We start from the raw sequence: 112,288 nt of genomic DNA, 5'->3' as shown, positions 1-112,288 counted from the left end.
CTACCGCTTCTGAGGTGCTATTGGTGCATTTGATTGTTTTGACTGCCGCATCCTTCCAGTGTTAGAAAAAAGTGCAGTGTATCCCACAGAGCATGTGGCCTTATAGATTTGCAAAAATAAGAAAAGAAACACTCCCAGTTCATTACTATATACTCAATTTAATTGGTGCCAGTTGTGCAGGCAACTTTAACTTGAGGTGCCTAAGGAATTCATTACCTACAGTTTCACTAATGAAAGCTACAATAGCGAAAAATGGGTAGTCATGGGGGGGGGATAACTATTTTTTGGTCAGTTGACAAAACTGAATTATATTGTATGGATTCATAAGAGACTCTAAATGCATAGTTAAGTTGCAATCCTTTAAACAAACCTATTTTGAAGTAAGACCTGCTGAGGCCGGTAGGGCTGACTTCTAAGTAAAATTATCTAAGATGTATATCATAGCACTGAATTGCTTTATGACATAAAACCATTGTCTTGTTTCAAAGCAGAGATGGGGGGGGGGATTAATTCAGTTCACATTTAAAGGCAAACCCGTCTAATTCACACATTCTGAAAAATATGTGAATCCAAACATTGGCATCCCTTGAAATTTGTATTTCTTCAAATTTTGCAATGGAGCTCTCGGCCAAGTAGCATGCATAAAAATGCATTGAAATGCACACGTGAGTGAAAGTAACATACACCCTCCAGGTTCTCCTCCTCTTTCCCTCCAGGTTCTTCTCCTTCCAGCACCATGTAAAATTGGACCATTCTGCTTAACATCAGTTAAGTGAGAGGTTCTGACCCTGCATGGTGCTGTTTCTTCATGAGTGACTCATTCATTAAAGAGCTGATCATAGGGAAGAAGCTACCAGATGGGAGGATCTGATGTGGCAGCCATCCTTTCCTGTCAATTTTTTTGTTTTGTTTTTAGCATTTTAGCACTGCTCCATGAATTGCTTCAGGAATGAATCCAGGGTATGGTAGGTAGCCACCGCGGTAGCTCAGAGCAAATAGGCCCAATTTGGGGGATACAGATCAAGGCCACACAGGGCAGATTGTGGGACCTATGCACAGGCCTACTTAGTACTAAGTAGACATGTTTAGGATTGCACAGTAAATGGTTTGAGAGCTTACTCTGGAATGACCCTCTTAATGTTTGAATTCTGTTTCAGTTTTATTCAAGTGAAGTAATTGAGTTGAACAAGTGGGTGGATATGATGGTTCATTGTAAGATAATTCACAACATAAGACATATGCACTGCCTACCCCCACCCCAGAGTAAAGACTTGCACACAGGAAAGTTGGACTAAAGGGTCAAACTTTATTAACAGAACAAAAGCATTTGCAGCTGGGTTGTAAACACGTGTGGGATTAATTTTGGCATACAGCAAGGGAATGCCAATAGCCTTTGGACAACAGCATCCCAGTAAAAGCCCAAACCCTAGCTTTAGAACTAGAAGAGGTTCCTATTGCCACCTAGCACAGCTGTGAACTGACAGGAAACCTGTTTCCTCACACTGTCCAGCATTCAGCTGGGTAGACCTCCAAGTTCCAGGATCATCAGACCAAGTGACAAGTCACTGTAACCAGCTGGCAATGTGAGGTGGTTGGTGCCTCAGGGAGCTTACATTATGGGCATGAGCTAGCTGCTATATTCTGGAAGATCAGCACTACATAGAACTATAGAACCATAGAACCACAGAATCATAGAATTGTAGAGTTGGAAGGGACCCTGAGAATCATCTAGTCCAACTCCCTACAATGCAATCGCACCTATGTGCAACCTCATGCACATGCTCTGGACTTGTGAATGGGGAACATATTTCTTCCTATCACAAGCAGCTTTAAAGACAAATCAATTCAGACAGATTTAGTAAGGAATACATTTGTTGCTACTAAACAGCAGTGTTTCAAATGACCTTGCCACATAAGAGACAACAACACTGTTTCCTATATTTTCCTTTGGGTGCCTAGGTCTTCCAAATAATCTGATGCAGGTCATGTGGTGCAATGGGTTAGTGCATCTGTGGTACAAGCCAGCCAGGAATGGCTGTGGGCAGGATTCCTGCATTTTTGTCATAATCACATACATATTAATTGAATGGATCAGACGAGGCTGTATATGCAATTTAGCATTCTAATTCAAACAAGTCACTTTTCTCTGAAAGCAAGGCATGATCATGGTAGCCATCTCATTGAAATAGTAGTGGCAGCTTTTACATTTTTATTTAAATAAAAAAGGCCCTCCAGATGTTGCCAAATTGCTTCTCCCATCAACCCTGACCATTATCCATGGTAGCTGGAACTCATGTAAGTTGAAGTCCAACCAGTTCCCCATTCCTGGAGTATGCAGAAGAAAGCCTGATGATGCTTATGATCTATCGACAAAATATCTCACAGCTTTCCTTAACGCTTGTTTAATGTCTTTATTTCTCAGGCTGTAAACAAAAGGATTCACCAAGGGTGTTAAGACAGTGTAGAAGACAGAGCAGACCTTGTTAAGGTCTCTAAGTGTTCTGGTTTTTGGTAACACGTATACAATGACTATAGTGCCATAAAAGAGTGTAACCACAATGAGGTGTGATGAGCAGGTGGAAAATGCTTTCTTCCTTCCTAAAGTGGATGGGATCCTCAGAATGGTTTTTATGATGCAGCTGTAGGAAATAAGTGTTAAAAGAAATGGCACCAATCCAAACAGAGCTGACAGAACAAAAATCAGCAGCTGTATTTTCAGGGTATCATTACAAGACAGTTGAAGTAATGGTGCAAAATCACAGAAGAAGTGGTCGATTTCATTAGGTCCACAGAATATTAAGTGCATCATTGAAGAGGTCGTTAAAGTATTAACGATGAATCCAATGACCCAAGAACCACTTGAAAGTTGCAGGGAGAACCTGGCATTCATAATGGTCATATAATGCAATGGTTTGCAGATTGCTAGATACCGATCGTAAGACATAGCAGCAAGCAGATAGCATTCTGCAGTAGCCAAGGCCCCAAAGAAATATAGTTGCATGAAACAAGAATTCACAGACATAGACTGATTCCCAGTTATGAAACTGTTCAGCATTCTGGGCAAAATAGTTGAGATGTAGCACGACTCTAAAGAAGACAAATTTGCTAGGAAGAAGTACATGGGAGTGTGTAGGTGTTGATCAGCTGCAACTAAGATAACAATCAAAAGGTTTCCTAACATGGTCACAAGGTAAATCACTAGAAATACCAGGAAAAGGAGCTGAAATGAATGTATATTTCCAAATCCAAGGAGGATGAATTCTTTGACCATTGTTTGATTGTTCCATTGTTTATTATCCATGAAATGCTCCTCAGGGTATTTCAAGGAACTGCAAAAGGCAATAGGTAAAAATAGAGGTGTCATCATTCAAATCTGATATATACCATTTAATATACAAGTATGACTACACTCTGAGTTTTTATGTGCATGTGCACAAGTGTGTGAATGTGGAGATCATTCTTTTAATAAGCAAGTTCCTTGGTTCAGCAGATGAAAGGAACAGATTATTTATTGTTTTCTGATGAAGTTTGGGTTTTTTCTATAAAACCTAAATCTCTTTGGTTTTCTGCTATTCTTTGGATACCATGGACAGACTAAATGTAGCCATATATAGTGGTACCTCGGGTTCCAGATGCTTCAGGTCATGTATTTTCAGGTTGTGCACCGCGCTGAACCCAGAACGGGTACCAGAATGGGTTACTTCTGGGTTTCGGTGCTCATGCATGCGCAGAAGTACTAAATCGTGCTTTGCACATGTGCAGAAGTGCTGAATCACGACCCACGAGTGCGTAGATGCGGCGCTGCGGGTTGTGAATGTGCCTCCCGCATGGATTACGTTCACAACCCGAGGTTCCACTGCACATGTCTCCTGAGAAGTCCTAAAGAGTCCAGATAAATATGTATAGTGAAGTATAATACCACACAGCTTCTAGAAGAGGAAACATACTTTTCTCTAATTATTTTATAGGTGAGACACAGGTGACATCAGTGTAGATTTTTAACAAATATTACCGGTCCTTTGAAACTTACTTGTTTGCAAAAAAATAAAAAAGAAGTTGTACAGATTACCTTTTATAAAATAAGCAAATATTTACTCAGAGAAGACCAACTGAAATGAATGGACTTATTCATGTTCATTCATTTCAGCAGGTCTATTCTGAGTAAAACTCAGTTTAATGAAACCCGTTGTTCATGACTTCCGTTTGTTGTTCCTTATTTGTGTCTGTCAGAAGCAATTTAAACAATCTAGTTGCCTATGGAAATTGACAGTACTACACTCAGATAGCACTAACACATGTGCAATAAGAGTAAGTAAAGCTTATTGGATCTTAAGTGCCACTTAAGTGCCATTTTAAGTGCTACATGTAACCACATTTCTCTTCTATTTATGTTTTTCTCATATTACATGAGTATGGTCTTTCAGATCAATCTCATGTCAAATGCAAAAACGAATGAGCATTTCGTAGCATTATTTAAAGATCTTCTATTTCAATTTGGTAAGCATTTGCCCAATCATCTAAAATTGGCAAATTCATTCAAGTTTAGCAACATATTTAAAAGGCAATGGTGATTTCATTATTATAATGAGATGGCATGTTTTGCTTTTAGGCCAAATTATCATGAATATCTTATCTGAAGATGCTGTATCATATCTCTCCTTCATGCTACATTAAGGCTTTTACTTTACATCCTCACAACCTACACTACAGTCTAACGAGCAGAAGAAGAAGAAGAAGAGTTTGGATTTGATATCCCGCCTTTCACTCCCCTTCAGGAGTCTCAAAGCGGCTAACATTCTCCTTTCCCTTCCTCCCCCACAACAAACACTCTGTGAGGTGAGTGGGGCTGAGAGACTTCACAGAAGTGTGACTGGCCCAAAGTCACCCAGCAGCTGCATGTGGAGGAGCGGAGACACGAACCCGGTTTCCCAGATTACGTGACTACCGCTCTTAACCACTACACCACACTGGCTCTCACACTGGGTTGTAGAGCAGAGTCTACAACCTCTTAGAGTGAAACAAGCTGTCTCCATTTTTATTTGTTACCCTGTCTTGAGATTCAAGTAGAATCCAGTTGTTGGGCACCATCAAGCAGCCAGCTTTGCTCCTTGTAGTTCCTGCATGGGCAGCTAATCAAATGTGAACAAAGAACTTCTAATAAAATCACCTTATTTTTTCCCCTTCTGAATTTAGTCACAATGATCCAGATCACATTTGCAACAACAGTACCCCAACAACCATGGTTACACTTCTTTCTTTCTAGAAACAAAAAATGAATGATTTTACAGGACGAAAAATGAGCTGCACTCAGCAGGCAACATTATATCCTTATGAAACTGTCATGCATGGAGTTTTGTGGACTACTCTACTGTGATGACAACCACAAATCTGTTTACATTCAACACGCTAGGGAATTAATTAAGGTAAGAGTATGAAGAGAGGGAATTATTAGGGTCTAGTTGCAGATATCCAGAAATCCCAAAGTGGAAGACCCAGAATTCCCAAAGCTAGCATCAGTATTTTTGTTTAAATAATATATGCATAGTAAATAAATTTACATCAGGCATAAGAGAGTCTCCATTGATTATTTTAATAAGCAAGCAGGCTCTTATGGGATACATATGAGAACCAGTGTGGTGTAGTGGTTAAAGTATTGGACTAGGTCCTGGAAGACAGGGTTCAAATCCCAGCTCAGCAATGAAGTGGGTGACCTTGAGCCAAACGCTTTCTCTTGACCTAATCTAGCTCAGGGTTGGTTTGAGCGTAAAATGGGAAGAGAGAGTTCTGTGTTTGCGACCTTGAACTTCTTGGAGGAAATGTGAAATTTAAATGTAATAATAAAGAAAATAAAAATATAAGTGAAGGTGGTCTTTCACATATGCCTATCCTAAATATATGTCATAGCCAGTTCTTTTGTCCCGGAAGCCATTAAGAAGCAAGTTGAATTCTGTCTTCTTCTTTTTCTCATAATATTTTATTAAAGCTTTTTCATAATACAGTAAGATAAAAGAAACTAATCTAAACAAAACAGAGAAAGGAAGAGAGAGAGAAAACACAGAGACCTCTCTCAAAGGCAGCACTGAACCCTTGTCATGCACAGAAAGTGGTGGACCCTCCCAGCTCTCATCTGGGAACTCTTCATCTCCTCCCAGTCTCTCATTCTGGGATATCTTCTCTTCCCCACTTCTCACTCAGGGTCCTTCCACCAACCATCCACTGCTTCCATGAGTGTGCCATCATTGGGCACTATGTTTGAGGGTATTGCTATCTGGATTTGGCATTACTAACATGGCCACCTTCCCAAAGAATTCAGTCTGAATTTGAAATTGGTCTGAAAACACTAATGAGGTGGAAATACTGTGGTGCAGAAGCTTTAGCCAGCTGGGGCATGACTGCAACTTCTAGGGTTCATGTAGTGGAGTGTATTTTGAAACATATCTCACTAGGATTAACCATTTCAGTTAATTCTATATGTGCTAAACTAAGACCAATTTGCTACACAAAATGGTACCCAAATTGTAAGATAACTTTTACTACTTTGCTGCCTCTTTTTGCATGTAGTCAAAAGTGTCATTCTTTCAGGGATGTTAGGCAGACTGAGACCTCTGCATCAAGTGGCAGATACTGAGAGACAGGAAGTGGTGTTCAAGGACAGAATTGTGCGTTCTACTGAGCCCAAATTATCCTGCTGCCTTGAGGTGTCTTAGAAGCTGCTAGCTTATAGCCATTATTAAATATTCAACTGTCTATGCAGTTGACTTCTTTACATGGAATGGTGCGTGTGCGTACACACACACACACACACACACACACACACACATCTTGTTCTCTACTGCAGGTATCTAAAAGAGTTCTTAGGTGGGACTGAAAAGACCACATTTCCTACACCATATTGGCATCAGTTTCCATCAGAGGAGAGAACAACAGAGACTTTTAGTTTATCTCTTATGACCTCTTTATTTAGACTCTTTATTTACACTTGTTGAGAAGGTTCTAGAATACAAAGCAAATATTTAGGCACACAAGTTGTAGCATGGCTGGGGAAACCCAGCCAGATAGGTGGGGTATAAATAATAAATTATTATTATTATTATTATTATTATTATTATTATTATTATTATTATTATCATCATCATCATCATCATCATCATCATATTGACCAGGAACTACCTGTATCATCTCTCAGGCACTGTGTGCTTGTGTCAGTTGTTTCTCACTTCATAACAATTTGTATTAAAATTGTTTTTGTTATGCATCCTCTCTATGGCCTTACCTTCATGATAGTTTTCACCAGAAATATTAGTCTGGCTTTTCTTTTTGGCAAGAAATGGTAGGTGAATGGGATACATTTCTGAAAATGACAAAGACACCTTTGTCATTAGATTAAGTGGTTTTGCATATTCTTTTCCTTTGCTCCAAAATATGAAGAAGCATTTGGGTTGCTGGGGGCTGTACTCTACTGCACTACTTGATCTGAATGACTATGGGAATGATGGCACATAACGATGATTTTTTTGGACATGTTTTCCAAGAGTCCTTTTTTCCTTGCTAGGAATTTAAGAGCAAAAGAGTCTTTTATTCTTATAACTCATTTGTTCCAGAATTTGATTTCTTTAGTAACTTCCTTTTGGTGTTCTGGTCAGGCCTCATGACAATAATGTAGACTTTGGGGAAGAAGATGCACCCCAGCAAGCCTGCACTGGAGGCTAAAATGGAGAAGACCTCTACAGCCACCATAAACTTCCCTTTAGTGCTGAAATACGTGGGAATAAATGAGATCCAAATGCTGCAAAAAATCAGCATGCTGAAGGTGATGAACTTGGCTTCGTTGAAAATGTCTGGCAGCTTCCTGGCTAGAAAAGCTACAGAGAAGCTTACAATAGCAAGAAAGGCCATGTAACCAAGGACTGTGTAGAACATATGGGCAGCTCCTTCATTACACTGGATTACTATGTGATTAGCCTCAGATTCAAAGTCAAAATCAGGGAATGGAGGAGAGGATTTAAGCCAGGCAATACAGATGATAACTTGAGCAAGGGTACAGAAAAGAGTGATGGAGTTTGTCAATTTTGTTCCATTCCATTTCCTAATCTTATTTCCAGGCTTAGTGGCCATGAAAGCCAGAACCACAGTGACAGTCTTTGCCAGGACACAAGAAATAGAGGCAGAAAATATAATCCCAAAAGTAGTTTGTCGGAGAAGGCAAGTCACTTTTCCAGGCTGACCAATAAATAGGAAGGAACAAAGAAAGCAGAGCATCAGGGTAACGAGAAGGGTGTAGGTAAGATTCCGATTGTTGGCTTTTACAATGGGAGTATCCTGGTTCTTAATAAAAACCCCTAGCACCAAAATTGTGATAAGAAAAAGGGAACCAGCTGTCCCAGCCAAACCAATCCCCAAAGGCTCATGAAATGACAAAAATGTGACTGACTTTGGAATGCAGTTTGCTTTATCTGGATTTGGGTACTGATCTTCTGGGCATTTCTCACAACGATCTGCATCTGAATGAAAGGAAGAAACATTAAAATTGAGGGGGGAATGTTTTGCAGCCAGGACATCCAACTGAAGTGATGGAAAGACAATCCATTTTAGTCTCAGCAACGGACATGGCATGCAGTGTGAGTTCCTGATAGTTTGATAGTATTCTCTAAAGGTGCATGTGTCTCCTGTAGTTACAAACTGTTTGCCCAGTTTTGGGATTCACACCGAAAACTGAGCTCCATCTCCCTTAGGTTGGAAAGTAAACTCATCTGTTCAGATGAGGGGGATCTGCTTATCTTAGTAGCAGCAGTGGCACTGGTGCCAGCATCCTCTTTTAAAAATGTCATAATGTGTGAGTTTGGCAGCTTGGGGCTTCTTCTGATCTCTCCTGCACCCATATGTCCCCTCTGGGGTTTAGTGGCCAGAGCTCATGTTCCAACCACCCCCATGTTTCTGCAGTAGAAGTATGCTGGGTCATGAACTGGTCTTCGGTTGGCCCTCCCTGCATTAGAGAATGAACCACAAGCCAACTAAACTCTCCAGGACTTAAATTTAAGATAAACCAGTATATTGATTCCATTGAGATTAATACAACAAAATATATGCACTTGTTTGTTTAATCAGGCTGTAGAAAAATCATAGGTGTCCTCTCCGCTAGACACTGAAGGTAGTATTAAATTTTTTCCCATGCAGTTTGTACCACACTCATTTCACTGTCACATCAAGTAAACAGTTTTGCTGGGCTTTTCTATTGCATCAGAAACAGAAACAGTGAGTCAAAATAAATGATTTTATGCCTGACATGAAACTATGTCTCTAACTCACTTTCAAGTATCTTAAAGCCTATACTCACTAACTAGATCACCCTTCCCCAACCTCATGCCCTCCCAGTGTTTTGGATCATCCTGGCTGGGAGTGATGGGTGCTATAGCTTAGAACATTTGGAGGGCAAGAGGTTAGGGAAGGCTGGGTTAGATAAAATTCTGAGACCACTTCTTTCTAATCAAATAGGTTATGATGATGCCTTCTGATAAAATGAATGAATTGTAAAAAACAAACAAAAACACCCTTTACATGTCATAGAGTATTTGCATACGGAGCATTTGCAAAGAACGAAGTCCCTCCTGATTTTTCAGAGCTATATGTGTGGGTCTGAAATTCACAGAACATTGACTATATTCCAGGTTTTTGCAAGACATGATCTCTCCATAGCTCTTACTTGTGTAGTTAGAAAATGTTCCTTCTGGGCATGGAGAACAAGCAAAGCAACAGACAGGATTCCCTTCAATGGCTATCTTATACTGACCTTCAAGGCAGCTCTTGGTGCAGATAGATTGTGGAACCTAAAACAACATGAAAATGAAGTTCACCACAGCCAATCACAAACAAACAACCACACCTTAGGCCAACCCCAACCTCTCTCACAACCAAAGGAACACAAGCGAATAGTAAAGAAAACCCACACAAGCAAGGCTGACACAAAACCTCACACATATGTTAAGTAGAATAGAAACATTGCCACCCGACCCCACCCCCACTCACCATGCCCCCCTCCACCTCTATCCCCCTTTTCTTCCTCAGGTAACACTAATGTCTCAACAAATGAAATTGATCTGTAAAAAATGTAACTTAAAAAAAGAGACATTGCACATACTTTTGTAAACCAAGAAATCTTTAATAAAAATGTGTTTTATTTATATAGGAAAAAAATAGAATAGAGATTCACAAAAATGATGGGGGAAAGCAATGGTTCATGTCAGCATGTGAAAGAGATTACTGAAAGACCATATGCTTTTTGTGAATATAAGCAAACTTTATATATCTGGGAAAACAAAATAAATGGCTCAAATGAAGGCTGCAGATGTATTTTTTATTCTTTTGTACTTTACTGGGAATCTGTATATTTGTGGACATTTCCATGGGTCAAATGCAATGTGCATTTATTGAAGCTGAACACAGGACTCCCATTCTGATTTTGGGGCTGATCCAGGGCTTCCTATCAGCCCTGATTTATCCTGGAACCAAGACCTAGGGAGGCCTAAAATAAGCTTGAAAACCTAATTAAACATGTGGTTGAGAGGGAGAAAAGGAGATGCAGTATCTCCTTCCCCCATCTTGCTGACTCCATGTTCAGTCAGAGTTTAAAACCACTGCATTCCTGTATTTCAGGGGGTTTGACTAGATGGCCCATGGAATCCCTTCCAACTCTATGATTCTATCTCAAGCCCTGCTGATTCACGTCAGTCAAGACAGAAAGTATGGGGCAGGTGTATATTTTTTCCATATTTAAATACATATTTTGAGCAAATATACTTTAAAGAAATGCAAAAGTATGATGGAGCAGAAATAGACAGATTTTCTGATTATCATCTACAATTGCATTCAATTTAAAAGATGTAAAGATGTATGAAATTACTACTTAGTGTGGTAGGGGGAGAAATTGCTAGTGAATAGTAGTATATTATATTAATTATCAGTGATTAAAATAAAAAACAAAAACAAAAACCCCACAACAACAACCCCATAGCAATTCTTACTTTCTTGAAATTCTTTTGCCAAACAATTCTTGTTGAATTTATAAAGAAAAATGGTTCAATTGATGGATGGCGCATGTAGACTCTACCAACTTTCCTGTTAATTAAGGTATCGTTTGGTAGGGTAAACCAATTGAGAATGTCATATCCAGATGTTGATTCTCCCCTCTCATCAAAAAAGACATCATCTGTTGAAGTAATATGATATCTGACTTCGTTCAGAAAAGGATGCAGCTGCATAGCATGATCAATTAAAAGAAGGAAATGCACAATGGTCAATATTTTTTGCTCAAATGCAAGCAACATTCATATCCCAAATAATAAAAACATTAGACCTGTACAGACATTATCTGTATACATGCTTCGAGTAATAAAGTTATGAACTATGCTGCAGAAGCCTGACTCTTGGCACTTTCATTTTTAGACATGGACTCTTCTTGTACTCAGAGCAGGGCTTTCACGGTGATGGATCCACAGCTGTTGAACCAAGTTACCTGGCAAGCCAAAGTAATTGTTTGGTTAATTTCAAATGTGGAAGACAAATATTGGATTACACCCAAACTTGAGTCAATATGAAATCAATGTGATATTTTAATCATGACTAATGTTAAATCCTATTGATTTTGGTGGGAACTAACGACAACTAATTTAGTCTGGATGCAAGCTATTGTTATTTTTAAAGTCATTTTTGAAGACAATGTGGTTCTTCTGGTGTGTGTTTTTGTAACAGGAAGTAACGGTAATAGTTTTATTTTTATGTATGATTTGCTTTTATGTGCATACTGCAAGTCCTCCAAGTTGGGAACAATGTAATTAAAAACATCATCACAAAGCATTCATAACACCATTAAGACTCTAAAAACACAAACTTGGAAAAAGTTTTCAAGCATTTTCAACTACTGGGTCTTAAAGGCCCAAGCGAATGGATAAAACTTTAACTGGCTTCTAAATGCCACCAATGACAGGCTATCCATATTTCCTCAAGGATGGAATTCCAGAGACCGAGGGTCACCACTGGAAAGGCCCTGTCTTTTGTAATCACTCAATGAGCCACCCCCAGTTGTGGGACCATGAGCATGATCTCTCCTGTTAATTGAAACACATGGACAGAGTAGTATTGCAGGCCATGATTTGGGATGTTTTACCTCCCATTAGCCCCCATCTGGGGCTAATCATCAAAACTTTTATCATGGACCCCTTTACCAGAGTACCCTTAACATTTTGTTGCAGTTTTGACTAAGGATCCAACCTGTTATGGCTTGGTCTCTCCCACAAATGCGAGACGACTCTGGCTGTTAATTATTTCAGATTTATTGCTAAAACAACAAATTAGAACAGAGCTCCTCTACTCATCATCCTCCCCAGAAGATGGAGTTGCCCGAACTGAGCTCCTCCCCCTTCCCCAGCACGAAACCCCCCACCTTCTTTTCCAGTATCCTTCACACATCTCAGCCACTTTTGAGATCCTGCGAGATTTGGGAGCGAATGCTTCCTGCATTCCAACATCTAACTCACTATTGGAGCTCTCACACAGCCGCCTATCACTTTGGCCCTGTCTTTTGTCTCCCCTTTGTTCAGAGCTCAGATTACAGCTGCTCTCCCCCTCCTCTCTGTCTTCTGCAGTTAACTGTTCTATGTCTATGCCTGGTTCTTCTTCTACTGTCAGCATCTGAGCTTCACTGACACAACCCAATGCCTTTTCTGCCAAAAGTTGTGACTGTTGCTATGAGGTAGGCAAAAACTCCAGACAGGCTTAATTTGTCTGCAGGCAAATTCCTCCCTGGCCCTTAATACAGCAACTGATTAATTCCACAGCAAGGCTGTGCTGGAGCACTGTCTACTAGCCTTTGGGCAGGGCCAAAAGATACAGAATGTTGACTGTGCTGGCCACTCAAAGCACAGCAAGAATTTATGCAACGGCGATGGATCTGAGTGGAGACTAGTTCCCTCAGGTTCATCTCCCAAACCACACTCACTATTGGCCAATCTGAAGTTTGGAGAGATGTCCCAGAAGTCCCTGCTACTGGTAAAAGCTGTTATTGCTGCTGCTGGTCATGCAGGTGAGAACCCCTGGTTTTCCCATGGCCACGCAGAGCCGCGATTGCCACCACTGGAAAAACAGTTTGAAGAACAATAGTAATCTGGCTAACAAGAACACACTAAAGCAAGTAGTAGAAAGTGCAACTGCAACTGAATTGTTTCATTGGTGGGAACAGGTGGGTTTTTGGAAAACTGAAAATTTGGTTGCCCCTTCTTTAAGCTGGAGACCACCATTGCTGTCATTCATCTTTCAATTTCTCAGGAAATGGAAACCTTGAATAATAATATTCCTTTGTTAACACAGATCCATCCTGAGACATACTTTTCTTTAGTGGAAACAGAAGCTAGCAGCAATTGCTCATAACCTTAAATAAGTAGAAAGTAAATATTCTTACTACCTTCCATGGCTTAATTTTATGCATCTTTGGTCTTGATCTGTTCTCCATCTTTGTTGAGATGTATCTGGATGAATACATTTCATGTAAAGATTTTGCGATGGCATAAACAGCTTTGTATATATTGTAGCTCAAGTCCAATGTTTGCAAATCAAATTTGTACTTAGGCAAATCCTTAATCCTTTCATTTCCAGTACATAGTTGCCAAAACATGCTGCCTGAATCTAGTGATGGAATGAAACAGCTGAATGCAGCCCCCCAAAAATGTGGCAGAAAGACATCATCTGGGTATTTGCTGAGGGTTATGTTCTGAAGAAAATGGCGAAATCCCACAATTTCATGTTTATGGAGAGCAAATGACAAGGTGCCACTGAAGGAAGAAAATCCCATATGCAAATAAGAGACACTAGATAGGAAGTCCCATTGGGATGTGATGATTAAAACCTTCCCTGAAACTGCAGAACTTTCAATAGTTATCTTTACCCAGATGAGGAAATCTGTATCTCCATACACCACAATGATACTGGAGGATGACTTAATTATTTTATTTTTTATATGCATAGTTTTATCAAGCATTTTGGGAAGCATTTCTGTAAATTCAATGCACACACCCTTTTGGACAAATTCCTTCTTCAAGTTCAGGACAAAGGTTTCACCTTGATCATTATAAGATGCTATGAGGCCAACCCACGTCCAATCAAAGTGCAAAACTAATTTGGTTATTCCTAAGGTCTGAAGACCTTCATTTGGGACAGTCCGGTAGAAAAATGGGAAAAGGGTTTTACTTCTCAATACTTCATCAGATGATCCGTAGCTGATCTAAAATGAGGGGGAAAGAAGACAAGTACCCTTTTCACTGAGAGTCACAAACAAAGTATCACACATTTCCATATTAATTTACATCCCAACATCCTTCCTATTGGTGGTGAAAGCGTGCTCACATATAAACTGTCTGATATCGCTAATATGCCAAAAGAAGATCTGGATGTCTGAATGTTCTATCATGAAAGTCTCTTCCAATATACACACCTGTGGTATCTTGTATAAACCTAAGACAGTTGACATCTGAATGGATGACATGGACTTTAGCCCTCCAATAACAGCTATTAAGTTGTTCTGTTTCCTGCAGGTGTAGTTGGGAACTGTTCTGCCTCTTCCTGAAAGGATACTTAATGAACATTCATATGTTTTCCTTGCATTGAAATAGTTTTCATGGGTGTGAAATCCCAGAGTCATGTTGGGTAGCAGATTGGGGTTCTTGTTTATCTCCTCTACTGCATAGACCAAGGCAAGAACATGTTGATAATTGCGAGTCAAGGGACTGCAATGAGAATTAATTCTGTAAATGCACAGAAGATGCAGTATTCCATTACCACCACACATGCACACACACTGCAAAATTTAATTTCAAGAGTAATTGCAAGAAACCACTTATAAAAAATACAGTAATCATAACAAAATAGAACTGGATCATAAGTACACCCCATTGAAATCACAACTGTTGGCAGCTGTTGAGTAAACATTCACAGGCAAACCAAGGTTTACTTCTGCGTAATGTGTGGAATGGAGAGAAATACCAGCTTGGTTTGGCGTGATCATTGAGTAGTTTGGGGAAAATATATGTAATTGCTGAAGAGTTTTTTAAAAAAATCTTCCCAGTTTAGCCCTTATTTAAATATTTTTGTATATGTATTCAAGTATGTGTGAAGAATATGAAGAAACATGTCTGTATACCCACCAAAAACAACAACAACAAAACCCTTACAGGGATTCATCTTTATTGAAATAAATGAACTTTCTTTATTTTATAAGAAGCATTTCACAACATATTTGAAACAACTTTAACACAGTTAAAGGAAGAAGAGTGACTTACTATGGATCTAATGAGTAAGCAAGAGGAGGCTGAATATCAAATCCCTCTAGCTTTTCCCATGTAAGGAACTGAGATACAAGTGCGCCAATAATGAAGTCCCCATCTTTATGGTATCCCTCTGGGTAGCGGTGTTCACGTATACACTTAAAGTGGGGTTCCTTCCCTACCACATTTGGAAACAGCAGTGAAAGGAATACCAGAGAGAGCATCATGAACATTTCAGAACAAGGTCTGCCAGGGCATGTTTCCTTCACATGTATCCCAGGGCTATGATAAGAGAGTAAGGCCTTTAGAAAAAGGACTGACTGAATAAGAGAGAGGAAGAACAAGGATTTTTGATGCATGCCTAGACTGAGGAAGTAAGTAATAGAAGAAAACCTCCAGATGAAGATACATTCCAATCTATCTCTCTTTCTGCCTTCTGAATTGGACACAACTGGGAAAGGTGTTTGAGAAGAATTTGGTGTTTCCTGTGAAATATTCAAGGAATTTTGAAGAGGGTGGAGGGTTAAAATGAGTGGATATTTTTTCAGAGGTGCCTCATACCTCTGTGCTGCCACCTGCTTCACCAAAAATAAAGTTTCAAGACCAACTCAGAGGTCCAGATGGAACATGCAAAGAATTTTGTCAAGAAGTGATTTAAGAAGGCTAGAAAAACATATTCCACACATGAACTAGATAATCTCAATATAAACCATCTTGCTTATAAAACAATAGAATCTCACTTAGGAGTTAGGTATCTGAGGTAGAAATGTCAGGTTAGGCCAAAGGGTGGTCTTATTTATAGCTTCACTTAAGTACTGCTAGCTACTTTCACTGCAACATTTTTTCTTAATACATCCCTTCATTGCTATAATTCTGATGATCCTCAGCTGAATATGGGGCATGAGGGAATTTACCCAGGTGCTTCAGTAATTGAAAGGTAGATAGACAACTAATTTCACCCAGAAGAACTAGGTGAACTGTGGTAAATTCTTTTGTTTTAAGCTTGATACAGGTCAAACCAAACTAAAACAACTGACAGATTGCCTCTACCCAGATACACCCAACTGTTGTTTACATTCTCCAGTCCTTGTTCCATGTGCCAACATCATCTGAAGTTATGATATCATTATAATTCATTTCCACATTTACTCTGTGGATGTGGAATCTCCCCGAAGAGATACAAAAATCTGCTCTATTTTTCTATCTCTTCAGGAAGGAAGCAAAACATATCTGTTTTCAGACACCTCAGTCTGCAAGATGTACATTTCAGCCCTGTATTTTTTTAAGTTGCTAATTTTCCCCTGTTCAATGCCACCAATAGTCTAAATTAATACACAAAATTAACACACAATACTCAACAAAACATTAAATCCAAGATAAATATATACCACAACTACAAAAGGTAAACCACACATGCACACCCCAACAAAAAATTAGTCTTAATTCCCACCAAAGGTGAACTTGTTGCAAAAATACAAATACAAATTGTGATCAAAACAATATACATGTTCTTAATCAATATTAAATGATTGAGTGACTACTGTACTACTGTTGCGTGCTGAGGTCCCCCAAAACCCCTACCCCAATAACTCACACATCACACATAATTTTTGTTTAAGGTTTTTGGCATACTTTTGGCCACAACTTTATTTTCATACAAATTGAGAGTGGTTGCTTAGGCATTGGTTATGACTATCTGTCCCCCCCGCCTTGGGGACAGCGCTGACTCCCGTGAGTCAGCGTGTGGAGGAACAAGACCAGGGACAGCTGGGACTGCGACACAGACCCTCAGCTATTCCCTGCTTGTTCCTTGGGAACTTACACGGCCCGCACCCTGCTCCAAGGGTTTGGACGAAGGGATGGTAAGCCCCAGAATTCCTTTAACGGAATACCCATCAGCAGCAGCATTGGAGGGGCAGGCACAGCCAATCCATACCCCTCCACCAACCAATTTAACCAATGCCTAACCGCCAACCTTACAAGTTGTGACGATTTGCTAAGCAGTAGGCAAAACCCAAAAGGCACACACTAATCAGCCAATTGGAAAAATTCCTACTGGGCCCCCGCACCAAGGCGAACGACCCCATGACAGGCAGAGCAAGGTCAAGGCGCAAGCCCAAGCAAGGGAGGGTGGGCGGGAGATCCGATGTCCACAGCGAAAGAGAAAGAGAAAGCTGTGGACCTTGCTTAAATAACCACTGATCCCACCCCTAAATTGGCAACATCAAATTTACCCCAGTAACACCATCCTCCAATCTGCTCCAGGCCCCTTGAATCTAATACTGCCTGGCAACCAAGTGGAGTTTTGTTCGGCCCCATCCGCAACACGTGCTCTCTTTTAGTGAGAACACGCTTTATCATTGTCATCATCAACAACATTGTTACAATATGATTACATAGCAATTACAAATGTACTTCACATATATAAAAAGCTCTGCGTCTTGTAGGAATATTGCAAAAGTTAGAGACCTTGAGTTCCCAGGACAGGAGAGGATTTGGGGTCAAGGGGAGAGAGGGAGAGGAAAAGACAAAAATGAAAGGTAAAACAGGAGGATAAAAGGTAATGAAGAAAAGATTAGAAAAATCCCACATACAATTCTGATCTAACAGTAACCAAGTGAAAGCATCAAAGTTTAGTTGTGTGTGTGAGATGCATGATTCCTGGGAAAGAAAATGTAGTTTCTTATAAACTTGTACCACTCTCCTGACTGAAAATATAGAGCAAGGCCTACCCAGGTATTTCTGTGGTTCTCTAGCTAGATTCAGCCTGTGGAAGGAGGCTAGAAATTTGCTAAATTTGGGATGGAACTAGTCCAGATTCTGGCATTCCACATTCAGTGTGTGTGTGTGTGTGTGTGTGTGTGTGTGTGTGTGTGCTGTTCTAATGTGCACAAAAAAGGAGCACATTTATCTATAAAAATGAAAGCATATATGTTTAGTGATGCTATAAAATTTGAAGTCACTTTTGAGAAAACAACACCTTTAGCAAATCTTAAGTCTGTCTTTTCTTCTCATTTTGCACTACTAGGAATGAAATATGTCTTCTCAATGCTTCCTTTACTTCTTTATTTCTTAAACTATATATGATGGGATTGATCATGGGAGTCAGGATGGTATAACAGATAGAGAAGACTTTGTGAAGGGCATTCAGTCTGTCAGTGTTCGGAATCACATAGACAGCCATCAGTGTGCCATAGAAAATTGTAACTACCAAGAGATGGGAGGAACAGGTAGAAAATGCTTTTTGTTTTCCGGTTGCAGAAGGGATTTTCATTATGGCTATAATTATGAAAGTATATGATGTGAAGGTCAATATAGATGGGGGAAAGGTGAATGCAGAGCATAAAACATATATATACCACTTTAAGGTGCTAGTGTCACCACAAAATAGTTCTATGATGGGGAAGGTGTCACAAAAGAAATGGTCAATTTTATTGTCACCACAGAAAACTAACTTGGACATGATAATCGTTGTCATAGTAATTGACAGAAAACCACTAAACCAAGAGCTGACTATGAGTTGGAAACACAATTTGCCATTCATCATGGTGACATAATGGAGAGGTTTACATATAGCTAAGTACCGGTCATAGGACATTGCTGATAATAAGTAGCATTCCACACCTCCAAAAAAACCAAAGAAGTAATGTTGCACAAAACATGCATTGACTGAAATCACTTTCCTTCCCGTAAGGAAACTGGATAACATTCTTGGCAAGATGTTTGAGCTGCAGAAGGTCTCCAAGCATGAGAGGTTCCCAAGGAAGAAGTACATTGGGGTGTGAAGGTGTCGGTCAGTGGCAACTAGTAAAATGATGAGGATGTTCCCAGCCATCGTCACAATGTAGATGAAAAGGAACAAAAGGAAAAGAAGAATCAGCAGTGCCTGGTGGTGATCTCCAAATCCCAGAAGAATAAATTCAGTTACATGTGTATGATTTAGCTGTTCTTTATTTTCATATAACTGCACCTGTAAAAAAGAAACAAGTTCATGGCAAAATTAAATGGTTTTTATATCTTGGATCCTAACACTTCAAAAGGAGCACATTTCCTTTGTTCTCCATATGATAATTGTTCAGCTGCATCAACTTTTAACCTGGCTAGCTTTTGCAAGAGTTTATAGTTCCAACAATGATAATTTCATTTCTCAAATGGAATATGGCTTTCCTGTTTCCTAATGGAACTACAATATCTGCATTAGAAATCCAGCCTGCCAAATTTCCATTCCTCCATCTAACTCACACCTCCAGCAGCCTTGCACCCTTGTAATTCTAAGCATTGTTAAGTACTATATTGCATGCATTTTATATATTTCAAAAGAGAGTAAAAGGCCACATACCTTTAATTGGGTATTCATAACTGATTCACATTGGTTAATTTTGTCCAACGTTTCAGCAACCAACACATAATTTCATTAGAAGTTCTTCATCTATAGAATTTGTTTTGTCATGCTGGATAGTCTTACCCATACTATCTAACATCTCCTTTGTGATTCTTCTGCTGTTCTTTCATTTAATACATTGCAGTACTTAGTCTGAAGAAAAAAATGTGGGCAGCACTGAAAGTCAAAATCAAGAAACGTGTTAATTGAAACCTCCTAAATGTCGCCAGGTTCCTTTCCACCTTCATGTCTCTTTCTCTAAACAGATAAAGGGAGACAACCCTACTTAATCTGGATCTCAAGGTCCAAATATATATTTCTAGGCAGATGCTAACAGAACCATGTCCATTATTATTATATTACTGGAGAAAATACAGAAAGGAGCCTATCACATCTGAAAGAATCTTTTGAATGTGAGTTGCCTTTTATACATTAAGATTAGATTCTCCTTGGTAGTGATTATTATAAGATGCCCCTCCTTATTACTAGTGCATTCTGCACTCAAGGGGAATTTACAGGACAGGGAGCAATCAGCAATATATACATTTATTTTCTTTAATGATGTCTGCTGAGCATCTTAATTCAGGAGTGGGCAATCTCCAATTCTGGCAAACAGGCACATGGCAGTGGTAGATAGAGTCAGAAGCAAAAAGAGGGTGGAGAGATGGATTTTATGTTTATACAGTAGCCTAGTGGATACACACACTCTCACACCCATCTCCACCATCCATCTGAACAAGCAAGTGTCATTAGAGTGCAAGGACACATTCCAGCAAGGCAGGGAATATCCAAGGATACAGTGGTACCTCGGGTTAAGAACTTAATTCATTCTGGAGGTCTGTTCTTAACCTGAAACTGTTCTTAACCTGAGGTACCACTTTAGCTAATGGGGCCTCCTGCTGCTGCAGCACCGCTGCCATGCAATTTCTGTTCTCATCCTGAAGCAAAGTCCTTAACCCGAGGTACTATTTCTGGGTTAGCGGAGTCTGTAACCTGAAGCATCTGTAACCTGAAGCGTCTGTAACCCGACATACCACTGTATTGCAAAAAATACACAAGGTGTGTGAGGAATGTGGCCTGGCAAAAGAGGAGTTGACTGTGGTGGGTTCCAAATGCCAAACAGAGAGGCCTGGAAGGCAACATTTGGCTCCCAGACCTGAATTTCCCCCACCCCTTCCTTAAATTAAATCCCTTTCCTGGCTTAATTTGGATATGCCATTCCCTGCCCCTGTGTGAAATATAAAACCGCTTGACCAAGAGGCCGATGAACAAGGCTGGAATTTTGACTGAGCCCAAACATGCTTTGGAATGCCATGGCCTTGATGCTTTCAGGATCCAAACCCCAAGCTGCTGCCATTGAGAATGAAATGTTACCTTGCAGGCATTCTAACACAAAGAGGCAAAGGACTTGGATGATGCACTCAGATTTGGCTGACTGATTGCCTACTTGGCTTAATTCATTAATTCTGAAACAGTCACTATGTTAATTACAAGTCAATATTAAATGATATATAAATTCAGCATGAATGCTTCATCACTACATTACTAGTTGGTAGATTCATGCTGCTGATTGCTTTGGCCCCCTTTTATACAAGCGGACCAGAGTGAAATTTCCCTTGGCATAGTCTGCTCCTGTTACCCCAGCCCCCGGCCCCTGCAGATTGACTGAATTTGAATCTGGGTTTGGTGGGAACCCAGAGGCCACCGTGACGGCTGTTGGGGACGTGGCAATGGGCAGGAAGAAAGAGCCATGTCTGTGGGATGATGGAGGAGCCTTGCACTGGGTCACAAACATCGCCCACTGCTGGATTGGTGAATGGCCATTATAGTTAAACTATGTGCTGTATGAAAGTGTATCCTTTTACTTGTCCTGAATCACCCACCCTTCAACTTAATTGGATGACCCCTGTTCCATCATTATGAGAGAGTGTGTGTGAATCTTATTTCTTTCCACTTTCTCCATGGTGGGTAGATCTGCGTTCACGTGCAAGATTGGGATGTTTCCCATGTGTCAAGATAAACTGGTTTTGAAATTGAGCAGTGATTTATTTATTTATTGTGATACAGTCTGATAAAATCCAATTTCCTATTTGGTGCATGAAAACATATGGATTCATCTTGTTTGAGCTACATATCTACAAGCAACTGACGAATCTGTCTCTTCAGTGCCTTCTTTACTTCTTTGTTTCTCAGGCTGTAGACAAGTGGATTTATCATGGGAGTCAGGACAGCATAGAAGACAGAGAATACTTTGTTAAGGTCTCTCAGTGTGACAGTGTTTGGTAACACATAGACAATGGCTATTGTGGAATAGAAAATTGTGACCACAATAAGATGAGATGAGCAAGTAGAAAAGGCCTTTTGTCTGCCACTGGTGGACTTGATTCTCAATATGGCAGTGATAATGGAAGCATACGATATCAATGTCAGCAAAAATGGAGGACCGGTGAATACAGAAGCAACAAGGAATATCAAAATCCTCAAAAGACTAGTGTCACTGCAAGACAATTCTATGAGTGGAAAGACATCACAAAAGAAATGATTTATTTCATTGGGGCCACAGAAAGCTAACCTGGACACTAATGATATTGTTATGAAAATGGCCAGAAATCCACTGATGAAAGACACACCAACTAACTTCACACAGAACTTACCATTCATATGGGTTGCATAATGCAAGGGTCGGCATATAGCTAAATAGCGATCATAGGACATCACAGATAAGAGATAGCACTCAGCTGCCCCAAATGATGCAAAGAAATAGTGCTGAACAAAGCAGAGATTGAATTGAATAGATCTGTCACCAGTTAAAAGGCTGGCCAGAGTCTTGGGCAGAATAGTAGAACTATAGCAGGTCTCCAGGCCAGAAAAATTCCCAAGGAAGAAGTACATGGGGGTATGAAGTTGTTTATCAGCTATAACAAGCATGACAATGAGAATGTTCCCAACCAAGGTAACCATGTAGAAAAGCAAAAAAAGCAAGAAGAGAAGAATTTGCAGCTCTCGGAGATTACTAAATCCTATAAGGACAAACTCGGTCACATTAGGCTGATTTTCCTTATCGGTGCTGCTTAGAAGTTGCATCTTTGGGTAAAACATATTCAGACATATAATCTGGTGCAAATAAGAGAGGAACACAATATTGCAAATATTATGGGTTGGCCTTGAATTTCACAATTCAGAAGAGCAATCAAAGCAATGAGTCTTAAGCACAGTTGAATGCTTAAAACTGAATGATGTGAATGGTACTGATGCACAGCAACATTCTGATGCACAGCAACATTCTCTGATGCACAGCAACATTATCTGCAGTGTGCTACAGCCTAGCTGTTGTTGTTGCTGCTGCTGTGATATTCCATCCTTCCTTCTAAAGGCTCCTAGGGAAACAAACACATAAGTGATAAAATTAATTAATTAATTAATGTATTAAAAACACGTTTGATACAATTCCATTACAGATGCAGAATGGGAAATATCTCTACTTGAAAGACAAGAGGCATTATGGAGAAACATGTTAGCTCTCCAGACTCAGAAAAGAACCACTACACTTTCTCGAGAGAGGAGGCTAAACTATGCTTCTAAAAGCAAAGCAAAACAAAACAAGATCCACATATTACCATCACCTGAAGAAATAACAAACAAAAAAAATTGTCCCTGAAAACGGGGCAACATAAATAGGAGCTTGAATGCAGGTCTTCCCAGTCTCTCCTGCTTTCTCCTACTCTGGATCTTAAGAGCAGGACTCATAAGCATCATCATACATTAGTTCAAAGACCTCTTGATTTCCATGGGAAATTTTAAAAAGTAAGAATGTGTTTAATTGTCCCACTAGAAAAAGAACCAGTTGACCTTAAAGGTGTCTAATTTTTGCACATTTCTTTTAACTTCCAACAATGATAAATCTCTTTAGATATGTCTCATTTCTCCTGCTGCTTTTGTCACACGGGACAATTTTAAAAGCAGTGCTGACCCAGTCCTGCATTTTCATCCATTCCAACATTTATTAAAGAGAACTATTATTACTGCTGTCTCAGTTTTCATCTTTTCCTTCATTATTCATCCTACCTTATACTTTGCCCATAATCCAGGATTTTACAGTTGGAGAAGTTATTAAGTCTGTGGTTTGTTGACAAGACATCCAATTAGATTCCTCACAGCATTGCAGCATGCCACTTTAAAGCATTTAACAGAGTTCGTTACTAAAAAAATAAATGTCTTTTAAATATCAACTGCCTCATGGCCTGTTAATTTACAGACTATTAATTTCAGTAAGGAAGAGTTTAAACTGCAAGCATGATAATCAATGGCACAAGAGTCTCCAAGGAAGAAGGGAAATTAAGAGAAAAACCACTGGGGCATCCTGTTAGACTTAAGCAAAACTCTAATCCCACAGGAAATATTAATGAGGAAGAAGACTGATCAAAACATAACAATAATAAACAATGCCATGATCTAGGGTTAAGTTGAACCTCACCTCTATTTCTTTGTCCCATTCATGAGCAGTGAAATCAGGGTCACTGGGTTTTGGAACCCCCCCCCCCCCCCTAGGATTGGTGGCTAACAGTACCACTCACACAGATATTCAGGGAGATAAAAATATTAGCCAGTCAGGTCACCTCTATGAGCAGGGTTGCAGTGCCTTAAACAGGGGGGCACACCCTGAGCCTCTCCCGTTTTGAACCTTACCACAGGATTCACCACCCACTCTCCCATTTGTATATAATCTGTATGTAGTCCTGTCCAAAGATGTGTGGGCAGGACAATGTGGACCTTGCTATGGTATTTGTTGTCACCATATTCAGGGCCAGGGAGGATTTTTCCTGCAGACAAATTGGCTGGTCTGTAGATTTTTACCTACCTCATAGAAAACATCACAACTTGGGTGGTTAAGGCATTGGGTTGTATACTTAGCTGATCAGGTAAAGGGGCCAGGGAGGGCTGTCTCTACCTGAGAGCCCACACAGGGGCCAACAGGCCATAGCAACCTTCCAAAAGGTGGCCCTGGCAGGTGACCCCCCCCTTTCTACACCTACTTATCAACCAGCAGTCGGGCTGCTTGATACAAGATACGTACCCAATGACTTTGGCCAAAGCCTATTCCATCTGCAATCAATAAAAGTTGTGGCCAATTTCCACCCAACATCAATGTCCTATGTCTTATTTCATACTGAGACCCTGCACCAGATAGCAAGCATCATGTGCCTGGGTATGCAAATGACACCTGCTTTCTGTTAATAATCTTGTGTGGTAGCTGGAGTCCAAGGATTGAAAAGTGTTGCCTTCCAGATATTGTTAGGTTCCAACTTTTGTCAGATCTAATAAGCATAGGTCAGGGGTTATTGGAGCTGTCATGCAGACACACCTGGAGGGCCATAGATTTTCCTTCCCTGCTGTAAGCATCCAACACCCACACCAGAACCAGAGTGTTTGTTTAGCTACAATCAAAATAAAAAATTCCTTCCAGTAGCACCTTAAAGACCAACTAAGTTAGTTCTTAGAACTAACTTAGTTGGTCTTTAAGGTGCTACTGGAAGGAATTTTTTATTTTGACTATGGCAGACCAACACGGCTACCTATCTACTGTTTAGCTACAAGTCAGCTACAGAAAAACTTGTTTGGTAAAATAAAATTATCTGGAAATAGCTATAGAATTTACCAGTATTCTCATGACCTATTTATTGGATTTTTTGGTCATGTAAATATCACATTTGTTGCACTCTCAGCCAGATCACATAATTTTCTTCTTCATGTCTAAATAATCCAATGATAAGAAAGAAAAGGGGGGGCAACCTGCCATTTTAAGATGAGAGTTAAAACTATGGCATGTTGCCACAGAATTGTGAAATCAGAAGCTAGGATGGATGCCTCGGTGAATGTATCCCATGACCATGCAATGTCACAAATATTGCTTGCTTACAACCAGCAAAGTTTGCTGTTGCTGCCTTGGTCTTCCATTGCTAACCACCTGAACTTTTTACTGGATTGCTAGAGGACTCCTCATGTGAGTTTTTGCTTTTTGCTTACCTCATTCCTTTTTAGTTGACCATTTTATTCCCTCTTAACCCTTCAAGGAAAGCTGTCAGGGTGAGTTACATGAAACCCCTCATGAGTGCTTCCCCCCCCCTCAAAAAATGTTTAGGAGTTCTCTCATTTTATAGTTCAAATCAGGAAAAATAAATGCATTAAATGGACAAAAGTACAAAGATTCACAAAATATTTAGGGGTATGCACCCCCTTGTTTTCCCCTCAGACGCATCTCTTTCTTTCATTCATATACCCCCCACTCACCCCAAACATACATAGTAATACATTTTTCCTCATTATCTTAAGTGCACTTATTGCTCTCCCTCCCTTGAGTGTCTTCTATTTTTTTCTTGCCTTTGTTGATTCTTGATTGTTAGGAATTTCTACTTTACTCATTAATTTCCCTTATGGTTTTAGTGTTTTCTTCTTCTTTTACATTTCTTACTGAGATTTTTTTCAGGTTGATTAATTGGTTTGGATATATATATATATGACCTATAGATGAATTGTATTATGCAGGGGGAGGGATCTCGCAAAACATTCATCCACATTTTCAGTATAGGGCAAGATTGTCAAGGTGTCAGAGACACCTAGACAGCTTTGAAGTGTTGGATATAATGATGTTTCACTAATATAATGGCTTCTACCTAACATACAACTGATGAAGATCAACAGAAATTATGTTATGTGTCCAACTATTCCCATGCTCCAGGATTCCTGAACACTCTTTGCCTGTGACCTGATCACAGCCTGGGTGAAGTATTCTTTTATATTTATTTTTCAATTCCCATTTAGATTTCAGCTGTTTAAATTAAATAGTTTTATTTGACAGAGCATCAGGATGAAAACAGGTAATATCTCAGACTGCTCTTACACACAAACATAGGAACCAGGTACTCAATGCTAGAGGCAGGAGAGGTGTGAGACTGCAGCAGCATCAATAGCAGCAAGACTGGGCAGCAGATCATGCTCAGGCACAATCTTGACTCCAGTCACAGGAATGTCATGCAATAATCATAGTGACTGACTACAGTTTTCATATTTCTCTTTTCACATTTTGTTTATCATCTTTCCAGTCCAGTGCGCGCGCGCGCTCTCTCTCTCTCTCTCTCTCTCTCTCTCTCTTCTCTCTCTGTCACACAGACACACACACACGTGTACAGAAAAACACACAAGCCCTTGTAGCTGTTCATTCATTAAATGGATGCACAGAGAAAATGTAATCAGAAATGCTCACTTTCAAGATGCAGAAACATCATGAAAACTGACATTGAGTTCTACGGTTTTCAACTGGTTTTATAGTTTGACAATGGAGTAATAGACCAATATTTTGATGAATTAATTATTAACAGGAAATCAAGGTGAACATTCATTGTTTTATTACAGCCTGACAAACAAATGAGAACAAATGCTCAATAAATCCAACCCTGAATAAACTATGTGCAAACAAATTAGGATGAATACTCAGCAAATAGGTCATCTGGAGGTGTTCCTAGTAGTTTTTGAGTCTGTTGGTGAACAAGTATGCATTTTCAATCATTTAGGCTCTTTTATCAGACAATTCTTAAGTTTGATAGTGAGCACTCACACTTTACATAGTGGGAGCCCTTTACAGGATTGCGCACGGTGCTACAGTTCCCAGGGAACTTACTGGCAAACAGGGACTGGCCTGCCTCTCAGTGTTAATCTTTGGAGGTTCATGCCCAGCTTCTGTAGTCAAGTTTCATTGCTGGGAGGTGGAGCCAACAGTATCCAGGCAGTCGGCTTAGGAGATTCACCCTCTCTACCCTCCCTTAGTTTAATGTTCTCTTGTTTGCAGGTTAACTTTTTCTTCCTGTTTAGCGGGCGCTGCTACGGTCTTTGACTGGTTGCTGTTGAAGGACCGGGAAGAAATTTTCCTGCATTGGCAGGTTTCGTCTTCCCTGTAGCAGTTCGTCACAACTTTGGCGGTTATGGCCTTGGGTGGAATCCTTTAGTCTTTTCTTCCCTGTATGGGGGGAGGGCGTGAAGTGGTGATTCACTCCCCCCTGCAGCGGCAATTCCAGGGTCTCCTCTTAAAGGGGTTATATATAATGGGTGTCACTGGCCACTGAAAGGTTGTCAGTAAACTACCCTGCATGCGGGAATATGGGCTGGGCTGCCTGCTACACTTATGTCTTGCAGAGCACCCCCATATCCCATTTACCCTGATGAGCCCCAGCTCCCCCTGGCTGGGGGGTTGGGAGGGATACACACCCACAGCCTAAGCCAAGGTCTTCCTACATTCAGAAGTTTAATAAAGTTGTAGCCTAATTGTAATTCCATATAACATCATCAGAGTCTTTATTCTTTCCTTATGGTCCCTGGGGGCTGGGGCTGTCACTGCCTGGTCACACAATTGGCAGAACTTCACCCTCTCTTTTATTTCATACTGCATTATATTTGTTGCCAACTGCTTGCCAATGAGATCAATTCTGCATGATATTAGAAATTAAGATGTCTCTAAATGTGCATATGGATTTGTGTGTCTAGATACTGGTGAGCTCTTACATGCTGCTGTATTGTTTAATACAGAGCTTGCACAGATGAGCTATGTAAGCTCCTTTATTGAAATTATCCATACAAACATACTATTTACTTTAGTTGCTGCCAGCATAGAAATTGAAGCAGCTGATGCATAGCATTCACATAAGTTTTGCCTCACCCATGAACTTGAAAGCAGCCCTTTATCTGTTCGGCTGACTAATGTATGTGAGCTATATTTGGTAGAAATATCCCTGAGAAACCAATGAGTTACACATTTTTTTGGTGAAACTAACACTGAAAGCAAAGAACATTGAGAATTTTCCACAAATCCCATCCTCAAATGTAAACATCAATTTATTTGGATTGTTGTCTTTGGCCTTTAACTGCACATAATGTTAAAGGACTGAATGCAGTTGAAATGCAGTGTTTCTTTTGTAAAATAAATGAAATGAAATCACCCTCAATAGGTGCTGAGTAGAAACAGGGAGACTTTTCTCTTCTAATGTGATCCCACCTGCAAAGTTTCTATGCATTGACAGGAATACAGTCTTAGCAAATAATTACATGTTGTGCTCATTTGAATGTCAACTTCATAATATAGTAGAATTGTTTATTTAACCTATATATAATGTGGTTTGCTCAGCTGAGTTACAGAAACTCCTGCATTGGTTCTACAAGTGCAAAGCTTTATTAACACTGCCTGATGTTATTTAGATACACCTCAACATGAAACGAAAAGAAGGAAATCAGACAGCCCCTGTGGCATTTATTCTCCTGGACTTCAATAGTGATGATGCACCGATACTACTTTTCATACTGTTTCTACCAGTCTACCTTGCAACCATGGCTGGAAACATCCTCATTATTATTCTAGTGATTCTTGATCAGCATCTTCACACACCCATGTATTTCTTCCTGGGAAACCTGTCATGCCTGGAGACTTGTTACAGCTCAACTGTCATGCCGAGGATGCTGGTCAGTTTTCTGACTGGAGACAGAACCATTTCTATTAATGGATGTTTTGCACAGCTATATTTCTTTGGGCTTCTTGCAACTACAGAATGCTACTTTCTAGCAGTGATGTCTTACGATCGCTACTTAGCAATATGTAAGCCATTGCATTATGCAATACTCATGAATGGAAGAATTTGCTTTCTGCTGATTGCTGGATCATGGATCAGTGGGTCACTACCTATCAATGTCATGATATTCTTGGTATCTCACCTGGGTTTCTGTGGGGCCAACAAAATAAACCATTTCTTCTGTGATTTCACCCCATTGATAAGACTTTCCTGCGATGACACCAAAGTGGCTGAAATGACAGCCTTCATTTTCTCCTCCATAGGCACTCTGCCCCCTCTTTTAATAACCGTGGCATCTTATGTTTGTATTATCAAGAGCATTTTAAGGATCCCATCCACCACTGGGAAACAAAAAGCATTTTCTACATGTTCCTCTCACCTGACAGTGGTTGCTTGCTTCTATGGCTCCCTGATGATAGTCTATGTATTACCAAACAAGAGTTATCTGAGTGAGTTGAAGAAAGTATTCTCTCTGTTCTATACTTTGCTCACCCCACTGGTCAACCCCCTTGTATACAGTTTGAGGAACAAAGAAGTGAAGGAAGCAATAAAGAATACTTTATTTAAGATGATTCATAGAATTCATTAAGATTGAGGATAATGTGGGGGATGATGAGGATGCTTCATTAACATAGATTTAACTATTTCAATGTTTTTCATTGTCTTCTATTATATCCACATGATGTATTTAGTTGAAATCTTAATCAAGTAGGTATCTTTTGCATATGCTTTTTCTCATTGAAACTGCACTGCAAAATCTAGAGAAGCATGTGAGTTGCATTCTTATCCACAATCACATTTGGAAACACAAAATATTTTCATTGTGAAGAGCAGACCAAACAATTTTTTCATCCTTCCCTATTCTGAATTCTGAAGTAAGCCTCAACCGACAGTAGGACTCAAATCCTCTCATATGCCAGCCACTAGTATGACTTTCACAATCTCTCCTTCAAGCCCACTCCTTACTGAGGAGACAGTAAAGCCATTTCTGGACTATGCCAGCCTAAACAGCAGGAGCAGTCGCAAATGACACAATGTTCAATAATACAATATAAATTCCATGCACACAGAAAACTGGGCTGTCAAGCAGAATAGTGAGATGTTAACCTACGCTGAAATTAATGTGCACTAGACTGAAAGTTTAACTCATTCTTTTCTGAGTTGGGATGAATAAACGGGAGTGAAAATTGTTCTGAAACTTCAACACAAGCATTTGTTTTGGTTGTTTTTGCCAACACTTGTTTCTTGATACCAGATTCCCTCCCACTAGGAGTCCCCTCAAAGCAATGCCCATCATTATATAGCATCATTCTATGGAAAAGCACCAGTCATTAGTTCTGTGAGGAAAAACATCACCCCCAAAATATATGAAATGGGTGTTCCAGTTTTGCCACGTACAAATGTGGAAACTAATTGGGGTGGATATGTTTAGGCTCTTAATTATATGTTTCTACTTGACATGCTAAATTTCTGTGATCAGAGAATGTATTTCTATAGATAAACTTATTTATTAATAATGTTTATATACAACCCTTCATGAATAAAGAAAGCAGGTGGGATCTGGAATGCTTTCATGTGAGCCCAGACTTGAGGTTTGGGGTAAACAGTCTAAAAATAGATTTACCATTTCATTTTATATTTCTGTGAGAACTAGGTGTAAGTTATATTATGATAAGATCAGTTCTCCTGGCTGAAGGACTGCCATTTCAAACATGTGAGAGAAATAATGAGATGATATCTGTTCATTCTTTCATTCTACATGTTTATGCTCTGCCTCTCTCTCCCACCTGACCAGTGGTCTCCCTTGGGTGGAAACTTCATTTGCAGTCAACAATGGTTCTTGGGGGCTTTTGTGTTCTGCTTAGCTTTTCCCACTGAGAATAAAAGAATGATGTAATTAACCTGGAATATGAGAAAGAATGTGTCTGTGAGACTGTGCAGATACAAATATAAATACAAATTAATATATTCAGCGTTTCAGAGCCTTCTTTATAGTACAAACAGATCAATGATGTTACCTGGCCTTTCAAACATCATGAAACAAAGAACCTTCTAGAAATGGATTTGAAAACGTGTTGCCCTCAGCAGCAGGTACACTGAGATTTTGGGGGAAATTGCTTTAGGTACCCCCCCCCCCCAATTTTCACATTCATTCCAGGAATTTTTGATTCATTTAGGATCTTGTTGATAATTCTTCAATGGGAACAATCCATAATGAAAAGAAAGGCAAGTTTTCCCGATAGCAAGCTCACCATTATTACAGATTACCTTGCAATGCACCCAGTTCTCTCCCAGTATTCGCAGGGTTTCACAATTTTTAATTTTATTCAATTAGATTTTCCACTGCTTATAAGAGGGAGAATTTTGCAAATTTTATACCATACAACATTGTTCAAAATATGGATATCAGACATGAATATTTATTTTTTTGACTAATTTTTAAGGATCTCTGACTCAGTATGTTACCTTTTGCTTATAGAAAACATGACTCTCTTTCTAGAGCCAATATAAAATAATTTATTTTTATCCCACACTTTTAAGTGCAGTTCCTCCTATTGTGGATTTGTAGGGAAGCAGATCTGTTGCACAACCAATTTTCTTTTTCACTTTTGCACCCTGAATTTTCCTGTCAGTGATTGAACCTCCTCCAGAATAGTGGCAGTTTGACAGTGCCTTTCTTCTGAGTCAAGGATTTTCTGCAGCTCACGAGAAGTGAAAAAACACACATTACATAGCAACTTGTTAATAGATGCAGCAAAAACAATGCAAGCACTGGTGTATGTGTGCTGAGTGATGGTTGCTTAATTCTTGTGTGGGGATGGGGGGGAACCTAATTTTTCAATGACTTCAATTACGTGTATATGGCACAATGGTGTATGTGTGTTGAGTGATGGTTGCTTAATTCTTTTGTGGGGATGGGGGTGGGTGGAAACCTATTTTTTCAATTACTCAGTATATTACTTCCTATCTATAGATGCAGCATTTGAAAAACTCAGAATGGCAAAACGTAACAGGTATCACCGAATTCCTTCTCCTTGGATTTAGGAATGTTGAAAATGTGAATATACTCCTCTTCTTGTTATTTCTAGTCATCTATATTGTGACTCTGTCTGGTAATCTCCTCATAGTTGCACTTGTCATGGCTGAGCAGCACCTTCACACTCCCATGTATTTCTTTCTGTCAAATTTATCATTTGTGGAAATATGCTACACCTCAAATATCTTACCCAGAATGCTGAACAGTTTTCTTACAGGGGACAAAACCATTTCTATTGTGGGCTGCATCTTACAGATGCATATATTTTCCACCCTGGCAGCTACTGAATGTTACCTCTTGGCAGTGATGTCATATGATCGCTACCTAGCCATATGTAGACCATTGCATTATGTCACGCTTATGGACAACAGAACATGCATCCTGCTGGTTTCAGTCTCCTGGTTAATTGGATCGCTGCTTATAACCATCTTAACATCTTTGTTGACCCAGCTCACTTTCTGCAGTCAATATCAAATTGACCATTTCTTTTGTGATTTTACACCTTTAGTAAGACTGTCTTGCAGTGACACCTGGGTTATTGAAACTGCTGCTTTCATAACATCATCCATCGGAATTCTACCCACATTTCTCATAACTGTAACATCTTACATTTTTATCATCAGTACAATCCTAAAAATCCCATCTATGACTGGGAGGCAAAAGGCCTTTTCCACCTGCTCTTCTCATCTCACCGTTGTTTCGGTTTTCTATGGATCTTTAATGTTTGTCTACATCTTACCAACAACTGGTAAATTCAAAGAACTAAATAAGGTTTTCTCCTTCTTGTACACAATCCTAACTCCAATGGCCAATCCCTTCATATACAGCCTAAGGAACAAAGATGTAAAGGACACCCTTAGAAAAGCATTGTGCCAATTTGGGTTTTTTTCTTGTATTCATTGATATCAGAGAATCCTAGAAATAAGGACTGGTGTAACAGAGATCTGTTATTTACATCTGTGTGTTTAATTACATGAATGGGTTTGAATCCAACTAAGTCATAGATACATTGAAATCCATGGACAAGACTAATTAAATCCATCAATTTTAATAGGTCTGCTATGATTGTGACTAAGGGCCTACCCATATCATATATTTAAGGTACATGTTTTCCCCGAAAGAGCCTTGGGAACTGCATTTTTCCATTTACAGAGATACAATTCTCTGCATTTTTAACAAATACATTTCCCAGAATTTTCTGGCAGAAACCATGTGCTTTAAGTGTACTTTGGATGCGTTTTGAATGTTCGGTGTGGATCTGCTCTTAGATGGATACAAACCATGATGAATATGCCTCTACTCTTATTTTGCTGTTAATGGATACTGTCTATGTGCTGTTACATTTTATATATCTCAAAAACCTTGTATATTGATTTGCTGATTGTGTATATTATATATGATCACAATGTATTGAAAAATTGTATAAAATGCATTATACAATATTGTATGCCTTAAACAAGATAACTATTGACTGAATGGTTTTAAATAATCATATACCCATAAAATCACTATTTGACAGTTATTCCAATACTTAGCAGCAATTTTAGACTGGATGCTGTCCACTTAGGATTACAGTAGTTGTTTTGTTCTAAAACCAAGGGCAACCATGTGATTCGTGTTGGAACAAACTTTGATCACCCAGGTAAGGCCTCAGCATCAACTTAAAATAGACTGAAGCTCACTTTACTCTCCTCAACTGCTGTTAAAGAGCAATGCATTACTTTGGATTTTGTATTGTTTCTTTGTAAATATTTTAAGGCTGTTTCCAGTAAATCTTTGAAACTCATTCTTGTGGTGGAAAGCTATTATTCTTTTATTTACTTATTTATTTATTCCCTGTCTTTTTCCTTGATGGGACTCAAGGCATCTTATTAAAACGAGAACTGCTGAAAGTATAAAAGCATAATTTTGTATGTCTCTTTAAAATGGGTTACTTGAAAACAAAAATCTTTTGATATGTCATTTATATTACCCTATGAATTACAGTGATTTCCGCATCAAATATTCAAGTCTTAATTTTTTCTAGATATCATCTGATTTATTTAGATGCAACTGAAAAGCAATAAGAAACAAGGAAATAAAACAGAGTCCATAGCATTCATCCTCTTGTACTTTAATAATGAAGATATGTGAGTTTTATTTGCTATATTGTTTCTACCTATATAACCACAGCTGGAAACATCCTCATTATTATTCTAGTGATTCTTGATCAGCATCTTCACACACTCATGTATTTCTTCCTGGGAAATCTCTCCTGTCTGGAGACTTGCTATAGCTCAACTCTCATGCCAAAGATACTGATCACTTTTCTGACTGGAGGCAGAACCATTTCTATCAATGGATGCTTTGCACCACTATGTTTATTTGGGCTTCTTGCAACTTCAAAATGCTGCAGAACCCCTCACAGAAGGAGCCGCCTCAGAACAATGGCATTCACCATATAGCAACATTCCATGGGAAAGCATTAGTCATTAGCAACTGTGAGAAGCACCATCATCAGTGCCACTGGGAAGCCAAGCTAGTGTTCTAGAAGCTTATTTCTAATCCCTGAACAAAAAGTCCAAAATGGGTGTGCCATTTTTGCCACGTACAAAGGTGGAAACTAATTGGGTTGGATATGTTTTGGCTCATTCTTAATTAAATTTCTGTGCTCAGAGAATATATCTCTATCTATAGATGGACATTTCTATTAATAATGTTTATATCCCACCCTTCATGAATATAGATAGCAGGTGATATTTGGCTTGAACAGTCATGTGAAGTCACCTGAAGTCTGAGGACACACAGTCCAGAAATAGGTCTACCATGTTATTTTATATTTCTGTGAAAATTAGGCATAGTTAGATTATGATAACATTGGTTCTCCTGACTGGAGGGCTGCCATTTTAAATATGTGAGACAAATAATAAGATGATATCTGTTCATTCTTTCATCCTCAGTGTTTATGCTCTACCTCTCTCTCCTACCTGACCAATAGTCTCCCTTGAATAGAAACTTCATTTGCAATCAACAATGGCTCTTGGGGGCTTTTGTGTTCTGCTTGGCTTTCCCCACTGAGAATAAAAGAATAATGCAATTAACCTGGAATATGAGAGAGAATGTGTCTGTGAGACTGTGCAGATACAAATATAAATACAAATGAATATATTCAGTGTTTCGTAGCCTTCTTCTTAATAGTTTGGACATATCAATGGGTAAGCCAGAAAGACGTCACCTGGACTTACAAACATCATGAAAGAAAGAACCTTCTAGAAATGGATGTGAAAAAGCAGGTACACTCAGATTTTAGGTAAATTGCTTAAAGTAGATTTTTAAAAATTCTACTCCTTCCAGGGATTTTTTTGACTCATTTAGGATCTTATTGAAGATTCCTCAGTGGGAACAATTGTTAATGAGAAGAGCAGCAATGTTTGGCATGTTTTTCTGAAATCCAGCTGTCCCCATTATTACTGCTATTCCCTGCAATGCACCCCATGTTCTCCCATGAATATCATGCTTTCATAATTCTTATTTTGATTCTATTATGTTTTACACTGTTTATGAGAAGGGAACTCAATTATGCATTAAAAAAAAAACAAACAAACAACATTGTTCAAAAGATGGATACAGTATCTGACATGAACATTTATGTTTTGGATTGCTGTTGACTAATTCCGTAAGAGTCCTTGACTCAGTATATTATTTGTTAGTTGTAGAAGACATGACTCCCTTTCTGCAGCCAATATAAAACCATTTATTTTGCAGTTTTGCACCCATGGTGAAACGTCCTTGCCATTACACCTGGGTAATTGAAACTACAGCACCAGCCACAGGAATTCTGTCTATTTTTCTTGAAACTGTGATACCTTTTATTTTCGACAGCAGCACAGACCTGAAAATCCCATCCATGGCAAAAGCTACTATCTACCTGCTCTTTTCAACACACTGCAGGTTAGATTTCTAGTTTAAAGGAACTGAGGCTATGATTATTTTTTTTTTAAAAAAAGGAGGGGATAATAATCAGCAGCCAAAACATTTAGACTAACATTGGCTCAAAACTTCTATCATGAATCTTCCTTACAATGCACACACCTCCTTTTTCTTTTACACCACGCATAGGCAAACTCTGCCCCCCCATATGTTTTGGAACTACAATTTCCATCATCCCGAGCTAACAAGACCAGTGGTCAGGGGTGATGGGAATTGTAGTTCCAAAACATCTGGAGGGCCGGAGTTTGCCTATGCCTGTTTTACACCTTACACCCATCCAACTTATCTATATTTCCTATGAAGTGCACACCTGTTTCCACATGTCTTAAGTTGCTTCTAGATGACTTAGAACCAAGAGTCATCTTGATTGCTTTGCACAAAGTTTGCAGAGAGGATAGACAGCATCAGGGAAGTTACACAATGTTGCAATTGTTATTCCACACATTTAAGAGCAGTTCCCCTTATTGTGGATTTGTGGGGAGCCAGATATGTTGCACAACAGCACAAGCCATTTCTTTCTTTTTTACTTTTGCACCCTGAATTTGCCAGTCAGTGATTGAATCCTACCCCCCAAATAATGGCAGTTTGAAAGTGCCCATCTTCAGAGTCAAGAATTTTCTGCAGATTTTCTGCAGCCCATAAGAAGTGAACAAACATATTACATAGCAACTTGTCAAGAGATGCAGCAAAACCAATGCAAGTGCTGATTTAAAATGGCCCTGCTAAAAAAGATGTGTATATGGCACAATGGTGTATGTGTGTTGAGTGATGGTTGCTTAATTCTTGTGTGGGGGTGGGGGTGGGTGGAAACCTATTTTTTCAGTTACTCAGTATATTACTTCCTATCTATAGATGCAGCATTTGAAAAACTCAGAATGGCAAAACGGAACAGGTATCACCGAAATCATTCTCCTGGGATTTAGGAATGTTGAGAACTTGAATATACTCCTCTTTTTGTTATTTCTAGCCATCTATATTGTGACTCTGTCTGGTAATCTCCTCATAGTTGTACTTGTCATGGCTGAGCAGCACCTTCACACTCCCATGTATTTCTTTCTGTCAAATTTGTCCTTCGTGGAGATATGCTACACCTCGACTATCTTACCAAGAATGCTGAACAGTTTTCTTACAGGGGACAAAACCATTTCTTTTGTGGGCTGCATCCTACAGATGCATATATTTTCCACCTTGGGAGCTACTGAATGTTACCTCTTGGCAGTGATGTCATATGATCGCTACCTAGCCATATGTAGACCATTGCATTATGTCACACTTATGGACAACAGAACATGCATCCTGCTGGTTTCAGTATCCTGGTTAATTGGGTCGCTGCTTATAACCATCTTAACATCTTTGTTGACCCAGCTCACTTTCTGCAGTCAATATCAAATTGACCATTTCTTTTGTGATTTTACACCTGTAGTAAGACTGTCTTGCAGTGATACCCGGGTTATTGAAACTGCAGCATTCATAACATCATCCATCGGAATTCTACCCACATTTCTCATAACTGTAACATCTTACATTTTTATCATCAGTACAATCCTAAAAATCCCATCTGTGACTGGGAGGCAAAAGGCCTTTTCTACTTGCTCTTCTCATCTCACTGTTGTTTCGGTTTTCTATGGATCTTTAACCTTTGTCTACATCTTACCAACAAGTGGTAAATTCAAAGATCTAAATAAGGTTTTCTCCTTCTTGTACACAATTCTAACTCCAATGGCAAATCCCTTCATATACAGCCTAAGGAACAAAGATGTAAAGGATATTCTTAGAAAAGCATTGTGCCAATTTGGGTTTTGTTCCTGTATTCATTGATATCAGAGAATACCAGAAATAAGCACTGGTGCAACTGCTGTTTGGACATTGTGGATTCCAATCCCCTCCCTGCATCACCCTGATTCAATACTGTTGCTTGGATTAGTAAAGTGGCTGTTGACTTGAATTCTCAGAAGATCGTTCAATTGGTTGATCTGTAACCAATCCAAGTCTGAGTTGTTTCTATTTCCTCTCAGTTTTTAGTATGCTACTATATTGTCTTCATTGTAAAAATGGTTTAAGGTGTAATTTAATACGCATAAAATGCATTTTTGTAGGCATTGTGTTTGAAAACATTTTACAAGAAAAGTTTGCATTAGGCACAAGTGGCAAACTCTGATGCTGATGGAAGCAAGTTGCTTAGGATCTATCTGGCACTAGAAAAAGGAAAGTTTTTGGAACTGTATGAAGGACTTAAAAGAAGATGGGACCACATTGCTTGCTGTTAAAGAGCTATGTGTTACTTTGTATTTTGTTATGTTTCTTTGTAAATATTATAAGGCTGTGTCCAGTAAAGCTTTGAAACCCATTCTTGTGGTGGAGAGCTATTCTTATCTATCTATCTATCTATCTATCTATCTATCTATCTATCTATCATCTATCTATCTATCTATCTATCTATCATCTATCTATCTATCTATCATCTATCCATCATCTCCCATCTTTTTCCCTGACAGGAAAAAGTAGTGCTAAAAGTATCAAAGCATATTTTTGTATGTATTTTTAAAATGGGTCATATGCAAACCACAATCATTTGATATGTCCTTGATATTACCTTCCAAAGTGACTTCAACATCATATATTCAAGTCTATTTTTTCTCCTAGATTCTGTATGATTTATTTAGATGCAACTGGAAAGCAATGAGAAAGCGAAATCAATCAAAGCCCATAACTTTCATCCTTATACTTGAATAATGAAGATATTTGGGTTTTGTTTTCTATATTGTTTCTACATATCTAACTTGCAACCATGGCTGGAAACATCTTTATTATTATTCTAGTAATTCTTGATCAGTATTTTCACACACCCATGCATTTCTTCTTAGGAATCATATCCTGGCTGGAGACTTGCTACAGCTCAACCATCATGCCAAGGATGGCAATCAGCTTTCTTTAAGAATCAAGCAGGAGTAATGTGAAACAAAACTGTCCCTCCTACTCTGCCTCTGCACTGTTTTGTGCTGAGCCACTTCTTGATAACTGTTCCATTTGTCTGCCATATGGGTCACTGAGTTTCTCTCACTTTCTGATCTCCCAACTCACTTACTAGCTCTTCCTCATCCAGCCAGTCCCTGACACAAAGATTCAAATGGAACAAAGTTGTATGTTCATATTTAGCCAGCCAATGGCCATGTGACTTTATAATGTAGTATTTCATCTATCCTCCAATTTGGCGGCTTTCTTTTTGCCATGGCAAAGACCAAACTAACTAGTAATCAAGTAAAAAGCATGGAAATAAAATCAATAAGACTACAAAGAAAAATCAACACTACTAGACATAAACTAGTCCTAATGGAGAGAGAATGAAATTTCTAATTGGCATGCTGAATAGTGGTCCTGTATGAACATGGTGCAGCCCTGGAAGTCTCACTATGCTAGCCTAGAAGGATCATTCATTTCATAAAAACCAGTATTCCAATTTATATTATGGAGAATGAAATGGGCAGATATCACTTAGTCAGAATACAGAATCTCGGCTTTGGATAACCCAGAAAGGTTTTTATAAATTATGAGTTCTAACAGATTTTATTTTTTTTTGGTAGTATGCATATTTATGGATTTCTAAACTGTCCTTGAGCTTTAGATATCACAGGGTTCCCTTGAGTTAAACAAATCCATCAGGGATTTGCCAGGAAGGAAGTTATGGATATAGTGTTAGGAGAACCACTAATTTCCCTTATGATTTAGGCATTGACTTTTCTGTGTCGATTTCCCATTGAGATTTTGCAAGCAGATTAATAGGTTTGGATGCTTACATAAACTATGGAATGGTTGCATCTTGCAAGAGCTGACAAATATCAAGAAGAAATCCATCAAAATTTTCAGTGCAGCATCAGATTTTCAAGACTTCAGGGAAATCCTCCAGATTTATACTTGAAACTACTAGATGCAGAACAGTTGCTAACAAGACTTACATTCAAGATCTGACATGTGTTGGTCGTGCAGAAATGATGCTTGTGCAATTTTTCTGTGAGACACATTTTGGTGTGATGCAGAGAGGAAAACCCATAATTCTTCAAGAATCTGGTTTGTTCTGGCTTTAAGGTAAGGAGCACAGTCAACTATTTAAGCGCAATCCTATAATGTGTCTAATCAGTAGTAAATTCAACTAATTTCACTGGTGCTTACTCTCAGTTAAGCCAATATAGGATTTCAGCTTCTCTCCCTTCAAAATAGCTCTGAGAAATGAAAGCAAACAAATACCTGGGCTCTAATATTTGGCCCCTGGGAGGCATAGCTAAAATATTTTAATATTATATATTATTTTAATATTATATCATATTTTAACATACAAGACACATAGAGTTTAAATATATGGTTGGGAAAGGGTGTACCAGAACTGTGCAGGATCAGATCCCCCCACTTACCCGTTTTTAAGCAAGGGAATCTAATTCTGCTCCTTTGTGAGCAGATTCCCTGTATGGAAGGGAAACTGCTCATAAAAGAAAAGCAACCAGTACTGAACAGCTTCCAGATTTCCTGGTTGAGAGTTGTTAAATGGGAAGATCCAATTCTGTGCAGTGCTGCTTCAAGGGTCAGCAAAATGTAGAGGCCTGGCAGGACAAGTTAGAGGTTGGGAAACAAAGGCATCCACCTGCACCCATACCTTGTCCCTTGAAGATGCAGCTGCCCAGTAGGTCCCTCCATTTTATGCTTCCTCCTCCTCCTTTCTCATGCTTGCCTCTCCTTCCTGCCCGAATTCTCACACCCTGCAGTTCAGGTTTTAATTTAAGAAGCCCAGGCAACTCTTTCACCATGAACCTAAATATGTCCAATCAGCTGCAATCTTTGGCTCCCAGATAGAGCCAATTTGCCTTGGGTCAACTTGGAAACTACTTACCCCTGCTGCATTTAACAAAGAGTCAACATACAGCTTAAAAATGCAGTCGGGAATGAAAGCACCAGCACTGTGAAGGATCAGATTCTCCCACTTCCTAGCTATTAAGCAGGAGGAGCCAATCATGTATGGTGCTGTTCCTTCACAAGCAGCTTCCCTACAAGCAAGGCAAGCCTCTCACAAAAAACCTAGTGATCAGCACTGTGCGAGGTTAAAATTTCCTGGTTAAGAGCTCATAACAGAGAGAGTTTGATCCTGTGCTATGCCACTTTAGAGGGCAGGAAGGAGAGGCCAAGCAGGAAGATACTTCACACAGATACATTCTCTGTCAAAAATGTAGCTGCCAAATGGGTTTTTTTTCTCTTTCTCCTTTTTCTACCTCATGACAGTCTCTCTTTCCTGCCTGAAACTCCACTCCCTGACAGCCCAGGACAAAAGGATCCACAGTTTCCCCAACCCAACTCAGCTGAAGCTTGGAGCTCTCCAAATAGGTCATATTTAGCTCAGAATTTAAATCTCAGTCCAATCCTTTACACAGCCCTAGTCATTACCATTGTAATTCAATTTGTGTTTCACTTAATGTGAACCTCTGCTATATACATTGCTATTTGTTCTAGAAAAAGAGGTGCCGGAACTCACCATGAATGTCTCCCTTGCTGTCTTATAATGGCAATGGGGCCCACCATGAATGTCTCCCACCTGCTTATAATGGCAATGGGGCCGGAACTGAGTTCCAGTGACTTCTGGTTGACAAAACCCCCTGGTCATATATACATGTCAATGTTTTTCTCAATATTGTCTGTTCCCCCGCCCCCCAGATGTCAATGAAGAACAATGAGGAAGATGGAAATCAAACAGAGCCCATAACATTCATCCTCTTGGACTTTAATAATGAAGATCTGCAGGTTTTATTTTCTGTGTTGTTTCTACCTATCTACCTTGTGACCATGGCTGGAAACATCCTCATTATTCTATTAGTGGTGAATAATCAGCACCTCCACACACCCATGTATTTCTTCCTAGGAAATCTCTCCTGCCTGGAGACTTGCTATAGCTCAGCCATCATGCCGAGGATGCTGGTCAGTTTTCTGACTGGAGACAGAACCATTTCTGTTCATGGATGCTTTGCACAGCTGTATTTCTTTGGGTGTCTTGCAGGAACAGAATGTTACTTCCTAGCAGTGATGTCATATGATCGGTATTTAGCAATTTGCAAGCCACTGCATTATGTAATGCTCATGAATGGAAGAATTTGCATCATGCTTATTGTTGGATCATGGGTCAGTGGATCATTGGGTATTAGTGTCCTAATATATTTGGTATCTCAGCTAAGATTCTGTGGGCCCAACAAAATCAATCATTTTTTCTGTGATTTCACCCCCATGGTAAGACTTTCCTGCAATGAGACAGATTTGGTTGAACAGACAGCCTTCATTGTCTCCTCTTTAGCCACACTACCTCCTCTTCTAATAACTGTGTCATCTTATGTGTGCATTATCAAAAGCATTTTAAGAATCCCATCCACCATTGGTAAACAAAAGGCATTCTCTACATGTTCCTCTCACCTGACTGTGGTTGCTTGCTTCTATGGTTCGCTGATGATAGTCTATGTCTTACCAAACATGAGTTCCTTAATGGACCTGAAGAAACTATTATCTTTGTTGTACACTATGCTCACCCCTCTGGTCAATCCCCTTGTGTACAGTCTGAGGAACAAAGAAGTAAAAGATGCAGCAAAGAAAACTTTCAAGCTGCTTCAGAGAGCTCACTAAATTTCTGGTAAAAATGTGGAGTAGACCGTTGCCACTATTGGCTTTATGATGTCAATGTTTTACTGGGACAGATTCTGATTAATTAGCATATTTTGCCCCTTACCTCTTTATCAAAGCAGGAGTTCGACCTTGTATGAATTATATAGCTTAGCTTCATATTGGTATTGAGTCCAGCATCAAGAGAAAGGATTATAGAATTAATCCTTTGGTTTATTCTTGTAGTTTATCCTTGTGGTTGTGATTTACAACAAGAGAAACCTCGCATTGCATCATAAAACTATCTAAAAAGAAAAGAGGAATCTGAATCATATGTTGTCAGCCCATTGTTCCACTGTGTTGCCAGTACTGACTGATGGCAGCTCTCCAGAATTTCAGGCAGGACTCTCTGCTTAGCCCAATTCAACATGGAAATAAAAAATCATTTTTCTATTTTTTATCATCCTTCTTAGACAGACCAGACTTGCATATGTGACTGACCGCTACTCCCCATTTCCTGTCTTGAACCAATACACTTATGCTTCCTGTTATAAAAAAACCCCTTCATATTGTATGTTTTAATCAATCTTAAACAAAGCTTAAACAAATTTGATGGGGGGAAAATGAGCTCAAACAAATTTAGCTTAAAGAAGTTGTGTTCACAGCAGTGGTGGAGTGTAAGGTACCACTGCCTGGGGCAGGTGCACAGGGTGCCCCCCCCCACCCAAGGGGACAAGGTGAAGAGGGAGCCTGCTATTCACAAAACAATTTTTTTATGTTTTTATGTTATCCTCATTACTAGAGAACTGGGAGTTTCTTTGATCTCAACAAATCCATCAGTGATTTGCCAGGAAAAAGCTTTGACATTAGAAACACTAATAATTTCCCTCATGAGTCAGGTGTCTCCTCTGTGTTCATTTTCCTTTGAGATTTTACAAGCAGATGGATAGATGTGAATATTAACTTAAGCTATAGATTGATGATATTCAGCAGTAGCTAACCCATATCCACATATCCATAATCCACATTTTCAAAGCAGCACTAGATGGCCACAAAATCTTCCAGATATATATTGAAACATACTGGATGTAGGACTGTTACCAGCAGGACATACATTAAGTTGATGCCTGTGGAAATAATGATACTTGTGCAATTATTTCCATGATCTACAATTTTGGGTAAATCAGAGGAAAACTCAGAATTCATCTGGAATCTGGTGAATTCTGGCTTTAAGGTAAGGAGCACATGAAACTTTTCCAGGCAAAATCCTCTATAAGTTTCTTCAATAGTATGTTTCGCTAACTGCAGTGAGACTTACCCCAAGTTAAGTGAGCATAGGATTTCTGTGTTTTTGTTTTTTTTAAAAAAAAAACCAAAAACCTGTAGTTCTCAGAAACTAAGGAATATACTTCCCCAAAATCTTTATGCAGCCCCTCCCATCCACTTAGTGGCTCAGATGGTTCTGGATTTGTCTTTGGATTAGAAGCTCTACTGACTGTTGCACAAATTGACATTGAATTCAAAGTGATTTGCTTAAGAGTAGATATGTATTGGATTGGATTATGCTGTAAGTGTGTCAGAGATTTGACTATAAAAATAGCAGCGGATAGCTTGTGTCAATGATATCATATTTGGATCGCTGTTGTCAGTGCTGTGATGTAACCCAATACAGAGAGTTTTGTTTGCTTAAATGCAGGTTGAGTACAAGCTACCATCCTTTAGCATGTCATTGATATAATCCTATGAATTAAAGTGAATCCAGAATCAAATGCTCAAGTCGAATTCTTTCCTAATAATGTCTTATTTATTTAGATGCAACTGAAAAACAGTGATAGAGATGGAAATCAAACAGAGACCATAATGTTTATCCTCTTGGACTTTAATAATGAAGATCTGTGGGTTTTATTTTCCATACTGTTTCTGCCTATTTACCTTGTGACCATGGCTGGGAACATCCTCATTGTTATTCTAGTAGTCCTTGATCAGCATCTTCACACACCCATGTATTTCTTCCTGGGAAACCTGTCCTGCCTGGAGACCTGCTACAGCTCAACCATCATGCCAAGGATGCTGGTCAGTTTTCTGTCTGGGGACAGATCCATTTCTGTTCATGATGCTTTGCACAGCTATATTTCTTTGGGTTTCTTGCAGCTACAGAATGTTACTTTCTAGCAGTGATGTCTTATGATCGTTACTTAGCAATTTGCAGGCCACTGCATTATGTGATGCTCATGGATGGCAGAATTTGCATCATGCTCATTGCTGGGTCTTGGATCACTGGCTCATTGGGTATCAGCATCATAATATTTTTGGTATCTCAGCTGAGATTCTGTGGTCCCAACAAAATCAATCATTTCTTCTGTGATTTAACCCCTGTGATAAGACTCTCCTGCGATAAGACTGATTTAGTTGAAATGACAGCCTTCATCATCTCCTCTATAGGCACTCTGCCACCTCTTCTAATAACCATATCATCTTATGTTGGCATCATCAAAAACATTCTAAGAATCCCATCGACCACTGGTAAACAAAAGGCATTCTCTACATGCTCCTCTCACCTGACTGTGGTTGCTTGCTTCTATGGTTCGCTGATGATTGTCTATGTCTTACCAAATATGAGTTCACTGAGTTATTTGAAAAAACTTTTTTCTCTGTTCTACACTCTGCTCACCCCACTGGTCAACCCCATTATATACAGTTTGAGGAACAAGGAGGTAAAGGATGCAGCAAAGAAAACTTTCAAGCTGCTTCACAGAACTGATTAGAATTCAGGTCGAAAAGTGTGGAGAGCATTGACTGCATTGGCTTCACAATATGAATGCTTACAAAAACAGGTCATTAATGTAATTAATTAATGTATTTTGCCTCTGCCATGTTTATCAAGGAAGGAATTTGAAAAAATAATTTTGTTTGACATGAATTTTACATTTTGGTTTCATATTGGTTATTGAATGCAGCATTGTTGTGTTTTGCAACGAAAGAAAGAAACAATCTCGCAGCACGTCACAAAATTTCCCAGAAATAAGAAAGGAAGGTTACCAATATAGACTCCAGAGTTTCAGGCACTGTGATAGTTCCCAAGTATGTAACATATAACTCCAGAATTCTAAATGCCTATCATATGTGATGCTATTCAAGCTGGCTTTGGGCAGCTAAGAAACAGGATGTTTAGGGGCATAGATTGCTGTTGAGTTTTTGACTGCAGGAAGGATCAATGTATAATTCCAAGCAAGCAACAAATGCACATCATTTGTTGACAATATGTGTGGTCAGAAAGGGTAAGGTCTGTCAACTGTTAAGTGTAAAACAAAAGAACAGAATTAGTATGAATAAGAACTTTTAAGTGATTCTGAAATAATACAATAATCTTTCATAACAAAATACACAGACACCTGCACATATTAGAGAAGTAACTGAGAAGTCAAATAATGTGAGAGCATGTAAATGGTTGAAAAAATGAAAAATAGGTGGTTCTGAAAATGGAAGGGAAATTGCTAAAGACTTAAAAAAAGAGCTGATGGATAATACCAAACTCCTTGTTGACAATGGGTTCAAGAGTCTGTTCCCTCCATTCTGTTAGGGTAAGGAACACACACACACACACACACACAGAGAGAGAGAGAGACAGACATACACATGCTTTGAACTATTCACAGGCACTTTATGGAAATTCTTAATGGACTTCTAAGATTTGGGGCTTTTAGAGTTAGGAAAGAGGTGGATGAAACCCAAATTTGAAGGGTTGATGCAAGACCTGAATAAATTAATTTCTGGCCCTCAAAAGTCCCACAATTTTAGTGAGAGAATAATTCATTTTGATTCTCATTTCAATGTGAACTTACCAAATTCACCCTTTCTGAAATAATACAAGAACCACAACATTGCCATCTTTAAAAAGCCTCCCTTTCTGTGTAAGAGGCTGTGTATGTGTGGCAAATATTTTCACTCCTGAACACATTTTTGCACCCGTTTTTGCTGGTTTCAGAGACAATGGAAACCAATGAAAACCCTATAGTTGGTCCTACTTAGCCCAATTCAACATGGGAATAAAAAGCATCTGTTTTTTAATATCCTTCATAGACAAGCCAGGCTTGCATATGAGACTGATTCCTACTCTCCATTTCCTGTTTAGAACTAGTACCCTTATGCTTCCTGTTATATATAAATAAACCCTTCACATTGTATGTTTTAATCAATCTTAAACAAAGCATAAACAATTTAGCTTAAACAAATTGTGTTCACAGCAGTGCCAGAGAATAAGGTCCCACTGCCTGGGGCAGGCACATGGGGTAATCCCCCCCAAGGCGGCAAGGCGCAGAGGGAACCTGCTGCAGCTTGCTTTGCAAAGTGATTATGCTGCTCCTCATTACTAGATAACTGGGTGTTTCTTGGATCTCAACAAATCCATCAGTGATTTCCCTGGAAGAAAGCTATTACAGTAGACATAGGAGTGCCACTAATTTCCCTCATGAATCGGGTGTCTCCTCTGTGTTCATTCTCCTTTGAGATTTTACAAACAGATGGATAAACGTGAATGTTAATATAAGTTATATATTGATGGCATTCAGCAATAGTTGACCCATATCCACAAGAGATGTATCCACATTTTCAGAGCAGCACTAGATGGTCACAAAATCTTAGTGATATATATTGAAACATACTGGATGATACTAGCAAGACATATATTAAGTTGATGCCCTTTGGAAATAAATAACGATACTTGTGAAATATTTCCATTCTGGGTGATACAGAGGAAAACTCAGAATTCATCAAGAATCTGGTGAATTCTGGCTTCAAGGTAAGGGGCACATGAAACTCTTCCAGGCAAATCCTCTATAGGTTTTTTTCAATAGTAAATTCTGCTAACAGCATTGAGACTTAGCCCAAGTTAAGTGAACATAGGATTTCAGCTTTTTTATGATTATTATTTAACTCTCAGAAACATAAACCTCCCCGAAAGCTTTATGCAGCCCCTATCATCCACCCAGTGGCTTAGATTGTGCTAGATTTGTTTTTGGATTAGAAGCTCTACCGACTGCGGCACAAATTGACATTGAATTCAAAGTCATTTGCTTAAGAGTAGATAAGTATTGTACAGTATTGGATTACACTGTAAATGTGCCAGAGATTTAATTCTAAAAATAGCAGTGAATAGCATGCATCAATCATATCATAGCTGAATCATTGTCAATGTTGTGATGTATCCCGAAACAGAAATACAGTCATACCTCGTGTTGCGAATGCTGCGGGTTGTGTGTTTTTGGGTTACGGGCACGCCAAACCCGGATGCACCGGAATGGGTTACTTCCAGATTTCGGCAATCACACATGCGCAGATACTCTAAATGTCACTTTTCGCATGTGCAAAAGTGCCGTATCGCGTCACACGTGTGCGCAGACACAGCAATGCGGGTTGCGAGTGCTGTGGGTTGCGAACGTGCCTCCCGCATGGATCACATTCGCAACCAAAGTTCTACTGTAGAGAATTTTGTTTGCTTAAGTGCGGGTTGTGTACAAACCCCCAGCCTTTTGCATGTCATTGATATAATCCTATGAATTAAAGTGAATTCAGCATCAAATACTCAACTCTAATTCTTTCTTGATATTGTCTTATTTATATAGATGCAACTGAAAAACAATGATATAGATGGAAATCAAACAGAGCCCATAATGTTTATCCTCTTGAACTTTAAGAATGAAGATTTGTGGGTTTTATTTTCCATACTGTTTCTGCCTATTTACCTTGCAACCATAGCTGGGAACATCCTCATTGTTATTCTAGTGATTCTTGATCAGCGTCTTCACACACCCATGTATTTCTTCCTGGGAAACCTGTCCTGCCTGGAAACCTGTTACAGCTCAACCATCATGCCAAGGATGCTGGTCAGTTTTCTGACTGGAGACAGAACTATTTCTATTAAAGGGTGCTTTACACAGCTGTATTTCTTTGGTTCTCTTGCAGCTGCAGAATGTTACTTACTAGCAGTGATGTCATATGATCGCTATTTAGCAATATGCAGACCACTGCATTACGTGACGCTCATGGATGGCAGAATTTGCATCATGCTCATTGCTGGGTCTTGGATCAGTGGCTTTTGGGGTATGAACATTGTACTATATTTCGTATCTCAGCTGAGATTCTGTGGGCCCAACAAAATCAATCATTTTTTCTGTGATTTAACCCCCATGGTAAGACTTTCCTGCAATGACACTGATTTGGTTGAAAAGACTGCCTTCATTGTCTCCTTTGTAGCCATACTACCCCCTCTTGTAATAACTGTGTCATCTTATGTTTGCATTATCAAAAAAATTATAAGAATCCCATCTACCACTGGTAAACAAAAGGCATTCTCTACATGCTCCTCTCACCTGACTGTTGTTGCTTGCTTCTATGGTTCACTGACGATAGTCTATGTCTTACCAAATATGAGTTCACTGAGTTATTTGAAAAAACTTTTTTCTCTGTTCTACACTCTGCTCACCCCACTGGTCAACCCCATTATATACAGTTTGAGGAACAAGGAGGTAAAGGATGCAGCAAAGAAAACTTTCAAGCTGCTTCACAGAACTGATTAGAATTCAGGTCGAAAAGTGTGGAGAACATTGACTGCATTGGTTTCACAATATGAATGCTTACAAAAACAGGTCATTAATGTAATTAATTAATGTATTTTGCCTCTGCCTTGTTTATCAAGGAAGGAATTTGAAAAAAATAATAATTTTGTTTGACATGAATTTTACAGTTTGGTTTCATATTGGTTATTGAATGCAGCATTGCTGTGTTTTGCAATGAAAAAAAGAAACAATCTCACAGCACGTCACAAAATTTCCCAGAAATAACAAAGGAAGATGACCAATATAGAGTCCAGAGTTTCAGGCACTATGGTGGTTCCCAAATATGTAACATATAACTCTAGAATTCTAAATGCCTATCATATGTGATGCTATTCAAGCTGGCTTGAATTCACCCTTTCTGAAATAATGCGTGAACCACAACATTGCCATCTTTAAAAATCCTCCCTTTTATGAATTTTCCAATGCACTTCTGACGTCACATAATATATACAAGAAGGCATATAATTAGTGAAAATATGCATTATGTTAGGGGTAATTTATTTGCAAATATGTGTATGTTGGAGATAATTGCATAGAAAAATGTTTGTATTTTGAGTAATTCTCAATAATTTTAAGAAGAGCCTGCTGCGTCAGGCCTTTGGCATCTAGTCCAGCATCCTGTTCTCACGATGGCCAACCAGATGGCTGTAGGAATCCACCAAGCAAGATTCAAGCACAACAGCATTCACCTTACCTATGGTTTCCAGCAAGTGGTATTCAGAAGCATTGCTGCCTCCAACTGTGAAAGGCAGAGCATGAATTTGTCTAATTCTCTTCTAAAGCCATCCATGTTGGTGGGTATCATCACATCCTGTGGAAGCAGGCAACTACGCACTGCATAAAGAAGTGATTTCTTTTATTTCTCCTCAATCTTTAAACAATCAGTTTCATAGCGTGTCCACAAGTTCTATTGTCAATAAGACTTCTTAAAATTAAATTGTAAACTGATGTGGAATTTTGGAAAACTGAAGCTATGATTGGGAAATTGAGAAACTGTGACTGAATGATGTTTATTCCCAGTTATGGTGCTGCGGTAGATAAAACCCACTACTGTGATGGTGGTGGAAATAATTTCCTATCTGATAATCAACTCCCTCTTTCCATGAGCACAAACAGGGCAATAACTTCCTTCCTCGGATTATCTGCATGGATTATCTGAGGGTACGGGTTGTGTGTATGCTATATGTATGTTTGAACAGTAGTGTAGGGTTTTCTTGGGGGGGATATGAAGAGTGGCAAGTAAAATAAATAAAAAGGCAAAGCAAATATCTTAAACACGCAGAATGATCAGTAGCTTCTGCCTGGTTTGAGCAACCTGGCTTGAAAAAAAAAACAACAACAGATCTCACATAGATGGAATCCTGATCTAAATTGGATGATGTGAGTTTTGAACAGATTTCTTCATGGAATTCATTGCAATCGCCCAAGAGAATATGCCAGAAATCAAAGGGGAATCATTGATTTCCCTTGTGCTTTCTATTTTTTCTTCTCCATATTCATATCCCAGTGAGATTTTTCAGATTTATAAATAGAACTGAGAGGTTAATTTATGTTATAGATGTCAGGAAAAAGCAACAATGCAAAAGCCAGCTGCAGGTGGCTGGAAAGCAAAACAAGAACTGTACTGATGGAGAAAGGGGGCAGTCCTTTCTCTGTTCTGAGCACCGGATGTTAGCTCAGAGTGTCATCTGACCTGTACTGGAAGTACAGGGGCGGAGTAGTGACTCTTCTGCTGAAGTCTGGAGGGTGCAGTCACGTTTCTATGTACTGCTGAATGACAGGAATAAAACATGTAAAAGGACTCCTGTCTGTCTCTTCTTCCCCTCCCTGGGGGAATGCAGGGAGGGAGAGGAGGAGGAGGGTGTGTTCTCCTCACGTCTGAGGAGAATCGCTGATTTATGACCTTGCCTGCCGGGAGACGCAGACGAAAGGTCAATAAGGATCCCAGCCGGACGCCTGGAGTGAGGCCAGTCAACCTGTGACCTCGGCTGGAATCCTGACAATAGATTATATTCAGTAATGGATGGCACCTCTGAAGAAGACAGCTATCTACATATTTATTATAACAGAAGATTCCAAAACTTCAAGAAAACCTTTCAGATAGATGGATTTTTTGCAGGATTGTCCCTAGTTGGAGGATTGTCCCTTTCATAAATTTGATATTTGTTATGTGCTAAAGAAGCTGTTTGGGCAATAAAGTCCATTATCCAGATTTTTTTTGTAATAGGAAAAACAACAAGCAATCAAGTTTTGAGGGCATTCTGGCTTTAAGGTAATGACACCTGAAAACTCTTTATCACCTGATTCAGAACCAGGCACATATATTTTCTCATATGTGAAGGTAAAGGACCCCTGACAGTCGCGGATGACTCTGGGGTTGCAGCGCTCATCTCGCTTTACTGGCCGAGGGAGCAGACATTTGTCCGCAGACAGTTTTTCCGGATCATGTGGCCAGCATGACTAAGATACTTCTGGCAAACCAGAGCAGCATATAGAAACACCGTTTACCTTCCTGCCGGAACGGAACGGTACCTATTTATCTACTTGTACTTTGACATGCTTTCAAACTGCTAGGTTGGCAAGAGCTGAGACCGAGCTCCAGCAAAGCGCTCTGATGGATTGTCTTCACTGAGACATAAAGGAAATAAGCCAAGATGCCACTGAAATTTGGAACTCACTTTCTGCTTTATTTTTGCCCCATATTGGGTGGACGATTCTTGCATTGCAGGGAGTTGGACTAGATGGCCCCCATGGTCACAGCTAGAGTCAATTCTATGATTCTATGATTTCTTATGAGTCTGCAACTTATAATTTCCATGCAGAAAGTTAGCTAGTGTGGCCAAGGGTCCTAGTTTACATAGGTCCATCAGGACACTCTGGTTCAAGGCTTAAGAATAAATGACTGTAAGAAGGGAGGATGGGAACTTTGAAGTAGCCCATGAGCACTTAGCTTCCAGAAAGTGGACCGTACAGAGATACTGGCCACCTATTGATTCTTTCTCCATTCCTTTCAAAATTACATAGAAATTAGATTATGCAGTTTTAATGGAAATTTAGCCCCCCTTCTGTTCTCTTCTTTAGTGCTACTTCACTGGCTACCTTAATAGACACCAGTAAAAGAATGCAAAAGCAGCAATGCTACCCTGATTTGGATTCACCTATGCAAAATGCCCTCTGTGCAGCCCATTCTTAAAGTGGACTTTCTTTCCCTCGCTGACCTGCATCATTTCTCATCATTGACTATGCTGGTGGAAGGAGGGGGGAGCTGATAAGAATTAGAGTCCAACAACATCTGAAGAACAGACAATGGTTGCTTCGGATTTAGAACACTAGAAATATCACAGCAGGTTCTTTTCCCCAGGCCAACATGTACACATTGCACTATTTGGATTATTGTTTTCACTACTGTAATATACCTAAAATGTGATTGGCTGAATTACATATCCTAAGCATGATTCCAAAGTGTAATACAGTGGTACCTCGGGTTACATACGCTTCAGGTTACAGACTCCGCTAACCCAGAAATAGTACCTCGGGTTAAGAACTTTGCTTCAGGATGAGAACAGAAATTGTGCTCCGGAGGCACGGCAGCAGCGGGAGGCCCCATTAGCTAAAGTGGTCTTCAGGTTAAGTACAGTTTCAGGTTAAGAACAGACCTCTAGAATGAATTAAGTTCTTAACCCGAGGTAGCACTGTCTAATTCAATAGAGCTTATACCCTAATAAGTGTGTACAGCAATGCAACCATAATTAAATATACACTCATACTTTCATATCTTTGAGCATATGCTGAATTAAAACAACAAATGAATCAAATAGTTCAGCCTAAATATTTCTTAATTTTTATTGCAAGATGAACTTAGATGTTAACTCAGAAGAGGAAAACCAAACAGCTCCTGTGGCATTCATCCTCTTGGACTTTAATAGTGAGGACTTACAGACATTGTTTTCCATACTTTTTCTTCCTATCTACCTTGTGACCATGGCTGGAAACATTCTCATTATTATTCTAGTAGTCCTCAATCAGCATCTTCACACACCCATGTATTTCTTCCTGGGAAACCTGTCATGCCTGGAGACTTGCTACAGCTCAACCATCATGCCAAGGATGCTGGTCAGTTTTCTGACTGGGGACAGAACCATTTCTATTAATGGATGCTTTGCCCAGCTGTATTTCTTTGGTTATCTTGCAACTACAGAATGCTATTTTCTAGCAGTGATGTCTTACGATCTCTATTTAGCAATTTGCAAACCATTGCATTACGCATTGCTGATGAATAGCAGAATCTGCATCATGCTAATCACTGCATCATGGATCAGTGGATCACTGAGTATCAGTCTTATACTATTTTTGGTATCTCAACTAAGATTCTGTGGACCAAATGAAATCAGTCATTTCTGCCTTCCTTTCTAATAACACTTACATCTTATGCTTTCATCATCAACAGCATTTTAAGAATTGCATCCACCACTGGTAAACAAAAGGCATTCTCTACATGCTCCTCTCACTTAACTGTGGTTGCTTGCTTCTATGGCTCCCTGATGATAGTCTATGTCTTACCAAACATGAATTCATTGAGCGACTTGAAGAAACTCTTTTCTCTGTTCTACACTTTGCTCACCCCACTAGTCAACCCCCTTGTATACAGTTTGAGGAACAAAGAAGTGAAGGAGGCCATAAAGAAAACACTCTTTAAAATGTTCAATAGAATTTATTAAAATTCAGAAGAAAAACCAGGATAACTCTTTTACCTCTAAAGGGTGGGAAACAAGGTGGAAACCTCTCCCCCCCCCCCCATGATGTTGATGTTTTAAGCTATTGAATAAAGAAATAAATCGTAATGCATTTTGTCAATGTTTGTTTCAGAGGCAAGGTCCAGAAATCAGTCTGTTTTGCAATCATATATGTAGACTTCCTGTTTGTGTTTAAAGGTAAAGGTACCCCTGCCCGTACAGGCCAGTCGTGTCCAACTCTAGGGTTGTGCGCTCATCTCACTTAAGAGGCTGGGAGCCAGCGCTGTCCGGAGACACTTCTGGGTCACGTGGCCAGCGTGACGAAGCTGCTCTGGAGAGCCAGCACCAGTGCAGCGCACGGAAACGCCATTTACCTTTCCACTATAAAGCGGTCCCTATTTATCTACTTGCACTTAGGGGTGCTTTCGAACTGCTAGGTGGGCAGGAGCTGGGACCGAACGGCGGGAGCTCACCCCGCTGCGGGGATTCGAACCACCGACCATACGATCGGCAAGTCCTAGGCACTGAGGTTTTACCCACAGCGCCACCCGCGTCCTACGTGTTTGTGTTTAAGTTGACAGAAATTCAAATTCTAACACAACTATCAGAAAACTTGTCAGCTACATTATATATTTTTTTTGTTTAGAAGCTTTCTATTCAAATCAGCATTCCACTGCCCACATTCATGGGATTGGTGAGCCTTTCAATTTTAGTTTATTTACTTTTCTCATCACCACTACCACCCCACTCTTATATTCAGGTCTCCACCTCTCCACATTCATTTTTTTAAAAAAATGACAAAATTTTATCTGCATTTTATTAATTTCTCCTAGTACTCCCATTTTGTATGTGATCTGTCCTCTCCCCAGGAATGTTGCTACATCATACACATCTTAAGAAGCCATTCCATCATCTCCTTATAATAATTCTCATAAGGAAATGAAATGGGATTGCTTGCAGAACAGTAATTGGATAGGAAAGGCAACTTCAGAATTGTTTCTATGCCCACCCTTGACAAAAACTGGAGCTAGTTTGTCTTGTTACCAGCACATGGTTATCACTATTCTGATTAGAACATCTAGATCAGACTTTCATAACATAGGACTCCAGATGCTGATGGACATCATCCTTTGCTAGCAGGACCAGACATCAGGGATGACTGGAGTTGTAGTCCAACAACATCTGGGGACCCAAGACTGAGAAAAGCTGATATTGACAGAGTGGTACTCTCCCTGCTGCCAGACATTTGAAACATACAAAAGGACAAAACAAATGAACATATATCAGCTAAAATCCTGAATCCTAGTCCAGATGGTGCAATGATTTCTCCAGGGCTCTTGGTCTGAGGAAATCTACAAAGGATTTCTCAGAATGAGGAAAACTCATTAATCATTGTGGAGTCCTTGGTTTCCCATATGATTTTGATAGGTTTTTTGTTTTTGTTTTTTTACTCTTGCATACTCCTTTCCCAGTGAGACTTTTCAGATGCAGTGATAGATTTAGATGGTTATATAAGGCATAAATTGGTTATATGCAGCAATGGCTGCACAGTTCAAGCAGAGACAATAATCTTTTCATTATTACAGAGGATTGCCAAATTTTCATGAAATACATGATAGAATATACATTCAAAAGATAGAGTGCACTGAAGACCAGCAGAAAGTGCATTTATTTCCGTTCTTTTACAAGTACTTTGCATTCTAAGATGAAGCAAAACCAACTCTTCAGCCATCTAGTGTGTTGTGGCTTTAAGGTAAGAACACCTTGAAAGGAGCACTTTAGCATGAATTCAGTGATCTGGTCCAGAATATGAATGAAGTTGTTGGACATAGTTTCATGCCCATTTAAATTTCTATGTATTTAGCTTCTAGTTTGAGTTAAAAGATGTAAAAATGAAGATTTAAAATGGCATAAGTCAATCTATTCTCTCTTGGACTAGGAGTCAAATGACCAAAAACCAAATGGCTGTTAAGTTTGAAGAGAGACACATCAATGGAATTGCATTCGTGTCTTTTAAGCATGTCAGCTAGGACTTTTGTGTTCTATATCTGATTCCATATACTTAGTGGCCCCTTAAGAAATTGATCTGCCAACTTGGACTCTTTATTTCCCTCCCTTCCTTATGGGAAAATGAAATACTCTGAGGCACACTGATACATTGAACTAGCATTGCCTACTGCATTATGTTCAAACTAGGAGGGGGAAATCACACCTTGAGGTAGTGGGATGGAGCAGTTGATACAGAGGGTGTGATGATAGAGCAACCACTGTGTAAGTGATTTTTATTGTTGCTCAGAAGTGGTGAACTTCTCTCCCTACAGATGCTGCTTGGCTACAAGTCCATGTGGAAGGCGACAGTTTCCCCACCCTTGACTTACATCTGGACAGCCATAGGTTCCCCATTATTGATCACATGGTTCCGGTTGTGGCACTGATGGCCTCCACAGTTGCCTCCCAGTGTCTTAAGGTAAAATGTAACTCAGCTATGTTGTAATAGGCTTTTCAAGTCTGAAACATTATGGAAATGATACAAGACTTTGTTGAATCCTGTGCTTCTTCCATCCTTTCTTTGGTTTTATTTTTGCTGTCCTCTCAGTGAATGGGGTATATTTTGTTGTTGTTGCTTGTTTATCTGATTTTTAATTTATATATTTTATATTGCTTTTCACAAAATGTTTCACAGTAATGTACAACAATGTTAAATAATAAATGCTTAGGCAAACAGGAATGTCTTTGACTACTAGTAAAACACATCTCTGACAGTACCACCACAAGGAACAACCTTTTCCTGATTTACACATGATAAATCAATTGTTCTCCATATGCATTCTTTTTGCTTGGCTCACTGGCTCCAGACATTGTAAGGATCTGATTTTGTGGAGAATTAAGCCCTCTTTATCTGCCACCATCTTCTTGGGTGGCAGTCAGTCTCTTCTCTCTCTTCCATATCCAATAGACTTATGTATGTATTTACAAGGCCCAAGCCTCATAAACTCCCCCTGGCCTGAGATTTAGATAGGGACCCTCTTTATTGACCTTCTGGCATGTGACAAAACACTTTCTTATATCAGCAAGCTTTTTGATGATTTTGAAATGATTCTTCTATTTTATATAGTTTACTTTTTGAAATAGTATGTACTACTTAGCAATATTAATGATAAAGTGGATGAGGGTGGTGCTGTGGTATAAACCACTGAGCCTCTTGGGCTTGCCGATCAGAAAGCAGGCAGTTCAAATCCACACAACGGGGTGAGCTTCTGTTCCTCTGTCCCAGCTCCTGCCTACCTAGCAGTTTGAAAGCATGCCAGTGCAAGTGGATAAATAGGTACCGCTGTGGTGGGAAGGGAAACGGCATTTCCGTCATTCTGGCTTCCATCACAGTGTTCCATTGCACCAGAAGCAGTTTAGTCATGCTGGCCACATGACCTGGAAAGCTGTCTGTGGACAAACTCCAGCTCCCTCGGCCTTAAAGCGAGATGAGCACTGCAACCCCAGATGCCTTTGACTGGACTTAATTATCCTTTACCTTTACCTAAAGTGGTATGAAAATATTTTTCATATTTTTCGCTCTATAAGATGCACCCAACCATAAGACACACCTCATTTTTAGAGGAGGAAAACAAGGAAAAAAAATTCTGAATCATGTTGTACTAAACTATTTAATAAACAACCGAAGGGTTTCATCAGGATACCCTGAACCTTGAAGATATTTATATCAGCGCCCCGCCCCACACTCATCCAAGGAAGCGGCTAGGTAGGAGATCAGGACAGACAAAAGGAAGAACTTTGCACAATGTATGGTTAAAAGACAGAACTTGCTACAAGACTGAGTGACAGCTACTAACTTGGGTGACTTCAAAAGGGGATTAGACAAGGGGCGCTGCACAGCTCTCCCTCTCTGCGCAGCGCCTCTCCAGCAAAGCGAAGTCAGAACAGCAAAGGGATCACTGCTTTCGCTGTGCGGCGATCCCACTTGCTGTTCTGGCTTCAGCGAAAGCTGCACAGCCTACATTCGCTCCATAAGATGCACACACATTTCCCCTTACTTTTTAGGAGGCAAAAAGTGTGTCTTATAGAGCGAAAAATACGGTACCTTAAACAAAGTGTTCATGTTTCTAAAAAAAATATATTAGTAGAGATGTGTGGTGAAATAAATCATTGCAAACATTTTGGGGGGTAAGATGGGCTCAACATAAGGAAATGTGCTTGATTTTTTTTGTTCAACAGAATCTTCCAACATCACTACTAGGGAATAAGTGTGTGAGCTCCTGAGAGACTAAACTGAATGAGCTTTATTGTAACTAAAGCAAAACAAATAGACCAATGAAAACCAGGAATTTGGAATCTGTGGCCATCATGAATAAATGTCGAATCCCAGATGGACAGCCGCAGGATCCCCACATCTGTTGCACCCATTTCTTTCACATACACACATTATTTTATTGTTATACTGAATTTTGCAACATATTCTTGCAAAAGATTTCTTGTTTAATTTTTCCTAGTTAATACTGGATATACTCACAAAACAAAAATAGAACCTTTGAAATAAAGGGGGGAAAGTTGGTCACGAGACACAGAATGTTGTGGTGGTTAGTGTAAGAGTGCAGCTGTACTCCTTGGAGTTAAAGCGATATATTTATATCAGTCTGCTCTAAGTCATAAACTAATCTTCTGAGGATCCTAAAACAAATATTCATGCCTAATTGCTATCTATTATTCCTTAGATGCACTTGACTGTCAATGAGAAAGAAGAAAATCAGACAGCTCCTGTAGCATTTATTCTCTTAGATTTTAACAATGATGACCTACAGATGTTATTTTCCATACTGTTCCTAACTATCTACATTGTAACCATGGCTGGGAACATCCTCATTATTATTTTAGTGGTTACTGATCAACACCTTCACACACCCATGTATTTCTTCCTGGGAAACCTGTCCTGCCTGGAAACCTGCTACAGCTCAACCATCATGCCAAGGATGCTGGTCAGTTTTCTGACTGGAGACAGAACTATTTCTATTAAAGGGTGCTTTACACAGCTTTATTTCTTTGGGTCTCTTGCAGCTGCAGAATGTTACTTACTAGCAGTGATGTCATATGATCGCTATTTAGCAATATGCAGACCACTGCATTACACAATACTTATGAATGACAGAATCTGCATTCTGCTGATTGTTGGGCCATGGATCATTGCGTGTCTGGCAGTGAGTCCAATAATATTCTTCATGTCTCAACTGAATTTCTGTGGACCCAACAAAATCAACCATTTCTTCTGTGATTTCACCCCCATGGTAAGACTCTCCTGTAATGAGACTGATTTGATTGAAACTACAACCTTCATACTTTCCTCCATAGGTACTCTGGCACCCTTTGTCATAACTGTGTCATCTTATGTTTACATTATCAAAAACATTTTAAGAATCCCATCCACCACTGGTAAACAAAAGGCATTCTCTACATGTTCCTCTCACTTGACTGTGGTTGCTTGCTTCTATGGCTCCCTGATGATAGTCTATGTCTTACCAAACATGAGTTCACTGAGTGACTTGAAGAAATTCTTTTCTCTTTTCTACACTTTGCTCACCCCACTAGTCAATCCCCTTGTGTACAGCTTGAGGAACAAAGAGGTAAAGGAAGCAATTAAAAAAACATGCAAGATGCTTCAAAGGCATTATTATTAAGGAAAAACTTTCTGCCTTCAGAATGTGAAAGCTTTATGCTGACTAATAAAGGAAGTGATATTAATGCATGTTGTTAAATCATAATTTTAGAGGCAGGATCCTGGACAATTGTCTGCTTTGTAGCTCTTGTTGACACTCAAGTTGGAAAGACATTAAACACTGACACAACTATCAGGAGGCATTCTTCCAACCACAATATATGCCTTAGACCATTTGGTCAACCCCTTATATGCAGTTTGAAGAACAATAGCATAAAGCACATACCAAGAAAAAAAGTGTTCAAGGTGTTTCATAGAATTCATTGAAATATAGGGAGAAATGGGGGAAACTGCATAATAAGAAATCAAGTAGATACCATTCTATATCCTCAGTATGAATGTTTCTGGTGTCTGGTGTCTAATAAAGAAACTTTTTATATATTTTGTATTGGTCTACACTTTGGACACAGGACTCTGGAAAGTAGTCTCTTTTTAATTGTTATTTAGTTAAGCTTCCTGTTGGCATTCAAACAAAGGGGCAAAAGATTCCTGCACTGCAGGGGGCTGGATTAGATGACCATCCAACATTAGGTCCCCTTCCAACTTTATATTTCTGTGTTTCTATTGTTCTAAGTACCAGCCACATTGGCTATTCATTTTTTAAAACTAAAGCGGGGGGACTTTTTTCATAAATGCCAGATGTTTCTTCATGGGCATCTCTCAAATCCAGCAGGCAAGGGGCTTTATTAGAGTTCAGGGAGACCTTCCAGGAACTGGAGGAGGGTATGAAGCAAGACAAGTGAAGGGTATGACCTGGACGGAAAGTGTGCCTGGAGCTTAGAGAGTAAACATGGCCTGAGGTTCCTCACCCTGCTTTAAAAGAATATATTCTAGCCTGCACTTTCCCCCCTAAAAAAATGTTTTGGGGTACTCTCATTTTGACTCAAGAAAAGCACCATTTTATAGTTCAAATCAAGGGAAATAAATACAGTAAATGGACAAAAGTACAGTGGATCCTTTAGTTACATACTGCTCTGGATACATAACTTTCGGGTTACGAATGCGGCAAACCTGGAAGTGTATACTTAAGGGTTTCGCCGTGCACGCATGCGCAGAAGTGGCGCCTCTGCCTATGGACTTTTCGGGTTGCAGACAGAGCCCCGGAACAAATTTAATTCGTATCCAGAGGGTCCACTCTACAAAGATTCACAAAATGTTTAGGGGTATGCGTACCCCTGCGTACCCCTAGAAAAAAGCACTGATTATAGCACACAGTAAAAGTTCATATATCAGCCATCAAATGATGGTTTAACAAATATTTACAAATAAATTACCTCCCTGTGTATCCATTTCAATGTTAATTAATTTTGCAGAGGCCTGTTTTGCAGGGGCCAGAAAACATTGCAAAGAGTCTTTAGGCACTCAAAAGACAGTTAATGAAGTGAGGATTGACTCATCTCAAAGCTAGGTATGATGAAGAAGTTCGTTAAAAGCAAGCAGAAGAATGAGCAAGGCTCCAGACATGACATGTTTCCCAGGAATTGATAACATGCATTACACTATAATGTGTTAATTTATTGATCAGTGCGTGACATGCTAATTGATCCCATACCCCCTCTGCATCACATTCTGACAATACCTGTGGAACATCCACATACCTCTCAGACTCACACTGTGCGAAACTTACCCACGCACCTGTGGCCTGATACCTTTCAGGTGGAATACCCTTCGTTGTGCGACTGGATCGCCTGGGCACAAACTCAGATGCTTCCCCTGACTCACCATCACCAGCAGGTGTGTCCTCAGCATCACGGGATTCCCCCTCTGACTTAAATCGACTTCGAATCCTCTCCATGACACTCACCGGAGAACTAGGCTCACTCTTGACCTCTCTTTTAACAACTTGTGGAGATGCCCCACCCTGCTCCAGACCTTGGTCAGTGACCTGATCGTCATCAGCAGACTCAGCCTCTCCTTCCTCCTCCTCAGAACCTTCCTGTTCTGAATCAGAAAGACATTCTGAAAGAACATCACGCTTGACAGGAGTCTTTGACCTTTCATCCTGTTCGTAGAACTCAGCGTGTTTGCTGATCAGCAACTTACTCTGATCACCTGATGGGAACGCAAACCTCCATGCACGCGCTGCTGGCTCATACCCACAGAAGATCATTTTCCGGAACTTGGATCCATCTGGCCCTTGCAAAGCCTCAGGCACCGGCACAGATGCATGCGAACCAAACCTGTGCAGAAAATGAATCTGGGGTTTCCTGCCATGCAACAAACCAAACGGTGTGTCACCTACCATTGAATTGTAGGTACGATTCCAGGTGAAGCTCACATACCTGATTGCCTCCAGCCAAAACTTTGGTGGCAACCCAGAATCTTTCAGCAACACCTTTGCAGTTCTGACCAGAGCCTCACACCTGAGCTCTGCCACCCCCCTCTGATTGGGTGAAGTCACTGTGTGACATATCCCTTTCTTGTAAACTGAGCTCCTCTGTCACTAGTGACAGCTTGCACTTTGGTGGAGAACCTTCGTTCCACCTCCTCAATCCAACCTTTGATCAGTTGAGCTGCATCTTCCTTGGATTTAAGACCGTGTGTCCAGGTATTCTGCGTAAAGTTATCCTGCATCGTCAGCAGAAACCTGGCCCCTCCCAGACTTGGTTCCTTTACGGGACCCAACAGATCTATGTGAACCAGTTCAAAAGGTTTTGTGGTTACCCTCTCCACCTTTGGGTAACTGCACCCTTTTACCTTTGCATGTCTGCATGCTTCACAACTTATGGCACATCCACATTCTACAATGTGACAACCTTTGGCGACCTCAGGCAGCGTCTGTAGTTCTTCTAAAGAACCATGAGCTGTCCTAGTATGCCAAACATGGGCACATGACACATGAGCGGGAATTATAGCACGCAGGGCTTGTGCTTTCTCAACCTTCCCCTCACCCTCCAGAGATGTTTTAAGAATGAAGAGATCATTCTGCCCCTTTTTAACTTTGGCAAGCATCCTCCCTCCTTTGGAGATTGTGCAGACATCATCCTCAAAACAAACCTTAAACCCCCTTTTTAACAAATAAGGTACAGACAAAAGACAGTGGTGTATCCCTGGAACGGTACAACACTCCAACTTCTCCTGCAAAATAGAAAAAGAAACATTTACAGCATTAGTCACATTTCTTTTCTGTCCATTTGCAAAAAGTACAGTTTTTCCGTCCGGAACTGCTTTGCAATTCCACATCTCGACAGCAGGGGTCTCTGGAATCATATTGCAATTAGCCGCAGAGTCTATCACAAAACAAAACTCAGAAGCTTTCTCACAGCTGTTCTGAAACAATGCCAGACTGGCCGTTATTTGATAAGTCTCCTCCTGGTGTTTGTCACGTCCACCTGACTCAGTCCCACGCCTGGTTGTTTTTCCAGACTGGTTGCCATGGAAACCCGACTGGTTCCCATGAGAGTTGACCTTGACAACATCCTGCCTTGCCTCTCTGCTCCGGTGAGGGCAATTTCGACGCACGTGGTCAGCTGACTTGCAAATGTAGCAACAACGAACTTCAGTGGAAAAACACTGCCCGGGGCTCCTTTCAGCTGGCTTGGCCCTCCTTCTTCCGGAAAAGCACTCATTGCCAGATCCGCCCCCTCTGAACACCACTCCAGCACGCACAGTGGAAAACTTTTTAAACTTGCCTTTGGAATTCTTCGCCCCCCGACTTGCTCACTAGCACTCCTTGAGGCTAAATCATCAGGAACAGGGGCTCCAGCCATCTCTAGGCTTTCAGCTTTCATCTGCCCTTGGCCCCCTGCTGAGTCTTCACACAGACGTTTCAGCACTCGCCAGGCCTCACACGCAGATTCAACGCTTTCCAGGTGATGCTGCAATTTAGCATGAACACCTGCCCTCAACATGCAGACCTCAGCTCTCACAGCTTTCTCTCTCTGCATTTTCTCCTCCAGAGAAACAGATTGCAGCGTCTCTGCATCTCTGTCATCTCTGTCCACCAGTTCCACTGGTTCTCTCTGGGAAATGTCCCAAATTTCCGTGGCTAAAAACCACGCTCTCACCCTTCTTGCCCAGGTATTCCACGCTTGGGCGGTGAGTTCTTCAAGCTGTTCAAACGGAGCTTGAAACACCTCCTGGCCATCTGCCATGTTCTCCCGTTCTCCCCAGATGCCCCAAGCTGTACTCACAAATCACCAGCTCCTCTGGCGTGGAGAAACGATTCCCTGCTGCTCTCAGCACTGCAGCAGCACAGCACAGCGTCTTTCAGCCAGCTTGCTTGCTTCAGAGACAGGCCTCTGCTTCCTTGAGCCAAACTGCCTCAGAACGCAGACTTCAAAGCTCTCCGACAGCCTTCAACGACAGCTTTACAAGCGGTAATTAAGGCTCCATAACCTGTTAATTTATTGATCAGTGCGTGACATGCTAATTGATTTACAGCAGTCCGGCGCGCTTCCAGTCAGCTGCTCAATCTGCTTCTTCCAGTCACACCTAGCAGAGTAACACACAGCAGTAAAAGCTGTCACGTAGCTTCACGTAGCTTCAGACAAATACACAGAGCACCATAATGTCCATTTACAGCTCTTTATTTCATCATTTCTCAGAAAACTCCAGGACTTCTCGCAGCCATGACAAACTGCGTCCTTCTCTCTCAAAAACCGGGAGGAACAGTCAGCAAAACTCCTCCCAGCTTCCAAAGCTGACGTCAGAATGCTGAGGCATCATGGGAACAACTTAACCTGTTAAGTTCCGACTCCCATATAATGTATTCACTGTCTTGATTGTAACAACCTGGGTTGAGTGGCGATCTCAGTGCTGGTAGATGGATTTGCAACTTGCAAAATAAAGGAAAAGTGGAAAAAATATACAAAATCATATAGAGCTCTGATTTACTGGCAGGGATTATTTTTCTAGTGAATTTCTTCATAGCTCTTGACCTCAGGGGGGGAAAACTACAGAGAATTTGCAATCATTAAGGTAACCCACTGATCAGGGGGGAGTTGGTGATGTCCCAAATGATTTTGAAATGTTTCTTCCATTTATCAGTGAGACTTTTCAGGTGCATTAGATAACATTATATATAAGATATATTTGGCAATGGATGACATTAACCAAGAAGAGACATTCATATTTTCAATATAAACACAGAATTGTCAAACATGCAAGGACATTTTCTAGATGGATGTTTTGAGGGATTGTCAGTAATAGGATGACATTCCCAGAACTTTATGGGATTCATCATCTAATGTGTTCTGATGTTAAGGTAAGGATCCATGGAAATAAAGCTTTTAGCACCAATCTGGAGCTCTGCTACACAATCCAAATAAAGTGCTTAGGATTTTGTAATATCCATTTAGTTCAATGCATTAATGTGTCAGTTTAATGTAAAAGATCTGAAAATGAGTATGAAAATATAATAGGCCAATCCAGTCTCTTGTACACTGGAATCATGTAATGAGGGATCTATCACCCACAACTGCTAAGGCAGAGCTGAAAGAGTTGTCATTGTAGAGGGACATGTTATTTTTTGGCTTGTCAGCAGCCCACTTAGTGGACTTAAGATTTAGGACTTGCCATTTCACACCTGACCCCATTCATAGTGGCCCTAAAAGCAATCTAGCTGTTATTTGTTCTGCAAACCCTAAAATATGCCTGTTGGAGTCCCCTATGTCTCTTCATTGATATAATGCATTTTGTTCTGAACTCATGTATACAAAAGAAAAATCTAATTATGTTATCCAGATATCATCACTTAAATAACTTCTTTTTGGATTCTACATTTTAGATTGATATATCTATGGTAACATGACAGCTTTCAGTCTTTTAAGATTGTAATCCTATAAACACTATGTTTGAAAGCAAGCCACACTAAGTTCAGTAGGATGTACATCTTAGTAGACAGGATTTCTAGTCAAATACTTGTGACTATAAATTTTGTTCCTCCTCTTTGCCATGGAAGGATGAGCTGGCTAGTAACTTCCTGAGTTCCTGAGAGAACTTCAGTATCTGTAAAACAGGCCTAGGAAAATGATCAAGCTACAGATTTTTACTGGAACAACAATTTTTTTGAAAAATAATAATACTGCAACCAGATTTTGGACTCTAGCTCTCACTATACATTGTCATCATGGTCAATAGTCAAGATTAATGGTACTTGTAGTCCAATAACATAAGTAGAGCCATAGTGGCCAATCACTGTTAGAAACTTTAGAAAAGAACTTACATGTAAAGCATTCTTAGTTTCATAACATAGTTAAAAAGAGTTATGGTGGGTTTGCTTAACTTTCATAGACATACACCAGAAACCATTGCTGGATTTTTTAAATCAATGGGGCTTAAGTTAGTCTTGAAATCCAGAATGGAGTAGTGATTAGAACATCATGCTTGGGGAAATCCAGTTTCAAATGGGATCAATGTTAGACTGGAAGAAAGAATGAAAGAAGTCTTTTCAAACAGGTATGTGTCAGAACAAGCAAGCTTCAGCAGTGGAGAAAAATCACAAAAGAAATGATCGATTTCATTGGGCCCACAGAAGGTCAAGCTTATCATCAGCAACACTGTAATTAAGGTTATCAGAAAGCCACTGATCCAAGAGCTAGCAGCCAGCCAAACACACATGTTGCTGTTCATAACAGTTGTGTAGTGGAGAGGGTTGCATATGGCGATATAACGGTCATAAGACATCACTGATAGGAGAAGGCATTCAGTGCCACCCAGTGATCAAAAGTAAGAAATTGGTAGCAAGTGTAACCATGTAGAAGATCAAAAACAAAGCAAACAGGAAGGGCTGCATTTCAGGGGTATCTGAGAATCCGAGTAGCAAAAATTCAGTGACTGAGGTCCCATTCCATGAGGTTAGGTATGCCATGTGGAGTTAATCTAGTGAAGGGGTAGGCGATGGCCACACCTTGCACTTCCATACACCAACAACCTATTCCAATGCCTAACCGCCAAATACCGAGAAAGTTGTGACGATTGCTAGGAGGTAGACGAAAAAAACCAAAAGGCCAGTGCCAATTTGCCAATTGGAAAAAGAAGAGATCGGAAGTGCAATGGTAGGGAGAGCTGGTGCGGCCGCATTTGACCGGCTAAACCACGCCCCCAAGCTGTCACCCGATTGGGTGTTCTTCTGGGAGGCGTGGCGTGCCAGCGATGGAGCAGGGCAGGGGCCAGAACGCCCCCTGCATAACGCGGGAAACTGTTCACGCTCACAATCCCTCCCCTCCTGGAGGAGGAGAGGCTTTATCCTCCTAGTTAATGTTGTCCCCTTTACATGCTCCTTTCTCTCACTCTCTCACACACTTGCCTCAACCATAATTTGTCTAAGCCTAATATCCTTCCTTGGAGTTTTACTCCAATTCAGGTAAGAAATGGGAAACACCTCATTCACAATATCATAATCTCCTTCAGTTGTGGGCAGACAGCTGGATGGGGAGGGGGTGAACAGAAATGGTAAGTGTGGATTAGCCCTTAGACCAGCCTTTCTAAACCTGTGGGTCCCCAGATGTTTTGGACTACAACTCCCATCATCCCTGAGCTCTGGCCTTGCTAGCTAGGGGTGATGGGAGTTGTAGTCCAACAACATCTGGGGACCCACAGGTTGAGAAAGGCTGCCTTAGACTAAAGGCCTGTTGTGACCTGAATTTCTTCCTTTTCTTTTTTAACTTCCAAGTCACACTAACTGATAACATGCCCTTCTTTACACTATGATTCTATCATGATCCAGGCGCTCTTGGAGGAGACAAATTTTCTAGATCAATTTCAATTAGGATGTGGCCTGGCTTTGACACAGAAACCTCCCTGGTTGACCTCTGTCGGGAGACAGGTGCAATGTATCCCTGTTAATCCTTCTTGAATCAGTGGCTTTCAGTACCATCAAACACTGTGTTCCTTTTGAGAGGCTATCCAAATTGGGGGTGGGTGACCATGCTTTCTAATGGTTCTGTTCCTACTTGGATGGTCATCTTCAGCAGGTGATTTAAAAAAAAAATTGCACCAAGGAGCCTTCAATGTTGGGTTCCTCATGGTTCATTGCCGTCGCCCATGTTGCTTAATATCTGCAGCATATGAAGCTGCTGGGTGGAGTCATCCAGAGTTTTGGAGTGTGTTGATGACACGCAGCTCTATTTTTCCTCTACATCTACAGGTGGGGCAGTGGATAGGCTGGACAGGTGTCTGGAAGAGAACCAATAAACTGAAAATCAATCTAGATAAGACAGAGACACTATTAGTGGGTGGTTCTCTAGACAAGATGCATGGGAGGTTGCCTGCTCTTGAGGTGGTTACACTTCCTCTTAGGTAACAGGTACATAGCTTGGGTTTGCTCCTGGATCCTTTACTATCACCTGAGGCTTTGGTGGTATGGAGGTCCTTCTATCAGCTTTAGCTCTATGGACAAGGATAGCCTAACATTTGTGCTTTATGCTCTGTAAACCTCTAGGTTGGATTACTATAATGCGTTATAAATGGGTCTGCCTCTGAATTCAGTTCAGAAACTTCAGCTGGTGTAAAATCTGATGGCCAGGTTGCTCATTAGAACAAGATGGTTTAAGCTTTCCGCCAAATTGCACTGGCTGCCAATTAGTTTCTGGGCCCAGTTAAGAGTGCAATGCTGATGTAGTATATTTTACATGGCTCAGGACTTCAATATCTTTAGGACCTCTTGTCCCCATACAAACTGACCCAGATCCTGTGCTTTTCATCTGAGGCCCTTTCTATGTCCCTGCTCCTCGAGAGGTTTTGAGGATGACAACACAAGAATGGGCCTTTTCTGTGATGGCTCCCCATCTGTGGAATGCTCCCTCAGAGAGAATCACATGGAGCCATCATTACATGTCTTTGGGCACCAGGCAAAAGCATTTCTATTAACCCCCATTCTTTAAATATTCTATGGCCCCTTAAATGGGGGCTGTTATTATGATTATTTTATTATGTTGATGTGTATATTATGCTATATCTTATGTTTTTCTTATTATGTGGCATCCCTAGAAGTGCTGAATCACTGATGCTCCCGGGATTATGCCACCACTGAGAATTATGGAGAAAGCGGTTTTAAAATATTGCCCATCTAATTGAGCTAACTAAAACACTTAGACTTCTCTTACAGTTCCAAGTTTTCATGGGAACAAAATAGTAATCTATGCCTCCTGAAATGTTTCTACTATATCTAGAGCATTGCATACATAAAGATGCTATCCTGTGCTGTTTTAGCGCGTTATTTTTCAAAGATTCATGTAACATGAATCCTTCTTCATATTCCATATTTTTATTTTTTTGAACAGTCAACTGACAACTTGCTCTTTATTGTACACTGGAACGATTTCAGTCTTTCTCATCCGATACACTGAAGGCTTACTAGAATTTCAGTACAGTTTGAAGAGTCCTGCATCTCAGTTTAATACCAAATGCTGACAACGGACATTCAGGAAGTTTGGAAAGACCAAAGCACTGAAAGGTATTAGATTTTTATATACTTTGCCATGTTAGTTTTATTGTCATTACCCCACCTTAACAAATGATTGCAGTTAAAGAAACATTTGGAGAATTTTGATGTCGAACTCTGACTGTTCCTCCAATCTGATCTGGTTCATTTGTATTGCTTAGAAGAATGCATAATGTGTGTGCGGTCGGGGGGAGAAGAAGCACTACAGCTTCTTCTACTTAGCTATATCTTTTGCAGCCCTGTATTTTGCTCAGTGTGCTGAATCAGAAGGATGGCCAAGAAAAAATTGCATTTATTTTGAAATTCAGAAAGGAGAAAATGTCACCCTTGCTTCTCTAAATGGTTTATCCATGAAAATGAGCATGTTTGTTTCACAGTTATTTAAATGTAGGACACAAAATTCTTAAATTATGTGTAATAGTGAAGTTGCTCTATTAGAGAGAGTCTAAGTTTCTGAGTTTTATTTTTGTAATTGATCATGGGGGAAGTTATTCTGATTTCATTGTTTATTTCATTTTTGCTCATCTATTTCTTGCCAAAAGGGATCCTCTAGGCTCACCCCACCCCATGCTCAGTGCAAGAATCTTCAACACAGAAACTGTCAAACTGTTTGAATTTCTCCAAAGCAAGTGTGCAACACCCTTTCCTTAGATTTGCTGATAGCTGATAATGAACCAATAGAAACTAATCAGTAATCTGTTCTCATTATTACAGTATCATACCTTCCCAAACCTTCTAGCAAAATACCATGCAAATATTACAAAATGAGGTCCCTTTCTCTTTCTTTCTTTTTTGTATGTCATTGCAGATAATATTTGAATCTGGATATGAGAGAAGAAAATGAGACTGAATTGACTGAGTTTATCCTCATTGGCTTTTCTGGACGACCAAAGACAAGGATGGGACTCATCGTTTTCCTGATTGTTGTATATGCTATCACTGTAGTGGGAAATTTTATTATAATCTTGGTGACCACAACTGATCCTCGGCTTCACAATCCCATGTATTTTTTCCTCAGTAACCTGTCCTTCCTTGACATTTCCTATGCATCTTCTTCCATCCCACAAGCCATTGCAAATCTTCTGGTGGACAAACCCACCATGTCCTTTGCCATGTGTTACTTCCAAATGAGTAGTGGTTCCTACTTAGCAGTGACTGAATGCTTCCTGTTGGCTGTCATGGCTTATGACAGACTTATAGCCATTTCCAGCCCACTGCATTACATGCTAATCATGAACAAGAGACTGTGCATTCAGTTAGCAGCTGGGACATGGTCAATTGGCTTATTTTTAGGGGCTATTCCCATTTATGCCATTCCAGCTCGCTTTTGTGGGAAAAATTTGGTTAATCATTTCACATGTGAAGTCAAAGCAGTTATGAAGCTGGTTTGCTCAGATACTTCCTTGGGCCAGCTGGTTATGTTCTTCACTGGGAGTGTCACTTTGCTTGGTCCCTTTAGCTTTATCCTTTTCTCGTATTTGCGCATAATTGTGGCAATTCTAAGAATCCACTCAGCAGGGGGCAGGATGAAGGCTTTCTCCACATGTGCTTCCCACTTGATTGTAGTATCCATATTCTATGGCACCTTCATGTTCTCATATCTCCGCCCCCAAACTAAGACCACAAAAGATGTAGACAAGATAATTTCTCTCTTCTATGGAATGGTGACTCCCATGTTAAACCCATTAATCTACACTCTCAGAAATCAGGAAGTTATAGGGGCCTTGAGAAGACTTGTGGGAAAGAAAGTAGATTCATGAAAAAGATACCTTGATCATATTGAGGATTGAAATATTTCTGTGCCTCTTGATGTTATTGCTTCTGTTATTATCACAACCTTAACAGCTACTGAATACATTTGAAACTAGGAAAGCTGAATGTGTTGTGTATAATGGAAATAAAGGCTCCTTGAAAATCTAACTGATATGCTAAAGGTAAATTTCTCCTCTCTTTCAGATGCAGCTAGGTGGAATGATTGTCAGTTGAAACCAAGGAAAGGAGACAGTTGGTTTCAGCTGAATTGCTGGAGTGTACTTTAATGTCTGCCATTTCCCTCAGATGCAGCCAGCTTGTAAAACAGGCTACAATGTAGCTGCTGAACAGGGATAGAAAAACCTCTGTATCTCCTGTTATAATAATGCCAGGTCCTTTCATTTTCCATATGTTCATCTAGTGTAGGGGTAGCCAACATGGTGGCCCCCAGATGTTTTGGACTACACCTACTATCATCGCTGACCAGTGACCATATTGACAGGGGTCAGGGATGGACAAATCTGTAGATGTGGTTGTCATTTTTTTCCTGTCTTAAGTTCAGGTCTCTGCATTTCTACATCACTTTCTGTTGTTTTATTATTTCTAATAAATCCATGAAAATTTATTAGCATTTTATTTTTCTTATAGAATTGTACATATGTAGAATTTTATTCAAAGAGCTTTTTGTATTTGTTTTCTTATTATTCTTATTCTTATTTTGACAAAGAAACAATCATAAATAAATAGGAATAAAAATGTGAACTCCACCACGGAGACCATTCCATTGTAACTATCCAACCTCCAAAAATTTCAACACCTCTTGCAATGGTTTGACCCCTTTCCATTTTAACAGTACATATTCTACAAACATTTCCCATATCTCCTCGAAATCATTTCTCCTGCATATTCCCCATTTTATCTTAATGGCACATATTAATTTATCATTAATAGCTATATCACACACCTCTTTATACCATTCTTTAATTTTATATTCTGCTTGCTACTTCCCAGCTATCATAATTCATACAGCTGTCAATAAATTTGTGAGCAAGTCCTTCATAGCCTGTGAACTTTCCACCCCATCGTAAACTGATAATCATGCTACCTCTGGACTTTTGGTCAGCTTTAACCCAGTTATTTCTCCTAAAACATATGTACAATTTTTCATTAACATTTAGTGCAAATTTCTCCTAATAAATTCATTTGCTATACAATTTTCACTAAGGTACACATTTTTGCAAGCAATTTTGCAAATGTAATGCATTTTGTATTAATATATGCAGTTTTATGCTCAGTTTAATATATGCATTTTGTTTGCATTGAGACCTATGTCACAAAATTCAGATGAATGAGAATTTTGAGAGATACAAAACTGGAATTAGGCAAGTAACACTATGGGGAGCTTATTCACTTTCGGGTAATGACAGGGGGTGGGTCGACTGACTTTTTCTTTTTTGACAAAACACTTATATGATGGGTTAATATGCCTTGTCTTATCAAAATCTTCTTCCATAAACTGTATTTCACCTATCTAAAACTATTGCATCATTAATAGGAGTATTAGTGTCAGCATTATTTATAACCCAGACTTGAAACAAATACAAGTATAGTTCTATGAATATATTTTTTCCCTAAAAAAAATGGATGAGAACCTCAATAACAGTGGCATGAGTTTACTGCTCAAGTATTCCCAATTTGCCTTTTTTGAGATTTGAACATCTGTTAGGTCCCATCATGTACCCTGATATTCTTCCAAGTCAAAGTAAGAAACTATGAAGCAGAGTACGGTTAATTTCCTGCAGAAAGACATTTTCCCACTAGAGCCCAACAGCACTAATTAGGTCTTAACTTTGAATCCCATCAGGGAAAATGTAGCATTCCAAGAAACTTAAGAATTGCTTCATAATGTAGTTGTTGCTTCAGTGGGAAAATATATTAAGGCTATTTTCTTCTTTAAATGTATTCAGGGAAGTGGTCATCAGAAATGGCCTTCTGCAGTTCAGATATCTTTCTCAAGCTGAACCAAAGCCCCCTTCAAAGTCTGACTGAGATTTGATCATTTTCAGCTTTCCCTCTTGCTGATTTCTGCCAGGTCCCATTTATTCAATAGTAGTGGAGAGGCTAGGAGGAAAATTTTAGGAGAGGAGGCAGGTGACAGTGGATAGCAAGCCTCCAAGGTTGTATTGTACCATCATAGACACAGGGATATGTTGTCATTGCTGCTGCTAACATATGATTTAGGCACCAAACTAACAGGTTTTCCAAATGTAACCCCTGTAAGCATGGGACTTCCAGCGACCCATGTTTTTAATTCTGCTTGCAGACACACCCCAATGCACTGCTGTCATAGCAGCCCCAATTCAAAAAGAAGGGGCTGCATATTCCGATGCTGGAAGCCCACAGGCCTGATTAGCCTTTCTCATCACTCTGGTAAACTGGTGCCTAGCTAAATGAGTTCCATCACTGTGATTAAGGAATGGGCCAGCTCCAGGAGCCCTGAGTTGCAGAAACCTCCTGGTTTCCTTGACCAGGCAGAGACCCCTCTGTGCTGTCAAAAGCAAATATTGATTTGCTGAAAAATGAAATAGTGGCAGACTGAATTCTTAATGTCTTGGCTGGCCGCCCCAGGTGGAACAAATGCACGAGATAATGACAAACTTAGATCTGTAGTTGGTGGAAGACCCGAGGCAATGGCCAATGTCTTCACATGAAAGGCTATAAAATCAGTCCAAGCTTTCTTGTAGGACCTGAGTAGAGGGGGCGAAGGAGGCGACTACTCCCTGTGTCAATATATGCTTCCAAGGTTCCAGAGGTGGTCTTCAAAAGGCTTGGGCAGCCATCGTGCTTCTTGTGCCAATAATCTGAAGCAGTATATCTGAAATTGAGACTGTGCAACAGCAATTTCATTAGACATCCCAGGGATAAATTTGGCGGAAAATACAATGCTAAATTTTAAACAATGCAGGACAAAGGCCCGCAGAAGGCATCTAACCCTGTGGGAACACGATGACTGCTTTGCCAATACACTCAAAATGATTGGCCAAGAGGCCTGGGATGATCGTGGTACCACCTTGGTGTGAGGATATTACTCCACCCACACCAGGGTGGGGAGAACTGGGTTGATGGCCTTCCCGCAACCAGGGCCATATTTTAAGATGATCCCACTAACCCCTAAAAATAAGCCACTTGATTATGTCCCAGCTGCTAACTGAATGCACAATCTCTTGTTCATGTTTAACATGTAATGCAGTGAGTCTGGAAAGGGCTATGAGTCTGTCATAAGCCATGACAGGCAACAGGAAGCATTCAGTTGTACATAAGTAGACACCCCTGCTCATTTGCAAGTAATACGTCACAAAGGACATGGTGTCATAAGAATCCACTCAGCAGGGGGCAGGATGAAGGCTTTCTCCACATGTTGCTTCCCACTTGACTGTAGTATCCATATTCTATGGCACCTTCATGCTCTCATATCTCCACCGCCAACCTAAGACCACAATGGATGTAGACAAGATAATTTCTATTTTCTATGGAGTAATGACTCCCATGTTAAACCCATTAATCTACACTCTCAGAAATCAGGAAGTTATGGGGGCCTTGAGAAGACTTGTGTGGAGGAAAGTGGATTCATGAAAAAGATACCTTGATCATATTGAGGACTGAAATATTTTTTGTGCCCCTTGCTCTTACTACTTCTATTTTTATCACAACCTTAACAGCTACTGAATACATTTGAAACTAGGAAAGCTGAATGTGATGTGTTAAGATGGAAATAAAGGCTCCTTGAAAATCTAACTGATATGCTAAATATAAAATTCTCCTCTCTTTCAGATGCAGCTAGGTGGAATGATTGTCAATTGAAACTAAGGATAGGAGGCAAACAGTGATAGTCACACACAAGTTTTCAAGCAAAACAAGCAAATTTTCCCAGTATCATTTGAAAAGATAAAAACGCCATCTAACTACAGTGAAATGATGGAACTGATCCTGAATGAATGCTTCTTTATTAATCAGTATAAGAATTTGCTAATGGATGCGCTGGGAAGAGGCACTAAAAATGAAGGGCAACAATGGATCCTTCTGGATAATGCAGCAAGGATCACACAGTCTAATTAATAATTGGGCCCAATTCAGAGACCAATGCTGAGGTAATATGTCTTACATGGCTCAGGACTTCAGTATCTTAAGGAACTCTTCTCCCCATACAAACTGACCTAGATCCTACACTTGTCATCTGAGGCTCTTCTCTATGTCCCCGCTCGTCGAGAGGTTCTGAGGATGACAACACAAGAATGGGCCTTTTCTGTGGTGGCTCCCCATCTGTGGAATGCTCCCCCAGAGAGACTCACATGGAGCCATCATTACATGTCTTTAGGCACCAGGCAAAAGCATTTCTATTAACCCCCATTCTTTAAATAATCTATGGCCTGTTAAATGGGAAGGCGGCTGTTATTATGATTATTTTATTATTACGATGTGTATATTATGCTATATCTTATGTTTTTCTTATTATGTGGCATCCCCAGGAGTGCTGAATCACTGATGCTCCTGGGATTATGCCGCCACTGGGAATTATGGAGAAAGTGGTTTTAAAATATTGCCCATCTAATTGAGCTAACTAAAACACTTAGACCTCTCTTTCAGTTCCAAGTTTTCATGGGAACAAAATAGCAATCTATGCCTCCTGAAATGTTTCTACGATATCTAGAGCATTGCATACATAAAGATGCTATCCTGTGCTGTTTTAGTGCGTTATTTTTCAGAGATTCATGTAACATGAATCCTTCTTCATATTCCTTTTTTTGTTTTTTTGAATAGTGAACTGACAACTTGCTTTTTATTGTCCACTGGAACGATTTCAGTCTTTCTCATCTCATACACTGAAGGCTTACTAGAATTCCTGTACAGTTTGAAGAATCCTCCATCTCAGTTTAATACCAAATGCTGACAAAGGACATTCAGGAAGTGTGGAAAAACCAAGGCACTGAAAGGTATTAGTTGTTTATATGTTATTTTCATTGTCACTACCCCATCTTATAGCAGTTAAAAAGGCATTTGGGGAGTTTTGATCTGGAACTCTGACTTTTCCTCCAATCTGGATCATTTGTATTGCTTAGAAGAATGCATAATGTGTGTGGGGTCGGGGGGAGAAGAAGCACTACAGCTTCTTCTACTTAGCTATATCTTTTGCAGCCCTGTATTTTGCTCAGTGTGCTGAATCAGAAGGATGGTCAAGAATACAGGAGCTTTCAAGAAACAATTGCATTTATTTTGAAATTCAGAAAGGAGAAAATGTCACCCTTGCTTCTCTAAATGTTTTATCTATGAAAATGAGCATATGTGTTATGCACTAAAAAGCTATGTCAAAAGTGACAAAATAAATAAATTTGTTTGTAATGCAAATATAACTACAAAATATTCAATTTTAAGTCAATATTTCTGCAAAAATATTGGATCTTGAAACATAATTGTAGAAATACAGCAGGATATAATGCTGCTGGATTAAACTTCATAATATTAAAAAGTTGGATTTTTATGTAAATTGTTTCACAGGTATTTCAATGTAGGACACAAATTTCTTAAATTATGTGTGAAATTGAAGTTGCTCAATTAGAGAGATAATTTCAAAGTCTAAGTTTCTGAGTTTTATTTTTGTAATTGATCATAGTGGAAGCTATTCTGATTTCATTGTTTATTTCATTTTTGCTCATCTATTTCTTGCCAAAAGGGATCCTCTAGGCTCACCCCACCCCATGCTCAGTGCAAGAATCTTCAACACAGAAAGGGTTTGAATCGCTCCAAAGCAAGCAGTGTGCAAATCATTTCCTTAGATTTGCTAATAGCTCATAATAAACAAAAGAGAAGCTTTAATAGATTTTTGAAACTAATCATTAATATGTTCTCATTATTACAGTACCATACCTTCCCAAACCTTCTAGCAAAATACCATGCAAATATTACAAAATGAGGTCCCTTTCTCTTTCTTTCTTTTTTGTATATCATTGCAGATAATATTTGAATCAGGATATGAGAGAAGAAAATGAGACTGAATTGACTGAGTTTGTCCTCATTGGCTATTCTGGTCGGCCAAAGACAAGGATGGGACTCATCGTTTTCCTGATTGTTGTATATGCTATCACTGTAGTGGGAAATTTTATTATAATCTTGGTGACCACAACTGATCCTCGGCTTCACAATCCCATGTATTTTTTCCTCAGTAACCTGTCCTTCCTTGACATTTGCTATGCATCTTCTTCCATCCCACAGTCCATTGCAAACCTTCTGGTGGATAAACCCACCACGTCCTTTGCCATGTGTTACTTCCAAATGAGTGGTGGTGCCTACTTAGCAGTGACCGAATGCTTCCTTTTGGCTGTCATGGCTTATGACAGGCTTATAGCCATTTCCAGCCCACTGCATTACATGCTAATCATGAACAAGAGATTGTGCATTCAGTTAGCAGCTGGGACGTGGTCAATTGGCTTATTTTTAGGCGTTATTCCCATTTATGCCATACCAGCTCGCTTTTGTGGGAAAAATATGATTGATTATTTGACATGTGAAGTCAAAGCAGTTATGAAGCTGGTTTGTTCAGATACTTCCTTGAGCCAGCTGGTTATGTTCTTCACTGGGAGTGTCACTTTGCTTGGTCCCTTTAGCTTTATCCTTTTCTCGTATTTGCGCATAATTGTGGCAATTCTAAGAATCCACTCAGCAGGGGGCAGGATGAAGGCTTTCTCCACATGTGCTTCCCACTTGACTGTAGTATCCATATTCTATGGCACCTTCATGTTCTCATATCTCCGCCCCCAAACTAAGACCACAAAGGATGTAGACAAGATAATTTCTATTTTCTATGGAGTTATGACTCCCATGTTAAACCCATTAATCTACACTCTCAGAAATCAGGAAGTTATAGGGGCCTTCAGAAGACTTGTGGGAAAGAAAGTGGATTCATGAAAAAGATACCTTGATCATATTGAGGATTGAAATATTTCCTGTGCATCTTGATGTTATTGCTTCTCTTATTATCACAACCTTAACAGCTACTGAATTCATTTGAAACTGGTAAATCTGAATATTTTGTGTTAAAATGGAAATAAAGGCTCCCTGAAAATATAACTGATATGCTAAAGATAAGTTTATTGTTTTAAAAGTAGCTTCTTTCGTGTCAAAGCAAGTAATTCCTAACAGTGTTTAAATCTACCGTTGGAGATTAAATCTAAGGAAGTCATGTACATGCACAATACAAAAGTTCCTTCCAGTAGCACCTTAAAGACCAACTAAGTTAGTTCTTGGTATGAGCTTTCGTGTGCATGCACACTATTGTATTGTGTATTGTGCATGCACAATACAAACCAACTTAATACAAAATGCACTGTTGTACGATTAGAATTTCTGCATTAGCATATAAACAGTTGAAATGGTGTTGATTAAAGTGACTACAATTTTCTAAATGTTGTAGAGAACGTAAATTACAAAATACCAGGCTGTAGAAATACCAGCCTGTAAAGCCCAAATGTATTTGCTTTCCACTTATTCTCTATTTCCTAGTCCCTTTGTATTTGGTTGTATTTAGTTGTATCCAATGCTAGACCAACTTAGAGAAGACCCATTGAAGTCAATGGACATAATTAACTTAGGCTAATTACTGGTAATTGTAATCATTAAAAAGGTTAATCAAACACAATAGATGAGAGAAAAATGAGCAAATTCAGATACCAAAGGTTAAATTGTATTCACAACTGGTCCTATAGTGACTTACTGTAATTGGCACAGGGGAGATAAATATTGGAGAAAAGGAGCTAAAATGGCAGTTACTGATTCCAGCTAAGCAGATGGACTTCTTTCTCTCTCTTTTTTGTCCTTTCCCCTCCCTCTGGTTTCAACCCGAGGAAAATATCTGCACATAAAAACAGGAAAGGAGGAGTGAAATAGCCCTTGGTCAAAACCAAGCTGTTGGGTGGACCTCTCCTCTCTTTAGGATGCAGCTAGGTGGAATGATTGTCAATTGAAGCCAAGGAAAGGAGGCAAACAGTTGGTTTCAGCTGAATTGCTGGAGTGTACTTTAATGTCTGCCATTTCCCACAAATGCAGCCAGCTTGTAAAACAGGCTACAATGTAGCTGCTGAACAGGGATAGAAAAACCTCTGTATCTCCTGTTATAATAATGCCAGGTCCTTTCATTCTCCATATGTTCATCTAGTGTAGGGGTAGCCAACATGGTGGCCTCCAGATGTTGTGGACTACAACTACTATCATCACTGACCATTGACCATATTGACATGGGTAAGGGATGGACAAATCTGTAGCTGTGATTTTCTCCACTCATTTTTTCCCTAAATTCAGGTCTCTGCATTTCTACATCACCTTCTGTTGTTTTCTTTATTATTTATAATAAGTCAGTTGCCCAGGTTTCCTGCAACATTATCACATCGAAACTCGTTATGTACTCATGAAATGACTCATTCCCTACTTTGTTGGCACAACCCGCTATGTTCCATGAAATAATATTTAGGCTACTCTCGTCATTGGCAATTTGGCTTCATTGTGAAGGGCAGATTGTAGTCAGCTCTTCCTCTGTCTCAGTTATAACACAGCCATTCTTGAGGTGTCTGAAATGTTGTTCTTTCTGGGGTTGTTTTACAGACTTGTCCAGATTGCCAGCCGTCAGCAGTAGCGTCCAGTTGTTTGTGGCTTTCGGGGGATCAGAGTAAAAAATGATTAGATCTGTCTCTGGCAGTCTTGATGTTGTGCTTTCCTTGGGTGCGGCATCATCTGGCAGTGGGTGATCTGTTTTCAGTCCATGAAAATTCATTAGCATTTTTTAAAATAGATGTGTACATATGTAGAATTTTATTCGGTGAGCTTCTTTGTATTTGCTTTCTTTTTATTATTATTATTATTTCATTTTACCAAAGCTACAATCATAAATAAATAAGAATAAAAATGTGAACTCTACCACTGAGACCATTCCATTCCAACTATCCAACCTCCAAAAAATTCAACACTTCTTCTAATGATTTTAGCAGTACAAATTCTACAAACCCTTCCCATATCTCCTCAAAATCATTTCTCCTGCATATTCCTCATCTTACCTTAATGGAACATGTTAATTTATCATTAATAGCTATATCCCACACCTCTTTATACCATTCTTTAATTTTATATTCTGCTTGCTACTTCCCAGCTATCATAATTCATACAGCTGTCAATAAATTTGTGAGCAAGTCCTTCATAGCCTGTGAACCTTCCACCCCATCGTAAACTGATAATCATGCTACCTCTGGACTTTTGGTCAGCTTTAACCTAGTTATTTCTCCTAAAACATATGTACAATTTTTCATTAACATTTAGTGCAAATTTCTCCTAATAAATTCATTTGCTATACAATTTTCACTAAGGTACACATTTTTGCAAGCAATTTTGCAAATGTAATGCATTTTGTATTAATATATGCAGTTTTATGCTCAGTTTAATATATGCATTTTGTTTGCAATGAGCCCTATGTCACAAAATTCAGATGAATGGGAATTTTGAGATACAAAACTGGAATTAGGCAAGTAACACTATGGGGAGCTTATTCACTTTCGGGCAATGACAGGGGGTGGGTCGACTGACTTTTTCTTTTTTGACAAAACACTTATATGGTGAGTTAATATGCCTAGTCTTATCAAAATATCCTTCCACAAACAGTATTTCACCTATCTAAAATTCTTGCATCATTAATAGGAGTATTAGTGTCAGCATTATTTATAACCCAGACTTGAAACAAATACAAGTATAGTTCTATGAATATATTTTTATCCCTCAAAAAATTGGATGAGAACCTCAAGTATTGTGTACTGCTCAAGTATTCCCAATTTGCCTTTTTTTGAGATTTGAACATCTGTTAGGTCCCATCATGTACCCTGATATTCTTCCAAGTCAAAGTAAGAAACTATGAAGCAGAGTACTGTTAATTTCCTGCAGAAAGACGTTTTCCCACTAGAGCCCAACAGCACTAATTAGGTCTTAACTTTGAATCCCATCAGGGAAAATGTAGCATTCCAAGAAACTTAAGAATTGCTTCATAATGTAGTTGTTGCTTGAGTGGGAAAATATATTAAGGTTATTTTCTTCTTTAAATGTATTCAGGGAAGTGGTCATCAGAAATGGCCTTCTGCAGTTCAGATATCTTTCTCAAGCTGAACCAAAGCCCCCTTCAAATTCTGACTGAGATTTGATCATTTTCAGCTTTCCCTCTTGCTGATTTCTGCCAGGTCCCATTTATTCAATAGTTGTGGGGAAGCAAGGAGGAAAACTTTAAGAGAGGAGGTAATTGCACTTTGAGTAGCCCCCCAAAATGAGACACAGTGACACAGGATTTTAGTTTAAGTTTTGGGGCAATTAACTTTATTAAATACAGAATTTGAGTGGTATTGCCTTAGGCATTGGAATCCCAAGACTATATCAGACTCCCGCTCGCATCCCAGGGAGTCTGTTAAGGGTGAAACATAACCAGAGGGAGCCCCGCCAGTGGCAACCAACTTGAGCTCACCCCCAGTGTCCCCATGGGGTCCTGGCATGAACCTAGCCCCTACCACGGAGTTTCGGACAAGATCCAGACCAACTCCTGCATTCCTTTAACGGAATACCCTTGACCTTGGGAGGGTATGTGATGGGCACACCTCCCCTCCCCCACACATTGCTGATCCAATGCCTAACCGCTAAACCTTACAAATTGTGGCGATTACTATGCGGTAGGTGGAAATGAAATGGCCCTGCCAATCTGCCAGATTGAAAAATTCCTACCAGGCCCCCGTTGCAAAACAGACGACCAACAAAGTCCATAGCAAGGCGAGATGCACAAAGGAAAGGGTGGGTGGGTGTTCCACTGTGCAAGGTAAAAGAGGTCCAGCAAACATTGCACAGGGCTTATATTGTTTCACGGTCACCCCCCAAGCCAAGCTTGGCTTTAGGGTCCAAGTGACTGCAAAATGACCAACCAGAGCGGAACAGGCTTACTCTGCCCGCACCAGATAGTGGGGCGTGCTCAGAGATTCGATCACAATGTGTACCCTCAGTGAAGTAGATCTGATTTGACAAAGGATAGCAAGCCTCCAAGCATGTATTGTGCCATCATAGACACAGGGATATGTTGTAATTGCTGCTGCTAGCATATGATTGGAAGGCTTAATCTTTATATACAAATTATATTTGACCTTTCCCACAGTACACCCCCAAATATAGTTATTATCTCACACAGTTCAGATGTTTTCAATATTGAACAGAATTTCAGCAACTCCAAAATCACCACCCCCACCTTTCATCCCCAAACCCACTCGCTTAACTGACCATCCTTGGGGAGAGCCCTGAAACAAGCCAAGGCTATTAGCCTTGCTATTCAGGAGGCTGTTAGCCTAATATGTGTGCCTATCGAAAGAGTGATTCAGCTGTGTTTCTCTGCCTTAATCTGCTGAAAGACAAGTAACTGCTGGACTCCCTACTAGTGTGATGCCAGAATTTAATTAAGTTTGACGAAGGAGGATTGCTTTGGATCAATGGCTAATAAAAAAAGTGGCAGCGGCAGCGAGAGCCCTCCGAGCCAAGTCGCTTAACCAGATCAAAAACAAAATTTAAACAATTAAGCCTGACAGACTTCTTGGACTGGACAATTGCCAAAATTGAACAAGAGGTGCCTGATGGGTTAGAAACAAGGACAAGGGAACCTTTCACACCTTGTATTTAAGTGTTTGAACTAAGAAGCTAACCAGGAGGAAGGATGGACAAATTATAGCTGAAAAAGAATGATCAACTCATGCATCAAGGAGACATTAAACCTACAAAGACCAGTTGCCCCACTTCTAAGTGGCCAAGCATGAAGAGAAATCCACATTACCCCTTATGGCCTCACAAACCCCACACCCTCACTGTCCATGATTTAGAGGAATGTGTGTAAAGGAGATGAGGTGGGGAAGCTTTTTAAGTCTGAGTTCCACATTCTTACTAGAACAGCTTTCGGGGGGGGGGGTGTAGCATATTACTGGTGGTGAGAGCAAAGGTAAAAGCAGTTGGGCTCAGAGGCAAACAGTGCAGGGAGCAACATACAAAATACTTGCTTTTCTCCTAAAAACTGCATTCCTGCCATGAAAAATAATAATCAAAGGCTTATACATGCATAGCTCTTTCTTCCATCAAAGCAAGCAGTTGAAGAATACATTCATGCACTTGAGGAGAAAGATCATTATGGGGTGTGGCATGGTGAGAGTCCCAAACACATGTAGACTCTCCATGGTTAGAGGCTTCGGAATACCAGTTGCTGGAAAATGCAGGAGGAGAGAGTACACTTGTGCCCAGGTTCTGCTTGGGGATTTCCCATGAGCATATGGCTGGCCACTGTGACAGCAGGGTGCTGAGTTATATGGACCCTTGGTCGGAGTTCCTTTCCCTAGTCATAGTCCAAGAGTTGGACACCAGAGGACAGGGACAGCGGCTCAGGGTCTGAAGGCATGACCCTGTTTTCCCCCACAACCAAGTTGCATAAAACCTCCAAAGGGCTACTGTGTCATAGATAATAGTGACAATGTTAAATATGGCCCTTGGTTTACTGGGCATATCTAGGCACAATTGAAAGTGCTAACAGATAAATGTACTCAGGTCTTAAGAATCAGCATAAGAGATCCTGCTCATAGGCCCAAGATCAAGATAAATGAATTTACTAGGATTAAGAGACAGGGCCTGCTTTATTGTCAGCTCATTTTGGAGAAACTTTGACTAAACATGGTATAGTTAAGAGTGTTGAACCTGGGAGACCAATTCACATTGTTGCTCATTTTAACTTGATACAGCCTTACTTTTTAAACTGACTGTGTATGAGTATATGAACTTGCTTGTGGGTTTGTTTTTGTTTTATATTTAAATTTTACTGAAACTCAATAAAAAGATATACAAAAGTTTATACCCAGCACAAAGTATTTTTTTAAAAAAATAAACCAGAACAAAAAACCCTAATCTAAAAAGAAACCATTCCTCAACAAAAGGGAATATATCTTTCCATAACTTGCTTGTTTTCCCCTTGTTGATTCCATTTGTTTGTTTCTTTTAAATAATTCATTTACCTTACCATAAGCTTTTTTAAAGCTCCTTTTACTTCTTGATTTCTGAGTGTGTAGATGAGTGGGTTTAACATAGGAGTCACAGTTCCATAGAAGAGAGAAATTGCCTTATCCAGTTCATTTGTGGTTTTAGTTTGGGGCCGGATATATGAAAATATAGCAGTTCCAAAGAAAATGGTTACCACAGTCAAATGTGATGCACATGTGGAAAAAGCCTTCAGTCTCCCACCTGATGAATGGATTCTCAGAACTGCCACAATAATGCATAAATATGAGAAAAGGATAAAGGCAAAGGGAGCAAGCAATGTGAGGGATCCAATGAAGAACATAAGCAGTTGCCTCATGGAGGTATCTGAGCAAGCAAGCTTCATAACAGCTATAAGTTCACATGTGAAATGATTGATCACATTTCTCCCACAAAAGTGAGCTGGCAGGGCATAATTGGGAATAACTCCTAAAAAAAAGGCACTTGACCACGTCCCAGCTGCTAACTGAATGCACAATCTCTTGTTCATGATTAACATGTAATGTAGTGGGCTGGAAATTGCTATAAGCCTGTCATAAGCCATGACAGCCAACAGGAAGCATTCAGTCGTTCCTAACCAGACACCACTGTTCATTTGCAAATAACACATCGTAAAGGACATGGTGGGTTTGTCCACCAGAAGATTTGCAATGGCCTGTGGGATGGAAGATGTTGAATATCCGATGTCAAGGAAGGACAGATTACCAAGGAAAAAGTACATGGGGTTGTGGAGTCGAGGATCAGCAATGGTGCCCAAAATAATAAGAACATTTCCCGCAATGGTTATGGAGTAGACAGCTGTCAGGAATGCTATTAATCCCATCCTTGTCTTTGGTCGTCCAGAATAGCCGATGAGGACAAATTCAGTCACTGCAGTCTCATTTTCATCTTCCATATCCTGAACCAAGTATTCAGTGACACTGAGAATGGGATTTTCTAAAGAAAGGACATAACCAGCTTGCTAGTCAATAGTATTCAGGTATTTCAGGCATTAACACACTCTAACATGATAAAAAAATCACAATCCCACTAACATCAGAGATCACTAGGACTTGTGAAGGTAAGTTCATATAGGATTGCATCCAACAACATGTCTAATCTTAAGTAAAGACATATTGAATTCAATCAGATATACTCCAAGTTTATTTAGAGTTTATCAAACAAATACGATTTGTGTCACTGCATTTTGTGTGTGCTTACAATGGATCCCCAATCCAATAAATCTGAGTGAATTAATTGTTTTTGAATTTTTCTTTTCTTTTGTTTATGCTTCCCAAAAATTTTAACAAGATGAATACATTATTCAAGTTAATTTTCCCATTTAAAAAGAGATGGCTGCTCATTCAATACACACAGAAATATACTTTTAAAATAGACAGTGAATACCTTCAAATGCCTTTGACCTTCAAAACATTTTTGATGTCCTTCATCAGCATTTGTTACTAAAATTAGAATTGACATTTTTTAACCACTGGTCTTCACCTGGTGGGTCATGATCCACTTATGGGTCACAGCCAAACACAAGATGGTCTTCCAGAGGAGTCTTTCAGATATGGAAGGTAAAAAAAATAAGAAGCTGGTTGAAAAATTAATATTTGAGATAAAGTGGATCCTGAGTCTGAAAAGGTTTTATAACATTATGGGATAAAGGATTGCCTTAATAAAGTATCAATTTCTGATCCTTGGAGAGTTTCAAAATGTTCTAAGTAGAGAGAAGCACAGTGCAGAAGGTAGTGGGTATATGTTTTGTTCATATCTGGGGGGAAAGAGCCCTTATCTCAGGTTTTTTCTTTAGTTAGTTTATATTTTTAAATACACATCCTTATTCTGCATTCCCTTGGGTACATAGTCCCAGGAGCCTCATTGATTCAGCAGCCTCAAAAACACTCTCTTGCAATGCAGAATTGAATCTGTACCTGCTCATATTGTAAAGAAAAAGAAAGGAACCCGGTGCGTTTTATGTGGGGGTGGTCCATAACACAGCAGTTGAGTACATTTTAAATGAAACGTTGCCCAACAACTCCGGGTAGGGTTGTAAATTTCCCTGCCTGAAATCCTGGAAAGCTGACATGGACATACTTATTCCTAAAAATGTTTACCTTTGACATGTCAACTAGATTTGCAAGAATCTTTTATTAGCAATATTAACACAACTGGTGCAGGTAAAACCTTGCTCCCTGCCTAAAATAGATGTTTCAATAGTTGTAGAATCATTCATCCACTTTAAATGTGGTGCCTTTCCCCTTCCCACACGTCTTCTTAGCTCCATTTACTTCCTGATTTCTGAGTGTGTAGATGAGGGGGTTTAACATGGGTGTCAGTACCCCACAGAAAAAAGAAATGGTTTTATCAAGCTCTCGTGTGTCTTTACTTTGAGGTTTGAGGAATGGAAATATAGCAGTGCCAAAAAAAATGCTTACCACAGTCAGGTGGGAAAAGCCAGCTTGAGAAAGCCTTCTACCTGCCACCTGATGAATGAATTATTAGCATGGCCATTATAATGCACAAGTATGAGAAAAGGATAAAGGCAAAGGGGCCAAGAAATGTGAGAATCCCAGTTAAGAACATTAGCAGTTAGTTCAAAGAGGTATCTGGTCAGGTAAGCTTCAGAACTGCTTTCACTTCACATGTCACATGGTTAATTATGTTGTTTCTGCAAAAGTGAGTTGGCATTGCATACATTGGGACTATCCCTAAAAATACACCACTGCTCCATGTTCCAGCAGCTAACTGAATACAACATCTCTTGCTCATGATTTGCATGTAGTGCAGTGGACTGGAAATGGCTATATACTGGTCATAAACCACGATGGCCAAGAGGAAGCATTCAGTCATACCTAACCAGACACCACCATTCATATGCAAGTAACACACTGCAAATGGTGGGTTTGTCCACCAGAAGATACACATTCTTACTTGAACAGCTTTCTGGGGGGTGGATCACATACTACTGGTGGTGAGAGCAAAGGTAAAAGCAGTTGAGCTCAGAGGCAAAAAGTGTGGGGAACAACATACAAAATACAGCCTTTCTCCTATAGGCTGCGTTTCTGCCATGAAAAAATCAAAGGATTATACGTGCATAGCTCTTTCTTCCATCAAAGCTAGCAGTTGAAGAATACATTCATGCACTTGAGGAGAAAGATCATTATGGGGTGTGGCATGGTGAGAGTCCCAAACACATGTACTCTCCATGGTTAGAGGCTTCGGAATACCAGTTGCTGGAAAATGCAGGAGGAGAGAGTACACTTGTGCCCAGGTTCTGCTTGGGAATTTCCCATGAGCATATGGCTGGCCACTGTGACAGCAGCTTGCTGAGTTATATGGACCCTTGGTCGGACCCTAGTCATAGTCCAAGAGTTGGACACTAGAGGGCAGGGACAGCGGCTCAGGGTCTGAAGGCATGACCCTGTTTTCCCCCACAACCAAGTTGCATAAAACCTCCAAAGGGCTACTGTGTCATAGATAATAGTGACAATGTTAAAAATGACGCTTGGTTTACTGGGCGTATCTAGGCACAATTGAAAGTGCTGCTATTGAGGAAGGCCAATATGCCAGCAGATAAATGTACTCAGATAAATGTACTCATAGGCCCAAGATCAAGATAAATGAATTTACTGGGATTACTAGACAAGGCCTTCTTTATTGTCATTTACCAATTTACACTGTTGCTCACTTTAAGTTGTTACATCCTTACTTTTTTAAACTGACTGTGTATGAGTATATGAACTTGCTTCTGGATTTGTTTTTGTTTTCTATTTAAATTTTACTGATACTCATCAAAAGATATGAAAAAGTTTATACCCAGCACAAAGTATCTTTTTAAAATAAACCAGATTAAAGGGGGTGGGGGAATTAGTCTAAAAAGAATCAGGAGCAAAGAGAAGGAAGGAGGATAGGGCGATGGAAGAAAGAAAAAATATAAGGGGTTGTAAAAGGGGGGATTATAAGTAAAAGTTGAAAAGACTTTTGATTCTCTGTAAGCTAAATATAATTAGTTGTTCAAAGTATTCACTCAAATAGACATCAAACTATTTTATTTTCTATAAAACAGTATTTTTCCCCAATCTTCAAATCCAGTTACTAAAAGTTCATCTTCTCTTTCATGCAAAATGTTCATAAGAAGTTTCCAATGCATTATAAAAGTCTATAATGATTTTTCCTGATTAAACATGTTAAGTTTGTTATCTGAGCTAAGTCCAATAACTTTATCAACCATTTCTCAATAGGAAGGACTATATCTTTCCACAACTTCCTTGTTTTTTTCATTGTTGATTCCATTTGTTTGATTCTTTTAAATAATTCCTTTACCTTACCATAAGCCTTCTTAAGGCTCCTTTTACTTCTTGATTTCTGAGTGTGTAGATTAGTGGGTTTAACATGGGAGTCACAGTTCCATAGAAGAGAGAAATCGCCTTATCCAGTTCATGTGTGGTTTTAGTTTGAGGTCGGATATATGAGAATATAGCAGTGCCATAGAAAATGGTTACCACAGTCAAATGGGACGCACATGTGGAAAAAGCCTTTAGTCTCCCACCTGATGAATGCATTCTCAGAACTGCCACAATAATGCGTAAATATGAGAAAAGGATAAAGGCAAAAGGAACAAGCAATGTGAGGGATCCAGAGAAGAACATAAGCAGTTGGCTCATGGAGGTATCTGAGCAAACAAGCTTCATAACAGCTATGAGTTCACATGTGAAATGATTGATCACATTTCTCCCACAAAAGCGAGCTGGCATGGCATAAATGGGAATAACCCCTAAAAAAAAGGCACTTGACCACGTCCCAGCTGCTAACTGAATGCACAATCTCTTGTTCATAATCAGCATGTAATGTAGTGGGCTGGAAATGGCTATAAGCCTGTCATAAGCCATGACAGCCAACAGGAAGCATTCAGTCGTTCCTAACCAGACACCACTGCTCATTTGCAGGTAACACATCACAAAGGACATGGTGGGTTTGTCCACCAGAAGATTTGCAATGGCCTGTGGGATGGAAGATGTTGAATATCCAATGTCAAGGAAGGACAGATTACCAAGGAAAAAGTACATGGGGTTGTGGAGTCGAGGATCAGCAATGGTGCCCAAAATAATAAGAACATTTCCCGCAATGGTTATGGAGTAGACAGCTGTCAGGAATGCTATTAATCCCATCCTTGTCTTTGGTCGACCAGAATAGCCGATGAGGACAAATTCAGTCACTGTAGTCTCATTTTCCTCTTCCATAGCCTGAACCAAGTATTATCTTGAATGACACTGAGAATGGGATTTTCTAAAGAAAGGAAATAACCAACTTGCTAGTCAATAGTATTCAGGTATTTCAGTCATTAACATACTGTAAAATGCAGATTAACATGCAGTTATTTTTAAAATCTTACAAATTGCTCCCTTTTAAAATTGTATAAAAACTAAATTGCAGCCATGCAGGCACTCTTGTAACTTTCCTACATTTTATCCTGTTTAACTGAGAAATAGTTTAGTTATAAAAGAAAAAAAAATTGTATAAATGCATTGCAAACTATGGAAATCCCCTATTGATCTGCCATTTCTTCTTCTGTATCTTGCTGGTTTAATCTCATCATCAAATGGCTGGCTGATCACGCATAATCTTGGCACACATTGGGGTCTGACTTGTTAATAGTATAGCATACATCTCCCAGAGACCATCTGAAATACCGTATTTTTTGCTCTATAAAATTCACTTTTTCCCTCCTAAAAAGTAAGGGGAAATGCGTGTGCGTCTTATGGAGCGAATGCATGCTGCGCAGATATCCCAGAAACCAGAACAGCAAGAGGGATTGCTGCTTACATTGCATAGCGATCCCTCTTGCTGTTCTGGCTTCTGAGATTCAGAATATTTTTTTTCTTGTTTTCTTCCTCAAAAAACTAGGTGTGTCTTCTGGTCTGGTGCGTCTTATAGAGCGAAAAATACAGTACATGTTTTAGAAAAGCTGCATTAATAATTCAGAAATTATGGTCACAAGGAAGTTTTCCAGCAAGACGACGAAATTTACCCAGTATCATTTGAAAAGATAAAAATGTTGCCTAAGTACAGTGAAATGATGGAACTATCCTGAATGAGTGCTATTTTTAAGTAATGAATATAAGAATTTCCTGATGGATGCCTTGGGAAGAGGCACTAAAAATGAAGGGCAACTTTTGATCCTTCTGGTGAATGCAGCAAGGATCACACAGTCCAATTAATAATTAAATCTTGTACTTTGAATTTATGCAGAAGTCTCCATATTGTCTTAATTCAGTTGGACTAATGGGAGAAAGTTAATGCTAACTTACTTAAATTCATTTAACTCAGGATTCAAGTTACACTTTTGTGATTTCCCCTGCCACTGAAGCAATACATTTTTCAGGGAAACTCCCTGACTCTCCAAAAGAGCTGCAGAAAGATGATGGAAAACTCTTCTGCTGCAAACCTCCATAATATTATAATTATACTGCTGCTTCCAATTTCAGTCCCACAAACATCAGAGTTCAAAGGGACTTGTGAAGGTAAGTTCATATAGGATTGTATCCAACACCCTGAGCCCGGCTTCGGCTGGGGAGGGCGGGATATAAATAAATTTTATTATTATTATTAATCATAAGTAAAGACATACTGAATTCATTCAAAATAAAAAAATTCCTTCCAGTAGCACCTTAAAGACCAACTAAGTTAGTTCTTGGTATGAGCTTTTGTGTGCATGCACACTTCTTGGTATGAGCTTTCGTGTGCATGCACACGAAAGCTCATACCAAGAACTAACTTAGTTGGTCTTTAAGGTGCTACTGGAAGGAATTTTTTTATTTTGACTATGGCAGACCAACACGGCTACCTATCTGTAACTGAATTCATTCAGATATACTCTAAGCTTTTCATAAAGTGATCAAACAAATAAGATTTGTGGGACTGCATTTTGTGTGTGCTTACAATGGATGCCCAAACCAGTAAATGCGGATAAATCGATTGCTGTTTGCTCATTTGAATTTTTGTTTTTATTTTTGTTTCATCTTCCCAATAAATTTACAAGCTGAATACATCTTTCAAGTTCGTTTTCTCTTTTAAAAAGAGACGGCTGCTCATTCAATATATATAGAAATATACTTTTAAAATAGACAGTGAATACCTTCAAACGCCTTTGACCCTCAAAGCATTTTGGGTGTCCTCCTTCAGCATTTGTTATTAAACTGAGAGTTGACATTTTTTAACCACTGGTCTTCACCTGGTGCATCATGATCCACTCGGGGTTCACAGCCAGACCCAAGATGGCCCTCCAGAGCAGTCTTTTATGGAAGGTAAAAAATAAATAAATAGAAGCAGGTTGAAAAATTAATATTTGAAGTAAAGGTGGATCCTTAATCTGAAAAGGTTTTATAACATTATGGGTACACAGGATAAAGGGTTGCATTAATAGAGTATCAATTTCTGATCCTTGGAAAGTTCCAAATGTTCCCAGTAGAGAGAAGGACATTGCAGAAGGCAGTAGATATATGTTCTTGGAAAGAAAAGCCCTTCTCTCAGTTTTTTTCCTTAGTTAGTTTACATTCTTATTCTGCATTCCCTTGGGTACATAGTCCCAGGAGCCTCATTGATTCAGCATCCTCAAGAACACTCATGCAATACAGAGTTTAATCTGTACCTGTTCATATTGCAAAGAAAAAGAAAGAAATCTAGTGTGTTATATGTGGGGGTGGTCCATAACACAGCAGTAGAGTACATTGTACACGAAATATTTCCCAACGCCTCCAGGTAGGGTTGCAAATTTCCCTGCCTGAAATCCTGGAAATCTGCTACCAGTCAAGGAAGACAATGCCGAACCACATGGATCAGTGGTCTGAGCTTGTATAAGGTGACTTTCAATGTTCCTGTGTTTCACAGCAGTTCCAAACTCACCCCCCTCACTGTTTCATTTCATGATGAGCTTATTTCCAAATTCCCTTTATCTACATACATTTCCTTAGAATTTGAATAGGTTGGCCACTGAATGACATGGATGGAGATACTTGGATGGTGACACCTGGCTTGAGAGCAGTACATGTGAAAAGGATCTAGGAGTCCGGGTTGACCACAAACTTGACATGAGCCAACAGTGTGACACGGCAGCTAAAAAAGCCAATGCAATTCTGGGCCTCATCAATAGGAGTATAGCATCTAGATCAAGGGAAGTAATAGTGCCACTGTATTCTGCTCTGGTCAGACCTCACCTGGAGTACTGTGTCCAGTTCTGGGCACCACAATTCAAGAAGGACACTGACAAACTGGAACGTGTCCAGAGGAGGGCAACCAAAATGGTCAAAGGCCTGGAAACGATGCCTTATGAGGAACGGCTAAGGGAGCTGGGCATGTTTAGCCTGGAGAAGAGGAGGTTAAGGGGTGATATGATAGCCATGTTCAAATATATAAAAGGATGTCACATAGAGGAGGGAGAAAGGTTGTTTTCTGCTGCTCCAGAGAAGTGGACACGGAGCAATGGAGCCAAACTACAAGAAAGAAGATTCCACCTAAACATTAGGAAGAACTTCCTGACAGTAAGAGCTGTTCGACAGTGGAATTTGCTGCCAAGGAGTGTGGTGGAGTCTCCTACTTTGGAGGTCTTTAAGCAGAGGCTTGACAACCATATGTCAGGAGTGCTCTGATGGTGTTTCCTGCTTGGCAGGGGGTTGGACTCGATGGCCCTTGTGGTCTCTTCCAACTCTATGATTCTATGATTCTATGATTCTATGATTCTATGATTCTACTTCTACCTAAAAATGTTTACCTTTGACAAGTCAACTAGATTTGCAAGAATCTTTTATTAGCAATATGATCAGAACAGGTCCAGTAAAGCATTGTTCCCTTTTTAAATATACTTTTACTGTGGCACCTTTCTGCTTCCCACAAGTCTTCTTAATGCTCCTTTTACTTCCCGATTTCTGAGTGTGTAGATGACGGGCTTTATCATAGCTTGGAATCTGTTATGTTGGCTCTAGGGGTCAAATTTATTTGTCTCATTCACTATTCAATGCAATTTACATAATTTTTTTAACTTCATTTATGTATGTTACAAATTTACATAAATAACATACTTTATTTCCACAGCATTTATTGTCAATGCAAAGGGCGGGGGGGGGGGGGGGAGACCACACAAATTAAACAGCAGGGGATGTCATACATTACATGTCCATTGCACAGTGTCATTAAATAACAACAGTTATTACCGATTTCTAGTCACTGGGTTGATTGATTTCTGTTCTGGACACAGGATGAATATGGGAATATCAGCCATTTCCACATCTTCAACATCCCTAGTAGGCTCCACTGTGATTTAGGACCCTTACAGTCCAGGATTCTAAACTGTGTGGAGAGCAGAGTAATCTCCCCAAAGTATTTCAGCTCCCAGTTCATGAAATGATATATAGTTCCGTGTGTAGGTCCCAAAGCCACCCCTCAAAATAATTCACAAAACACACGTAATTTAAATTTAAGGTTTTTGGGCACTATTTTGGCCACAACTTTATTAAAATACAAAATCTGTGAGTGGTTGCTTAGACATTGGTTATGACTATCTGTCCCCGCGCTTGGGACAGAACTGACATTCCGAACTCCATCGGAAGCCAGTGAAGGGAAAGACAATGTTGGGGATCAGTTGAGCTGAGCGACAGCCCTCACCGCTCACCCAACCAGCTCCCCAAGGCTTGCCGGCCCTTGTCCCATTTCAGGGATTGGACAAAATCATGGCAAGCCCCAGGATTCCTTTAATGGAATTCCCTTCCAGCACCATTGGAGGGGCAGGCACAGCCTATCCTGACCCCTCCACCAGCTTTTTATAACCAATGCCTAACCGCAACCTTACAAGTTGTGACGAATTGCTAAGTAGTAGGCAAAAACCAAGTGGCACCAGCCAATCAGCCAAATGGTAAAATTCCTACTAGGCCCCTGCCCCAAGGCAGACGACCCCATGACAGGCAAAGCAAGGTCAACCAGAACACAGGGCGGGCAGGCGGGCGATCTGATGCACTCTGCTAAAGAGAAAGCAAAAGCCAGAGTGCCCCAATATTTAAAGACTATGATCCCACCCACCAATTTGCTACAAGCAATTTGCCCCAGCAACCTAGTCAGCCAATCATTGCACCAGGCAATAACCATTAACCTCCCTGGCAACAGAGGGCTGGCCTGGCAGCCCACACCGCAACCCGTGCTCTCATTTTAGGGAGAACACGCTTTGCGTGATTAGAATTCAATGAAGGAACAGGGCAGATGGACTTCCCCCCACTCTCCTTCTTGTAAAAATCTAATCACATAGGCATGGACCTCTGAAGAATGCTACTGAGTAACCATATTCTAATTCCAAGCTCTTTTACAAGTTTCAATTACTTCTCCATGAGTTAAAATGGAAGGATTGGGAAATAAGAAGGGGGAGAAGCATGAAAAACAAGCAGCTGACCAACTGAGATATGAGATTTAGAAGTGCAAGAGCCTCAGAAGTATGGTGCCCATAAATATTAGACTTCATTGACTGACATAGAACCAGCCATAGCAAGAAGGCATGTCCTTGAGTCCTGTACCATCTGTTTCTGATTCTTACATTCATATTGAATATATAACACAGGAAAATAAAGGAAAGAAAGAAGCATACTGGTCATAAATGTTTATAATCTCCGACTGCTTTGAGCTATGCCCTAGAAAAGCACCCTGGTTATTTGAGCAACACATTTGACAAATGAAATTACAGGTTTTCTAGAAACTGTGCTCTGAAAGATGAAAAATATTAGCTACAAGAGAAGGAGAGTTCATGAGGAAAAAAGTACATAAGGTTGTGAAGCGAAGAGTTAGTACTCACAACCAACATTATAAGTTCACTTCTAATTAATTTACAGTGCAATTGTGTGCATGCTTATTTAATTAGTAGTAAGGCCCACTATGCTCAGTGGGTCCTACTGCAAGTGAAACGGAACTACAATTACCATGTTTCTTTGAGGGAAGCAATGTGCTTTTAATATATGGTATGGTTGTGACCTCAATCACTGCATGACTGGAACAACTTTTGCAAGTCCCAAACTCTCCTTCCCCTGTGCACCCCAGAAACGTGCTTAGTATCATCCCCAATCCTTCAGAGTCAACTGGGAGGAGTGTGGAGAAAGTATGGGGAGAGAAGAAAGGAAAATTCAATCACACTTGCAGAGATCATTGTACAACATAAGCTTAATTCTACATCCCCAGTAGATTTAACTAGGGGGTAGAAAATAATAGAATATAGTGGTGCCATTGAATTATTTTTTTATCACAATCAAGTAGAACATACCAGTGGATAAAGGCTTGTTCAAAAGTAGTAGCACCTATGAGAACTTAATTTTGTTCACTATATCTCTATGCTCATTTTGTAATTATTATTTCTCTTTTCTTCCCACAAGTCTTTTTAATGCTCCTTTTACTTCCTGATTCCTGAGTGTATATATGAGTGGATTCAACATGGGAGTCACAATTCCATAGAAGGCAGAAATTATCTTGTCTAATTCATGGGTACTTTTAGTTTGTGGTTGGAGATACGAGAATATAGCAGTGCCATAGAATATTGTTACTACTGTCAAGTGGGATGCACATGTGGAGAAAGCCTTCAGTCTCCCACCTGATGAATGAATTCTCAGAATTGCCACAACAATACGCAAATATGAGAAAATGATAAAGGCAAAGGGGGCAAGCAAGGTAAGAACGCCAGTTAAGAACATCACCAGTTGGTTCATGGAAGTATCTGAGCAAACCAACTTCAAAACTGCTTTGAGTTCACATGTCAAATGGTCAATCACATTTTGTTTACAAAAGCGAGCTGGCATGGTATAAATCGGGATCACCCCCAAGAATATGCCACTTGTCCATGTCCCAGCTGCTAACTGAATACAAAACTTCCTGCTCATTATTAGTGTGTAATGTAGTGGACTGGAAATGGCTATATACCGATCATAAGCCATGATGGCCAAAAGGAAGCATTCAGTCACACCCAAGCCAACACTAATGCTCATTTGCAAGTAACACATTGTATAGGACATGGTGGGCTTGTCTACCAGAAGGTTTGCAATGGACTGTGGGACTGAAGATGTTGAATATACAATGTCAAGGAGGGAAAGGTTACTGAGGAAAAAGTACATGGGGTTGTGCAGTCGAGGATCACCTGCAATCACCAAGATGATGAGGCCGTTTCCCACCACTGTTATAGAATACACAACAGTTATGAAAACGAGTAATCCTATCCTTGTCTTTGGTCTACCAGAATAGCCGATAAGGACAAACTCAGTCACTGTCGCCTCATTTTCCTCTTCCATATCCTGAATTCAGTATTATCTGCAAAGACATGGAGAAAGGAATTAATCTAAATCAAGGCCACGGTCAAATTACAAAAACGTTATGCAAGTAAGCCTTTCAGTCAGAGAGGAGGATGGCTTTTTCTTATGATGCTTTATTTATTTTATTTAATCAGAAAGTTAGCATGAAAATATTACTTCTCTTCAAGTATCATAGGAAAAATAATTCACATTGTATAATTTAAATAATTCACATTGTATAATTCTTTGCATGCATTCTTTTTATTCAAGTGAGAGTAGGAGATTCTTGAATAAATTATGAAAAACAATACTTTGAAAGCAATAAAATGTAATCCAAAATGTATTTGTTTAGGACTTTTTAAGTTTATAAATATGCTATATAAAAAACAAAAACAAAAATGCATTTTTGGTAAACAAAAAAACAAGAAAACATACTCAAATTTATAGACAAGATTAATAAAGATGTAAATATAGTTAAAATAAAATTATTATAAAGTATTAATTATTTACCTTTTCTTAAGAAAATAAATAAATGAATGTTGCTTAGCTATGATTTTATTATTCCATTAATTTACAAAAAGAACCATTTTCCAGTAAACTTTTTATCTTTATTTATGATTGTTGTTTTGGTTGTTGGGGCACCTTGGAAATATAGCTTTTTGTTGCAGGTTCGGAATATAAATTATGCTAAATCATTAAGCGATTCAAAGCACATCCCTGGACATATCTACTTAGAAGTAAGCTCCATTCAGTTTGGCTGGAGCTACTCTAAGGTAAGTGGGTATAGGATTGCAGTCTATGTTGAAACATTTGCATGGTGATGAAACAACTGAACTAAAACTCACCTTACAAACAATATATCTTTCTCCACCTATGTTAAATGAGATACATCCAAATGACATTAATAATAATGTTGGAGATGTGAATCTGTTAGGACAGCTTTAACGCATATTTGATAGTTATATCCACTTATTTTGGAAATATGTTTTACATGATTTTTTTAAAAAATGAACCAGTACGTCTAGAGCTGTTAAGAATTTTATTCATGATAACTTAAGTTTGTATTGCTGTGCATTGGAAAACCTCACATTCCACTTTAGGAATAATTGAAAAACAGCAACAACACTTCAATGCCATTAGTGAAGCTGATATATTTCTCAAGAACTTAATTACAGGAAAAGTGAAGGAAAAATTTAGAAATACCAATAACAAAATAAACCACTACCATGAAACCATTAAAATAAATGAACAATTGTATTAGGATGAGTGCACTGGCATAATATCCAATATAGCATTTCAGTGGAAAGACTATTTTATTAGGCAGACGTGAATTTTATAAAGTATAAAATAGGAAGCACAACCAGCAGCATTGAAACGTGCTTATTTTTTGTCATTTAGTTTTGAATACCTTCAAGAAAATCCTTTAAAACTCTGCTGAGAATCTCTCTCACTCTCTGGACACCTGCCACGGCAAAACAAACACACACATCCCTACTAGATCTCTCTCAGAAATATGAACTCAAGTATTTCACTTTATATACCCTAGAAACTGCAATATGTGAATTGCCTAAAAGCAAATCTAGATCCAAGCGATTTCGCTTCATCTGATTGCAGTTTGAATACTAACAGTTTGTCAAAACAGAGCACAGCATCTTTCAGCTGGATAAATTTGGCAAGAGAAATAAAGAATGAAATGAAAACACAACAATACCTTTAAATGCTTTTGCCCTTTAAGGCTCTGTGGATGTCCTGTGTCTGCATTTGTTATTAAATCAAGAAGCAGGATTCTTTAAATTACATGGGAATTGGATCCAATCAGTATGTGGAACAATGAGAAAAATCTAAAGATGTTTGAATGGCAACTAGGAAAACAAATTCAACATAATCTTTTATGAGATTTCAAAATAATAATAATAATAAGAAGAAAATTAAGTAAAACTAGATACCGTATAAAAGGATGCATTTTGCATCTCTTTCATGATGGCATCATAATTGAAAATTTGCAGAATTGTCCCTGTGCAGCCCCACAATAAATACTTACATGAATAAAGTCTTCTTTTGTGTTCCACAGAACAAAAATCCAACTATTTTGTTGTTGTTGTTGTTCTTATGCATCCATATAACAGTAAAAAAAAAGCCCAATGGGACTTTGTTTGACTTTGTTCCTTAGTTGCTTGCTATTTTTAATGAATACTCTCCCTCTTCACTCCCATTGGTGCATAATCCCAGGGGAATGAATCAGCATTCTCAAGTATATTCTTAAACAATACAAACTTTCATGCCACTCTGCAGGAATATAGACCTACATAATGCTTAATCTGAAGGAAAACTTGTGTTGGACAGGTCCTGCTGGTGAGCCTCCCATAGTCTCTTTGGAAAACAAGATGTTGGATTAAATGGGCTTTTTCCTGTCCCAGCAAGAAACTCCTTGTGTTCTTCTTTGCTGTGTAGAGGGTAATTAGAGTCAAAATGAACACACTGAAAAGGAGCTTCTAATATCCATGCATTCACAAGATTGTTTGTTTAAGAGCCTTAATTGCTAAATGTACCCAGAAATATAGAATCATAGAATTATAGAGTTGAAAGCAACCCAGAAGTTCATCTAGTTGAATCCTTTGTGATGCAGGAATCTCAAATAAAGCATCCATAACAAATGACTTAAAAAACATCCATGGAGGGGGCCACCAGGGGGCGCATTGGAAGATGGCCGACAATAACATCTCTCTGATGCACACGAGGTAATTAAGAAGCTGATATGGGAGTATGCAGCCTCCCTTGCCCCCCCAAAGGGAATGGGGGGGACTGCCTTGCCAGCTGTGTCCATAATTCACCCCCGGATTCGAAAGAAGGGGGTGAGGGCACTTGGCACGAAGCCCTCGGGTGAGGTCGGCTCTCCCTGACGCTGTCTCTAATCGCGCACTGGTTAGCATTAGCTCGAAATATATAATTGGAAATATATAATTGGAAAGAAGCTAATGCACATACATCAAGTGAAGATCGGGAGTAAAGACTGCTGATTAATGGGATCTCTGTGAGCGGAGTGACAGGCTGGACAATAAATCAAGTGAAGAATCATCATTAAAAGATTGGTATGTTGGAGTGAAATGGAAAGGGGGGGAGGAAAAAAACTTTTCCTTTTTTTTGGTCTTATGTGAGTACCAATAACCCTCCCCTCCAGAGAGAAGAATCATTGCAAATTACTAATCACAAGCAGGAGATTAATAACTGTGTGGAAATGAATTACTGATCAAAGAGAGGACTGGTGGAAACATCGGGGAATGTAAAGAAAGTTTTATGACGCAGTTACAAATGGAGTTTCGTTAAGACAGGCTTGCCCATAGGAGGTCGAGGGGGAGGAGGACCAGGGTCATTGGAATGTGAATGTATGGTTATCGGAATGTGATCTTGACCTGGCAGGGCCCCCTGAGATATAGATTGGCAAGCCTGTGGAAATCAACGGACAGACTGTGGGAATGTTATTTACAGAGGTGTGGAAATGGCGTCTGTCCTTTATGTGATATGACTCTTGGAGAGTGTAAAACCCACACAGGATATGTTTGTTTTCAATCCACTTGTGAAGATTATCAGAGATAACAAAGAAAGGAATATATGATAACAACAAGAAGATGAGGAAAATAACAAAGAGACTATCTGAACAGAACTGGATAGAACTCTTTAATTAAAGCAGCAGCAAGAGTGATGTTTGGATCCCTTTCGGAGCCTGAAGTATGGGTACCCCCAACAAAATTCTGGCTGTATAATTTGGAACTAATGTGATTTGGAATTAATGTGATTTGATTGGCCTGTTAATAAAAATTATATTTAAAAAAAATCCATGGAAGGAGAGTCAACATCCTCACAAAGGAGGCCATAGGATGGTCTATGGATATCGCCAGCTTCATTTTTGCCTTTATTTATTTGAAGATCTTCACAGATTAGGGTGTGTGCTAATGTGAACGGGGCTAGTAATCAAACTCATTAAAGTGTTGCATTAATATCTATTGAGGCATAGTGGGTCACTTTTAGAATTTATACTGGAGTGACATGGATCCTAGCATTCACCACCATCTAATTGCAGTCATATAAGAAAAAGTGCACAACAGTGTTTTCTGGTTCCATCGCCTCTGTCTCTTCCCTGTTGCTCACTCTCACTAAATTGCACGTTGGAAGGTCTGGTCTGAACAGTAATAGCAGGCAAGCACCTTCATAGTCTTGTTTTTGGCACCTCTTGAAAACCTCTTTTTCTTTTTTTGTTTTGTTTCCACAAGCCTCCCCAGGCATGTAATTTCCACATGCCATTTTATTGTGAAATATTGTTTTTTAAAACAGTCAGGAAGGCTGATCGATCACCAAATGACTGATATATTGCAACATAGCAAACAGCCTGCTTAATAATTATAAAGAATAACTCAATAATGTGGAAGGTACTGTATTTTTAAATCTCAAAAGGAAGGTTTGGACAACAGCTTGGACTGGAAGGATTAATGATTTGGGAGTTGTCGTGACATTAAACTTCAGAGAGTTGGATAACAGCCCAGACTGGAATGGAGCCAGTTGAAGCTGTGCTAGCAAAAAGACAGTTGGAAAAGTATATTACACAAATAAAGCTATACTTGACAGACGAAAGGATATATGATTTCTGACATGATTGAGAATCGCAGAGACAGAGACAAGAACTTAGAGTGTTATAATTGAGATGTGGAAATATGGAAACAACAACAAGAAACAGAATTGAGATTTGGAGTTATGCTTCAAGGTCCAGACTATAGGAAGCCTGAAAAATTAATAATTAAAATTTTAAGATAATTTGACCTTTTTATTTTAGTTTTTCCCCCTTTTTATTTGATTATGATTTGATATGTTAATTGGATGTTTTTTATTGGGAAATTAATAAAAATGATTTAACAAATAAAAGAACAATAAAACATCAAATATTAAAATTAAATTTAAAAAATTCCTTCCAGTAGCACCTTAGAGACCAGCTAAGATTGTTATTGGTATGAGCTTTTGTGTACATGCACACTTCTTCAGATACATCTGAAGAATTCATAATCTGAAGAAGTGTACATGCACACGAAAGCTCATACGAATAACAAATTTAGTTGGTCTCTAAGGGATTTTTTTTTATTTTGTTTCGACTGCAGCAGACCAACACGGCTACCTACCTGTAATCAAACATCAAAAACTTCCCTAAACAGGGCTGCCTTCAGATGTATTTTAAAAGTAAGATAGTTGTGTATTTCCTTGATATCTGATGGGAGGGCGTTCCACAGGATGGGCACCACTACCAAAAAGGCCCTCTGCATGGTTTCCTGTAACCTCACTTCTCTCAGGGAGGGAACCGCCAGAAGGCCCTCAGAGCTGGATCGCAGTGTCTGGGCTGTACGACAGGGGTGGAGACACTCCTTCAGGTATACTGAACCAAGGTCATTTAGGGCTTTAAAGTCAGTACCAACACTTTTGAATTGTGCTCAGAAACGTACTGGGAGCCAATGTAAGTCTTTCAGGACTGGTGTATAGCCTCCATACCTATCAAGTTAGTGGCTGTATACCCTCTGTGTTAACTTTATGTGAACCATCAAGCCACTCAATATATCTTGGATGGTTCCACCCAAGATTTGAGGATCCCAGTGATGGGTGAGCACAGTTGCCATGAGGCCTCCAACCAGAGTTTATTCAGGGAGCATCCTGACATTGCTGCAGAAAGAGAGAGAGCCACAGAGAGGATTTCTGACCCCTGCATGGACCCACCCCTAGAGGATTTTCAGGTGCATACTTTGGGCCTCATATCCAAAAAGGCTCTGGGCAAGTATTTCACAATCTGTCATATCCTAGGCAGGGGGCGGGTGTGTCTGTGAATGATGTAATCCCACTTAAATTATGCTCAGTGTGGAATGCCTCTGTGTATCATGATGAAGTTGATCAGATTGTGCTGTACCTTTGGCAAAATGTGACACTGAATCTGCTTTCTGCCTGCTTCCCTGTGCATCCAGATGATTTCTGAATGCTGGGTTTCGAATTTAATCACTGCTGGTATATTGATAAAGCCTTGCGCCCATGGGCAGTGCCATTTTTAAATATTTTTTTTTAGAAAAAGAGGTGCCAGAACTCAGCATGAACACCTTCCTGGGTTCTGGTGAGTTCCAGCTGAAAAAAAGCTCTGCCTATGGGCTGTTTCATTTAGGTTCTGTAAGTGCTTTTGCACAGATAAAATTGGCTAGAAGAAATGCTTTACCCATGAGGATATCCTCATGGGTAAAGCATTTTTCTCATCACTATGTATTGGAATGCATTTTTCTTTTTAAAGTCCTCATAGGTTCATATTATGCATTCTCCCCAGAGCTTAATTTGCTATAGAGAATTTGTTCATTATTTGAATATATTCTGCTCTCAGGATTTATAGAACCACTGTATTGAGTAATTGAGTATATACAGTGGATATGTTATATAAATGAAACCTATCTTTTTGTTTTTATTTCTATTATTATCAATATTATTCACTCTGTTTAGAAAAATATTAATGCAGCTCCATTACCCCCTCCCTTTCACCCAAAGAAAACTGAAAATATAAGTGTCATGACAGTTTAAAATAATGTCTAAACACACTAGATTCAATCAACACTATGACTGCAGTTTCTTCTCCACCAGCCTTTTGAGCCCTCCTAACACATCCTGGTTTCTCAGTGTATAGATTAAAGGGTTTAACATGGGTATCAGTGCTGCATTAAAGATATAAATATATCTTTAATATATTTATTAAATAAATATAGCGCCGCCATCCCGCTTTTCCCCGACCTGATCTGGAGGCTGGGGGAGGGAGAAGCAAGCCTGCTTCTCCCCCCCACCAGCCCCACAACCTCCAGATCAGGTCGGAGGAAAGCGGGATGGCGGCGCTCCGCCATCCCGCTTTTCCCCGACCTGATCTGGAGGCTGGGGGAGGGAGAAGCAAGCCTGCTTCTCCCCCCCACCAGCCCCACAACCTCCAGATCAAGTCGGGGAAAAGCGGGATGGCGGCGCTCCGCCATCCCGCTATTCCCCGACCTGATCTGGAGGCTGGGGGAGGGAGAAGCAAGCCTGCTTCTCCCCCCCACCAGCCCCACAACCTCCAGGCTTCAGGAGAGCCCCACCGCCAGCCCCACAAGCTCGGGGGACAGCGGGAGAGGCGCAGCGCGCCCTTCCCGCTGTCCCCCGACTTGTCTAGAAGGCTGGCGGGGGGAGAAGCCTGCTCCTCCCCGTTGCCAGCCCCGCAAACTCGGGGGACAGCGGGAGAGGCGCAGCGCGCCTTTGCCGCTGTCCCCCGACTTGTCTAGAAGGCTGGCGGGGGGAGAAGCCTGCTCCTCCCCGTCGCCAGCCCTGCAAACTCGGGGGACAGCGGTAGAGGCGCAGCGCGCCATCCCGCTGTCTCCCGACATGGTTTGGAGGCTGGCGGAAGGCTTCCTCCTCCCCCAGCCCCGCAAGTTCCCAGAGCGATGCCAAAGTTGCGCGCAGCTTCGGCATGGCTCTGGGTCCCGTTCTGGGGGAGGGGGAAGCTCGGGCTTCCCCGCCCCAGCCCCGCGCCTGGCGGGGGGGGGGGATAAAATTTTTTTTGCCTCTATTTCCCCCCCCCCAAATCTAGGTGCGTCCTATGGACCGGTGCGTCCAATAGTCCGAAAAATACGGTAAATAATTTTATCAATAGTATGACTGTCCTTAGATTGAGGTTTGATATATGTGATTATAGAATTTCCAAAGAACACCAGCACTACAACTAGGTGAGATCCACAAGTAGAGAAAGCTTTCATGGCACTATAGCTCCAAACATCTTCTTCTCAGTCTTGCATTATGTTACCAAAATATTCTTGAATTATCTTACCAAAATTGTGGGGGGAAATCTACCACAATGAGCTGATGTTTAAAAAAGCATACTCTCCTTATATAAGTAGCATAAGTTTAATTCCTAAACAGACAGGTATGTGTATTTGTGTGTGTGCATTGTTACATCCAGCTAAAGATACACAGTGCTATATTAGTTCTTCATTTCTGATTTGCCCTTCCGCATTCCCATATGATACAATCCCCACTGACTACTTTGTTTGAGAGCGTTGAAAATAGATCTACAACTATCCAGCTTATAAATCTGAAGTTATCATCAGAAAACTAGGTTTCACAATGAAACAGTAGACCTCAACAACTTGAGCAAAATTAATCCCACTGAACTTACTTGAACACACTCAAGGGTTATTCTGATCCCCTCCTGCATCCACTGAGTCTGGTCTTAAAAAAGTGTAGGTGGCACTTTAGAACTTTCTACCCTAGGATATTAGGCAGACAACATTATGGCTTTGTTTTGGGTGCCTCCTATTATTTTTTGTGCTCCAGAAGTTGTGTTATGTTGAAAAGTATACACATTTTATACAAGCTAGTTTACACACACACACGTCCACACACACAAACACCTGAAATTAATGTTTATTTTGCATTTTATTGGTATTCTGGAAGAATATAATAGACTTGTAAAATGCTTATAGGTCTTCTGTTCTATTGTATAACACATAAATGTTGTCTATATTATGCTGTATCTCATTTTCCAAAGAAATGACTGGAAATATGGCAAGGTTGTGGATTGGACTAAAAAATCACCTTGCAGTTGTATGCGTTAATTTTTAAAAGTTGCCTATTTATTTTTCTTTTTTTAGTAAATGTTATTGAAATTGGGGGGGTACAAATATGACTATCAGATATCTTTTTATCAAGACTAAAATGCTAATCTAAATAAAAACACAGGGCAGAAATAGGGAAAAGAAGGGAATAAATGAATGGGAAAGGGGGGGGGGGATAAAAATAAAGAGAACTTCTGATTCTTCATCTGCCAGCTATATAGAAAATTATTCAACACACCCACTCCAAGATAACACCCAACAGCAAATCCACCTTCTATAAACCAACATTATTTTCAATTTTCAAAGCTAGATATTAAAAGTTCATTTTCTTTTTCATGCAAAAAGTCTATAAGAAGTTTCCAATCTTTAGTAAATTTTAACAGTGATTATTCTGATTAAGCACATTGATTTCACTAACTCTGCTAAGTCCAGTAATTTTAATAACTATCCTCAACTGTAGGTATCTGTGCATATAAATGTATTGCTGCTATATTGAAACAAATGTATTTCTGTTATATTGAAACATATTGAAATAAAGTTTCAGTCTTTTTCTAATTTTATATCCATTAGTCCCAGTAGGAAGAGTTCTAGTTTCAAATGAAACTTGATCTCCAAAATCCTCTGTATCAGCGTATGTATTTGAATCCAATACTATTTAAAAGCTTTTTTACATGTCCACCAAGCATGATAAAATGTCCCTTCATTTTTCTTGACACTTTCGGCCGGTATTTGGAACATTTTTATACATTCTAAATAACTTCTCAGAATTTAAATTTTTGACATCAGGTGTAGGGTGGAAGGACGTGGCTTGACTTGGCAAACATGACTTTACAGAACAAATTAAGATCTCTGCCGGGCTTATTTAGTTCCAGAAACCAGAGGTGATTCAATGCTAGGTTATAGGAAGATTTCATCTGATAACTGGGCCTTTTGGTTTCCAAATTATTTGCTTTATCATAGGGTTGAGGAACCTGTGGACTTCTAAATATTGCAGGACTAAAGCTTCTATCATCCCTGAGTACTTATTACGGTTGCTCAGGCTGCTGAGAGAAGGAGTCAAAGATCATTTGTAGGACCACCAATTCACCATTTCTGCTTTATCAGTAAAATAATAGCTTATCTTTCTAATATATTGAACAGATTAAATCATTCGGGTAGGATAGCCCATATCTGATTTACAGAACAACTAGATAGCTAGATGATAGATAAAGAGGTCATACATTATGACAACAAAACCTATGCTTTAGTTTCTTATTATTATGTTTTATTTTTTATGTTTTTATTTCCTTTTATTGCACATTTCATAAATATAAAGTTATTTACAAGGATTTTTTTAAAAAAAAGCTTATTAAAAACATGACAGTGATATGATAATTTAAAATGCCATTAAAATTCATAAGATTCATCCAATATTATGACTGCAGTTTCTTCTCCACCAGCCTTTTGAGCCCTCCTAACACATCCTGGTTTCTCAGTGTATAGATTAAAGGGTTTAACATGGGTACCAGTGCTGCATTAAAGATATAAATAATTTTGTCACTAACCTGTTTGTCTTTAGACTGAGGTTTGATGTATAGTGCTATAGCATTTCCAAAGAACACCAGCACCACAGCTAGGTGAGAACCACAAGTAGAGAAAGCTTTCAGTCTGCTTCCAGATGAATGGATTCTCAAAATGGCCACAAGGATACGTGCATATGAAAAAAGGATGAAACAGAAGGGAAAAAGGACTGTGCCGGTGCTGGTGAAGTACATTGACAGTTGTCCCACAGCCATGTTAGAACAAATTAATTTCATGATGGCTGTGAGCTCACATGCAAAATGATCCACCTCATTATGTCCACAGAAGTGGGCAGGGTTTGCAAGACAGGGAACAATAGCAAGTAAGAAGGCCATTGTCCATGATACAATAGCCAAAACAATGCAAACTTTCCAGTTCATGATAAGCATATAACGGAGTGGATTGGAGATGGCAACATACCGGTCATAAGCCATGACTGCCAACAAGAAACATTCTGTTGATGCAAGGTATATACCAGTGTACATCTGAATGTAACATTTAGCAAAAGACACGATGGGTCTGTCCACCAAACAGTTGGCAATAGATTGTGGAACTGAAGATGTACAAAGACAGATATCAATGATGGACAGATTACAAAGGAAGAAGTACATTGGATTATGGAGCCGAGGATCAGCTATGACTACAAACAGAATGAGTCCATTTCCGATTATGTTTCCCAAGTAGATGATGGTCATTAAAGCCGCCAATCCTATCTTTGTTTTGGGATGTCCAGAAAATCCAATGAGGATGAACTCAGTTATTTCAGACTCATTCATTTATACGCTCTGCAGAAAGATTTTTTGGAGTGATCAAGGAAGATATTAAAGATATTCAATATCTGATAAAGCGAGATGATTAACCATATTTAATCAAACTTATATATAAATCTAATTTATATGAATATTGCGAACCAAGATATTGATACCATTAAATTGCATCAACATTTTTTAGGATCTGAACTATAGAACTGATAGCTAAATAGATAATCAAGCGGAGGGGGGTTGGGGATATTGGGTTGTTGCTTTTATTTTGATTACGTATTTTGTGGCTTTATATTTTGATTTTATTCCGTGAACTACCCTGTGAACCACCCTGAGACCTCTGGGTATAGGGCAGAACAACAACAACAACATGCATCACATAACTGATATACAAAAAAAACCCAGTGATATTGTAGGGAAGGAGACTTGGGGGGGAAAGAACATGTACTTCATAACCAGTTTGTCCAATATGCTCACTGAGTAGATCCATTTAACGAAACCTCACATGCTACATGTTACATGCTACATGCTACATGTTATGTATCACTGTGTCCAAATTAATTTGCTGAATCAGCAAAGCTCGAAACAGTAGGAAATATGAAGTGCATGAGACAATACAAGGGCACAGCTACCAACTGCAAGTTTATGTACATGAGGCATGCATTGCAATGCAAACATATTATTTCATGATGATCATATAATGTATGGGACTGGAGATTGCAACATACACCTGGTTAATGGCATGATAGGTTTGTCCACTAAACAGCGTTTTAGCTTATGAGAATGAAGTGGTGGTAAAAGAGTGTCAACCATGGAAAAATGAAAAATGTGCATTCAACTTAGCAACTACTTAAGACCATGAGTCCATTTATAATTATTGACCCCAAGGTTAAGATCAGAAAATTCATGAAGCCCATTCTGGCCTTAATTCCAAAGCAATATAGTTAATTTAATATATCCAATATCCAATGAAAAACAAATATTTCTGTATAATTCTCCTAATTCCAACTATAGAATTGTTCAGTAGAAAGGAAACCAATTGAGTTACATATGGCTCCAGGTTTTGTACTGGGATTTATTAGAAATAATTAAAAATTAAAATATGACTCTAACAATAGCAGTACAATAGATCTGCCAGAATAAACTGAAAAACCCAAAGATGAATAAATATCATCTTGGGACTGCACCAAATACGATGGATTTCTTCCTCCAAATGATGGTCAATCTGCCTCTGCTATTAAGCATCTTTGAAAAAGGTACACTACATAGACACTACACATGTAAACACTGGGTGGTGGGACCTAACGAAGGAGGATTGGTGGCTCTATCATGCCTGCTTGCAAAAGCTCAAGCAGTACCTTACTATGCATCATTTGAAGAACAAAACAAAAAGTTACATGGACCATTGGTCTGACATGGCTAATGCTTCTATGATGTGGCAAAGTTCTATTTGGAATAAGTTAGTAAAAAGTGCTAGAGGCAGTAGACCAAATAAAGGTAAAGGGACCCCTGACTGTTAGGTCCAGTCGCGGACGACTCAGGGGTTGCAGCGCTCATCTTGCTTTACTGACCGTGGGAGCCTGCGTACAGCTTCCCGGTCATGTGTCCAGCATGACTAAGCTGCTTCTGGCGAACCAGAGCAGCGCACGGAAACGCCGTTTACCTTCCCGTTAGAGCGATACCTATTTATCTACTTGCGCTTTGACATGCTTTCGAAATGCTAGGTTGGCAGGAGCAGGAAATGAGCAATGGGAGCTCACCCCTTTGTGTGGATTCGAACTGCCGACCTTCTGACTGACATGCCCTAGGCTCTGTGGTTTAGACCACAGCGCCACCCACGTCCCTTTGGTAGACCAAATACGCAAAACACTATTCAGCCAAAATGATTGATACCAATAGGCATTCATTTTATCTGCATATACCTAATGTCATAATATCTGATAATTTAGGAAGGAGGGCTGCAGCTCAATGGAAGAGCATCTGGTTTGTGTGCAGATGGTTCCTAATTCAATCTCTGGCATTTTCAGATAGGGACAAAAACGCTCCCCGTCTGAAACCCCAAAGAGTCACTGTTGGTCGGTTTAGAAGATAATGAGCTAAATGGCCTAATGGTGTGACTCAGTATAAGGTAACTATGCTATGCTATCTAATTATAATTTATATGTGAAATAGGGGTTTTAAAGCTATTTTCTCTTATTTTGTTATCTTCCATTTTATCTAGAACTATGTGATGGTTTCTACACTTTCAAATGCACACTAATAAAAAACAAAACAACATGTTTTCATTTAAGGCAAATTTTAAAATTCCCCAGCATGTTTCTAAAACATTTTTAACAGTTGCAAGAGGAAGGGGAAAAACTGTTTTCAGTTGGCTGGAAGCATCCCAGATTATTATTTCATTGATTTTCGTCCCTTTCAGATGAAGGTTAAAAATGGGTAAGGCTTTGTCAAAGTTAAATCTTTAAAAATTCCAGGGATTTCAGTTGGACTGATGCATTGTGACACTTTTAATGAAGCTTTATAGAACAGAGGTATATTATTTTCATAATATTATTAAATTTATATATTGTTCTTCATCCAAGGATCACAGAGTTGTTTACAATACAAATCGAAACAGTGGAATCCAAATAATCATGTCAATTAAAGAAGAGCTTACCTTTTGAAAAATCTCTTCAAATGAGGGTGAAAAATCTAAACAGTTGTGACAATTACTGAAGGCCTGGATAATGTAAGAAAAATAATTAAGAAAGTAAAAGTGCTATAGCCAGCTTTCAGACCTTTATTGCTTTCCTTTCTTTTTAATTTGATGAACATAGTGAGTCAAAAGGAATCAGTAACATGGATTCTGAACCTGTGTTGTTAGTAATACACTAGATCTAGAACTGTTTTGAATTTATGGGAGAACTAAATATATTACGTTTTTAATTTGCAAAAAATGGCACTATAGCTCCAAACATCTTCTTCTCAGTCTTGCATTATGTTACCAAAATATTCTTGAATTATCTTACCAAAATTGTGGGGGGAAATCTACCACAATGAGCTGATGTTTAAAAAAGCATACTCTCCTTATATAAGTAGCATAAGTTTAATTCCTAAACATACAGGTATGTGTATTTGTGTGTGTGCATTGTTACATCCAGCTAAAGATACACAGTGCTATTTTAGTTCTTCATTTCTGATTTGCCCTTCCGCATTCCCATATGATACAATCCCCACTGACTACTTTGTTTGAGAGCGTTGAAAATAGATCTACAACTATCCAGCTTATAAATCTGAAGTTATCATCAGAAAACTAGGTTTCACAATGAAACAGTAGACCTCAACAACTTAAGCAAAATTAATCCCACTGAACTTACTTGAACACACTCAAGGGTTATTCTGATCCCCTCCTGCATCCACTGAGTCTGGTCTTAAAAAAGTGTAGGTGGCACTTTAGAACTTTCTACCCTAGGATATTAGGCAGACAACATTATGGCATTGTTTTGGGTGCCTCCTATTATTTTTTGTGCTCCAGAAGTTGTGTTATGTTGAAAAGTAAACACATTTTATACATGCTAGTTTACACACACACACGTCCACACACACAAACGCCTGAAATTAATGTTTATTTTGCATTTTATTGATATTCTGGAAGAATATAATAGACTTGTAAAATGCTTATAGGTCTTCTGTTCTATTGTATAACACATAAATGTTGTCTATATTATGCTGTATCTCATTTTCCAAAGAAATGACTGGAAATATGGCAAGGTTGTGGATTGGACTAAAAAATCACCTTGCAGTTGTATGCGTTCATTTTTAAAAGTTGCCTATTTATTTTTTTATTTTTTTAGTAAATGTTATTAAAATTGGGGGGGGGTACAAATATGACTATCAGATATCTTTTTATCAAGACTAAAATGCTAATCTAAATAAAAACACAGGGCAGAAATAGGGAAAAGAAGGGAATAAATGAATGGGAAAGGGGGGGGATAAAAATAAAGAGAACTTCTGATTCTGCATCTGCCAGCTATATAGAAAATTATTCAACACACCCACTCCAAGATAACACCCAACAGCAAATCCACCTTCTATAAACCAACATTATTTTCAATTTTCAAAGCTAGATATTAAAAGTTCATTTTCTTTTTCATGCAAAAAGTCTATAAGAAGTTTCCAATCTTTAGTAAATATTAACAGTGATTATTCTGATTAAGCACATTAATTTCACTAACTCTGCTAAGTCCAGTAATTTTAATAACTATCCTCAACTGTAGGTATCTGTGCATATAAATGTATTGCTGCTATATTGAAACAAATGTATTTCTGTTATATTGAAACATATTGAAATAAAGTTTCAGTCTTTTTCTAATTTTATATCCATTAGTCCCAGTAGGAAGAGTTCTAGTTTCAAATGAAACTTGATCTCCAAAATCCTCTGTATCAGCGTATGTATTTGAATCCAATACTATTTAAAAGCTTTTTTACATGTCCACCAAGCATGATAAAATGTCCCTTCATTTTTCTTGACACTTTCTTTCTTTTTTTTTTTTTTTACAAATTCTTTTTATTTTTATTCCATACAGACAAAACACACACAAAAATCAACAAAACACAAACTTAAAAAAAAACATTAAAAAAAAAACAAAAATTCTCAATCACAACAAAAAAGCATACAAAACTCTTATTTCCATAGTTTTTTCGTAACGTATTTCTTTCTTTTGGGACTTCCTTCAGCCTGGCCGCAAATCATACAGAATAAATAAGTAAAATCACACGTTTCATCTTTTATATTGTCATTATG

At 39.5% G+C, this 112,288-nt stretch overlaps 13 protein-coding genes and 3 pseudogenes across 16 annotated transcripts; 9 read left to right on the top strand and 7 right to left on the bottom strand.

The window, feature by feature from the left end:
• Positions 1-2,356: 2,356 nt before the first annotated feature.
• LOC310691665 (olfactory receptor 1G1-like) lies at positions 2,357-14,686 on the bottom strand (the record flags this gene model as incomplete). Its single annotated transcript, XM_083471531.1, has 5 exons — positions 2,357-3,329; positions 8,432-8,501; positions 12,531-12,738; positions 13,934-14,269; positions 14,480-14,686. The coding sequence occupies 5 exons, from the start codon at positions 14,684-14,686 to the stop codon at positions 2,357-2,359; spliced, it is 1,794 nt and encodes a 597-aa protein (XP_083327657.1).
• A 3,614-nt stretch (positions 14,687-18,300) lies between these two features.
• LOC310691664 (olfactory receptor 5AR1-like) lies at positions 18,301-21,484 on the bottom strand (the record flags this gene model as incomplete). Its single annotated transcript, XM_083471530.1, has 2 exons — positions 18,301-19,278; positions 21,329-21,484. 2 exons carry the CDS (start codon positions 21,482-21,484, stop codon positions 18,301-18,303), a joined length of 1,134 nt encoding a protein of 377 aa, XP_083327656.1.
• A 332-nt stretch (positions 21,485-21,816) lies between these two features.
• On the bottom strand, positions 21,817-22,773 carry LOC310691662 (olfactory receptor 5AR1-like; the record flags this gene model as incomplete). The annotated part of the gene is made up of 1 exon (XM_083471521.1): positions 21,817-22,773. The coding sequence occupies one exon, from the start codon at positions 22,771-22,773 to the stop codon at positions 21,817-21,819; it is 957 nt and encodes a 318-aa protein (XP_083327647.1).
• A 6,192-nt stretch (positions 22,774-28,965) lies between these two features.
• Positions 28,966-29,889, top strand: LOC310691112 (olfactory receptor 5AP2-like; the record flags this gene model as incomplete). Its single annotated transcript, XM_083470715.1, has 1 exon — positions 28,966-29,889. The coding sequence occupies exon 1, from the start codon at positions 29,062-29,064 to the stop codon at positions 29,887-29,889; it is 828 nt and encodes a 275-aa protein (XP_083326841.1). The 5' UTR covers positions 28,966-29,061.
• Positions 29,890-32,274: 2,385 nt separating this feature from the next.
• On the top strand, positions 32,275-33,240 carry LOC310691661 (olfactory receptor 2AP1-like; the record flags this gene model as incomplete). The annotated part of the gene is made up of 1 exon (XM_083471520.1): positions 32,275-33,240. The coding sequence occupies one exon, from the start codon at positions 32,275-32,277 to the stop codon at positions 33,238-33,240; it is 966 nt and encodes a 321-aa protein (XP_083327646.1).
• A 4,014-nt stretch (positions 33,241-37,254) lies between these two features.
• On the top strand, positions 37,255-45,695 carry LOC310691660 (olfactory receptor 11L1-like; annotated as a pseudogene). The gene is made up of 2 exons: positions 37,255-37,284; positions 44,866-45,695. The product of its transcript is annotated as an olfactory receptor 11L1-like (transcript).
• On the top strand, positions 41,957-42,954 carry LOC310691025 (olfactory receptor 6F1-like; annotated as a pseudogene). Its single transcript has one exon. The product of its transcript is annotated as an olfactory receptor 6F1-like (transcript).
• A 2,856-nt stretch (positions 45,696-48,551) lies between the features above and the next one.
• On the top strand, positions 48,552-49,505 carry LOC310691659 (olfactory receptor 6B1-like; the record flags this gene model as incomplete). The annotated part of the gene is made up of 1 exon (XM_083471519.1): positions 48,552-49,505. One exon carries the CDS (start codon positions 48,552-48,554, stop codon positions 49,503-49,505), a length of 954 nt encoding a protein of 317 aa, XP_083327645.1.
• Positions 49,506-53,396: 3,891 nt separating this feature from the next.
• LOC310691102 (olfactory receptor 11H6-like) lies at positions 53,397-54,262 on the top strand (annotated as a pseudogene). The gene has a single exon. The product of its transcript is annotated as an olfactory receptor 11H6-like (transcript).
• Positions 54,263-59,001: 4,739 nt separating this feature from the next.
• LOC310691658 (olfactory receptor 2AP1-like) lies at positions 59,002-59,958 on the top strand (the record flags this gene model as incomplete). The annotated part of the gene is made up of 1 exon (XM_083471518.1): positions 59,002-59,958. One exon carries the CDS (start codon positions 59,002-59,004, stop codon positions 59,956-59,958), a length of 957 nt encoding a protein of 318 aa, XP_083327644.1.
• Positions 59,959-70,208: 10,250 nt separating this feature from the next.
• Positions 70,209-71,141, top strand: LOC310691079 (olfactory receptor 13H1-like; the record flags this gene model as incomplete). Its single annotated transcript, XM_083470678.1, has 1 exon — positions 70,209-71,141. The coding sequence occupies one exon, from the start codon at positions 70,209-70,211 to the stop codon at positions 71,139-71,141; it is 933 nt and encodes a 310-aa protein (XP_083326804.1).
• Positions 71,142-77,160: 6,019 nt separating this feature from the next.
• LOC310691075 (olfactory receptor 13H1-like) lies at positions 77,161-78,127 on the top strand (the record flags this gene model as incomplete). The annotated part of the gene is made up of 1 exon (XM_083470675.1): positions 77,161-78,127. The coding sequence occupies one exon, from the start codon at positions 77,161-77,163 to the stop codon at positions 78,091-78,093; it is 933 nt and encodes a 310-aa protein (XP_083326801.1). The 3' UTR covers positions 78,094-78,127.
• A 6,102-nt stretch (positions 78,128-84,229) lies between these two features.
• LOC310691091 (olfactory receptor 13H1-like) lies at positions 84,230-85,150 on the bottom strand (the record flags this gene model as incomplete). The annotated part of the gene is made up of 1 exon (XM_083470689.1): positions 84,230-85,150. The coding sequence occupies one exon, from the start codon at positions 85,148-85,150 to the stop codon at positions 84,230-84,232; it is 921 nt and encodes a 306-aa protein (XP_083326815.1).
• Positions 85,151-88,559: 3,409 nt separating this feature from the next.
• On the bottom strand, positions 88,560-89,480 carry LOC310691089 (olfactory receptor 13H1-like; the record flags this gene model as incomplete). The annotated part of the gene is made up of 1 exon (XM_083470687.1): positions 88,560-89,480. The coding sequence occupies one exon, from the start codon at positions 89,478-89,480 to the stop codon at positions 88,560-88,562; it is 921 nt and encodes a 306-aa protein (XP_083326813.1).
• Positions 89,481-95,615: 6,135 nt separating this feature from the next.
• LOC310691657 (olfactory receptor 13H1-like) lies at positions 95,616-96,545 on the bottom strand (the record flags this gene model as incomplete). The annotated part of the gene is made up of 1 exon (XM_083471517.1): positions 95,616-96,545. One exon carries the CDS (start codon positions 96,543-96,545, stop codon positions 95,616-95,618), a length of 930 nt encoding a protein of 309 aa, XP_083327643.1.
• Positions 96,546-106,596: 10,051 nt separating this feature from the next.
• On the bottom strand, positions 106,597-107,520 carry LOC310691088 (olfactory receptor 13H1-like; the record flags this gene model as incomplete). Its single annotated transcript, XM_083470686.1, has 1 exon — positions 106,597-107,520. The coding sequence occupies one exon, from the start codon at positions 107,518-107,520 to the stop codon at positions 106,597-106,599; it is 924 nt and encodes a 307-aa protein (XP_083326812.1).
• Between the last annotated feature and the right edge of the window lie 4,768 nt (positions 107,521-112,288).

This window comes from Podarcis liolepis (assembly GCF_965112155.1).
Source record: "Podarcis liolepis genome assembly, chromosome: 13".
In the NCBI taxonomy this organism is placed as follows: domain Eukaryota; kingdom Metazoa; phylum Chordata; class Lepidosauria; order Squamata; family Lacertidae; genus Podarcis; species Podarcis liolepis.
This window is presented reverse-complemented; position numbering and strand designations above follow the sequence as displayed.